The 143,543-nt window shown below is 39.5% G+C and overlaps 11 protein-coding genes and 2 long non-coding RNA genes across 19 annotated transcripts in view; 7 read left to right on the forward strand and 6 right to left on the reverse strand.

Annotated features, from left to right (window-relative positions):
- Positions 1-18,496: 18,496 nt before the first annotated feature.
- On the reverse strand, positions 18,497-20,607 carry LOC115762765 (basic proline-rich protein). Its single transcript, XM_030705109.1, has 2 exons — positions 20,058-20,607; positions 18,497-19,961 (listed from the first exon to the last, which is right to left on the reverse strand). Exons 1-2 carry the CDS (start codon positions 20,058-20,060, stop codon positions 18,654-18,656), a joined length of 1,311 nt encoding a protein of 436 aa, XP_030560969.1. The 5' UTR covers positions 20,061-20,607; the 3' UTR covers positions 18,497-18,653.
- Positions 20,608-22,232: 1,625 nt separating this feature from the next.
- LOC115762641 (acetylcholine receptor subunit beta-like 1) lies at positions 22,233-30,157 on the reverse strand. Of its 2 annotated transcripts, XM_030704946.1 has the most exons (7): positions 30,054-30,157; positions 29,836-29,984; positions 25,764-25,900; positions 24,847-25,001; positions 24,196-24,640; positions 23,029-23,628; positions 22,233-22,969 (listed from the first exon to the last, which is right to left on the reverse strand). In XM_030704946.1, exons 2-7 carry the CDS (start codon positions 29,897-29,899, stop codon positions 22,805-22,807), a joined length of 1,566 nt encoding a protein of 521 aa, XP_030560806.1. In that variant the 5' UTR covers positions 29,900-29,984; positions 30,054-30,157; the 3' UTR covers positions 22,233-22,804. The 2 variants fall into 2 exon arrangements, with proteins under 2 accessions (XP_030560806.1, XP_030560805.1); XM_030704945.1 differs by lacking the exons at positions 29,836-29,984; positions 30,054-30,157 and having other exon boundaries at positions 25,764-26,077.
- A 4,757-nt stretch (positions 30,158-34,914) lies between these two features.
- On the reverse strand, positions 34,915-37,880 carry LOC115762867. Its single transcript, XM_030705241.1, has 8 exons — positions 37,854-37,880; positions 37,213-37,563; positions 36,934-37,150; positions 36,658-36,875; positions 36,463-36,596; positions 35,685-35,839; positions 35,382-35,623; positions 34,915-35,322 (listed from the first exon to the last, which is right to left on the reverse strand). Exons 1-8 carry the CDS (start codon positions 37,878-37,880, stop codon positions 34,915-34,917), a joined length of 1,752 nt encoding a protein of 583 aa, XP_030561101.1.
- A 6,313-nt stretch (positions 37,881-44,193) lies between these two features.
- Positions 44,194-61,910, reverse strand: LOC115762621. 4 transcript variants are annotated; one of them, XM_030704920.1, is made up of 5 exons: positions 61,763-61,910; positions 45,841-46,505; positions 44,930-45,410; positions 44,588-44,825; positions 44,194-44,511 (listed from the first exon to the last, which is right to left on the reverse strand). In XM_030704920.1, exons 2-5 carry the CDS (start codon positions 46,226-46,228, stop codon positions 44,353-44,355), a joined length of 1,266 nt encoding a protein of 421 aa, XP_030560780.1. In that variant the 5' UTR covers positions 46,229-46,505; positions 61,763-61,910; the 3' UTR covers positions 44,194-44,352. The 4 variants fall into 4 exon arrangements, with proteins under 4 accessions (XP_030560780.1, XP_030560779.1, XP_030560782.1 ...); XM_030704919.1 differs by lacking the exon at positions 61,763-61,910 and adding an exon at positions 51,811-51,832; XM_030704922.1 differs by lacking the exon at positions 61,763-61,910 and adding an exon at positions 51,318-51,482 and having other exon boundaries at positions 45,020-45,410.
- On the forward strand, positions 58,387-59,474 carry LOC115762622. The gene is made up of 5 exons (XR_004017815.1): positions 58,387-58,520; positions 58,576-58,675; positions 58,807-58,946; positions 59,007-59,118; positions 59,204-59,474. It is a non-coding gene; the product is annotated as an uncharacterized LOC115762622 (long non-coding RNA).
- Positions 61,911-63,347: 1,437 nt separating the features above from the next.
- LOC115762710 (protein LLP homolog) lies at positions 63,348-64,071 on the forward strand. Its single transcript, XM_030705035.1, has 2 exons — positions 63,348-63,602; positions 63,665-64,071. Exons 1-2 carry the CDS (start codon positions 63,417-63,419, stop codon positions 63,917-63,919), a joined length of 441 nt encoding a protein of 146 aa, XP_030560895.1. The 5' UTR covers positions 63,348-63,416; the 3' UTR covers positions 63,920-64,071.
- LOC115762709 (syntaxin-17) lies at positions 63,962-66,314 on the reverse strand. Its single transcript, XM_030705033.1, has 2 exons — positions 65,511-66,314; positions 63,962-65,457 (listed from the first exon to the last, which is right to left on the reverse strand). Exons 1-2 carry the CDS (start codon positions 65,824-65,826, stop codon positions 64,871-64,873), a joined length of 903 nt encoding a protein of 300 aa, XP_030560893.1. The 5' UTR covers positions 65,827-66,314; the 3' UTR covers positions 63,962-64,870.
- A 395-nt stretch (positions 66,315-66,709) lies between these two features.
- On the reverse strand, positions 66,710-95,985 carry LOC115762618 (protein HEG homolog 1). The gene is made up of 5 exons (XM_030704916.1): positions 95,937-95,985; positions 83,672-84,375; positions 67,578-67,834; positions 67,093-67,511; positions 66,710-67,030 (listed from the first exon to the last, which is right to left on the reverse strand). The coding sequence occupies exons 2-5, from the start codon at positions 84,367-84,369 to the stop codon at positions 66,899-66,901; spliced, it is 1,506 nt and encodes a 501-aa protein (XP_030560776.1). The 5' UTR covers positions 84,370-84,375; positions 95,937-95,985; the 3' UTR covers positions 66,710-66,898.
- A 4,607-nt stretch (positions 95,986-100,592) lies between these two features.
- On the forward strand, positions 100,593-102,209 carry LOC115762834. The gene is made up of 3 exons (XM_030705201.1): positions 100,593-100,806; positions 100,887-101,024; positions 101,814-102,209. The coding sequence occupies exons 1-3, from the start codon at positions 100,712-100,714 to the stop codon at positions 102,025-102,027; spliced, it is 447 nt and encodes a 148-aa protein (XP_030561061.1). The 5' UTR covers positions 100,593-100,711; the 3' UTR covers positions 102,028-102,209.
- Positions 102,210-121,401: 19,192 nt separating this feature from the next.
- On the forward strand, positions 121,402-124,401 carry LOC115762757 (G-protein coupled receptor 52). The gene is made up of 3 exons (XM_030705098.1): positions 121,402-122,005; positions 123,167-123,425; positions 123,497-124,401. Exons 1-3 carry the CDS (start codon positions 121,873-121,875, stop codon positions 124,071-124,073), a joined length of 969 nt encoding a protein of 322 aa, XP_030560958.1. The 5' UTR covers positions 121,402-121,872; the 3' UTR covers positions 124,074-124,401.
- A 1,508-nt stretch (positions 124,402-125,909) lies between these two features.
- LOC115762758 (probable RNA methyltransferase CG11342) lies at positions 125,910-126,977 on the forward strand. Its single transcript, XM_030705100.1, has one exon. The coding sequence runs from the start codon at positions 125,970-125,972 to the stop codon at positions 126,687-126,689; it is 720 nt and encodes a 239-aa protein (XP_030560960.1). The 5' UTR covers positions 125,910-125,969; the 3' UTR covers positions 126,690-126,977.
- An 849-nt stretch (positions 126,978-127,826) lies between these two features.
- On the forward strand, positions 127,827-130,265 carry LOC115762737. The gene is made up of 3 exons (XR_004017822.1): positions 127,827-127,889; positions 129,484-129,516; positions 130,043-130,265. It is a non-coding gene; the product is annotated as an uncharacterized LOC115762737 (long non-coding RNA).
- Positions 130,266-130,340: 75 nt separating this feature from the next.
- LOC115762666 (PAN2-PAN3 deadenylation complex subunit PAN3) overlaps positions 130,341-143,543 on the forward strand; it is an 18,176-nt gene continuing 4,973 nt past the window's right edge. Inside the window, exons 1-4 of one of the 3 annotated variants that reach the window (XM_030704977.1) lie at positions 130,341-130,541; positions 139,987-140,063; positions 141,671-141,811; positions 143,168-143,543. The exon at positions 143,168-143,543 is cut by the window's right edge and continues 263 nt beyond it. In XM_030704977.1, coding sequence (XP_030560837.1) covers positions 130,508-130,541; positions 139,987-140,063; positions 141,671-141,811; positions 143,168-143,543 — 628 coding nt within the window. In that variant the 5' untranslated portion in view covers positions 130,341-130,507. Of the gene's footprint in view, positions 130,542-135,985; positions 136,124-139,986; positions 140,064-141,670; positions 141,812-143,167 lie in introns of those variants that run through there. The other 2 variants (XM_030704978.1, XM_030704979.1) reach the window with 2 other exon arrangements.

The raw sequence follows: 143,543 nt of genomic DNA on the forward strand, positions 1-143,543 counted from the left end.
CTACAAAAAATAATTGACCAAAAACCGATTCGTTTTCAAAATCAACCTTTTTTGATGATTTTTTGGCATATCTCGGCCAAATAATGTCAGATTTTGGAATTTTATACCTTTTTCAACTCGTAAGGATCAGTACTATCGATTGGCATCAAGAAAATAAAAATCTAAATTTTGACCAAAATCGACCAAAAATCAAGTGGTTACATCACGTTTTTTTTCAAAATCGAGGTCGGTTCAAAAATCAAAACTTTTTCGATGATTTATTTTGAATATCTCCGGTAAAAATCGTCTGATTTTAAAATGTTATACCTTTTTTAATTCATACGGATCCCTATTTTAATTGGCATTCAAAGAAATTCAATATCGATGGGCTACAAAAAATAATTGACCAAAAACCGATTCGTTTTCAAAATCAACCTTTTTTGATGATTTTTTGGCATATCTCGGCCAAATAATGTCAGATTTTGGAATTTTATACCTTTTTCAACTCGTAAGGATCAGTACTATCGATTGGCATCAAGAAAATAAAAATCTAAATTTTGACCAAAATCGACCAAAAATCAAGTGGTTACATCACGTTTTTTTTCAAAATCGAGGTCGGTTCAAAAATCAAAACTTTTTCGATGATTTATTTTGAATATCTCCGGTAAAAATCGTCTGATTTTAAAATGTTATACCTTTTTTAATTCATACGGATCCCTACTTTTAATTGGCATTCAAAGAAATTCAATATCGATGGGCTACAAAAAATAATTGACCAAAAACCGATTCGTTTTCAAAATCAACCTTTTTTGATGAGTTTTTGGCATATCTCGGCCAAATAATGTCAGATTTTGGAATTTTATACCTTTTTCAACTCGTAAGGATCAGTACTATCGATTGGCATCAAGAAAATAAAATTCTAAATTTTGACCAAAATCGACCAAAAATCAAATGGTTACATCACGTTTTTTTTCAAAATCGAGGTCGGATCAAAAATGAAAACTTTTTCGATGATTTATTTTGAATATCTCCGGTAAAAATCGTCTGATTTTAAAATGTTATACCTTTTTTAATTCGTACGGATCCCTACTATTAATTGGCATTCAAAGAAACTCAATATCTATGGTCTATAAAAAATAATTGACCAACAACCGATTCGTTTTCAAAATCAACCTTTTTTGATGATTTTTTGGCATATCTCGGCCAAATAATGTCAGATTTTGGAATTTTATATCTTTTTCAACTCGTAAGGATCAGTACTATCGATTGGCATCAAGAAAATAACAATCTAAATTTTGACCAAAATCGACCAAAAATCAAGTGGTTACATCACGTTTTTTTTCAAAATCGAGGTCGGTTCAAAAATCAAAACTTTTTCGATGATTTATTTTGAATATCTCCGGTAAATTTCGTCTGATTTTAAAATGTTATACCTTTTCTAATTCATACGGATCCCTACTATTAATTGGCATTCAAAGAAATTCAATATCGATGGGCTACAAAAAATAATTGACCAAAAACCGATTCGTTTTCAAAATCAACCTTTTTTGATGATTTTTTGGCATATCTCGGCCAAATAATGTCAGATTTTGGAATTTTATACCTTTTTCAACTCGTAAGGATCAGTACTATCGATTGGCATCAAGAAAATAAAAATCTAAATTTTGACCAAAATCGACCAAAAATCAAATGGTTACATCACGTTTTTTTTCAAAATCGAGGTCGGATCAAAAATGAAAACTTTTTCGATGATTTATTTTGAATATCTCCGGTAAAAATCGTCTGATTTTAAAATGTTATACCTTTTTTAATTCGTACGGATCCCTACTATTAATTGGCATCCAAAGAAACTCAATATCTATGGTCTATAAAAAATAATTGACCAACAACCGATTCGTTTTCAAAATCAACCTTTTTTGATGATTTTTTGGCATATCTCGGCCAAATAATGTCAGATTTTGGAATTTTATACCTTTTTCAACTCGTAAGGATCAGTACTATCGATTGGCATCAAGAAAATAAAAATCTAAATTTTGACCAAAATCGATCAAAAATCAAGTGGTTACATCACGTTTTTTTCAAAATCGAGGTCGGTTCAAAAATCAAAACTTTTTCGATGATTTATTTTGAATATCTCCGGTAAAAATCGTCTAATTTTAAAATGTTATACCTTTTTTAATTCATACGGATCCCTATTTTTAATTGGCATTCAAAGAAATTCAATATCGATGGGCTACAAAAAATAATTGACCAAAAACCGATTCGTTTTCAAAATCAACCTTTTTTGATGATTTTTTGGCATATCTCGGCCAAATAATGTCAGATTTTGGAATTTTATACCTTTTTCAACTCGTAAGGATCAGTACTATCGATTGGCATCAAGAAAATAAAAATCTAAATTTTGACCAAAATCGACCAAAAATCAAGTGGTTACATCACGTTTTTTTCAAAATCGAGGTCGGTTCAAAAATCAAAACTTTTTCGATGATTTATTTTGAATATCTCCGGTAAAAATCGTCTGATTTTAAAATGTTATACCTTTTTTAATTCATACGGATCCCTATTTTTAATTGGCATTCAAAGAAATTTAATATCGATGGGCTACAAAAAATAATTGACCAAAAACCGATTCGTTTTCAAAATCAACCTTTTTTGATGATTTTTTGGCATATCTCGGCCAAATAATGTCAGATTTTGGAATTTTATACCTTTTTCAACTCGTAAGGATCAGTACTATCGATTGGCATCAAGAAAATAAAAATCTAAATTTTGACCAAAATCGACCAAAAATCAAGTGGTTACATCACGTTTTTTTTCAAAATCGAGGTCGGTTCAAAAATCAAAACTTTTTCGATGATTTATTTTGAATATCTCCGGTAAAAATCGTCTGATTTTAAAATGTTATACCTTTTTTAATTCATACGGATCCCTACTTTTAATTGGCATTCAAAGAAATTCAATATCGATGGGCTACAAAAAATAATTGACCAAAAACCGATTCGTTTTCAAAATCAACCTTTTTTGATGATTTTTTGGCATATCTCGGCCAAATAATGTCAGATTTTGGAATTTTATACCTTTTTCAACTCGTAAGGATCAGTACTATCGATTGGCATCAAGAAAATAAAATTCTAAATTTTGACCAAAATCGACCAAAAATCAAATGGTTACATCACGTTTTTTTTCAAAATCGAGGTCGGATCAAAAATGAAAACTTTTTCGATGATTTATTTTGAATATCTCCGGTAAAAATCGTCTGATTTTAAAATGTTATACCTTTTTTAATTCGTACGGATCCCTACTATTAATTGGCATTCAAAGAAACTCAATATCTATGGTCTATAAAAAATAATTGACCAACAACCGATTCGTTTTCAAAATCAACCTTTTTTGATGATTTTTTGGCATATCTCGGCCAAATAATGTCAGATTTTGGAATTTTATACCTTTTTCAACTCGTAAGGATCAGTACTATCGATTGGCATCAAGAAAATAAAAATCTAAATTTTGACCAAAATCGATCAAAAATCAAGTGGTTACATCACGTTTTTTTCAAAATCGAGGTCGGTTCAAAAATCAAAACTTTTTCGATGATTTATTTTGAATATCTCCGGTAAAAATCGTCTGATTTTAAAATGTTATACCTTTTTTAATTCATACGGATCCCTATTTTTAATTGGCATTCAAAGAAATTCAATATCGATGGGCTACAAAAAATAATTGACCAAAAACCGATTCGTTTTCAAAATCAACCTTTTTTGATGATTTTTTGGCATATCTCGGCCAAATAATGTCAGATTTTGGAATTTTATACCTTTTTCAACTCGTAAGGATCAGTACTATCGATTGGCATCAAGAAAATAAAAATCTAAATTTTGACCAAAATCGACCAAAAATCAAGTAGTTACATCACGTTTTTTTTCAAAATCGAGGTCGGTTCAAAAATCAAAACTTTTTCGATGATTTATTTTGAATATCTCCGGTAAATTTCGTCTGATTTTAAAATGTTATACCTTTTTTAATTCATACGGATCCCTATTTTTAATTGGCATTCAAAGAAATTCAATATCGATGGGCTACAAAAAATAATTGACCAAAAACCGATTCGTTTTCAAAATCAACCTTTTTTGATGATTTTTTGGCATATCTCGGCCAAATAATGTCAGATTTTGGAATTTTATACCTTTTTCAACTCGTAAGGATCAGTACTATCGATTGGCATCAAGAAAATAAAAATCTAAATTTTGACCAAAATCGACCAAAAATCAAGTGGTTACATCACGTTTTTTTTCAAAATCGAGGTCGGTTCAAAAATCAAAACTTTTTCGATGATTTATTTTGAATATCTCCGGTAAATTTCGTCTGATTTTAAAATGTTATACCTTTTTTAATTCATACGGATCCCTACTATTAATTGGCATTCAAAGAAATTCAATATCGATGGGCTACAAAAAATAATTGACCAAAAACCGATTCGTTTTCAAAATCAACCTTTTTTGATGATTTTTTTGCATATCTCGGCCAAATAATGTCAGATTTTGGAATTTTATACCTTTTTCAACTCGTAAGGATCAGTACTATCGATTGGCATCAAGAAAATAAAAATCTAAATTTTGACCAAAATCGACCAAAAATCAAGTGGTTACATCACGTTTTTTTTCAAAATCGAGGTCGGATCAAAAATCAAAACTTTTTCGATGATTTATTTTGAATATCTCCGGTAAAAATAGTCTGATTTTAAAATGTTATACCTTTTTTAATTCGTACGGATCCCTACTATTAATTGGCATTCAAAGAAACTCAATATCTATGGTCTATAAAAAATAATTGACCAACAACCGATTCGTTTTCAAAATCAACCTTTTTTGATGATTTTTTGGCATATCTCGGCCAAATAATGTCAGATTTTGGAATTTTATATCTTTTTCAACTCGTAAGGATCAGTACTATCGATTGGCATCAAGAAAATAACAATCTAAATTTTGACCAAAATCGACCAAAAATCAAGTGGTTACATCACGTTTTTTTTCAAAATCGAGGTCGGTTCAAAAATCAAAACTTTTTCGATGATTTATTTTGAATATCTCCGGTAAATTTCGTCTGATTTTAAAATGTTATACCTTTTCTAATTCATACGGATCCCTACTATTAATTGGCATTCAAAGAAATTCAATATCGATGGGCTACAAAAAATAATTGACCAAAAACCGATTCGTTTTCAAAATCAACCTTTTTTGATGATTTTTTGGCATATCTCGGCCAAATAATGTCAGATTTTGGAATTTTATACCTTTTTCAACTCGTAAGGATCAGTACTATCGATTGGCATCAAGAAAATAAAAATCTAAATTTTGACCAAAATCGACCAAAAATCAAATGGTTACATCACGTTTTTTTTCAAAATCGAGGTCGGATCAAAAATGAAAACTTTTTCGATGATTTATTTTGAATATCTCCGGTAAAAATCGTCTGATTTTAAAATGTTATACCTTTTTTAATTCGTACGGATCCCTACTATTAATTGGCATCCAAAGAAACTCAATATCTATGGTCTATAAAAAATAATTGACCAACAACCGATTCGTTTTCAAAATCAACCTTTTTTGATGATTTTTTGGCATATCTCGGCCAAATAATGTCAGATTTTGGAATTTTATACCTTTTTCAACTCGTAAGGATCAGTACTATCGATTGGCATCAAGAAAATAAAAATCTAAATTTTGACCAAAATCGATCAAAGATCAAGTGGTTACATCACGTTTTTTTCAAAATCGAGGTCGGTTCAAAAATCAAAACTTTTTCGATGATTTATTTTGAATATCTCCGGTAAAAATCGTCTAATTTTAAAATGTTATACCTTTTTTAATTCATACGGATCCCTATTTTTAATTGGCATTCAAAGAAATTCAATATCGATGGGCTACAAAAAATAATTGACCAAAAACCGATTCGTTTTCAAAATCAACCTTTTTTGATGATTTTTTGGCATATCTCGGCCAAATAATGTCAGATTTTGGAATTTTATACCTTTTTCAACTCGTAAGGATCAGTACTATCGATTGGCATCAAGAAAATAAAAATCTAAATTTTGACCAAAATCGACCAAAAATCAAGTGGTTACATCACGTTTTTTTTCAAAATCGAGGTCGGTTCAAAAATCAAAACTTTTTCGATGATTTATTTTGAATATCTCCGGTAAAAATCGTCTGATTTTAAAATGTTATACCTTTTTTAATTCATACGGATCCCTATTTTTAATTGGCATTCAAAGAAATTCAATATCGATGGGCTACAAAAAATAATTGACCAAAAACCGATTCGTTTTCAAAATCAACCTTTTTTGATGATTTTTTGGCATATCTCGGCCAAATAATGTCAGATTTTGGAATTTTATACCTTTTTCAACTCGTAAGGATCAGTACTATCGATTGGCATCAAGAAAATAAAAATCTAAATTTTGACCAAAATCGACCAAAAATCAAGTGGTTACATCACGTTTTTTTTCAAAATCGAGGTCGGTTCAAAAATCAAAACTTTTTCGATGATTTATTTTGAATATCTCCGGTAAAAATCGTCTGATTTTAAAATGTTATACCTTTTTTAATTCATACGGATCCCTACTTTTAATTGGCATTCAAAGAAATTCAATATCGATGGGCTACAAAAAATAATTGACCAAAAACCGATTCGTTTTCAAAATCAACCTTTTTTGATGATTTTTTGGCATATCTCGGCCAAATAATGTCAGATTTTGGAATTTTATACCTTTTTCAACTCGTAAGGATCAGTACTATCGATTGGCATCAAGAAAATAAAATTCTAAATTTTGACCAAAATCGACCAAAAATCAAATGGTTACATCACGTTTTTTTTCAAAATCGAGGTCGGATCAAAAATGAAAACTTTTTCGATGATTTATTTTGAATATCTCCGGTAAAAATCGTCTGATTTTAAAATGTTATACCTTTTTTAATTCGTACGGATCCCTACTATTAATTGGCATTCAAAGAAACTCAATATCTATGGTCTATAAAAAATAATTGACCAACAACCGATTCGTTTTCAAAATCAACCTTTTTTGATGATTTTTTGGCATATCTCGGCCAAATAATGTCAGATTTTGGAATTTTATACCTTTTTCAACTCGTAAGGATCAGTACTATCGATTGGCATCAAGAAAATAAAAATCTAAATTTTGACCAAAATCGATCAAAAATCAAGTGGTTACATCACGTTTTTTTCAAAATCGAGGTCGGTTCAAAAATCAAAACTTTTTCGATGATTTATTTTGAATATCTCCGGTAAAAATCGTCTGATTTTAAAATGTTATACCTTTTTTAATTCATACGGATCCCTATTTTTAATTGGCATTCAAAGAAATTCAATATCGATGGGCTACAAAAAATAATTGACCAAAAACCGATTCGTTTTCAAAATCAACCTTTTTTGATGATTTTTTGGCATATCTCGGCCAAATAATGTCAGATTTTGGAATTTTATACCTTTTTCAACTCGTAAGGATCAGTACTATCGATTGGCATCAAGAAAATAAAAATCTAAATTTTGACCAAAATCGACCAAAAATCAAGTAGTTACATCACGTTTTTTTTCAAAATCGAGGTCGGTTCAAAAATCAAAACTTTTTCGATGATTTATTTTGAATATCTCCGGTAAATTTCGTCTGATTTTAAAATGTTATACCTTTTTTAATTCATACGGATCCCTATTTTTAATTGGCATTCAAAGAAATTCAATATCGATGGGCTACAAAAAATAATTGACCAAAAACCGATTCGTTTTCAAAATCAACCTTTTTTGATGATTTTTTGGCATATCTCGGCCAAATAATGTCAGATTTTGGAATTTTATACCTTTTTCAACTCGTAAGGATCAGTACTATCGATTGGCATCAAGAAAATAAAAATCTAAATTTTGACCAAAATCGACCAAAAATCAAGTGGTTACATCACGTTTTTTTTCAAAATCGAGGTCGGTTCAAAAATCAAAACTTTTTCGATGATTTATTTTGAATATCTCCGGTAAATTTCGTCTGATTTTAAAATGTTATACCTTTTTTAATTCATACGGATCCCTACTATTAATTGGCATTCAAAGAAATTCAATATCGATGGGCTACAAAAAATAATTGACCAAAAACCGATTCGTTTTCAAAATCAACCTTTTTTGATGATTTTTTTGCATATCTCGGCCAAATAATGTCAGATTTTGGAATTTTATACCTTTTTCAACTCGTAAGGATCAGTACTATCGATTGGCATCAAGAAAATAAAAATCTAAATTTTGACCAAAATCGACCAAAAATCAAGTGGTTACATCACGTTTTTTTTCAAAATCGAGGTCGGATCAAAAATCAAAACTTTTTCGATGATTTATTTTGAATATCTCCGGTAAAAATAGTCTGATTTTAAAATGTTATACCTTTTTTAATTCGTACGGATCCCTACTATTAATTGGCATTCAAAGAAATTCAATATCTATGGTCTATAAAAAATAATTGACCAACAACCGATTCGTTTTCAAAATCAACCTTTTTTGATGATTTTTTTGCATATCTCGGCCAAATAATGTCAGATTTTGGAATTTTATACCTTTTTCAACTCGTAAGGATCAGTACTATCGATTGGCATCAAGAAAATAAAAATCTAAATTTTGACCAAAATCGATCAAAAATCAAGTGGTTACATCACGTTTTTTTCAAAATCGAGGTCGGTTCAAAAATCAAAACTTTTTCGATGATTTATTTTGAATATCTCCGGTAAAAATCGTCTGATTTTAAAATGTTATACCTTTTTTAATTCATACGGATCCCTACTTTTAATTGGCATTCAACGAAATTCAATATCGATGGGCTACAAAAAATAATTGACCAAAAACCGATTCGTTTTCAAAATCAACCTTTTTTGATGATTTTTTGGCATATCTCGGCCAAATAATGTCAGATTTTGGAATTTTATACCTTTTTCAACTCGTAAGGATCAGTACTATCGATTGGCATCAAGAAAATAAAAATCTAAATTTTGACCAAAATCGACCAAAAATCAAGTGGTTACATCACGTTTTTTTTCAAAATCGAGGTCGGATCAAAAATCAAAACTTTTTCGATGATTTATTTTGAATATCTCCGGTAAATTTCGTCTGATTTTAAAATGTTATACCTTTTTTAATTCATACGGATCCCTACTATTAATTGGCATTCAAAGAATATCAATATCGATGGGCTACAAAAAATAATTGACCAAAAACCGATTCGTTTTCAAAATCAACCTTTTTTGATGATTTTTTGGCATATCTCGGCAAAATAATGTCAGATTTTGGAATTTTATACCTTTTTCAACTCGTAAGGATCAGTACTATCGATTGGCATCAAGAAAATAAAAATCTAAATTTTGACCAAAATCGATCAAAAATCAAGTGGTTACATCACGTTTTTTTTCAAAATCGAGGTCGGTTCAAAAATCAAAACTTTTTCGATGATTTATTTTGAATATCTCCGGTAAAAATCGTCTGATTTTAAAATGTTATACCTTTTTTAATTCATACGAATCCCTACTTTTAATTGGCATTCAACGAAATTCAATATCGATGGGCTACAAAAAATAATTGACCAAAAACCGATTCGTTTTCAAAATCAACCTTTTTTGATGATTTTTTTGCATATCTCGGCCAAATAATGTCAGATTTTGGAATTTTACACCTTTTTGGACTCGTAAGGATCAGTACTATCGATTGGCATCAAGAAAATAAAAATCTAAATTTTGACCAAAATCGACCAAAAATCAAGTGGTTACATCACGTTTTTTTTCAAAATCGAGGTCGGATCAAAAATCAAAACTTTTTCGATGATTTATTTTGAATATCTCCGGTAAATTTCGTCTGATTTTAAAATGTTATACCTTTTTTAATTCGTACGGATCCCTACTTTTAATTGGCATTCAACGAAATTCAATATCGATGGGCTACAAAAAATAATTGACCAAAAACTGATTCGTTTTCAAAATCAACCTTTTTTGATGATTTTTTTGCATATCTCGGCCAAATAATGTCAGATTTTGGAATTTTACACCTTTTTGGACTCGTAAGGATCAGTACTATCGATTGGCATCAAGAAAATAAAAATCTAAATTTTGACCAAAATCGACCAAAAATCAAGTGGTTACATCACGTTTTTTTTCAAAATCGAGGTCGGATCAAAAATCAAAACTTTTTCGATGATTTATTTTGAATATCTCCGGTAAATTTCGTCTGATTTTAAAATGTTATACCTTTTTTAATTCGTACGGATCCCTACTTTTAATTGGCATTCAACGAAATTCAATATCGATGGGCTACAAAAAATAATTGACCAAAAACCGATTCGTTTTCAAAATCAACCTTTTTTGATGATTTTTTGGCATATCTCGGCCAAATAATGTAAGATTTTGGAATTTTATACCTTTTTCAACTCGTAAGGATCAGTACTATCGATTGGCATCAAGAAAATAAAAATCTAAATTTTGACCAAAATCGACCAAAAATCAAGTGGTTACATCACGTTTTTTTTCAAAATCGAGGTCGGATCAAAAATCAAAACTTTTTCGATGATTTATTTTGAATATCTCCGGTAAATTTCGTCTGATTTTAAAATGTTATACCTTTTTTAATTCATACGGATCCCTACTTTTAATTGGCATTCAACGAAATTCAATATCGATGGGCTACAAAAAATAATTGACCAAAAACCGATTCGTTTTCAAAATCAACCTTTTTTGATGAATTTTTTCCATATCTCGGCCAAATAATGTCAGATTTTGGAATTTTATACCTTTTTGGACTCGTAAAGATCAGTACTATCGATTGGCATCAAGAAAATAAAAATCTAAATTTTGACCAAAATCGATTAAAAATCAAGTGGTTACATCACGTTTTTTTTTCAAAATCGAGGTCGGTTCAAAAATCAAAACTTTTTCGATGATTTATTTTGAATATCTCCGGTAAAAATCGTCTGATTTTAAAATGTTATACCTTTTTTAATTCGTACGGATCCCTACTATTAATTGGCATTCAAAGAAATTCAATATAGATGGGCTACAAAAAATAATTGACCAAAAACCGATTCGTTTTCAAAATCAACCTTTTTTGATGATTTTTTGGCATATCTCGGCCAAATAATGTAAGATTTTGGAATTTTATACCTTTTTCAACTCGTAAGGATCAGTACTATCGATTGGCATCAAAAAAATAAAAATCTAAATTTTGACCAAAATCGACCAAAAATCAAGTGGTTTTTTTTTTTCAAAATCGAGGTCGGTTCAAAAATCAAAACTTTTTCGATGATTTATTTTGAATGTCTCCGGTAAAAATCGTCTGATTTTAAAATGTTATACCTTTTTTAATTCCTACGGATCCCTACTATTAATTGGCATTCAAAGAAATTCAATATCGATGGGCTACAAAAAATAATTGACCAATAACCGATTCGTTTTCAAAATCAACCTTTTTTGATGATTTTTTGGCATATCTCGGCCAAATAATGTCAGATTTTGGAATTTTATACCTTTTTGGACTCGTAAGGATCAGTACTATCGATTGGCATCAAGAAAATAAAAATCTAAATTTTGACCAAAATCGACCAAAAATCAAGTGGTTACATCACGTTTTTTTTCAAAATCGAGGTCGGTTCAAAAATCAAAACTTTTTCGATGATTTATTTTGAATATCTCCGGTAAAAATCGTCTGATTTTAAAATGTTATACCTTTTTTTATTCGTACGGATCCCTACTATTAATTGGCATTCAAAGAAATTCAATATCGATGGGCTACAAAAAATAATTGACCAAAAACCGATTCGTTTTCAAAATCAACCTTTTTTGATGATTTTTTGGCATATCTCGGCCAAATAATGTCCGATTTTGGAATTTTATACCTTTTTGGACTCGTAAGAATCAGTACTATCGATTGGCATCAAGAAAATAAAAATCTAAATTTTGACCAAACTCGACCAAAAATCAAGTGGTTACATCACGTTTTTTTTCAAAATCGAGGTCGGTTCAAAAATCATAACTTTTTCGATGATTTATTTTGAATATCTCCTGTAAAAATCGTCTGATTTTAAAATGTTATACCTTTTTTAATTCGTACGGATCCCTACTATTAATTGGCATTCAAAGAAATTCAATATAGATGGGCTACAAAAAATAATTGACCAAAAACCGATTCGTTTTCAAAATCAACCTTTTTTGATGATTTTTTGGCATATCTCGGCCAAATAATGTCAGATTTTGGAATTTAATACCTTTTTCAACTCGTAAGGATCAGTACTTTCGATTGGCATCAAGTAAATAAAAATCTAAATTTTGACCAAAACCGACCAAAAATCAAGTGGTTACATCACGTTTTTTTTCAAAATCGAGGTCGGTTCAAAAATCAAAACTTTTTCGATGATTTATTTTGAATATCTCCGGTAAATTTCGTCTGATTTTAAAATGTTATACCTTTTTTAATTCGTACGGATCCCTACTATTAATTGGCATTCAAAGAAATTCAATATCGATGGGCTACAAAAAATAATTGACCAAAAACCGATTCGTTTTCAAAATCAACCTTTTTTGATGATTTTTTGGCATATCTCGGCCAAATAATGTCAGATTTTGGAATTTTATACCTTTTTCAACTCGTAAGGATCAGTACTATCGATTGGCATCAAAAAAATAAAAATCTAAATTTTGACCAAAATCGACCAAAAATCAAGTGGTTTTTTTTTTCAAAATCGAGGTCGGTTCGAAAATCAAAACTTTTTCGATGATTTATTTTGAATATCTCCGGTAAAAATCGTCTGATTTTAAAATGTTATACCTTTTTTGATTCGTACGGATCCCTACTATTAATTGGCATTCAAAGAAATTCAATATCGATGGGCTACAAAAAATAATTGACCAAAAACCGATTCGTTTTCAAAATCAACCTTTTTTGATGATTTTTTGGCATATCTCGGCCAAATAATGTCAGATTTTGGAATTTTATACCTTTTTCAACTCGTAAGGATCAGTACTATCGATTGGCATCAAGAAAATAAAAATCTAAATTTTGACCAAATTCGACCAAAAATCAAGTGGTTACATCACGTTTTTTTTTCAAAATCGAGGTCGGTTCAAAAATCAAAACTTTTTCGATGATTTATTTTGAATATCTCCGGTAAAAATCGTCTGATTTTAAAATGTTATACCTCTTTTAATTTGTACGGATCCCTACTATTAATTGGCATTCAAAGAAATTCAATATCGATGGGCTACAAAAAATAATTGACCAAAAACCGATTCGTTTTCAAAATCAACCTTTTTTGATGATTTTTTTGCATATCTCGGCCAAATAATGTCAGATTTTGGAATTTTATACCTTTTTCAACTCGTAAGGATCAGTACTATCGATTGGCATCAAGAAAATAAAAATCTAAATTTTGACCAAAATCGACCAAAAATCAAGTGGTTACATCACGTTTTTTTTCAAAATCGAGGTCGGTTCAAAAATCAAAACTTTTTCGATGATTTATTTTGAATATCTCCGGTAAAACCCGTCTGATTTTAAAATGTTATACCTTTTTTTATTCGTACGGATCCCTACTATTAATTGGCATTCAAAGAAATTCAATATCGATGGGCTACAAAAAATAATTGACCAAAAACCGATTCGTTTTCAAAATCAACCTTTTTTGATGATTTTTTGGCATATCTCGGACAAATAATGTCAGATTTTGGAATTTTATACCTTTTTCAACTCGTAAGGATCAGTACTATCGATTGGCATCAAGAAAATAAAAATCTAAATTTTGACCAAAATCGACCAAAAATCAAGTGGTTACATCACGTTTTTTTTCAAAATCGAGGTCGGTTCAAAAATCAAAACTTTTTCGATGATTTATTTTGAATATCTCCGGTAAAAATCGTCTGATTTTAAAATGTTATACCTTTTTTTATTCGTACGGATCCCTACTATTAATTGGCATTCAAAGAAATTCAATATCGATGGGCTACAAAAAATAATTGACCAAAAACCGATTCGTTTTCAAAATCAACCTTTTTTGATGATTTTTTGGCATATCTCGGCCAAATAATGTCAGATTTTGGAATTTAATACCTTTTTCAACTCGTAAGGATCAGTACTTTCGATTGGCATCAAGAAAATAAAAATCTAAATTTTGACCAAAATCGACCAAAAATCAAGTGGTTACATCACGTTTTTTTTCAAAATCGAGGTCGGTTCAAAAATCAAAACTTTTTCGATGATTTATTTTGAATATCTCCGGTAAAAATCGTCTGATTTTAAAATGTTATACCTTTTTTTATTCGTACGGATCCCTACTATTAATTGGCATTCAAAGAAATTCAATATAGATGGGCTACAAAAAATAATTGACCAAAAACCGATTCGTTTTCAAAATCAACCTTTTTTGATGATTTTTTGGCATATCTCGGCCAAATAATGTCAGATTTTGGAATTTAATACCTTTTTCAACTCGTAAGGATCAGTACTTTCGATTGGCATCAAGTAAATAAAAATCTAAATTTTGACCAAAATCGACCAAAAATCAAGTGGTTACATCATGTTTTTTTCAAAATCGAGGTCGGTTCAAAAATCAAAACTTTTTCGATGATTTATTTTGAATATCTCCGGTAAAACCCGTCTGATTTTAAAATGTTATACCTTTTTTAGTTCGTACGGATCCCTACTATTAATTGGCATTCAAAGAAATTCAATATCGATGGGCTACAAAAAATAATTGACCAAAAACCGATTCGTTTTCAAAATCAACCTTTTTTGATGATTTTTAGGCATATCTCGGCCAAATAATGTCAGATTTTGGAATTTTATACCTTTTTCAACTCGTAAGGATCAGTACTATCGATTGGCATCAAGAAAATAAAAATCTAAATTTTGACCAAATTCGACCAAAATTCAAGTGGTTACATCACGTTTTTTTTCAAAATCGACCAAAAATCAAGTGGTTACATCACGTTTTTTTTCCAAATCGGGGTCTGTTCGAAAATCAAAACATTTTTCATGATTTTGTTTTTAACGTCTCGGCCAAGAAATGTCTCGATTTGTATTTTGACACCTTTTTGAATTTTTATGGATCCCTACTATAAATTGGCATTCATACATTTAAAATATCGATGGGCTAATAAAAGTTGAAGTTTTTAAATATCGATGGGCTAAAAAAAGTTTTTGACCAAAAACGATTCGTTTGTAAAGTCAACTTCGATGGGCTAAAAAGGGTTTTAATTACAGGCAAAATTGGATCGGGTAGTGGGATGCAGTTTTTTGCATACTTTGAAGAGCGTGCAACTAACATTTTTTGGCAGAACCTCTAATATACATTTTCTTATGTCAGAAAAGCAGAGCACATTTCTGTAGTTTTCGGCTAACAACATGATTGTTCCACGAAAGTTCAACTTTCAAACAGCTCAGAAACGAACCCTGCTTGTCAACTAAAGGTATGCAGCAGCTGAGAAAGCACAGTTTGTATTAAAGCTTCGTCATAAATTAAAGCACAGCTTTAGGCTTGAGCTAAACAACTGTGGATCAAGCACAAACAAAATGCTAGGCGCAATCATCATTGAGCTAACAATTTTCATGCGTGGTTGGGCTTGAAGCATTTTTTTTTTTCTGCTGCTGCTGTCCGTTCATATGAGCGGACTATTTCATATATCTTTCAAGTCCGGCCCGTCTACACAAATCATCATACGCAATGTGTAAATGTTAAAAAAATGTAAAGTGCGTTGCTGACGTAGCTGCTTCTGTAATTGTTGTTGCTGTTGCTGTTGCTGTTGCTGCTGCTGCTGCTGCTGTACACACCTCCATTTGGTTTTTTATTGTTGTTGTGGTGTGGTGGCAGGGCAGCCAAATTGTAGAAATCAGCAATACAATTGTGTGCCAAGGGCAATTTCGCTTTTGATTGATTTACAAGAGGCGTTGCCCTGCCCAAGACTTGTTAGCTGCGGGCCAACATTGCGTATGCGTAATTAGAAAACATGACGAATGATTCTTGATGGGAATCTGTTGCCGATTAAGTCATAATTTTATAATTTGTCAGTTAACAATAAATTTGATTAGCTGCCAGAGAGAGAGATTAATATATACAAGAAGATAAAAAACATTTCGCCGCCGGGCTGCGTAACAATTTATTTTAGCCACAGAAGAAATACTATTTTTTTTAAATATTAATATTTATTTTTTTTTTTAATTCTGCTTAGTTATTTATTTGTGCTGTTCAAAAATATTTACATTTGCGTGTTAGCCGCTTGCCATTTGCCGCTCTCTGACTATTCCGGCATATTAATAACTTGTTTGGGAAATTACACCCGGATGGGCAGGCAGCGTAGGTAGATTTGGATTCCATTGTCGTTACTTAGAATTGGATAAGGTCGGCCAGGCGCTAAATGAACTAATGAACTTGTTCTAGGCAATGTTCAGACAATGAATCTTCCAACTAATCAGCACAATGCGTGCCGAATCTTTTGACATGCCGAAAAAATCTCAAACGCTGTAATCATAAATCAAGCAAAAAGTCAGCCGCGAGCTGCTGCCACCAGCGACAGCCTCAAGCTGCAGCTGCAGGCAGCTCAAATAGACAAAGAGACGTGGAATTAACAAGTGAGCGTGCTGGACTAGAAGATACCCAGCTCTTAAATATATATACTTACTTAAATATGTGTGGCCTTCCTCCTTTTGTGCTTAAAAGCTTATCTATATGATATTCACTGCTCGAGGCTTAACGCTTGAAATCGATATTTATCGATATTTATCGATTTAAATTGTTAGACTCTGAGATGGTGTGAAATAAGCTAAAGAAACTTCGCGTAGTCTAAACTTAGATAAACTTGAATCGAAGCTGGAAAGCTATATACATAAGTATATTCCTTTAAGGTAAGTTAGCAAAGTTATCGATAGTTTAAAATAAGCTAACGAAAAATATTCAATATAAATTGAACTATATTAAAATTCAATTGTAAAATTTGATAAACAATAAAAAAATATGTATATGAAAACTAAAGATGGCAATTGATATATATAGGTTTTAAGCTTATGTATCTTTCAAGCTGAGCCTGAGCTGGCTAAAATCGCTTCTACGATCGAAACTACTGCCTTGGGTCCATTATACCCTGTTTATACAAATTGTTCATAGATACAGGGTGTTTTAAAAAAAACATAAATCACACCCGAGAGCGACACTCGTTAAGACGTTAATCAAAAGCAATCCAGTGGGTCGCGACGAAGGGCGCGTGTCTTCGTCAGCAGCGGCTGCCGGCTCCAGCTCCGGCTTCAGCCGCAGCTCCAACTCCGTGTCCAGCTGTAGCCAAATCGAAGGCCGAATGTCCAATGCTTATGTAATTATGTGTGTGTGTGTGTGAGTGTGTGGCAGGGCCCAGGCAGCAGAGCATTGCACAACCCGGTTGCAGTTGCAGTGGCAGTTTTTTTCTAATTTTATTTCTTGGGCGCCCAAAACGCGCTGCTTAATGAACAACGGCAGCAAATTTATTGACTGAGCGGCTAACATATTGACTAAATGACTGATGAACCAACTGACGACAGCTTGTGGGAATTGAGTCGTCGACAGGTGATCGCAAGCGCCGACTCGCTCGACTCGCTGCTATTGATTTTTGTTGCCACAGACGGAGCGAGGGGTTGGTGGGGAAAGGGCGAAACACCTTGAATCGCGTCCAAGTAAGGCGAATTCAGGTTGCACCACACTCGAGTGCGATTTGTGGATTTATGGATTCATCGAGCTATAGATTTTATGGATTTACTAAGCATTCGATAAACAATAAACAGACGCGCCTGCGCCTGAACACGGCTACTTGAGGCCACAAAAAAGCAGCCAAATCCAGTGTTAAAAATTTGTTAAATAAATATATACATTGAGAGTTGCTGCTGGATTTGAGTCGGCGACTTTCCTTCTGTTAGGCTCCAATTTAGTCAGAGCTTCTCATTGAAATGTCAACAAAAAGTCAATTGATTTTAAAATTTCCACTGTTTCCGGCTTTCGAGCTTTGCCAACAGCCAAAATAAGCTAGAAGAAAATAGCCAAATCCAATATTACCAATTTCATACAAACATATATACAAATTGAGAATTGTTGCTGGATTTGAACCGTCGACTTTCCATTGAATTGTCAACAAATGAAAATTTCCACTGCTTCCGGCTTACAAACAGCCAAATTAAGCCAGAAAACAGCTGAATTTGTGTGCAGTGCAGCATCATTTCCGCCTGTGCATCGCTTATTAAAAGGCAACTTCTCTGCCCGCTCATGGATTTGAACCTGGCACCGCTGCAACTGGCCGGCCTGCTGCACTTGAACCGTTGATATTTTCAGCTGGCATCTGCTGCTTTTGCTGCTGCTGCTTTTGATGCTGCCCGGCTCTAATGACCCTCGCAATTTATCTTGAACGCGTCAACGGCTGTCAGAACTGAGCGAGAGAAGGTCAACCACTGGACGCCACCAACAATTGTGGCTCTTAATTGGTTTTTGGTGTAGATTTTACTTTATTTGGAAACGTTTCATTACAAAGGTTTCTTTAAAATGTACCCTAAAACTCCGGCGGGTACGTGTGGGGAGAGGGGATTGGCAGCAACTATTCCAAAATTGTTTTGGGCTGTTTTAGGCTTAGAATACTTTGTGTTTAGTAGGTAAACGGATTGGCGGGTTTGTTGTAGTTATAGCCATCGGGACCCAATGAGCCGGCATCCGTCGGCTGTGGCTCTGGATAGGATTGCGCGGGTGGGCCAGGCGGTGCGGGCGGGCGCGGCTGATAGGTGGGCGGTGCGGGTGGGCTAGAGGGCGGTGGTCCGTACTCAGAGGTCGGTGCTGGCGGTGCTGGCGGTGCGGGTGGTGCTGGTGGGCGTGGCTGGTAGGTAGGTGGTGCGGGCGGACTAGAAGGAGGAGGACCATAGCTTGGAGTAGGTGCCGGAGGAGCTGGTGGCTGCTGTGGCCGTGGCTGGTATGTGGGCGGTGCTGGTGGGCCAGCTGATGGTGGTGGGCGCGGCTGGTAGGTAGGCTGTGCTGGTGGTGGCACATAGCCGGGAGTAGGTGCTGGTGGTGCAGGCGGTGCTGGCGGACGTGGCTGATAGGTGGGCGGTCCAGCTGGTGGTCCAGCTGGTGGTTGTGGTGGGCGCGGCTGATAGGTGGGTGGTGCGGGAGGACCAGCAGGCGGCAAATATTCCGCGGCCGGCTGCTGTGGACGCGGTGCCGGAGGACTATGTGGCTGGGGACGTGGTGGCTGCGGCTGTGGCTGCGTTGGTGGCGGGCCATACGAAGGCTGTGGTGCTGGTGGAGTTGGACGTTGGGGAACGGGGCGCGGCTTGGGCTGCTGCGGCTGATCGGGCGGCAAGTATTCCGGACCGGCAGGCTGCGGCGGAGTCTGCGGTGGTCCATAAGAAGGAGCCGGAGCTGAGGGCTGTGGCTGCGGCTGCGGCTGCGGACGCGGTGGTTGAGTTTGCGGTGGTCCATAGGAAGGACCTGGAGCCGTGGGCTGCGGCTGCGGTTGTGGCTGCGGACGTGGCGGTTGAGTTTGTGGCGGACCGTATGAAGGAGCCGGAGCCGTGGGCTGTGGACGCGGTGGCTGCGGTGGCTGCGTTTGCGGCGGTCCATAAGATGGTCCGGGTGCGGTGGGTATCGGTTGTGGCTGTGGTCGCGGCGGCTGCGTCTGAGGAGGCCCGTACGAAGGTGACGGAGCCGTGGGAATAGGCTGCGGCTGTGGTCGCGGCGGCTGCGTCTGTGGCGGTCCGTACGAAGGCGCCGGCGCCGAAGGAGCCGGTCCGGGTATCACGCCGCTATCCTCAATTCCATTGCCCGTGGGCGGCGGCGGAAACGGCTGCGACGGCTGCTTATAATGGTATCCATCCTCCTGCAGATCGGTGTCCAGATGCGAGACATCCGCATAGACGCCAACCGCAGCGAGCAGCGCCGCCAACAGAGGCAGTAAAAGGCGCTGCGAGGGGGAACAACAAGCACAATAAAATGATCAGTTCCCGGAGCGGATTTATGGGCATCCCAATGATGCATAGAGATGCCTGTGGCCACTCACCATGCTGCGAATTCTCACACACAGTTTTTCCGCACAACTGGAAAATGCACGACGAGAGCACACGAAAAATTATTTTTACCGGTTTGGCGAACACACGAGACGCGAGACTCGAGACTCGAGACTGGAGACTGGACTGGAGAGTGGAGCAAGCGAAGCCAGCGACGTCTTCGTTGCAAAATCAGAAAATCGAATGATGCCCAAATGTTCTCCCTTGGCGAATTTATACCGCAGCGGCGGCAGCAGCAGCCCCTAAGCCGGAGCTCAGCTCAATAGATGCCAAATGCTTTTGACTCGGCTTTTTTGAGTCGGGCCAACGAGTTTTTGGCTCAGACTCGAGTCTCAGTTGGACTCAGTTGGAGTCATCGTCGTGATGCTGCAACCTTTGCTAGTTGTTGTTTCTGTTATTGTTGTTATTGTTGTAGTCGTTTCTGTTGTTGTTGTAGTTGTTGTAGTTGCTTGGTAATCAACGGCGATTGTAAGTCAATAACAACGCGTACCAGTTAGTTTTTATTTAAGATGCTTAGGGTTTTTATGCCCCGCACAACGGGTTGGCCCTGGATGGCAGAAGTGTTAACCAGGAACCAGCTGCTTATCAAGTTTGTCATCAAGCAAATATTATATCATATTACCAGAATAGATTACCCGACATTGTCCGGATCCAATTAATATTGTTGCAGATCGAGAAATTTGTCCAATTCGCAACGCTCTGCTGCGGCTTTTTTGTCCTTTTCATATTTTCTTGTTAACTTCCACTAATTTCAATAATGGTTGTTTGTTTTTTAGTTAATTATTATTGCTTTATGCCTTATTAAAAATTAAATAGGCGTTAAAAAATGCTTACTGCCTTTGAACCAAAAACCTCTCGCTTTCTCGTTCGACGCTTAGATACCTAAGCTTTACAGGCTCATTACGTCACGCTTCCAAAGCACAACAATTGTATGATGTATGTTGTATGATACATGATGTATGTTGTATGATGTATGATGTATGAAATATGATGTATGATGTATGGTGTATGATGTATGATGTATGATGTATGATGTATGATGTATGAAATATGATGTATGATGTATGATGTATGATGATGTTGTATGATGTTTTTCATACATTTTAACACCCTTCTCAAATAGAAGTCCGAATGTCTCAAAGTCCCTTCTGAGTACTCCCTTGCGACTCAAAGGGAAGCTTCTGTAAAACGCTCAGCCTCCCAGCTTCGGCTTGTATATGATATATGATCCCTCTTTAAAAAATAAAGTTTAATATATATTTTTGTCTGCCTAAGCCCAATCATAGCCATGTATTTGAATGACAGCGCGTGGGTTGATAGACGTGCGAAATACCTTGCGCATTTGCATATTTTTAGACATTCGCAAATCATCATAAATGAAGCTGGCGGCGGCGATGACAAATCGTGGTTAACAGCAAAATCGTGCCAAAAGAGTTGCTTTTGTCAAAATGGCCGCTGCCTTCTGTGGGGTATTTACTGTTATATATGGCAGTGGCAACAATTGGAAAATCATTTGATTCGACAGCCGCCCAGCTGGTCCATAAATACAATGCTTACAGATAAAATGTCAATTCCAATTAATTAATAAGCCAATTAGCCGGGCTACGTGTTACGGGTTACGCGGCGTATGCGCAATGCGCTGAGCCAGTTTTCAGTCGAAACGATTCAGTTTCTGTAGGAATACCCTGTAAAAGCGGGTAAATGTTTATGGAAGGGTATACATGTGTGTATATGTATGTGACCAGTAGAATCTGGCATATCCATATATATTTAAGTACTATAAAAGATAAAGAAATCAAAAATAATATATAAAACTCTTTCTTATATTCCACACAGAACAATCGATAAATATCGATGTGTAGCTTAGCTTAGTTGACCTTAAGATTTTATAAAAGGAATAAAATCGACAAATATCGATATGCACATTATTTAAGGATTTTAAGAGCTAGAGATGCCAGTATGAAGATCAGATCGAATTTATTTATTTTAACTTTAACGGAGGAGAAAAAAACTGAAGGATTTTTTTAATAAAATTATCTAAAGAAACTGAAAATAGTTTTCTTGGGTCATATAAAACAGGGTATCTGCCAGTCGAGCACTCACACACAGGTTGTTTGTATTTGTGTATTTTTTTATTAATTAACTTTGCATTTTTATTAGTTTTCGTGTTTTTGGCTGTGCTTTGCTGTTGTGTCTACAGGTTTTTGGTGTGTGTTTGCTTTTGTTTTGAATATTTCCATTGAAGTTTTCTTTGCTTATCATTGTTGTGCGTGAAGCACTTACAAATTGTGTTTAGTTGAAATCTTAAATAGCTTTACTTAAGTGTCTAAACATAACAAGCTGAGAAAACCGTCCAGTTATCAGAGTTTATTGCGCTTAAACTAAACCAACTCTATTATTTATTTAGTCAATAACTCGCACATTATAAGTATATTAAATAAAAGATCTGTTCACAATTCCACTAGTTTGCTTTATGGCCTGCCTTTTAAATTGATTAATTTGCTTTTGATTTGTTTTGTATGAATTCGATGCCTAAATGTGAAGCGTTTAATGAGATATTTTGTTTAAAATGTATTTTTTATTAACTTGTTTTGCTGCGAGCCCTAGAAGGTGCCAAATTTTGTTATTAAAATCTAAAAATCCGCTTAACTCGTTTCGTATTATTTACGTTCGTTTATTGTTGCAATGTTGCAATGTTTAACCTTTTAGTTGCCGCAAAATGGCTGCAGCGATAATTCCTCTACTTGCCGCGATAGATCTCAATGATGCGATCCTGGTCGACATACTCGAAGATATGTGGCGCATCCATCAGAATGCCAATCGTGCCGGCCGTGGTCACAATAAAGAAAATGTACAGCTGCAGGCGATCAATGACCATGGCTACGTACTTCCAATCCTCGCGAGTCTGTCAAATGTTGAAAATTAAATCATGAGATACTCGCACAAAAAGTATCTAGAGCTAACCTGTATGTAGAGATCTTCGTTGCGCAGATGCTCGGCTATGAACTCGACCGCCTCGGTGGCCTTGCTGGCTTCGGGGGACAGCAATATAGAGTCGGAGGATTCGCTCTCGCGACGACAGCCGTCGCCCAGGCCCAGCTCGGCGCCGCTGTTCACCTTGCGATTGATCTTGCAGTTGGGATGATGCAGATCCGATAGCTCCATGACCTCCATTTTTGATTGCTTGCCGCCGATTGCGCTGATATGCTTGGGCAGCTCGGCCGGCGAGCCGTACGAGGGATGCGGATGCGCGGGCATGCTCATTCCGGGCATTTCCATCATCCAGCGGAGGCGTGTCTTGCGCGGCCTCTTCATCAGCAGAAAGGCGGGCAAATAGTGCAGGAAGACGGAACGTATCCACATGGGCATGCGATGTGTGCGCGGCCCACGGAAGTTCCAATTGATAATTATGACCGTGACCAGAATGGAGACCGTGTTCATAATGAACGTAAAGAGCAGATACTTGGCAATCAGCGGCAACACCAGCGATGTCGGCGGCAGAATCTTCGAGACGAGCAACAGGAACACAACCAGTGACAGCAGAATGCTAATGCCCAGCGTGACCTACGACATCGAACCGGCTTAGAACCTGAACAAATAACTCAGCTCTAGTCGGCTGCGCCCGACTGGCAGATACCCTGCACCTACCTATCTTTAAGAAGAGTGTGTATATATCGATATTTATCGATACAATGAAAATTGGAGTACATATGGAAAGGACTCTGGACTGAGAGTCTTCTATTGCGAGAATATAGATCTCAAAGTTCAGATCTTCAGCTTTTTACGCTTAAAAAACCAAGCCTAAACATCGATATTTATCGATATTATAATAAAAGGAATAATATATAGAAAGCACTGAGAATCTGTTCCTATGTTTGGTTAACGAGAATATGTATCTCAAACTGAAAATCTCCAGCTTGTGTAGTTTTCGAGATTGTTGCCTTCATAAAGACTGACAAACGGACAGATAAAGAACGATAGTTCAACTCGGCTATTGAAGCTGAATATTTATAATTTATAGAGTCTTCACGTTACATACGTATTCACAAAAGCAATATACTCTTCTTACCCAATTTCCAGTGGGTTCAAGGCATAAAAACCGAAACGAACCCGTGTCAAATTTGAGCTCACCTTTTCGCCAGCCTCGGCGGGCAGATAGAAGACGAGCACGCAGAGAAATGAGATCAGCACCGTGGGCAAAATCAAGTTGACCGTGTAGAACAGGGTTTTGCGTCGTATTATAATGTAAAAGGTGATGTCCGTTTCGGTTGGATGATTGCTGTCGCCCTCGTATACGTTAAGATAGGCGGGCACTTCGATAATATCCCAGGTGCCCGATTTCCAGTAATCGGACAGATCAACAAAGTTCTTATTGTTGTAGAGCGCCAGCGAGACCTGATCGCCATTAAACGTCCAGGAGCCGAACTTCATGATGCACGTCTGCTGATCGAACGGAAAATAGGTGACATCAATTGTGCAGGAGCTCTGATAAATGGCCGGCGGCACCCAGAGCACCTCGCCCGTGGGATAGATGAGCACGTTTGACTTGTAGCGCACCTCGTAGTTGCCATCGGCGCTGGGACACAAAGACAGAAATGCATATTAGTAGCTGGCACACGATTTAAAGACCAAAACCTAAGTACAATTAACATTCAATACAATGCACAATACAAATAGTTATATATATTTATATATATATATATATAGAGAGAGAGAGAGAGCGAGAGAGAGAGAGAGAGGGAGAGTTGTCGAGAGTTAGTTGAGTTAAAGCCATTTACTCACTTATTGAAGAGCACAATGTCCGGCTTCCAAACCTTATCCGGGGGCAGACGGAGCACCCCGATGCCGCCGTAGTCAGCCTCATCCCATTGCAGCTGATAGTCGTACCAAACCAAACGTAGCCAAACGTTTGATTTCATAATTTGATTTTTCTCATTCTTGGTTTCAATTTTGGTTTCAGTTCGGGTTTTTTAGTTTTTCGAGATATTTGAGATGTTTGGTGATGATGGTGGTTGGTTGTTTGGTTGGTTTTGGTGGTTGATTGTAATTTATTTTTATGAATTCGATCGTACGCACCGTATACGTAATATTTGTATATGTATATTTTGGCGATTCAAGCGAATCGGAATCGAATTCAGACAGAAAGAAATATATTTGAGAGAGCGGGTGGGAAGTTTGAAGTTTAAGTCATTATTTTTTGCATTTGTTGTTGTTGATGTTTGTTGTTGTTTTTTTTTTTTTGTAATATAATTTCTCATAATTGTTAGTATATAGGTTTTAGTTTTGTTAATTTAAAAATGCAATGCAATTGTCTTATTTATTAATTAGAGTTAGTATTCGTTTTTTGCTAGGCATGAGGTTTCACTACAAACATACAAATACAAGTCAAGACAACACGTGTGTAATTAAGTATTTACAAAGCATAAACTTAACTGAAAAACGGGCTGGCGGGCCATAGCCACGCCCACTGATCGAACGCATATATTTAACATAAGCATATATATGCATTTGGGGCGTCGGGGGCGTGGCTGTGCAGCAACAAAACTCAAGAATTATTCATGAACAGAACTCGTAAGTACAGTTTTACACGCTACTAAAGTTAGTATCTTTTATTATTTAGCATTAGTTTTTGGTTTTTTTTTGTTTTTTTTTCTATTTGTTTTTAGAAATTTGGATTTTGATTTGATGGGAACACTTACGACATTGATTAGCTGTACGAACGCCAAACCAAATCTTACTCCAACTTTTTGTGTCATATTTTGTACGGGTCGTATGAGTTTATTGTAGCCTCGAAAGAGGTCACGCACCAGGCGCTCTTCGTCTTCGGATGCACTGACTAAAGAAACACACGAAACGAAAAACCAAGGCGCACAAGAAAAAACAAGAAAAAAACGGAAAGTCGGTAAAGCCGGAGAAAAACAAAATGTTTGGCCAAAACAAACAACAGAAAGCACAGAATAGAACGAAGAAGAGTCAGAAAAAAACACACAAAGACGAAACAAATATGAGCAAATTTTTCTTAGTTTTCTTCTTTAATTTTTTAATTTTTTAAATTTTATTTTTTGTGTGGTTTGTATTTTCTTTTTATACCCTGAACCCATTGAAGATGGTTGAAGAGGCCATAATTGTTTTGTGCAAGTGTATGTGACAGTAGAAATTTCTCCCATAAATGTATATACCCTTTCCGTCTTTATATTTGTCTGATTGAAGGGATCGAACTACAAATCCAGAGACTGGTAATTGGAAATCCATATTCTCGTAATGTACCCAGAAGGAATTTATAATTTATGGTTTGATAACCCTTTCCGATCTCATAAAAATCACCTTTGATCGTCTTAAGCACCCCATTAGCATATATATATATATATATATGTTCCTGCCGTCTGTCTGTTTGTCCGAGCTAATGCATCGACTGGAAATTGGAAATCTCTACTATCGTATACCGTACCCGGAAGAAACTTATTAATTATTGGTTGATATCCGATCTCATATATTTCCTTCGTCTGTCTGTTCGTCTGTGTGAATGCGTCGAGCCCAAAAACTACAAATCTAGAGTCTTTTAATTTGAATTAATACCGTAGGCAGAAAGAATTTGTATATATCATGTTATCGATAAATATGGCATTCGATACTTGTTTTCTTAAGCATAGCTCGAAAATTCTAGAAACAAGATATACCAAAATGTTCTCTATATGCTCTCGTATAGAAGATACCGATTACAAGCTTGAGACTTCTAAGACACTTTCCGCAAAATTGCATCGTGAGATCAAGATTTGGGCTCCAAGAATATCGCAAAGGATCGGACTATAGGCACCGAAAATACTCAAGAATACATTTTCCTAAATGTGGAGTGTGTTTATGTTTGCGAATGTATTGAAGGAAGACAGAATGTTTGTAAGGTTCAGGTTTTGCTAGGTTCAGGGTATCTCCTAGTCGGGCACTCCCGACTAGCTTATATTGTTATAGTTCTTGTTCATGTTGTAGTTGTGATAGTCTTTAGTTTTAATGGGCTTATAATGGTAGGCAAAGCGTAGACAGTGTAACACAGATAGAGAGAGAGAGAGAGGGAGAGAGCGAGAGAGAGAGAGAGAGTAGGGGGAGAGACGGAGAGAGAGAGAGACGGAGACAGAGCCAGAGTGGGAGTGGGAAAAGCGCGCAAGATATAGTTAAAGGTTGACACTTAACGCCGATTCTTGAAGAGCTTTCATTTAAATTTCAACTAGGGAAAAAATAAGATGACGAAATGTGAAAGCTGCTCGTTTTGTTGTTGTTTTTTTTTTTATGTTCAATTTTCATTAGTTCAGTGTTTGTTGTGTTGTTTTGTTGTTGTTGTTGTTGTATTTGTTGGCTTGTGATGCGAATATATGTTACATGTATTTGGTTAGAGCCTACGTTGCGTATACGCCGCATGTGACGCCGTTGCATTAAAGTGGCGCACTTTAATGCAAGGACCTCTTTCGAAAAACAGTCCTAGAGCTAGTTACAATAGAGAGTGCCAAACGGGTGTGCTCGACTAAAGGCTGCCCTGCAAAGCTGCTAAAACAAGTTGTAAACATTTAAATGCTACTCTAACTAAATGACATATTTTTGACAGCTACGTTTATCCGACAGCTAAAGGGAGCGAGAGACAGTCAGCGAGAGAGAGCGCAGAGCTCTCTGCTGACAGCACACATGTGCAGAAAACTGGGATGCGTAGGCTGGTATGAGTGTGTGTGCGTGTGTGTAAGGGAGTGTGTGTGTGTCTGTGAAGTCGCTGTCATGACCGGGTTATGCTTGTCTATGTGTGTTATATAGAGCACAAACTGTCTCTGAACCCACTAAACTTGGGTAAAAAGGGTATACTGCTTATGAGCAAAAGTATGTTACATGCAGCAGAAGACGAACGAGTATAAAAAATCCTCAGCTGGAGAAAGAGTTTTGTCAATCTGGCAAGAGACTTCAGTTTGTAGAATACATATATTCTCCTATATATCGTTAAAAATCAATTTTGAGACTTGGCTTTTAAGCATAACTCGAGAATCATAAAAGCTATATACACCACACTTCTTATGTGGCTTGTCTTTAAGTATATACAGGTAAAGAATACTTTATTTTTGTAATATACTCCCAGTTTTCCATTGTAATTGGAAAAAGGCTTATTTATAAAGACAGAGCCTTTCGCTTTGGTATTTACATACATTTTTATGCCATATTTAAGCCTTGAAAATTTTATAAAAATCGAACTATAAACAGCCGAGTTAATCAAGAACGTGTTTCCATAAATGAAGGCAAAGGGAAGGCACATCCAGTTAGCGTCGTGTGTTTTTGTGTTCGGTGCTTGGGGCTGACTGCAGGGTATCTTCTAGTCGGGCACTCCCGACTGGAGCACTTTTGGTACTTGATTTATTTTCTATGGTGCTGGTTCTGGGTTGTTCGAGTTGCAGTTGAGCTAACATATTTAATTGTATGAGCTGGAGCAGGGCTGTGGGCAATGTATATGAGTGTGCGTATGAGTGTGTGTGTGTGTGTGCGTGTGTGTGTGATGGCAAAGAGCTCTAAGTAGACACCATGTTTGGGGGGTTCTTTTCTGTCGCTTGTTTTTTTTTCGCTTACAATTTAACACTAGGCTTGGACTAAGGCTAGATTGGACTGCTCAGAACAGAAGGAGTATGAATTAAGATTCGGCAGTTGATACAGAAATCTGTTTTGCATTTTGATCAACAAAATTATTTCGGTTCATTTTTTCAGTATTTTGTTGTTGTTTTTTCTTCTTCATATATATTTTTTTATTTATTTTTTTTTTTTTTGTATTCAGTTGCTTTGATGTGTATCCATCTGCGGCAGCGCCAAAAATAGGGAGTTTTGCTACGCTTTGCAGTACAAAATTCATAATTATTTTCGGTTTGGGGTGGGGATGGAAAAGATGTTTAATTACAAAAGCAGAGAGTTAGGCTAATAGCGCTAAGTAGGTGGATTCTTATGAGAAATAGTAGTAGTTGCTTGTAGTAAAAGTAGGGGAAAATTGGAAGCATAGAGCATATATAATATGTAGATAGGTTAAGAAGTTGAAACTATGCTAAGGCATTTATATAGAGAAGCTATATAGCTAGCAGGAGGATATAAAGAAGATCTAAGCTGCAGTAAGAGTGGGTGCTAGGAGAGAGAGAGAGAGAGATAGAGATATAGAAAAAACGAGAGAGAGAGAGAGAGAGAGAGAGAGAGAGAGAGAGAGGCTATGGCTACTTTACGAGTATACAAATTTTGAAGAGTTGCATTTAATGATCGGCGCAGTCGTTGGTATCGTAATTTTTTTTCTTTCGCATTTGTTTTTTTTTTGGCAGCGCTGCAGCAGAGCGACGCTTTGGCAAATTCCTCAAGTCTCGATTGTGTGGTTGTACTTATTTTAAATATATATATGTATACTATATACTATATAGATATCAGAAGCTGGACAAAGGCGGCGGCACAGGCAGAGGCTGAGGCTGAGGAGAAGCTGGTGGCTGTGGCTGAGGCTGTGGCTGTGGCTGAGGCCGAGGCTGTCGGGTTGTCGTTGGTTTCTTTGGCTAATGGAAAAACTTTTCGGAATTTGTCAAGGCGTCGCTGCTGGCGCGTTTATATTAAATTTAAGAAAAAAATCAAATCATTGCTGTAAAATTTGTTGCTTGCGCTTTGGCTTTCAACTGGCTTTCAAAAATACACATATAGATATATATATATAGATAGGATTATTGCATAACCTCCCAAAATACATTTTGGCAACTGCCACGCCCCCAACGCCCCCACGACACATACCTTGTGCAATCATTAGCAGCGCCAGGATGCCGCCCAGCAGCCAGGCTCTGGCATTTAAATCCATTTTCTGTGCGTGTTGTCCTTCCTATGTTTATTTAATATGCAGTCCAGGCATAGTTTTTCTTTTCAGTTAAGGTCCACGCCCCGCACTGTCAGCCAGAGGAGAGGAATTTTATAGGTCCGGGAATATTTACGCATCTTTAAAATGTGCACTTTACCTAATAGTTTTTGGCTTTCTGCTGGTTTTCCACAAATTTTCCGCAGCTTTCCTTGGACCTGCACGAATTTTCCAACCTTTTGCTGCGGCAGTTCGAGTGCGGATTAAGAAGAAACTCGAGCTCTGGACTCTGGATAAAATCAATGCGATGCGAGATGCTGATGCGCACAGCAGCCGAGAGGGGGAGAGAGAGCGCAGGCGCTCTCACAGCCACCCTCTCTGTCTTCCTCTCTCTCTCTCTCTCTCATTCTCCCTCTCCCTCTGAGAGAGCGGATAAAAGAGCGCGCGGCACAGTTTGTAAACAAAAGTCACGTTTTAAGGGTTGGCCTTGTCTTTGGCTTCTGGTTCAGCACCCTCCATTGTTTGGCCAGGGCTCAGCTGTTGCTGGCTTTGTTTACATGAAAAGCCACGAACCAGAGTTGCCAGAGTTGCCAACGTCAATTAGATTCTTACACAGTGCGTGGGAATAGTAATGCTCCAATGCGAACGCTTCCTCAATTTTAGTTTGTATTTTTTTTTATATTTATAAGCTGTTTTTTTGAGCTGTTTAATTATGACAAAAAACAACGGCGCGAGGTCAACGGGGAGGGGCATATTATTTGCTACGCTTCATCATTATAGCCAGAAGCTGGCCATTAACATTAAGCAGTTCCTCATGGCGCCAAAATGATATGCAAAAAACAAAATATATCCACATCATAAACTTGTCCCAGCATTTCGTTACGCACCTTAGTTAAACGCTAGCGGAAAGATGATTCGATTAACAGCTGCATTCCAAACATTCGAATATGTTTTGTATTTTTAATTGAAGTAAACAACTGCGAATAAATATATATATATATATATATATTCTTGAGCTGAGTTGATATCAAGATAACCATCTGCAATGTCTCTCAGTTGAGGCTTTGCCAAGTTTTATCTTTCTGTAAACAAGTCGGCGCTGTCCAGATCGAACTGCTATATCATATAGCTTACATATGTTTGTTTATCAGGATATCCCAACCAGACCTGGCTTGCTTTCCACATAGGAGATAAATCTTGGCAACAACAGACTTCTATATCATATAGGTAAAGTATAGATAAGAGCATAAAGGAAGGGTATTTTAGCTTCGGTTTTCTAAATACATCGATTCATTCTTATTTTTCCCTAATAGCCGCACAATTATGTAAAGTGTTTGGCAATAAAAGCCATCAATTCTCCTGATTGGCTTTTAATTACGGCTGAAATATGTTTTTTAAAATTACAAGAGAACCGAACGGGCAGAGCCGGGTGACACTTCCGTGAGCGGGGCGTCAAGAACAATGGCAAATGGAAAAACTGCTGAAGAAATAAATAAAATACAAGTAAATAAAATAAAAGTAAATAAAAATGATATCTTTATGCATGGCGGAGCTGTAAAGCCGCGTGTGAGACGTTTGGTAATGAAAGCATATTTTTGCATTGTTGATGCCTGCGGCTGCTGCTGCTGCTGCCGCTGATGATGATTTTCATATGCGCATGACAGCGCAATACAATGCAAACGAAAGACTCAGGCCACGAACGTGCAGCCGCATACAACAAACAACAACAATCAGGTATGAGCCAGAGCCAAGACAACTTGAGGAGAGAAGAAAAAAAAAGCAGCTAAGGTCGCCGGCGCGCATAAAAACTCAATTTTTAGCCTTTGTTGTAGTTGGCGCAATTTGGCTGCCTATTTGGTGTCAACACACATCATCACCCAGTCACAGTCACAGTCTCTGGCTGCAGTTGCAGTTGCAGTTGCATTTGCGATAAAAATCGATGTGGCGAACGCCAACGCAAATTACATGATATTAATTTTTGTATTTTCATCAATTTGATACTTAATTATTTTGGCTGCATTCAATTGAAACACTTTTCGGGCAGCTGTGCACCGCATTTCAAGGTTGCGACGTGCCTCAGATCTCCAATCTACGAGATGGCCTACAAAAAGGTAAAAACATTAACACACATCTATTTGCTAACTGACTCAACAGCTGGGCGTAGCTGGGTGTAGCTTTACAGTTATGATTTGGCATACCTAAGCAACCTATTTGCTTGCTTCCATTTGCCTGAGCCCATTTGTCATTGGCTCACAAGGGTGAATTGCTTATGTGCAAAATTGTGGAACAAACAGCAGAAGGTAGGTCTGATGCCAAAAATAGTATATAGTATACTTGATCTGAACGAGGAGATATACCGAGCTCAGCTATGTCCCTCTTTATACGCAGAATGATTTATCGTTTTACTTCAATTGCATATTCCAATTAATAAATTTAAATTATTAAAATTAATTAACTATCGATAAAAATCAATTTCAAGACTTGGTTCTAGATACAATATAACATAAAGATAGAGTCTGTCTTAAAGGTAGAGTGATTCGTAAAGGCAATTCATTTTATGGCATGCCTAAATTTCAGCTCTAAAAATATCATAAAAATTGTATAACAATTTCATAAAAATTTCATGAAAATGTCATAAAAGTTCCATTCCAACTATAGACTATCGAAACAAGTAGACCTTGAGACTTGGTTCTTTATAACTCGCTAATTATATGTGCTAGATATGAAATAACGAATATCGATAGGCTCAGTTTTCTTGCAAAATTTAAGCTCTTAAAATTTCATAAAGAACAAGAATACATTACCTATAGATAGACCTTTAGATAGATAGCTGCATAAGGACCTTAGCTTGTGCATATTCATAGCAGAAAGCAAGTATCTTTCTAAGTGCAGCTTGGCGCCGGGTTCAGGGTCCTTGTTGACAAATGTGCTTAAAGTATTTTGTCAAAAATTGAATTTGTGACAGGTACTTGCTTTAATGGATTGCTTAATTATTTCGTTGAGCATCCGCTTGGGTTTTTGTGCTTTTAAAACACAATTAATCATAAATGAAAGACATGTGAGGGGGAGGGGTGGCGTATGCATAGATGTTTGCGCTTCATTCTATGCAAATTGTGTGTGAAAATAATAATTATAATTCGCGTAGGTAAATGCCAACGTAATGTGATACCATAAACATTTAGACTGTGGCCTTTGTCTTGCGTGTGTGTGTGTGTGTGTCTATTTGCTTCTCATAACTAAATAAATTAATTAGCCATGGCAATTTGAGTCGACGCTGTATACAAATCACTTTAATGAATCTGTGTTAATTTTTACACCAAAGATTCTTGCACACATGCTAAAACTTTGCCACCGCAGAAACACAGTACATTTATATATATATATATATATATATTATAGATATGTATTTAGAGAGAGAGACCAAAATGAGCAACTCACCGAAAATTGCACAATTAGCAAAAGTCTGCTGCCAGTTGCCGCTGTTGGGCAACATTAAAAGTCCTCAACCATATTAACACTTTGGGCAATGTTTTGCGGCGCGCCGCAGCGCTCAAAATTTGTGTCAAACCCAACAACAATGATCGAAAATCATGCAGCAAAGCGCACGACTGAAAAAAACTAACAAACAAAAAAATGAAAAAGCAAAAAAAAAGCCAGTCAATATACAGCACAGCACATAAATCGCACACGATTTGACACACGTTCAAGATGTTTGCATTTTGCCAGCTGCCGGCCCGGCCCCATTTCGGGAGCAGGCCAATGAGGAAGTGCAGCAAGTGACACAAGTTGGCTGCCCCAAGTGCTTCCTCATCTGCGGCACATGCCGCCGCGTTAATAAATCCCCAAGTGAACGCCATTTTATAGCCACCTGCCAAAATAAATCGGCTGCAAATAATGCTGCTGCCTGAAAGTAGGCAACACCTTTTGTACACTCAACTCCGACGAGGCGCAGGAAAGTATGGCATGGGAAAAACTTAAAATATTATTATAAATTTATAAGCTATTCATTTTCAGAGAGAATTATCTGGTGTGTCATGGGTCAAATATGACGTTGACACTTTTTTACATTTAACTCAGACCTGGCGCAGGAAAGTATGGCATGGGAAATACTTAAAATAATATTGCAAGATATTCTATATATATTTCCAGAGGAATTTTCTATTTCTACTCTATGATATTTAACGGAAAATATGTTATTATTTGAATAAAAAAAGACTGTTTGAGGTCCACAAAAGAATACATATTAAATCAATACATATAAAGCACAAAACAAAAAAAAACAAGGAAATATTTAGAATTTCCGTCTCAACTTTTTTGACCCGAAGTCTTTGTCAGTTATTCTAATGTGGAATTAAATAAAAATTGTTTTACTTGTGAGATATTTAAATATCTTGTTATTTCCTAAGCACTTTTTTCATTGAATTTATATGCTATTTCCACACTTAGCAGTATTTTAACCTTTAGATGTCGCTGCCAAATGGTGGACTTTCAACTGTCGCAGAAAATCTTCAAGTGCACTTAACCTTACTGCAAAATAATTCTAGTTTCGTAGTTTTCATTGAAACTAGAATTTCTTAGCGAGAAATAAACACAATTTGACAGCATTATATCCAATATGCACTCTTGAGTCAATTTACTCTAAATTTGAACCGTCGACCGCTCGCTTTCTGGTCCAACGCACCGTTAAAGCTGACAGATATTGTAGATTTTTGTAGTCTGAACTTTCTAAAATTGCACTTTCGACGCAAAAGGTAACTGCTGTAAAAATTACTAACCAGATTGATTGATCAACAATCAATCAATCAGTCAGTCAGCACAAAGAGTTTTACATATATATTAAATTTAATTAGATTTATATTAAATTTGACGCAAAATGCTTGCAATTGCAATTTTCTTTTAACTATGAGCGAACAAAACTTCGTTGGTACATTTGTATTTTATGCAATAAAAACTATTTACAAAACGCGTGAGACCCCAAAAAACACCCAACCATATCCATATGCCATGCTCCTCTTCCCATGTCAATCAATCTGTCCCTTGTGCGCTATGTAGGAGTCGTAGAGCGTCGATTGCTTGCGTCGCTTCAGCCGGGAGCAGGCCATGAACAGGGTGACCGCCAGAACGCAGAGCAGCGCCGAGCAGCTGGCGGTTAGGGCAGAGAACGTGGACGTCTTGAGGCAGGTCTGGTGCGGCAGCTGCGGCTTGGCCCGGCGCTGCGCATAGACATCGTCGCCATCCGACTCGCCCTCCTGCAGCACGCGCAGCGACTGAAACAGATTTACGTTCTCCGACAGCGAAGCCTGCGCCGGACTCTCCGTGCCATCGACGGCCGCATTCGCCAGCGGCGGCAGCGACAAATTCGTGGCCGTCATGTTGGAGGTGTCGCGCTTGGTAACGGCCTTCAAGTTGCGCCAGTGACACGGCTGACTCTATAATGGAATAATAAGTGAGAGTGGATCTTCAACCTACTCCGTCTACATTCACTTACCGGACAACGTCCATGGCACATACGCACATCGCACTCAATATACAGCGCCGGGGAGCCGGTGAAGCGGAAGGTTTTCATATACGCATAGACCTGCGTCTCAAAGACGCCCGCATCCGACCAGGAGCCTCTGAAGCGCGAGATGAGCTTGTCGTCCACGGGACAGCCCTGCTGATCGATCAGTTGAATACGCTTGTTGGCGCCGTTGTGCGCATAGCAATCGTTCACCACAATATCAAAGCCATCTAGAGAGGCACAAAAAGATTTAACAGGTTTAAACATAATAGTTAGTTTGGGTATACTTACCATATTTGCTTCTCATGTAGATGATCAGGGTCAGGGGATCGCCCACGCGAACTGGTCCGGTCACGCGTGGTCCACCAATTCCATAGCCATTCTGGATTTCCATATAGCACTCTGGTGGACTCAGGGTAAAGACCACAGGGTTACCAGTTGCCACTCTGTAAATAGTAGGACAAAAGATTAAATAAAGGTACCTTCAAGGTAAGGTAAAGATTCATTCAACTGTAGAGAAGTGAAAGGGCTCCAGTCAAAAGCAGCCGGACTGAAAGATAATCGACTAGGGGATACCCGGCTGGTAGATACCTGACTAACTAACGAAATTCCAGACTTAAAGATACCTGACTGAAAGCTATCTTGATTAAGAGATTAACAAGGAAATAGCGATTAGTAGATGCATGACTAAGGATCGCCTGAATAGGCATTAGCCTAATGGAAGACACCTGACTGGAAGATACAAAAACAACTGCATCATAAATAAACTAGGAGTTACACGACTGGCAAATACCCAACTAGAAGATAGACTAGTGACTATCTGAATAAAAGGTGCCCGACTAAGAGATACACGACTGAACATATCCGACCAATAGACTCTCAGATTTCCCAACTAGAAGATGCCCGACTAGCTTCAACAATCTAACAATAAAAATGTTTCCCAAGCTAGGCTAAATGGGATGAATTATAGGCAATTAATGCAAGAGGTGTTGTGGCAAATCTAGCTCTTACAGAGTCTAAAAATAATGTCATGGCTATATAGACTCGGCTGTATGATACTTATACTTACTCAACATCCAGAAAGGGAAACGTGACAGTCTTCCAGAAATCATAGCCGTATTCGCAGGTGACCTTAAAATGTTCATCGTACTCCTCCTCAATCAAAGGATTATACTGCACCGTGACCGTATTCCACATGAAGTTCTGCAAAGGAATATATATAATGATAAATTAAGATCACATGGCAAGGATATATCAGGCATACCGTGGGATTCTTGCGACTCTCCTCCTGCAGCGAATTCTTGCCCAAGGTGCCGCACCGATTCAGTTGTATATAAAACTCGTAGTAATCCCTGCCAGAGCCATTGATGTACATGCAATCCGGATCGTAGGCATAGCCGGCGGAGTAGAGCAGTCCACTAAACGAGCCATTGAAGCCAATACGGATTTTCATATAATCATCCTGGCACTCGGCCTCAATGTCTGCAGGGAAATGGGAAATAAGTGAGGAGCTGCTGTTAGATTCAAGAAGGAAGCTTACGCTGTACTCTGGTGCTGTTGTGCGTGTGCTGTTGCCCGGAGTAGTCCGGCTCCCAGTACTCCTCGTGCCACTTGTTGGCCTCGTATGGCGCGGCATGGTAGCCCGCGCTGCCTGTGGGCGCGCCGCTCGAGTCCACGCCCGTCGAGCCATACTCCAGATGCACCGGATGTCCAATGCGCTGCGGCACATAGCCAGACGAATCGGGCACATGGTCGGGCTGGATTGAAAGCACTTTTAATAGCATATGATTAATCATGACTAGAGTCCAAGTCGACTTACCACCTCGTGCTGCAGTCTGTTGCGCTCGACGGCGAGGCTGCTGCGATTGCGCACATCCTTGGCGAACTTCTTTGGTGCCGGCAGTCCGGCGCGCTTGGCCAGCTTGGACGGCTGTGTGGTGGGTCCCGAGATGTACGACTTGGCGGAGAGCGCGGCCACCAGTTGCTGCTGCTCCTGACGCTTGCTGCTCGCATTGCGCGGCGTTGTCGTCTGCACGCGACCCTTGAAGCTGCGCACTGGAGTCGCAGCTGGGGGCGGGGCTGCTGGCGGGGATGTGGTTGTGGCCACCGCAGCTTTGCTCACTATGGAATTGTCTGTGCTCAGCTCAATGCTCCAGCTGGGCTGTGGCTGCTACAAAGAGAGAGGGGGAGAGAGAGGGAGAGAGAAAGATATGCCATTAGCAAATGCGTTTGGCTTGGATAAATCATGCCAGTTTGTGTCTTAAGTCTTTCGTTTAAAACTGCTGCATCATTGATTAAGAAATGGCCAGGGGGCAACATAATTTTGCCAGCGCCACATCTTCCGCTCGGCTCTCAATTGTGGCCGGGGAAGCTACGCAATATGGCTGGGCATATCCGTTAGACGGGCAAAAGATTGGCCAACGATTGGTTACGGTTCATGTGTCGGGCTCCGACTCCGACTCTGCTTAGCATAATCAGGAAGTTCATTCTTAGAATGCGCTGTTTAACTGTTAAATAGATTAGTTTTTCCAACTGATTCGCTTTGCAGCAGCAGCTAAACAAAAGACTTAGGCAACAAACTTGCTTGGGCAACAGTGAAAGGCAACAGTTAGTTCTTAGCTCACCTGCAGCATCAGGCAGAACAGCAGCAGCAGCAGCAACAGCATTGATTGGCCCGCAAATCTGCACCGATTCATGTCTCGCACGCAACTGACAACTGCAAATAGATAAATATTCAATATAATCATCTAACAACCTTGCCGGCGGCCAGTCAAGGGTTCTTTCTGTTCAGCCTGGCTGGATGCGTGGCGGCCGGCAGGAAGTTTGTGGTTCATAAATTAATTATGGTCAATATGCGAGAAGCATAAACAAGACAAGTCGCATCAATGTCGCCCCGAGAACAATGGCTGACAATGGCTGCCCCAGCCCCCGCCCCCGCGTCCGTCTCTGTCGCCTTGTCGGGCGTTAAGGTCAAAGGCATAAAACTGAAAAGCTGACAGCCGCAGCTTTGCCTTAATTAATATTATTATTAGCGACACGCAGCTAGAACCCTTCTTGGCTGATTCTCTCTATTTTAACTTAGATTACATTTTAATGAATCACTATGTCTCCTCCCCCTCCCCCTCCCCCTGCCCACCTCACCGCAGTTTACCTTGCCAGCGCCCACGCGGAATGGTTGGCTGCGTTTTAATACGTAGCTGTAAAAACGCACGCCGTTTGCTTAATTGTTGCTGTTAATACCCTGCAAAAGGGTATATTTACTTTGTCGCACAGTGTATATCGTCTTGATCGTCCTTCTGTTTATATGATTATAGGTATATCTATTGGGATAAAATTATATACGGCTTTCGTAGGAAAAGATGCATAGAAATCAAAGTATATATATAAAATATTTATATGCAGCATGTGGATCAAAAAATATCTAACTTTTACAAGTCTTATTTTGCCCCTAATATGGGTCTTCCTTAGCATAGTATCATATTATCATATTCCAAAATATTTTAATCAAGCTTTGCTATTAGAAGTTTTACTGTCCATCTTATCATATAAATATTGTCTTATCATATAATATACCATATATCCCATTAGATCATATCATATCATATATCATTTCATATTATATCTATCATATATCATATCATATCATTTAATATCATATCATATCATATCATATCATTCAAATCATATAATATCATATCATATCATATCATATCATATCATATCATATCATATCATACCATATCATTCATATCATATAATATCATATCATATCATATCATATCCCACCATGTCTTATGCTTTTATATCATATGCTAATAAATCAAGTCATATCCAAACATATCATATCTGATTTTTATTTTAAAATTTTTAAAATATTTGCCATATGTTTGCAAGGGTGTTTAATCTGCGGCTCTCCAAAATGGAAACTCTTTCTTCTTGTGATAATTACTTTGGCTCGCAGTTTGTTTTGTTTATTTGTTGGTTCGGTTCGCTTTGGTTTTACATCTGTTATGCAATGCTCTAGACACTGTTTTTTTCTTTTTTTGGCTTTGGTTGCGGTTTCGGTTTTTGGCTTTCATTATTTTTATTTCTTTATATATTTTTTTTGTGTTGCTTTTTTTTATACTTAGTTTGTTCGCATTGCTGTTCTTTAACGGCGGAGGAGCAAAGCGTGGCCGTTGGCTTATAATTATATTTAATTGTTGTTGCCTGACCTTGAGCCGTTTGTGTTTCGCTTCTTACAACAACATTCACCTACAATGCTAGCAATGCTAACGGTATCTGCACGTTATGGCCATAGCACGCGTTTATCATGAACCGTTTCGAGCAGTTGACAATTCTTTAAACTGAGAGCCTTTTGCGGTTTATTGACCGCAACACTGAGGTAATTTGAGTTATTTACTTAGATTAAAATGAAGATCGAGTTGGAATAGAATCTAAAAAGTTACTAGATAAAAGAAGAGCCCAAACCAAAGAAAGGGGCAAGCTGACTAGCGGGACTAGCGGGTCGCTGGTTCAAATCCTCTACTCTAGTTAGATAAAATCCCAAGAAAGGGCAAGCGTCAAACTGGCAAGTGGGAGGTCACGGGTTCAAATACTCTATTATATTTAGATAAAGTCGAAGGCAAAATATGTTGAAGGCCTGAGCGCGTGGTAAGAATTAAAGAGGCACTTTTTCTCTCTAAAGCAATCCGGAATGGCACAAACATATTCCGTAAAATTAAATTGTTTACATTATTAATTTGGACATAGGTTAATAAAAGATTAAATTACAATACTAGGACTACCCTAATAATTGGTTTGTATACAAATAATTGGTAGTTAGTGGATCAACTCTTAATAAAAAAAATGAAAAATGGGTTTCAACCGAGTTTATTTTTACATAAAAGCGAACCTTGCACCGGACCAAAAAGGTTATTCATAAATTTAGCCAACCTTTATTTGAGTTAAAAAATAGTTTTCTCAAAAAATGATTTGGTTCCACAAACTCGTTGAAGGAAGAATATAATTAAACGTGATAATTGCAAGTATCAAAAATTGCGACAAGTAATAATCATATTTTTGAGATAAAAGAAGGTTCGATAAGAAAAACATATCTATATGAATGTGTAATCACAAGCTCTGTGAAATTCGCTCGATTTCTGAAAAGAAGCACCAGTTATTTGCTTACCTTATTTATCTGCGACTTCCTCTTGGCCTGTATTCGCTTTTTGCCCGAAAACTGACCTGCTCCAAGCTTGATGCGCCCAAAATGTTAATGGCCTTAATAATAGCTAACACACACACACACACTCAGACAGCACGCACTTTGACCAACTGACATGAAAAAACTTGGCCCATTTTTTTTTTTGGTGGGGGTATTTAACAAATCCTCTATAAAAGTTGACGAGCCGTGCCCAAAATAAAGACAAAACGTTAACAAAACGCTTGGACGTAGGCTGCGTTTTTTTTTTTCACTCGCACTTTCCGAATCCGACGAACCCGAATTTTTAATGCCTTTTTGCTGTGGTATTGCGCGATTTTGTTATGCCCCGATATTTTCTACACCATTTATGCCATTTAACTGTCTGGCTTGCTTTACATGTTGCACGTCTGTTAAAACTTTTGTTAGTTTTCCGTCTTTTTTCCGTCTTTTTTTTTTTTTTGGAAGCCCGAAAAATCACTCAAGTGCAACTTGCCAAATAGAATCAGCAGCCGGGCCGCAAAGCGTATATGTTGTTGGCGCTAGCGATTGCCTAACATTACATAAGAGCCCTCCTTTATGAACTGTCTAGCTCGAATTCCGAATGGCTTGTACTCAGGTTCCGATGTGTCGGACGGTTGTTGCCTGGTTTGCAGTTGGCCACGTTACGCGCAGGTGTGAAGCGAAGCGCGGCTGGCGCAAATCTTTATAGAGTTTCAGCCAGCCCAGGCCAGGCCAGGCCAGGGCTTAGAAGCTGAGCCGAAGAGTCGACCACCATGTGAAACCATGGGCAGATTGTTGTGAAAGAAGCTGCCAGCCTATCTGGCGACCTGGTCTGATCTTCAGAGTCCGCCCAGCTAACAGCTTTATCTGCATTTGCTGCTTTACTTTCGTTACGATTCGCCGTTAGTTGCCATTACACTTAGAGAAAAACGCTGCTCAACATAGCCTGAGAATCTGGGGATTTAAATAATAAAAATCTGAAAGCAAGAAAAAACTCTCTTAAAGCAAAAAATGTCCCTAAACAATTTAGAACGCAGGTTATTCTAAAATATTTCTTAATAAAAAATATCTTAAATTGAGCATAAAATACTTATATTAAGAACTTGCATACTTAAAATATGACTAAAAGGTTCTCATACGACATACAAATATTCTTAAAGCAAGAACTTTACTTAAAAGACGTCAGGAACAATTCGTTTTATAATATTTCTAAAGCACAAAAAACTGATATCAAGAATTTGCATAATAAAATGCTCTGGAAGTTTAGAAAATTTGAGAACTTTGACGATTTAAAACACATTAAATTCTCTTCTAAAATATTGAAAGAAACTCAAAGTAAAAGTTTCAAATTAAGCACCAAAATACCTATTACAAGAATTTGTAGGCTCAGAAAAAGCCTAAGACATTCTCAGACGAAGCAGAAATTTGCTTAAATTGAGAACGTATATTGTGAATTTTAAAGCAACAATTTCTGAGAAGATTTGTACTTAATTGAAACACAATATTCTCGATATTTTCTCTGAGTGTATATTGCGAAGCTTTGAACTTAATTTAAGTAGAAAATTCTTGATATTTTCTCTGAGTGCATATTGAGAAGGTTTGTACTTAATTTAAGCACAAGATTTTTTTACTCTTTTCTCTAAGTGCATGGCGGAAGCGCAACAGGAACGGGTCTGAGCGTGTTGCATACCTGCTACTGCTGCAATTTCTACTGCTGCTGCTACTGCTGCTGCTGCTGCTGCTGCTGACCCATTACCTTTAGCGTCAAGGTCAACGGCACCTAACTGTAACTGGTGGCAGCGCACATTTAATTGGCCCGTGCAACATTGCAGCAGACGTTTACCAAGCGTGTCTGCGTTAAAATACAAATTACTAATTAGTTAGTTAACACTTAAACGTTAGTTAATTAAACGCTCTGCTTTTGGCCCTACTCGTGGTAAGTTGTGAAAGGCGCTCACTCCGAGCCTGACCCTGACTGCGGAGCAAGGGCAGCCCAGCCACTGTGACCAAACCGAAACTGACCCAATTCATGCGCCAAAATATGCACTCGATGATTGATCATCATTTAATTGAATCTTTACAGCATGAAATACTTTAAGATTGGGCCAAGAAAATATACGCTTGTTTGTGCAAAAGCCAGAAGGAGGACAGCATATCTTATAAGGTATATAGTTTGAGATATATTACTTTAGTCAAAACTCGAAGATTAATTCAACCTAAAACCAACATTTCAAGCTCTTTTAATCCTTGAGTTTTGATTAAGGAATCACATCTTAAATTAAGTTTCGTTGTGCATGTAAATAGAGTTTGCAAATATATCATATTTTTAATAACTTCCACAATTAAAAGCAATCAATAGACGTAGAACCTTGCGTTTTGGCATGAGCACGCTTTCAATGGCATATTCAATACATAAACATGTCATAATCGGACTATAAGCACCGAAGCTTATTAAGATTAATGCGTATGCAGCGAGAAGAAGAAGCCGCTGCGTAAAGTCCATATAGTGCAAATATATTTGTTTGGAGCGACTTGGCGTTGGGCTTAAGGTATCTTCTAGTCGGTCACTTCCTGTTCTTTTTTGTGTTTGTCTTAATTATTATTGTGAGCATCTGAGCCTAAACAATGCATATCCTTTAAAGGTGTATAATAATGGGATTATGGGTAAATATGAATTCTGGAATATTTATGTCGGCATCTCCTTGTATAGGGTATCTCCTAGTCGTGCACTTCCCACTGACGCACTCCTGTTTGATTGTTTAAAATGAAGCATAAAGTATTTCTGACTGCGGCCCAACTCTGTCTCGAGGGCATCTCCACGTCGTGCACTCCCGACCGTTCCACTCTTCCTCATTCGATTTATGGTAAACTCAAGGTCCCGCTTAAGATTGTAGCATTATCATTTTTATTGGGTTTTCTATTTATATAATTAATTAATTAATTCATATTTCTTTTTTTTCACATTTTCTTCATACTTGCTTTCACACTCATCAACATGATCGGGCATGTTTTTAATACATTTTACATAAAGGTTAGGCATACACAAATACATACACATAAATTTCTTTTTTGTTTTTTTAACAAAAATCATAAACACAAAAATTCATTCGGAAGCGTTAAAACTAAATTCAGAATTGTTCGAACTACTCGATGCTTATTTTAGGCGAATCGCATTTTTTAGAGTTTAGTTTTTAAGTGTACAAATAAATAATCAGAGTGTTTAAATAATTAATTGTTAAGGCTACATTAGTAAAATGTTTTAATTTATACATTTTCTTTTTGTTTTGTTTTTTTTTTTTTGTCATTTTTTGTTCTTGTTTTTTGCATATTCATTTTGTAAACTTTTTATTGCATTTTTTGGTTTTTTTTTTTTTTTGTTTTCCTTGTTTTCTTGCAGTGTAAATTGAAACTGTGAACATTAAAAACTACGCATTTACACGGCATTTAAATTTTTTTTTTTTTTGCTTGTTTTTCTTTTTACACAATTCTAATTTTTAATTTTTTTTTGCATTTTATTTAAATGTTTTTAGTTGCTAAAATTTTGATATTTTTGTGGCTTTGTGTTGTTTTTTTTGTTGTTTTGGTATTTTTTGTGTTCTCTTTTTTTTGGCAATTTAAAATACTAATTAAAATGTTTGCGCCTTTTTTTTGCTTTTTATTTATTTATTTTTTTTTTGCCATGATTGTTTGAATAATTATTGCCGCCCCCGAAGAGAGCCTGTTTGCTTGCGGGTAGGGGGCTGGTTGAGGGGTCGGGGGCGTGGTTGCCGCCCACTAGCAGCACTTGCGATTGTTGTTGGCGCCGCTGAGCAGCTTGCAGTGCTGCATGTCGGAGCGACGCGGCCGCTGACCCTTGGCCTGAAATTCGCGCACCTTGTTGGCGCGCTTCATGGCGCTGCGGCAGAGCTGCTGATGCTGCTGCTTGCCGAGGCTCTGCGTGGGAGAGGGAGAGAGAGAGAGCGAGAGAGTGATTAGATGGCTTCTAGCAAGTCCAGTTGGGGCTACTTACCTTCTGGCTTTGACGAGCCAGCGTCTGCTGCTTCAACTTCTCAGCCGCATGGCGATCGAAGTATGCGTTGTGGTTGCGCGGCGCCTGCTGCTGCTGCTGCTGGACCACAGCTGCCACCGGAGCTGGAGCCGGCTCCGGCTCTGGTTCGAGCTGCGGCAGCTCCGCTGAGCCGAGATCAAGATTAACAAAACTTTCGGTGCCCGCCTGGCTGCTTCTAATACTATGATAAACCGACATGCTGCAGCAGAATAAAAAGTATTTTTTTTTAGTACAAATATATCACGTATACGCCGTGGAGTGCGTGCAGTTTTTTTGGGGTGGGGTACAACAAAGATCACCAACCTTGGATGCTCAATCAATAGATTCTCAAAGGGTGATGCTTCCATATTGATTGGCCCAATCGAGGTGAAGCATGGTGGCGGTGTTACGTACCAGGACTCCTCCATCAGCACGCCCGAGCCCAGACCCTTGCCGCTGCCTCCGCTTCCGCCGCTGCTCTCGCTGCCGCTGGGTGAGATTGCGGCGGCGGCGGCGACCACGACGGGCGCATACAGCGACTGGCTGACCGCATTGTCGCTGTCGGGCACACTTCGGGGCGGGCTTAGGGTCGAGATGCTCAGCGTGCGTGCGGCACGCGTGCGCTGCAAATGATTGCGCTGCTGCTGCGGCCGCGGTCCGCTGTACAAGGAATGCGAATTGATGTGCTGGCGCCGGCGCGTCGTAGCAGCTGCGTTGGCAGCTGCAGCGCTACCGCTCGGCGCCGCCTTCGACAGAGAGAGCTCCTCCTCGGAGTCGCTGCGCGGCAGCGAATCGTCCTCCTCGTCTGCAAAACACAACATGGATATTAATATACTGGAGATAGTCATTCAAACGAGGTTCGATCTGTTCGAGCAGCTGCAACATGTTCGAGCTAAGGCACAACATGGACATTTATATAATTAGATCGCAGCAAAAAAGCGACGAGACTGCAATCTCCAAAAGACTCACGACTATGAATTAACGATTCACAGGCTTGGATTCATTCAAACGAGGTTCGATCTGCTCGAGCAGCTGCAACATGTTCGAGCTAACGACTTGAGATAATACAAGTATGTACGTTTTGCTCGAGCACAACCAAAATAGAGTCTGAGTGAGTACAGTTAGTTCTTGCTTACTTTTTCGATTGAATCTTAAGTTGTGTGCAACTCGAACAGTTCGAGCTGAAAGTGTTCGAATATCCGAAACGTGCACTACTCGGATATTCGACTACTCACCTTCTTTTTCGACAATATACCATTCGTCCTCGTTGAAGTCGTCCTCGATGACGCACTCGCCGTTGGGTGTTAGTAGCTTCGTTAGAGTCGCCGGCTGCTTGCGTTGTCCGCCCTGCTGCTGCTGCTGCTGCTGTTGGTTCTGCTGGTGTCGCTGCCTGCCACGCCTATTCTTGGCGCCACCTCGCTTGCCGTTGCTCAAACGGACAGTGCCACGATTGTTGCCCGCTACCGAAGGGGTCGTTGAGGTCACCTCAATTACATCGCCGACCGGCTGATCGTTGGCCGTATCGTTGGGGTTGGCGTTGTTCTGTACAGGATTCGCTTGGCTATTGGTTGACTCGGACGTTGGCTGCGCTCCAAATAGAAACGTTGCGAGACTGCTAAACATTATACAAAGCGAGTGGAGCTGGCCTGGCCTGGTCGTCTGCTGGCTGTGATTGAGTGCTTGATTGATTGATTGATTGTTTGATTGTTTGATTGCTTGATATTGCTTATCGGCTTGAGATCAATATGTTGTGCTTGCTAGAGATTGCTTATGGTGTTTTGTTCCTTAGTTTTCTTAATGGTTTTTTTTTTATAATTTGTGTTTTGTTTTTTATTTTGTTGCTCAGTCTTTTATTCCTTTGGACGCTGCGTCTTTTTGCTGCGTTCCGTTTTGTCTTTGTCTGAAAGCAAAAAAAAAACCGAATTTTTATTAGTTAATTAACAAATTGCGTAATCCACACACACACACGCACACACAAACACACGCACACCCTGTTTTAATCAGCTCAACGGTGCGGCTACTTGATATTTATTGAATTCCATTTTCCATTGAGCTGGCAATTTAATTTGGCTCGATTTCAATTGAATTACGTTTTGCCAATGCGAAAGTGAAATTGAAATACGAAATAGAAATTACATTTGTGCGCAGCATCTGCATCAGTTGCCAATTACTTTGATTACACTAATTACTTTTTTGCTGCTGCTGTAGAAAAATAATAATACAAAAAAATACCCTATGAAATGGAAGGAATTATGAGGGGCATATTGCTGCTCAAATATATCATTGGCAAGCACGAGAAGAAATTTGACAACAGTTTTTAATTGAAATAAGACAATTTATATATAATATTATGAAAAAACAAATACCCTATAAAATGGAAGAAAAAATTGGGCATATTGCTGCTCAAATACATCATGTGTTTATTGGTAAAACACATGCATTCGATTAAGCAGCGAGGTGGGATTTATTTTTTTTTTATTGAAAAAATTTTCCTTTTGATGCCGCTGCCCATTTTCAGGCCAGGCCTTGCAAGCATACATCTGTCCCCATAAGATCTAGATACTCTACACTTTCTATATCTAATAGAATATACCCTAACTAAGAATATATCTACTTCCCTTCACTCACATTTACATAGTCAGGAGTTGCTTACAGGGCATCTGCTAGTCGGGCAGTCTTTAATTGGCTTACGATTGACCTGGCATCGAACAGTTTGACAAGCACTGTGTGCTGACAGCTATATTTTGCCTATATAGTATGTCATAAAACGACGCTGCACAGCCCATTAAGTTGCCAACTTGATAGCTGGGATGCAGCCCCTGCCCCTGCCCCGTCTCCGTACCCGTGCCAGGCCTCGCCTCAGCTGTGCATGCGGCGAGCATATGATCAAGGCAATTATATATGCTTCACACACACACACACACACACATGCGCACATGCATAACATTTAAATTGAGCGCACGTCATGACAAATGCATGAAAGTATCTCTATCTCTCAATTTGTATCTGTATCTATGCAAACTGTAAATGTATCTCGAGCTGGGTTTTTGTGTTTTATACGCTCGGAAAGGGTATTAAATGTGTTATACTGAGAAGGAGATATCTTCGTCCCCATAAATATTATAAGTATATATATATATGAAAAATATTGTGATGAAACTCTCAACAGTTTTTCCAATCTGTTGCAGACGGTATATATATCCGAACCGAATGGATCGGGCCTCTATATCATATAGTATCTCAAGATATCTTGGCCAAACTAGAAACTGTATAACTATCGACTAAGGCCGCACAAAATCGGAGTAACATATATATATATATATATTTAGATCTAAAGCCAAGATCTTTTTCTCCTTCAAGCTATCGAAAGCAAGCCTAACTCTTGCGAGCTGCACATTTCCCCCCACAAAACTGCCAAGTTGTTAGGAAATTGTCTGGCAGAGTATTCAGTCTTCGGCATTCGGAAACCTCTCACTCGCTCTTGTTTATTTTTCTGTTGCTTCTTAGCAGCCACTTTGCCATTTGAATTGCTCTCGAAACGTTTCTGTTTCCAGCTCGAAATGATCATCAAAACTGTGCCAATGGGCAAATGCAAATGCAAAACGATGGCTCCAGTTTATGGCGATTGTCTGTGAAACTGTGACTGTCGGAGCCGTCAAATAAATACAGACGAAGTGACACGATTACCATGGCCAAAACAAAGCGAGACTCAACACAAATCCAATTGCACTCGGCTGCAATTTACAACTTGACCGCAAAACGAAGCACACGAAGCAGCTAAATTAACCAACTAACTGCCGCAGCTCCGCCGTCTCCCCTAGGCTCCAGGGTTTGCCGTGCGGGCAAGTGAAATCCGCATAAATATAAACAAGCCTTAGTTCAGCTACTAAGCTTAGTCGGAGTCGGACTCAGAGCTCGCAAACGTGCTACAATTTGCGCAGTCAAATGTCAGCGAAAGTTGACCAAAAGGATTTGATTGACGCGGGGGAATATATTTGCCTTTGCTGCATACCCTAACAAAGGGTATACGATTTTTGCCAGAATATAGGCAAAGCAATGATATAGTATATCTAATATGTAACTGATTCTGATATATGTATCTATTACCAAAGAGTAGCTTAGTAGATCGGGTTATCTCAACCTTTAAAGCGGGAATCTATTTAGAATCGTGAACCGAACCAATTACAAATTTGCAGTCCTGTCTATATGTATATCTACCAGGGTATATAATCGTCGGTTACTCAAAGAAAACTGTTATAGCGTTTTCTTAACTAAGTCAGCTTTGCATAGAACTAATAGCATCAGCTGTGGCTATGGTCGTCTACAGTCACAGACGTAAGTATTTGCTCGGCTGCAAACTTGTGCCCAAATAGAAATTCACATGTAAATCTTGGTATTATATCCTACGAGATATTATATGTATGTTATTATATAACTATATGCCAGATATTATATATCTGTTATTATGCCCGCACAAGTCAACTGGCATATTTCAAATATGCATTCCATATATATTAATTATGCAGGCATACATATATATAATATAATGGCATTTGGGCAGCTGCATTTCGTGCTGGCATATTAATTTCGAACACGTTCCAAATCAAACTGCGTCTCAAACATTGGCTTTTACTTTTGTTTTGACATAAACGAAGTAAATAAAACAATTGATAAGACCCTGTGGGGTGTGAGGTAAACAAAGGCAATGACTGCAGGCGCACAATTAAGTATATAAATATATATATGAATATATATATAAATATATATGTGGAGCACTCTTACTTGTTTTGTATAATAACAAATTGAATAAGCAAATAACAAATTTAAAATTTGAATCGAATTTGAACCGGCCACCGCACGCTTGTTAGTTCAACGCGCCCTCACAGGGCTGCGTCTGACTCTCGAATCGAAAGCTGCAGTAAATATTTCCCAGCTCCGATTAGTCAATCAGTCGGCGCAAACTACTTGATATATATATATAGCTGTATATACTCTTTATATATATTCCTAATTTTCACTTTTGTCAGCTGTGTCTGTTTTGCAGAGACGTAACCTTGACCATGTAAATGATTTGCCAGCTAGCTAAAAATGCGCTCATATATAGCGCATGACATCAAAATGCCAATTGTCTTGGCTTTACCAAGACTAAGACTATATATATATACATGTAGCCCATATAGATACAGTATCTAGCGTTTATTTTAGCTGTCATTTGTTGCTTTGCAACGACCTTGATCGATGGGTGCCCGCTTATATAAGTCTTTATACATGTATCTACATGTCTATATTGTATCTATATATCGGACTAAGTCTTTATACATGTATCTATATGTCTATAATGTATCTATGTATCGGAAACTGCCCATTTTGCAAGCATTATTTGTTAATAATGTGTACTCTTTGGCTTTTGTTGATAAGTTTTTGTTAGTTCATTTTGCAAACTCATTTCGACACGATAAGGCCACGAGCCAGACGAACTGACGAGACAGCAGCAAGAACTAAATTCTAAAAAATATAATGTATATAATATAAAAAATATGCATGTGTTATAGCTAAAGTCTGGCGTGTGCACAGTCGAAAGTTCAGGCAATGATTAACTCTCGGGGGAGGCTGTGCATGCAAATGGGGCTGAGGCTGGGGCTGGGGCTGGGGCTGCGACTGATTTCTAGTCTAATGAACTTGAACTAATTGACTGTGGCTGGGGTAATACGTAATAGCTGGCGATTGACTGATTGTACAAATAGCTGGAATACACTCAGAGAAAAGCAGAGAAATCTGGAGACAAAGAAAAACGCATGAAAACTCAAAGTTCAAAGAACTATTGTTTCTTGAGCAGAGAATTCTCCAAAGAATTCTCCATAGTATACACATATTCAAATAACTATTTTGTTTATTTATATTGTGTAAATATTATTCTTAATCGAAATTAAGATACGATGAATCAATTTGCAAGTGAAAGCTAAAAATATCTTAAGATATTTAATTTTGGGCTAACAGGTTTCAGCCTGAGAAAAATAGCGCAAAATTGAAAGAAAATTTCTTAAAATAATAATTTTTTTTTATTAAAAAGAGAAAACAATTGAATATAGCTTGGCTGAACTTTGACCACTTTTGTTGTAATTGAATTCCTAAGTTTCTGCCCCGCTTGAAAAAAGTTTTTACCTCAAAAAAAAGCCAAAAATTCCCGTTTCTCAGTTGCTTCTGAAATTGCTTATGCATGGCTATAAAATGGCTATTTCGACAGCAAATTAAATTTAATTATCAATTGGCCAACGCAGCTACGATAAGCAAACAAAGCGCTATACTAGATGCATTAAGTATCTAAAGCTTTTCAGGTACATTGCGCCCACACATAAAAAACGAAGGAAAAAAAAACAAAGCTAGACGCGTATCAGTTAACGTATCTAACAAGCTTTAAACTCTTTGTTTAATGCATATATACACACATATATATATATGTATGTGTGTATATATATATTATGATTTTTATGACGGTTCAAACTGCAATTAGAAAACTGCAAAAAAAAAATAGACGCATAATAATAATTAGAATTATGCAATAAGTGCGCGCACAGAGACAACGCTGACGTCATCCGCGACCTTGGGCTATACCACAAAAAAAAAATATATTTTAAAAAAAATTGTAAATAGAAAATGCACTTTATTAGCACGGTGGGTGGGCTGCTGCACCTGGCATCAGCTGTTCGCTCACCTGGTTAGTGAAGAGTAGCACTTTTTTTTTTTAGCTGCGTTTTGAGATTTCAAGATTGTTGCTGCGAATCAAACGAATAGCCAAAAAAGATACAGATACACTGAGAGAGAGAGAGACACAGATACAGATACAGATACGGATACGTATACGATGGGGCAACAGCAACTGCAGATACTGCAAAGTCGACACTCGTTTGCCAACTGAAAGCCACAGCGCGCTGAACGGAAGCGTATTTGAATTTCAAAAGAACAAAAGCTACAACTGCGTGTGTGTGTGTGTGTGTGCGGTGTGTGTGTGTGTGTGTGCGAGAGTGTACAAGCTGTAAATGGCTGTGTATTTGTAGCTGTAGCTGTATCTGCGCCCGCCCAGCTGCAGCTTAGTTCAACATTTATTTTGTTGTTGTTTTCTTTTTTTGGCTTTACTCAATTTATCAACACTTTGGCTTTATCTTAAGCATCTTTTTTGTATCTTTACCGTTGCATTAGCTATTTACCTAAGTGTGTGTGTGTGCGTGCCTGCGTATGTGTCTCACTTTTGTTTGCTGCACTTTGCCTGTGCGCTTCGTCGCGTTGCGTTTGCTTTCAAATATCAAAGGCGAATGTCAACGGGACCGCAGCAGCAGCAGCTGCTGCTCAGCGCCAGTTCAAGCCGCGCTGCCGCTGCGCTGCTGCAGCCGAGGCAGAGAGCGAGCCAGAGAGGCAGAGTGCACGAGAGAGAGAGAGCGAGCGCGAGCGATCGTGCGAGCGTATCTAAGCACATAATTATGTATTTTTTTAAAACGCAAAAAAAGCGACGCCACAAAAACACACAAGCACACAAACACACACACTTGCTGTTGGTTGCTGCGTCGCACAGTGGGGCGTGCGGCACAGTTTCAGCTGGTAAACAACAGCACAGCACAGCCAAATTTATGCTACACGAGCGAGCAGCTGAGCAGCCGCCGATCATATGCGCAGCTCGTGTTATTTTGTTTACCAACAAATGGCGCGCTCTCACTCACACACTCACGCTCTCTCTAATAACTGTGCCCCCCACCCCTTCGTGTTTCCTTGTGTGTATTTCGTTTAGCTTTTTGCACTGTTTACTAACAAATGGCGCGCTCTCTCTCGTTCACTCACTCACGCTCTCTCTAATAATGGTGCTCTTGCCCCAACGCCCTCCCCCCTTCTCTATCTATATGTATGCACTAGTGTGTATTTCGTTAAGCTTTTGGCACTGTTTACCAACAAATGGCGCGCTCTCACGCTAGCTTCCTCTCGCTCACTCACTCACGCTCTCTCTAATAAATGTGCCCCCTCCCCCCCCCCCCTACACTCTTTATCTATAAACTTGTGTGTATTTCGTTTAGCTTTTGGCACTGCGCTCAGCGATCAGCTGCGCTGACGTTTGCGCACTGACACACTTTTTCGTGCCGCCCCGCCCCGACTGCTGCCCCACCTCTCTCCCGCCAACCGTATGCCGAGCAAGCGTTGTTAGTTTTGTGTATCTCGCAGATACTTTTCCTATAGCTATAGCTGCCAGACCAAGTGGCTCAGCGTCTGTTGTTTGCTTTTGTAGTTTGTGACTAAGCACTTGGAGAGCACCACAAAAGAGCTGCCAAATGTAGTTGGCCGCCTTCTACTGTTTCTTCTTCTTCTTGTTGTTTTTCGCTGCGTCTGCTCAAAGTTCAATCTATATAGTTTTTTGTATAGACACAATCGAAAATGCCAAGTCACGGTTGGAACAAGTCGATCAATCTAGCAATATAGCATTAAAAAAACGAAGAAGAAGCATAAAGCCAGACAACGACGGTATTTTAATTAACTGGCCAAAATATATGTGTGTATATGGCCAATATATAAATTTAACAATAGATTTATTTCGCAAAAGTTATGCGACTAACAATCAAATGCTTGACTGTACCCGGCTTGCAGATACGTGTGTAGATCTAATCCATTAATTAATTATAATTAGCTTGTAAAACAAAAAACATTTTTAACTTTCTTTCTAGTTTGGATTGTTTGTGCTAATCATTTGTGATATATGGGCTGTGGGGTGCGAGGTGGAGGCTTTGCCTAGGGACCTGGTATGCATATATTATATATATATCCCTTAAACGATTTTTGTTTGATATGAAAAGTAATATTAATAATATTTATAAATATAGGAAGCATGCTGGTTCGAATCTTAGACCAGTGCTGCTTGGCAAATCAAATAACTATTCCTACTATAAACCATTTTATATAAAAGCAGATATAGTCGAAAGGATGTCTATTGCGGACAAGTTTACAACACAATCATAAATTAATCTGGCATTCGAACCCTCGAGCTTGTAGTTCAGTGGAGCTTCTCACTATGAAGAACTGCATTTATATATATTCTAATTATAATAACAGAAAAAGTACACATAAAACTTAAGTTCTTTAACTGAAATTCCGCTTGAATTCTCTTGAATTGATTTCTGCTTTAGCCCGCGTTATATAACCCATTCGGCAGCCAGCATGAATAACAAAATATTTTCTATAAACAATCGAGCACTTTCATTATTAGAACAGCAGCACATAGAGCTCGCCTGCACAAAAGCTTTCACATTTTTGATATATATATATATATATATATATATATATGTATGTATATATACTTGATAATATTATTAGTGTATATATGTTGGCAGAAAGCTGCACAACCTCGCGGCCAGGTTCAAGGTTATTTTGTTTGCTCAATGCAGCTCTTTTTGTCTTTTTTTTTAACAATTTTATTTTCTATATTTTTAGATATTTTATCATGCAACAGCTGACGGAACGAAGAGGCCAACAAATTGGTTTGGCCAAAACGACAACAAGAGCGACAACTTGTGGCTATCAACAAGTAAAAGTCATCTAGTTGAGAGTGACCGACTAGCAGATACCCCTTGGCAATACAATATAAATTTCTACTACGCAAACACAAAAATAAAACACACACACATAGACAGGCAGGCTTTTTCTTCCCTTCACACTAGTTTTGGCAAGCCTAGTCTCTATTAACTTCGGCTTATATAGTCCGAATGGTCTGAAATTTTCAAGGCTTCATTAAGACATCCAAATGTGTCTGTATACCAAGGCGCAAGGCTCTACTCTTCATAATCTTCGAGTAAGGCCATGTCTCAAAATCTGTATTTATCAATACTATGAAAATAGAAGGAGAAGACATAAAACATAAACTATGATATGGCAAAATAAAGTCACATCAACCCAATCCCTTCTCCAGATCAGAAATATATGCACATACCTACTCACAGCCTGTCACATACCTCTGCACAAAAACCGTATACCCTTGCAACCCATTTTTAATGGGTATAAAAAGTAGCTGACGCAAAAAGACAAGAGCGGGCGACAACAGATTGGGCTACAGAGCCACAGACGTATATCTCGATACATATATATGTGGGCATATCTGTGGATCTTGTGATTTTTCAGTTCGCACGCGCGATAGTTGGCTATAAACAAAAAGCAAGAGATGTGCCACTGCGTAGAGAGAAATCGACTGATGTGTAAACAAACATTGGCGTCATTGCATTAAATGTTATAAACAAATTATGTGGAAAGGTACGGCAACAAATATATATGAAAAGGTATAAACAACACTTAAAACCAAAAATCAACAACAACAACAGAATTGTTGGCATTTCTGTTGTTGTCGTTTTTACTCTTGGGTTTTTTTTTGGGGGGGAGGGACTCTATCTAATCATTCGGCTTGTTTACAGATAAACATATTGTTACGCTGCGAGCTACAGTAGCTGCCCATAAACAATTGTTGGCATCTATGCTCCGAGTCTGACAGCAAATGTTTGCCCAATTTCCAAACAAATGCGGCTCTTCAAAAAGGGCAGATCCAGCGACGCCGGCAACTGCGCATAACTCTGCTCAAATCCAATACAAATCGTGTGACCCCAAACCCAAACCCAACCCCTCCCACCCATTCGATCCGCCCACCAGCTGCGCTGCGTAGCATAGCTCGAGGCAAATGCGCAGTTTGACAAAAGAAAAAAAAGCGAACTTCAGCCAGATGCGACATCAAATCAAATGTCGCAATGACCCAGAAAGAAATACTCTCCGAAGCTCAAGCTGAAATTTAATACGACAATTAGGAAAAAGTAGGAAAAGTATTGAAAACATAGAAGAAATATTTTGTAGAAGACTGAATACCCTCTCTTAAATATATAGAGTATGGCATGATGGAATAGAAGATTCATTACTCTGTCAAGCAGATGTACAGCAGATGTACGACAGCTATGATATAGAGAAGAAGATTGATTACAGCTGATGTACAACTGATTGACTCTACTTTCAAGCAGATGTAAGGCAACTTTGGGAGAGTAAAGAAAAGATTGAATACAGCAAATGCATGACAATTATGTATAGAGAAGAAGATTGAACAGCCTGTTTACATATGAATGAATGACAATTATGTATAGAGCAGAAGATTGAACAGCCTGCCTACATCTGATATATGCTTCAAAGTGCAATCAATCAGTTGTACATCAGCTCTGAGTAATATTGAAAGGGTTTTCAATCTGTACGAAAACGATTGAAGTATTGATTGAGCGATTGATTGAATACCCCTTAAATTTGATGTACAGCAGTTGTGCTATATATTCCTACAGTCCCACTGCGCATAGGGTATTGTAAACATACTTAAGATTTAATAGTATCGATTCACTTTCTACACACACATACACACACACACACACATACTGGGGTTATTACTGCTCGTAAAATCCAATTCAATTGCAAAGCTTTCGCCTGGGCATGACGCAAGCATTGCGCCACCTTTGATGTCTCCGTCCATGTCCGACACTTGTTCCCAGATTGAGTATTACGAATTCTGAACTGTGTGTGTGTGTGCGTGTGTGCGGGGCAAGCCTTTGGCAGGTTCTTTGTGCGCTCGGGCTTATCAGGTGATCACAGATAAATGCTCCCAGGCAGGTTTCGAATGCAGGCATTATATAGAAGTATATACTGGGATGTGTGTTATATATATATATATGTGTGTGTGTGTGTGTGTGTGTGTGTGTGTGTGTTCAGATTCTTATGTGTGCAACTGTCTGGCTTTACAGTCTAATAACTGGCATTTAAATGCGTTTTTTATTGAATAACAAATTATTTGCGTAATTTCAATTGATAATGCGTCGCATTTGATATTTTTAGGCAATTCCTCTTCTTTCTTTGTTTTTTTCTTGTCTGAGCGTCGCATTTATTTTATCACTTTGTTTATCAGCCCCAAAAAGCGAGTGCTCTCTGCATATTTGCGCATTTTTATGTCCAAGTCCATGTCCATGTCTATGCTATGGGGTTCGGCCAGTAGGTCAGTCGTCAATCTATGGCAAACATTGCCAATCAATCAAGCCGATTACATCAGGGTGTGCGACATAGACTGCGACTGCGACTGAGGCAGCGACTGAGGCAGCGGCATCGTGACGAAAGCAAAGAAGACATATTCAGGCGACGTAGTTCATTTGGCTGCCAATTAAAGGCCCCACGAGCAATGCCCTCCTAGTACATATACTACTGTATAAATATAGGATATATATTTCCTAGTAAATATACCACGATTTAGAATATATTCACATATAGGTTATATCCGTAGATGAATTGCCTTTGTGCAGCAGTTACTAGGATTATTATGGAACAATTAGCTCGGTTCCACGAGTCCCGCCTTTCTGAGGCTTCGAAACCTAAACGTATAGCTCATTGCCCCACTTAAAAATCTGCCCAGAAAAAACATTAGATAGCCTAAAGCTATCTGAAGCTAACTCAAATATCTATATGAAATCTAAGGCTTACGCGAAATGTAGCAAAATTTGAACCCTAAACTTAGAAACTGTCAAGGAATAAAATGATATATCAAGAAATTGAAACTTAGATGGAATAATAATTATTAGGATTTGTATTATAATTTTCTATATATGTTTTGGATCAATATTATATCGCGGAGCTGGCGACCTCCACTATTATCAATTGCCAAGGTAACAGCTCCTCGAGCCTCGCTCCTACCCCTTTCAAGCCAGCTGCCCCTCGACCTCCGCTCCTACCCCCCCCCCCTCCCACTCTATAGTACCTGCTCCTTGACCCCTGTCCCTGAGCTGTAAGCTGTAACAATTGCAGGGCTAAAAATTTTTCATGCCGCAGTTGGTTACTGGGTTCTGCTCATGTTGTTGTTGTTGTTGTCGCTGTTGTTGTTGTTCTTGTTGTTGTTGTCGTTGTTGTTGTTGTTGTTGTTGTTGTTGTCGTTGTTGTTGTTGCAGCCTTTTGCTAGAATCACGCAGCGAGAGCGTGTCGCCCAACACGCTTACCAACCCCATTACCCATTTCTCCGTTCACGGTCACTCTCTCTCTCTCCCTCTCTCTCTCTCCGCTCTCTTCCTTTCTCTAACCACCCTCTGTTAGCGCATTGGCATTTTGTTTACAAACAAATTGCCAGTTGCTGTGTTTGACCTGCGCAGTGCTCAACTTTCTGCACACACACGCATATCTATAAAGGTATATATAGAAAACACAAAGTAGATATATATATACAATGAGTTTTCACTGCAATTATGTGTATCTGTGTGTGTGTATCTGTGTGTGTGTAAAGTAACAACTTCCGCTTGGCCTCTCTCCTCGGACGGGGTCACCTTAGCTATTTGTAGGCTGTTTTATTTTGGATGCTTAAATCGGAGTAGGCTTTCGTTTTGGCAATCGATACGCTGCAAATTCGCATCAAAGCCAGCTGGAAATAGACACGTCAGCTACGCAAAATATGCATGAATAAACCCTATTATGCTCAGGTGGGGGAAGGGCAGAGAAAGGGCGGCTTAGCGCTGCGCAGTTAGCGTATGTCAATTGCAGCCAAAGGGGCCTACCTGGGCGCAGGTCCCACCCTGCGCTGATATGTGAAGTTGTGACGTCATAAAGAAGTTGACATTTGAGCTCTAGAGGTATCTATGACAGATACGGGTTCGGTTTTTCCCGCTGCGCTGACGAAAATTCACTTTCGTTCAGCCTTTGTTGTTGATGTCATAAATAAGCCAACAAATTGGCTGAGAAGAAGGATCTGCCTGCTGCCGGGCAGCAACAAAAAGGCAAACGAAACCCAAAACAGAGCACTTGATGCCTTTGTTTGTTGTGCGTGTGTGTGCGTGTGTGGCTGTGTGTGTAGCTGACAGATACGCACTATTACAGATACATTATACAGATACAATAAGTAAAAACTATTGCAATTGACTGCATATTCCAACTCTAACATACTCTATTCACAGTTTTTCCAATGATGACTCTCAAACTGTAATTCGAAGGCAGTGACTGCCAAACTGTGCCATAAGGAAATAGTGAGCGTGAAGAACCTCTTTGGCTCGATCTGTAAGGAAAAAAACATCAAAAATCATCTAAAATCAAATCTAAATTTTGACTATGACTTTCAAACTGTGGAATATACGTACTTACGGCCCTATGTTCTGCTTCGTTGATGACTCTAAAACTGTAATGCGAAGCGAGGGACTTTCAAAATGTTGACAGGTTGCCCATAACATAGTCTAAGGCATATTTATTTACTTAACTAAGAGTCTTGAGCCCCAAATGGAGTTGAAAAGCCAAGCAATGCTAAAAGCCAATATACCCTTTTAGCCACTTTGTAAGCAGGGCATCAAAAGTCGCTGACTAACTTTCGAATAATTGTTGGTGTATTACACAGGGGCAAAGGGTCGGCCCGCAATGCGTGCCATTTTGCGATTAGCTGACACAAAGCCGCCCGGGCAGGAGCTACCTGTCATGCTGTTGTTGTTGCGGTTGTTCGACCCGTACAGGTAAGATGGCCAAACTGCCGCGTCAGTGGCAACTGCGCTAATGAAAGCAACTAATGCGCCCTAATGATGACTTAATTGTTTGTAGCTGACTTTCTATGTCAAGCCCAAGGGTCTAATCGCGGCACGACTGGGCGACCGTAGTCCATATAAGGCAAAGACGGGTTTAAAAATCATTTACAAAGGAATTGGAAAAACTAGCCAAAAGCTACACTCGACAGAAAGCCTGCATTTAAAGTTCGAAAAAGAGGCTTTTCTTTCAAAATGCAAGTCAATTGTGCTGTAAAATGTGCCCAAATCAAGTATGAATCAATCTCAATGTCAACATTTAACATTAATGTTAAATTTAAAATAAGGTTATTTTGTTTCTCAAAAAATTCAAGTCAATTGTGCTGTAAAATATGCCCAAATCAAGTATGAATCAATCTCAATGTCAAAACATTTAACATTAATGTCAACTTCTTGTTAATTTCTCTGAGTGTATTTGCATTTGCTGTTACCCTTTTTGTTAGCCAATTAACGAGCTGCAGCGATGCCCAGAGCCAGATTCGGCTGCAACTGCGACTGCGGCTCGTTAGTTCAAGTCCAAGTCGTGCCTGGCTCGACCACGCCAAAATCTAGCTGGCAGATACAAACGAGTACTCGAATCGACTCGAATCATACACACAGATACACACACACACACACACACACACACACTGCCGCTGGGCCACATCAGCTGTTCGCTGTTTATGTTTTTTGCCAGACTTGATTTATTGTCGACTCGCTCTAGCCTCAAGCAGCCGATGCCCAGTGGAATATCATCCAAAAACCATCGAAAAAAAAATAAGAAGCAGAGCAAGACAAAAACAATGAGACGTGCCTGCAAGACCTGTTCTGATGCTTATTGTGCACTTTTGCTGCATGATTCACCTCGACAGGGACCTGTGATTGGGTTTCCATACTCGTTCACAATCTATAAAGGGTATATAGGTTTGCTTTTGCCTTGGCCAAAATGTGAAGAAGCACGCAGTTCAATCCAAAGCAGACTTTGCTAACAGCTTGAGGCGTTATCAGCTTCCCACAGCCTTAACTAGTTGAGAATTGCAAGCGTCAAGCTATGATATTTCAAAAGCGAACTTTTTTTTATCTTTTTCTATCTTTCTCCAGTAAAATGTGTGTGACTAGTGTACTTTTTGAATGCAATCTTCTTTATCTTGGATTCATTTTGGTATTAGAAAAATTTCCATTAAAAAAAAACATATTCCTTTTTATTTATTTAAGGCATTTGGAAGACAATTTTCGTAGTGAGGCATTTCTGGAATTATTTCTTTTAACTGTAAACGAGTATCACGCAGTCGGTAATACCCGACTGCAGTATGTTAACTTGTCTTCGTATTGCCCATTGCTGGGCCCTGGTACTGCCAGCATTGTTTGTACCCTCGTCAAGCAAAAAAAAAAAAAAAAAAACAAAATAAAAAAAGGTTGCTTCAATAATTTCTTTTTGTAGTTTTGTTTTTGTTTTTTTTTTTGCGGTTTTTAGACAGCCGACGCTGCCTTTTGAGGCTCTTAGGCATTTATTTTATTTACGACCGACACACACACACACACACACACACACACACACACACACACACACACACACACACACACACACACACACACACACGCACACACACACACACACACGCACACAAATCATGTACAAATTCTTGTCTTTACCTTGGCTTTCGTCCAACAGAAAAATGCTTAAAGCGTAAAAATATGTAAAAAAAAAAATGAAATAAATAGAAAACAGGTGACAGGTCGTTTTTTTGGATGTGTTCATTAATTTCACAGTTTCTACAGTTTTGCAGGAAACGCATGAAAAGGTTAATTAAGCCAAGATGGAAACAAAAACTTAAATGCAATTTGTCAGCAGGCCAAAAGTTGACCTCCAGATGGGATGGGGTCAGGGTTCACACAGTTGATTTCCCGAAAAGCTGATAACAATCTGGGTGAAAAGCGGGAAAAACGTGATGCGCCTCTAATTTATGGCCAATCGAAATACAAAAAAAATGCCTTGACAAAAAAAAAAAACCAACTAAAACAAGATTCGAGTCGAGTCGAAAGATTCGCAGGCAAAGATATGCCCTGGCTTAGGGTATGAAACGCATACACAGAACTTTTGCTGACAGGCTGGACAAGTTCTGCGAACGTTTGCGCACAGGTCAGACAGAGAGGCACACACACACACACGCACACAAGTAAACATACACAAACACACACACACACACAGCGTGTGAACTCTGCAATCAGAATTTTTGTTGTATTTTCTTTACTTTGTTTTTTTATTTAGCGCTTGGCTGCACTTTTTCTATGTAAATCGCGCTCGAAACAGATTTGTAATAAATATGTACATATACATATATGCATGCATGTGTGCGTGCATGTATATGTGCACATGTGCGCTTGTGTGTGTGCATGTAAATTTACTAAGAAACGCGCTCTTCCTCTTCTGCTGCTTGCATGCCATTTTTATGTTGACTTCCGCAAAGCTTTTGCTTTGCCTTTGCGTCTGCCTTTGCCTTTGCCTTTGCATTCGCCTTTGCTTTTACCGTTGACTTTTTCGTGTGTTTGTATTTGTGACTTTGCTGTTGTGGTGGGGGGGGGTTAACTGTAAACTTACTTGCTGCCTGCTGCTTTATTGATCGATGCGCTGCAATTGAAGGCCTTTGGCTGCGCACACAACGTACATATATTCACTTTTTGGAATAAGTATTATTCACAATTTGTAGCTGAAATCAATTTTTGATGAGTTTTTAGTTTGTTGTGCAGAATGTATCTGAGCGTGGATTTGTTTTTTTTTTTTTTTGGGTGGGGGTTGAGTTTTAAGTGAAGTAGAAGCAAGACGAACAACACAAACTCCGTGACGTTAGCTAACGACGACTGACGGCGAGCGAATGAAGCCAAATCCAGAGGTCTCCACCTGGACTGCTAACTGGCTGGCTGTTGGTGTTGGTGCCTTTACAGCTGGGCTCGACACAGTTACCCTGTTTTGGCTGCCACTGCACAACAAACGCTGCTGCGCCTGTGCGCGAAGGGTACTCACGACTGCGTATACCCTAGCCCAAGAATGTTGAGCCTATTTATATTGCCCAAATAGAATATTGATTCATAGATCGAAAAATAGCCATAATATATTGTATATCATTACATTAGCCAAGCGTTTTTTCAATTAGAAGATTAACAGAAGAAACTACTATTTTCGTCGTTTTTTCTATTATGTGTTGGATAAAGATATCTGGAAAAGTGGAACTGTTTCCCAAACAAAAACTGAGTTTTGTACAGATTGCAATAGGTACTATATGATACATTATTCTAATTTTGATGACAAATATGACTCGGCTCAAGAATATATACACTTTACAGAGTCGGAGTTGTCTCTATGTAGACGTTACAAATTTCATGACATATTTATATTGCTCTCCATTAGAGTAGAAAAGTATCTTCTCTTCTCGTCTTCAAATAAATCATGCTTGTTTATACATAAAATGTACTTGTGTACACAAATTAAATGATATTCAGATCGAATTCCATTAAAAATTTCCAAATAAAATTCCAACAATTTTCCCAAATCACATTCATTTCAAATACATTCGATATACATTCGATTTTGCTTATAACTAAGGGTATTGCGTCTTCGTTTTGCCACTCAAATAAACGGAAATTGTGTTCTCTTCTGCTCTCTCGCTCTAGCGCTCTCTCCGTCGGGCTGCTCTCTCGCAGCAGGCAGCATTAGCAGCTGACTTTTGTTTGTACACAAAAATCATATTGCATCCATGAGCGAGAATGAGAGTGAGAAACTGGTTTTGTGCAGACCAATATTATTACGACAGGAGGGTATATAAGCAAAAAATTATGAAACAATCATTTTTAAAAGGGCGAAAAGTGTTGGTTTCGAAAGCTAAGCCTTAAGTAATATTCCTCCTAAATTTTAAACGCTCTTTAGCTTGCCAACAGAGATTATGATTTGGATTAGGGACTGCAGTTTTTGTAGATTTTACATTCAAATTGGCTTTCCAGCTTATTTTTATAAACTCTGTTAACTTTGAACTTAACAGTCGTTCTTGATTTAAAACCTGCGCACATTTGAGTCAGAGAGATAGCACGACTCGTTAGCTCAGTTGTGCGTTTGTTAACGTAAATTTGCGTGGCGTGAAGTTGGCTGCAGCTAACATCGATGTTATCGATATTTATCGCGCTATCGTCAGCAGTTGCACGTGTTGACATATTTGCAACGCAAATTAAATATATCCATCTGATCCAGATTATATAGCGAAATGGGTCGCTCAAATCGGTCGCGGAAACGCCGCGATGAAATGAACAAAATCAAGAAAGACCGCTACGATGCCAAGGAGCTAATACGCCTGAAGAAGACGCTGGGCCTCTTGGACGCCGACGGCAAGGAGATCAAAATGGAAATTGGCGAAGTGGCCGACATCAAGACCTCCAAGGAGATTAAGCGGGTGAGTGTGGAAGTAGTAGAGCATTATTTAGCAACATATCCACTAAAATCACAACAACACAGGCAGCCAAATCCAAAGAGCAGCAGGAGCTGATCTACGAGCATCAGGAGAGCCTGGAGAAGGGCAAACCGATTCCACAGGTCAACGAGAAGACGGGCGTGGAGCACGTCTACAACAGCAAAACCCTCAAAGATCAGTTCGGCAACTATCCGGCGTGGTTCAAAAAGAAGAAGACCGCCAAACGTCTACGCAAGAAGCAGCACGCCCAAAAGAAGAACTTCAAGCAGGCCTGGACCACGGTCAACGTGCCGCTCTAGAGGAACGTCAACGCCCAGCTGCCACGCCCACGCCTAGTTGTTAAGCATATATGCATAGTTTAAGAAGACTCCAAGCAACACTTAACCGTTAGCAATATGAGTTTGTATTGCACATTAAAGCCTTAAAATTATACACAAAATCCTAAAACTTAGGTCAAATTTGTAGATACTTTACATATATAGTATATATATTTATATATTAGTCGATAGATTGGCAAAGAACAATGTGCAGGAGCTGTATATTTAGCTGCTTACACGCTGGCGGCTCAAAGTGCAGAAAGGGGCGACACATTTTTTTTTGTGGAAGCTGTTTAAAATAAGTTCGAGGTGGAAATTTGAAACTTTGCCCAAAGAAACTTTGGAGTTATTTTGCGTGCATCACGGCTCAAGCATGAATTTTTATAAAGATCTTTGGAAAATGAGTTTGATTCGAGAAACTAAGCCCATCAAAGCTTTGAGCCTCACTTCCACCAAAGGGAATTGCATTGACAAAACGCCTCGCAAATGAATTTGGGAGCATGTGCTTAGGCTAGGAGGACATAAGGTAACTACAGTAAAGGGGAACATTCAATCAGTCAGTCAGTCAGTCAATCAATCAGTCAGTCAGTCGAGTCGAGACAAAGAGTTTTGTATAGATAAAAGCTACTTGGTAACTGCCTTGGCGAAAACAACAAATATTAAACAACGCTTAAGCTAATCTAAGAATGGGCTAAAGATTGTGCGAAAATGATTTGGAGAAATGCAAATTCGAAGCGTCTGCTGCATCAACAGCTGGACACACGACTTTCAACAAACCGAGACACTCCTAGATCAATCTTCGATCAGCAGGCCCTGCCCTAAGCCCTACTGCAGGGCGCAATAGCTGCGCACGCTGCAGATGACGCCCGTGGTAGCCGCCTCCAGGCGACGCTGATTCGCCGTCCACATGTGCGCCGTGGCCAGGGCGCGAGGTCATTCCGACTTCTCGGCCAGCTGCAGGGTTTCGTTGGAATCGCCAGCTAGTTCCTGCTGCTCCTCAATGTTGCCCTGCAGCACATTGGGATTGCTTTTTAGCACGGAGCCGCCCGTGAAGCCGAGCAAGCCGCAGCCAACGGCGGCCAGGCCGCCGGCTTTCATGCCCGCCACCAGGCCAATGGGTCCGCCCACGCAGGTGCCCAGCAGTGCGCCGACCATCGGATACATGGCCTTCTTGTACTTGAGTGCGTTGCGCAGATGGCCCTCGCCCGCTTGGACATTCTCGAGCGCCTCCTCGGCATTGTCCGCAATGGACTGCACGCTGACCGCCTGCTCCTGGGTTAGCTGGCGCAGGCCGTGGAACATGCCGTGCAGATCGTGGATTTCGTTCTGCAGTCGCTCCATTTGGTCCAGGCACGCCTGCCTCTGCGCCAGCTGATGCTGCTCCAGCTGGAAGTTCGTCTGCAGCTGCGGCAGCGTGTGCTGCAGCGCGGGCACCTGCTCAATGTCCACCACGGCCGGATTGTCCTGATCCTCGTCGTAGTGCGAGGCACGCGCCGAGCTGGGCGACTTTAGCTGCAGTTCTACATGGCATTCTTTAGACTACACAGTAAGGACTAGACTTGAGCGGACTTACCTGCAAATCTTCTCATGCCCTCGAAGGCCTTGTCCTTGCCCGGCTTCATCAGCTCATCGAAACGCGCCTGATCCTCCGGCTGCAGCTTGTCGCGCAGCGCATCCATCTCCAGCAGCAGATTCTTCATCTGTTTGATGACACGCAGCGCATTCAGCTCCTCCTTCTTGATCTTCTGCCAGTCGCAGAGGGCCAGGCTCTTCTCAATGTTGCTGCGATGATTCTCCAGCAGGCTCAGCTGATGCGGCACGGCCATGTCCCGGAAACGCTGCACCGACACCTCGGCCTGCCGCAGCGCCAGCTTCGTATCCTCCGTCATCTTTGCACTTTGCACTGATCGGGGCTTTTGTTTATTAATTAATTTCTCAATGGAGTGCTGCGGGCGGGCGATACCCACATCCAACCACACGAGGAACTGCTCGATATGTGCTTTGTGGTTTTATGAATTGTTTACTTGCTACGCAGCTTCATTTGTGCACAGCAAATATTAGTAATGCATTTTTTAAATTGCGTTTCACACTGATTACACTTTCTTTTGTTTTGGTTCAATTAAATTTTCAGCTGTTTTCGTATTTGATAATTCACTCGCAAAGTGCAAAAATGCGGGTAACGCTTGTGCGCATTTCTCTACACACAAGTGACCTCACATATACTAATATCCATTATTGGCATGTATTTAGCAATAACTACCTAATGATTTGTTTATAAAACATTATAAATGTGCACGTTCTAGTTATTTAAATAATTGTTACGTGTTTAGTTACTTTAATGCACGCATCAACTTACTGCGCTACCTCATTGCGCCGCGCACTATGATTGCCAACTGGGGCTGCCAACTGCTCTCAACTGACTGCGCTCACATTGAAATGCTGCACTGTTAAATGCTCTGTGCGCTCACATGGCACTGTTAGCTGCGCTGTACTGTTAAATTGCGCTGTGCTGTTAACTGCGCTGTACTGTTAAATTGCGCTGTGCTGTTAACTGCGCTATACTGTTAACTACTCTGTAGACTAGCGCGCCAAATTCAAAATGTGGCGAATACGATAATGTATCTAGCGCCACACTCTTATATATATAGACAGATACATATATATTTAATTATATACAAATACTAGACACATAGCAGATTACAACTAGAGCATTGGATTTTAATACATACATTTATGACACGTGCGCTTAAGTACTACATATTTTCTTTTTCTTTTTCTTTTTCTTTTTATAAACTACGGAGGCACTTGCGTTCGGGAATGGCTTACAAGCGGGATGGGCTACAGTTACACAAACGAATATAGATAAGTTTCTTTAGCTTAAACTAAACCATTTTAATTTCTAGAGCGTAATAAAATGCAGTTCTGTATTGGCGCGCTGGCCCCACGCTCCCCCTCGTTAAATTAGGGGCAATCCGCGTTGGGGCCACTTCGGCACTTCATCAGCAAATTGAGCATGCTCTCCAGCTTGTTGGTGCGCGACTCTGTCTTGTAGAGATTCGTCTGCATGCGGTTCACATCCAGCGCCTGCTTCTCCTGCAATAAAGAAGAGTCGGATATTATATGTTTGCCAATTGGAAGGGTATTTGGACACTTGCCAGTGTGCTGAGCCTGCTGCGCAGTGTGTCCACGACGCTGTAGGTGGCCTGCAGCGACTTTTGCAGCTCGTTCGTGTGCACTCGCTCGTTGGCCAGCGAGCGTTCGATCTTCTGCAGCCGTGTGACCACCGCCGCGTCCGTCTCATCGATGTCGTTCTCCAGATCTCGCGCCTCGAACGCATCATCCGCATGGGTTGAGCTCTTGCGACAGCTCTGCTGATCCGCCTGCAGAACGAAGCCCTGTCGGCAGCGACAATAGTAGGAGCCCGGCGTATTGATGCACTGCTGATCGCAGGGCTTCTCCGTCTGGCACTCGTTCACATCCTGCTCGCAGTATCTGCCGCCAAAGCCCGCCGGACAGCTGCACAGCTGCGGCGCCGTGCAATTGCCGCCGTTCTGGCAGCGCGTGCTGCAAAGGGCTGCAATCAAAGGGTGGATTAGTCAAGCAGTTGACAGTTAAGCCCAGAGATCGGGCTTCCACTTACGTTTCATGCACGCATCCGCGCGTTGGTGCTCCCGCGTCCAGCCCGTGCAGCAATCGTAGGTCATCTGCTGCGCCGGCTTGTGCTTGATGACGTCCCGGTAGGCCTGCTCGTGCACCAGCTGCACCCGCGTGCACATCTGGCCGGCGTGCGTGGGCGGCGGACAGGGCACGCTCACGTGCTTCCAGGTGGGTCGCGTGTACACCTCCGTTGTCTTCACCGGCATCGTGATTGTGCGCTGCTGCACGCAAATGTGTCGCCTGCAAAAAGTGAAATTGAAAACTGTAAAACGAGCCAGACTTCGGGCCAATTACTGTCATAACAAACTGGCCAACTGGCCAACAGGTTGGCCCAGTCGCATCTGTCGCCAAGACTCCAACTGGACAAATGTCAAACCGACTGTCATCAAATCTTGTTCTCCCTCTCTCTCTCTGTCTCTCCCTCTCGCTCTGTCTTCAAATCAGCGATGAAAACTTGACACTTTTCTAAGCGAAATACAATTTGCGACACGGCATTCAATTGGGCACATTATATTTTTATCAGCCAGTAAATTATTTCGCTTAACACAAGCTGCTAACTTAGCAAGCTTTACTAACTTCTAGTTAACTAATTTGAATATCGAATTCAAATAAAAAAAGGACAATATTTTATGAATTTTATCGCTACATGAGTCGACATACTTGACTTTGCTAGCTTTGCTTCTTTTTCACTGTGACTGTCAAACTGTCAAATATATGAAACATGCATGACTGTCAAACTGTATAACTCTGCGCACAAGCAGATACCACAGTGTCTGCTAGAAAGTTAGCAAAGTTGGCATTTTATAAGAGTTTGTAGCGCAAATTATTTTTACCACAGTGACTGTCAAACTGTATAACCGTAAGGACCACCCAAGAGGACAACGCTTACTAAAAATTAGGCAAAGCTAGCAGTTCACAAGTATATTGTTCATTTTTGCTGTTGATCTATCGGAAAATGTTGGAATAATGTTTTTTAACAGTGACTCTCAAACTGTGTGCCTAGCAACTAGAAGCCACAGTTGATCGCTGTAGAATGTACTGTAAAGCTGCAAGTATTTCAATCTAAAATATATTATTATTTTTATAGCAGTGACTGTAAAACTGTATGTCTATAAGGCCAGCTAGGTATCACAGCTTGCAGTAGCAGAGCCCAATGTATCTAAAACCTATATAAAAAGTTAGCAAAGCTGGCAAGCTAATGCTACACTATACCCTATAAACAGTCACTGTCAAACTGTATATATATATACGGACAGCTAGAAACGAGCTAGAAACAGCTAAATTTAGTAGAACCTAATTAAGCTTCCATAAACTTTATGCTTTATGCTATATGAAATACTAGAAGTATTTCAGTTTAACGCTCAAATGTGTGTGTGAATATTTTGCGATGGTTGTCAAACTGTTTGTCTATAAGAACAGCTAGAAACCAGCTAGAAACAGCTAACTGTAGTGGAAGCTTATCTATGCCATAAACTTAGCAAAGTAATATTACAAGTGTAAATATAATTTTTTTATTTGCGCTGGCTGTCAAACTGTAAATCTGTTAACACAACACAAGACCTTTTTGGCCGCAGGCGGGCCAACACATAAATGCTGATAATAAGCGGTTTTTGAATTTGTTTTTTCTTCTGCTCTTTTTTTTTGGCTATACCATATTTCGATTTTCGAACTGCCAAAAAGTCAAGACAATAAAAGAAGCAAACTGGCCATAAATTGCAAGTAGCTGGAGCGAGGGGCGGAACGGAGCGAGGAGCGAGGGGGAGGGGCAGTTGCTGCTGCTGGTGTCGTAATTGGCAATGCGGGCCAAAGCCAAACAATTGCAGGCGCGTGACGTGGTCAACGACTGACTGACTGACTGACTCTTGACTACCGGCTGCAGTTGGAGATCAAGTTGGAGCTGAGAGCCGGAGCTGGGAGCTGAGAGCCTGATCTGGTAGCCGGTGCCTGCAGCTGGACGTGAACCGTTGCGCACACCAAAATTTGCGAGCTGACTTGGGCCATATAAAAGCTCAGTCCTCCGTCCTCGGTCCTCGGCCACTTGGGACATTTAACAATTTCTTTATTTGCTGCACATGCATATTTATGTGCTGCCTGCTTGCCGCCATAATTCTCACGTTATTTATGCAACAACATGGTGCAGGCAGAATTAAGGGCGCCAGCAACAGCAACAAAATGCGGAAGTTTTCGTTCCAAGAAGAAACTGTGCCAACCTCCTTCTGACCCCTGCCCCCTGCCCCCTGCCCCCTGGCCGCGTCTCGCATGCTGGATGCGTTCCCATTCCGACGGGCTGCATAAATCTTTGCCGGATCCGGCGACTGCCTGCTGCGACCAGACTTTGTCTGGCCGAATGGCTTCATTGGCTTTGTTTAGAAACGTTTAGACTAAAATTAAATTTGAATTTTTAATTGTTCCAACGCCCGAACACCTGTGGCTTTGACTAAAGACCCCTACTCCCACCCCCCTCACCCTCCGCAAACACCTGAAGAAAACCTGAGTCGAAACTAAGCGAGACAATGTGCCACAACGAGAGCTGTTGCTGCTGCTGCTGGTTGAGTGTATTTATGCCCATTGAAAAGGGCTAAAAATGGGCATATTGTTTAGCAGGAAATGTATGTAGCAGGTGTAAGGAAGCAGCTACAAGCCTATAAAGTATATAGATTGTGGTCGGATTTAGATAAGAGACTTAAGAGTTAGACGATATATTCTTATGTATCAGACGTGGAATAAGTTTTTAAGTTTTTGTGAATATCTTCTTCTTGGGGTAAGTGAGAGAATAAGAGAATGAGCGAAAGAGATAGTAAATGAGAGAGAGAAGGAGATAAGTATATACAAAAAGAGAGGCGAATATGTTTATAAGGTTTTTGGGAATATCTGCTTCCACTTCCCTCATACAAATTAAAACTCTTCTAGATGCAGGAATATTGGTTTGTAGTCTTTCCCAAGAATTTAATATCGAAGCCCATTTGCCCCAAAAATGGTAAAGTAAAGCCTAGATAAGCTAAAGCCTTGCGCTTTGGTAAACACACATATTTGTATGCCTTAAGATCGGACAATAAGCACCGAAGTTCCTCAAGCATGCATTTGCCATATAAAAGAAGTGCAGCCGCAGCAGGAAGAAGCTTAAATGTCTCTGAGATCAGCTAGTTGCTGACTATATAGGGTATCGCCTAGTCGAGCACTGCCGCGCACAGCATGTTTATATAAGCAGCTGCTGTGCTCAGGCTAAAGTGTCCAATTTTTTTGGGACAGCTTTTGGGCAAGTAAAATTATAAAAACATCAATCAAAATTGAATATTTCACATGAAATTGTATTGCAGGCCAATTAATCAAAAATAAAATTTAAAACTTGTACAAGAAAACGCAAACGGACCAAACTTGGCTTCTCTTTCTCTTCCTCTTACTCTTGCTCCCTCGAAAGTCGAAGAAAGAGCCGAAGTTCTGTTTTATTTTTTTTTTTGGGTCTGAACTCTGAGTGCAGCTTATTGATTTACGATTTAGTTTTATTGAACGTCGAGGCAGAAATTGATGAGACTCGAAGACGCATTTTTCTGAGTCAGCGCCAGGCCAAAAGGTGAACCGGCGGTTGTGCGGGTGTGTGTGCGGGTGTGCGTGTGTGTGTGTGTGTGGGCGCTGTCTTAATGGACTGCAGCATCTGAGTTAATAAATGGCTCGGTTCACGTTTCCGTTTCATCTGGAATTGTATCAATTTTTCACCAGCGCAACCTTTAGATATGATAATTATTTCTGATTAATTATTATTGTTGTGGCTAGAAAAATGTTTATATGCTTGATACCGATAGGGCAAAAGGGAAATTTAAAAGTGGAATAGTCGACTTGGGGTTAGCCTGTAAGTGCAGGCCTCCAGAATTGGGCCAACGGCAAAAAGAGAAAGAGCCAAAAGATGGGGGAGAGCGAGGGAGACAAAAAACAAGTCACCTTTATATTAACAACGATCTGTGAAAACACCAAGGCCTTATCTTAACTCGTGAAAATCGCATAGAGAGGCTGTATTTATAATATAAAAAGAGCGACGGGTTAAAGGGAGCATTGTAAGAGAGAGAGAGGGCCAGAGAGCAAGAGAACGAGAGAGAGAGAACGAGAGAGAAAAAGAGAGAAAGACTTAGAGCTAAGAGACAGTAGTATCACAAAAAACAGAGTAAAACAAAAACGAAACGCCAAAAATATAACTAACAAAAGCGTAAAATGTGGAGGCCTTACTTGAAGCTATGAAAATCGCATAGAAGGGCGTTCGTCATGAATGCACAACTTAATTAAGCCCGTTTTAAGCATTGTTAGTGAATACAAAACTGAGAGTTGATATTAAAATTGAATCTTAATTTAATTTCTTTATGTTTAGTTTAAGGGCTAAAATAGCTTGAAGCGCCTTTTTGACTTAAGATGCCATTGTTCGCAGCATTCGTGGGAACTGCTTCAAATGAATTAAATTTCTTAAGAGACCCGTACACGTAAGTGTATTTCTATTATATTTATGCAAAACTGAAGCCCTTATGGACTGCAACAAAGGGCAAGCAAGTCTTCTCATTGAGAGGCTGCCGAATGCGTCGCGCTCGATTTAAGTCGAGTTAAATCATTTTTATGAGCTGTTTTCGGTTTTCGGTTTTTCTGAAACTAGCCACTCGGGGGTCATTTGCGCGCAAGCCTCGCCGCAAACCAGTTTACAAATTTTGTTTTTTTGTCAAACTTAACAACTGCAACGAAAAAGCATTTAAAGCAAGTAAGAGTGCTCTATGTGGGGAGTGCACGACTAGAGAAATACCCTAAGCCCAGCTGCTGGCAAAATCGATGTTTATGGTCCGATCTTTTTTCTTTAAGGCTTAAGCATGGCACACAAAAGCATATATAAAGGTATTAAAGGAAGTTATCTAAAAACTGATATATTTGTAATCTGTATAAAATATAGTTCGAGAAAATATCAAAATATGAATACGTAGGGTATACGAGAATATATATTTAGCATTTCCAATATCTAGACAGACAGATGGACTGAACTCAACATCTTGATCAAGATTATATATGCTCCATAAAGTTGGGCTCCCTCTGCTTGCAGAAAAACAATACACCCTCTTTAGGCATATCGAATAGGTGCAGGGTATTAAAACAGTTAAAAAGGCGACAAGAGTTGGCGACACTTAACAGCTGTAAACCGCTTTAACTTTGGCCATAATCAAGCGGAAAACTCAGCAACAAATATAAAACTGATTGTTTGGCGTTGTACATAAAAACATATATTTGATGGGCGCGTGCACAATGCGTATGTTAAGACGGTGAAAACGCTTAAGGTCAAGACAAAAGAGTTAACTACAAGAAAAGCGTTTTAAGAGTTAAGGCCAGCTAACTGTACTTGGCCATTCTTTGAGAGAGCTGGAAGCTGGAAGCTGGGGCCAACTAATCTGATTTGTTGCATGAAATTAGAATCTAAATTGGCTCTGGCCAAGCAAATGCAATTCCAGCTGCCATGGGCCAGGCCAAGCACCGAATGCATCATTAGGCACATTGCCGCAACTCCCACAACTCCCCGTAAAAGTAACATGACGACAACCACGACAACATTCACGACAAGCAGAAGAAGAAGAAGACGACGAAGAAGAAGAACAGCAACAACTGCATTTGTAGACATGCTTCCTGGTGCCCAGACTTGGTCTTCAGTCTCTCAGCTGCAGTTGCAGTTGCAGCCCCTTTATTTGGCTTTTTACTTAGCGTTAAATGCGAAACGCCTCTGTGACCACAAGAAGGAAGAAGAAGAAGACGACGTCGACGACGCACTGCATCAGAATTTGTTCAAATAATATTTCAGGCATGTCCATGCCTGGCACAAGTGCAGCGCTTTTAGTTGTATTTATTTGTTTTTTTTTCTTCTTCTTTTAGTTCTTTTTTCCTATTTTGTTTTACAACACTCAAGAGTTATTACAGCACTCAGGCGGAGTGGCCGAGTAAAATGGTACATAGTCGACTTGCAAATACTCTACTCTCATTTCACTTCAATTTTTATTGTGACGCCTCTAGTTAACACAAGTTAGTTCCTTGTGCCAACTCTTTTCTTGAATACAAAAATAAATATAATAATAATTTGTTAATTTTTTTTCAAATCTTTTACGTCGACCTGTGAGTACTCTACATAGTTTTCCCATTATAAATTCATTTTTAATTTGTTTGAAATCTTATAATTTTTTAAATATTTTTTTTCGCCTGCAGTTTTGAACAATTCCCGAGCAGCCCAGACATGATTTAAACCTTTAACGTCGACTAGTGAGTACCCTTCCTAAATTATTAGCCCATTATCACACGCGAGCTAATAGTATTCTATTTTGGATAGTTAAAATATCGTTTATTTACATTAGATTTTCATAGCATAGCAATCGACTATCACAAAGTATCTAAGATAACTTTTATACCCCTGCTCTAAGGATTTCGAGTAGGGTGCTTAAGTTATCTATAAGAATTTTAAATACACTTTTTTTCTTGCTTTGTTTCAGTAATTCACATATTACATTTGTTAGGGCTTATGAAACCGCTTATACCCCTTGCTACCCTAACTATTTGAGTGCGATGAGAAATATCTGTGCTTGTTTTTAATACATTTCATTTTCTTTCGTTCATTTTACTTTCAGTAAAGTACATATCCGTATTTGTAGAAGTCAACGCACTTTTGTTGCTCTATATTTAATATGGAAACTTGTATACCCTTTGCTACCCTAACTTTTTTAGAGTTAAGAATAAGATTTGTATGCCATTTCTTATTAGCTTAGCTTATTTTTGAGCATAGAAACATATGAAATGCACACAAAGGCAACTGTTTGATTTGAACCAGCCACCTCACGCTTGTTGGTTCAACTTTTTTTTTGTATTTTTATTTCCTTTATATATCTGATACATTCACCTTTTTTCTCCAAATACTTAAACAGTAATAATTTTGCTGTTACACATTGCATGTGTTAGTTAGTAGACCCTTTAATACCCTAACTAATGCCGTTTAAAGAAAACCGCCAGTCACGGCCCTGACTTACCTCATAGAGTCAGTTCTAATTTGGCCGCAAATTTGTCTTGCTTGCAGATTATTCAATAATAAAATCGCACAAGCGAGATTTTCCAGTGGAAAAGCTGGCGAAAAGTGAAATGAAAATTGCTGCGCAAGTGTCAGAAGACGCTATCAAGTGCCGCAAAGCTGCAAGGCATATGAGAAGGAGCTGGCGGTTGAGGAGGAGCTGTAGCTGGAGCTGATTATATGCCAAGGAAGTGGGCATCATTGGCCCAAAATGGGTTCAGTGGCCGCTTGGCGTGCGTCTCTCGACCATTTTCCATATGCAGCATGCCACAAACACAACATGCCACATACAACATAATCGTAATCGGGCGATAAGCGATCTCTTCTCGCCAAGGGCCTGTCAATGCGTTGCGCCCTACTAATGCGGCTCTCGAGAGCTCGAGAGCTCGAGAGCTGTTGTTGTGAGGCTGGTGTAAAGCATGATTAATGCCCCCAAACTTGTTTAAACAACAGGGCCGTGTCGAGAGAGCCTGGGCCGAAAATCCGATTAGTGGCCAAACGTGAGCACCGCAGAAGCGGCGCAGACCTTAAAGCTTTCCGTCTAGAGATGGGCGCGTGTCCACATTTTATCACGAGATACGCACACGAGTTATTAATATACAATATATAATTATTCGAACCTCTAGACAGCCAAACAAATAATTAGAACATGGAAAGGTCGCCAATATATATTTATATTCTACATATAGCATATATATAGTGCATGTTGCAGTTGGCTTTGAGCCAGCGACCTCTCGCTTCTTAGTTCGACGCTCAGGCGGATAAATTTGCAGCTCTTCAAACAAATATTTAGCAGCTTTTATCTCCACTTAAAGTTCCAATTTTCCAAAAAAAATGTCTTTAACTTCACATTCGAATCAAAAGCTTTCTTTATAGAAATTTCTTTTCTTTCTTCTATACAAATTTCTTGCTAGTTCTAAGGCTTAGACTGTGCGTGAATTATCAAGCAGTAAGTCAGTCCAGAAAAAGTGTTTCATTTACAGAGCTTTTACTCCAAATAGATACCCAAAATATTTGATTTCTTCAACAAGAACACGCCGTGCTGCTTCGTGCTAGTTCGTGTCACGACACGCGACCAGCTCTAGCCTAAGACTGGGGCTGAACTGCAGCTGAAATGCAAGCGGCTCGATTCACGATTTCCATTTTTCTATAGAAACTGCTAACAAAAGCGCAACGAAAACGAATGCACACACAAATTTTCATCAAATTAACATATTTTCGGCTGCTTATTTAACGTGTCTATGTGTGTGTGTGTGTGTGTGTGTGAGTGTGTGTGTGAAGTGCGTTGATAGATTGTTATCAAAAAATCGCGTGAAAATGTTTGGTAACAATAACTACAAATGAATGCATGGAAAGCCCTTTAGAGCAAGTGTTGCTCCACTAACAAAGACGCGTCCACGCCCAACCGCCCCGCCTACCCGCCCACCCGGCCCCAACCGCCCTTGTCTCTTGGCTGGCGCCACTCTCTGCCAGTGTTGACAACCGCCAAGTGCTTCAAATAAAAGCAGCTGAAGCCAATGTTGCAAAGAGCTTAAAGTATCTAACTTAAAAATAGCCAAATTCAGCTAGTAAACAGCTGAATGGGCATCTGATTTATAGAACTTGTCTTTAACGTATCAAAAAAAGCTATATCAGCTACTTAGCTGTTCGTGGCTAGAAACCTCTGCAAAATCAAAATATAGCTGGAAAATAGCTGAATAGACAACACAGGCTGCTATTAAATATCATTGTGTTGCCAAAGGCGGGTAAACCAGCTAAAAACCGCGGCTGTTTTCAGCTGACAGCTGCTAAAAATAGCCCAATTTTAGCTAAAAACTAGAAAGAAAACTAAATTTGAATACCCTGGCAGCCGAAAAGGGCCAAATATAGCCAGAAAATAGTCTGATAATATTGCCAAAAAAAAAAAACAGAAGCTATTTCGGCTTCTAAATCCTCAACTGTTTTCGTTCTCACACTGCTTAAAATAGCCAAATTTAGGCAAGAAATAGCGGAATGGACATCTTGTACTCGGCATTGACATATCGAAAAATAGTTAAATACCTCTGAAAATAGCCAAGTTTGGCTAGAAAGTAGCTGAGTTCACAGTCCGACTGCAGCCAGTTGTCAGTAAGTTAGTCAAAAAAGCTAAATCAAATTATAACTTAACTGTTACCAGCTGACAACAGCTGGAATTTTGCCGGCAAATAGTTTCTCCTACAGCTAGAAACTAGCTAAACTGGCTGCACTGCTCGCCATAGCCCACTTGAATGTAATCCAGTCGTCATCTCGTGGTATCCAATTGCAAAATAATTAAGTAAACCAAATGGCGTGTCTCTCGTGCAGCTTTATATACATATATATATACACATATCTCTGCTTGGGCTTATCTGTGCAGCATGTTGCATGGAATTTTGTGCGTCATGTTGCACGACGCTTTTTGGGTGGCGCCTGTCTGTGTGTGTGCGTGCGTGTGTGTGAGTGTGTGGCTCAGGCGCAGGCGCACAGTTTTGTTGTCTTTTGTTGTGCCTCGTCTGGCAAATACCCGCAAGACAAAAGTCGCACACACACACGCACAGCCGCTCCCCTCTGCCCCCCTCACCAAGCAACTGGTTTTTTGCATGTAATATTGTCCGGCTGTCCCGGCTGTCGCCTGGGCCTGCCAGGCATTGCATTAACCCAATTTTCAACTTGAGATGCGAAGCTGCGTGATTTGCAAATTATATTGGAACAAACCGAAAGACAGTGTGTCATGTGCTGTCCGTCTAACTGTCTGTCCGTCTAACTGTCTGTCCGGCCGTATTGTGTGTGACTTACTCAATTCTAGCCACACTAATTGCATTCAGCTTTGTCCCACAGCGCGTGTAAATACTAAACATGATATCGTATATTTATTCAATCAATAAAGCTTTTCATTTCTGTGTGTTTCTCTCTATTTTTGTTGTTGTTGTTAATTTTGTGTGCATTTTAATTACGAAACTTTCAATGAAAATAAATCCTGAATTAGAAAATGAGCCACAGCTAAATAGTTAGCTTTCAGTTTGCCGAATATGCAATACTCTGCAACTGGGCATCCCTATTTAAAACCCTTCGAGAGGGTATATAATATTGTTAAGCATAGTAAAAGACACTCTCGATATAAGGTATATATATTCTTGTTCGTCTATATATCAGCTTTTTCTGTTGGAAAAAATAGATCGAATATATATAAAATTGTTTGATATTAAGTTTTATCCCCAGGATAAACTCTTGTCAAAGCTTGAGCGAAAATTCGCAAAAACTAAGCAGCACGTTTGTGCATCATAAGCAGGCAGGTCGCTGGTTCAAACCCAGCAGACATTCGAAATATTTATATTTGTTTATTTGAGTTGTTATTAGGTAATTTGTGAATTAAAGTGAAATGAGTAGCTTTTGTATCTGAACTACACAAAGTAAATGATATTAAATAAATATTTCGAACCATTTGCATTTGCAACCATATTCATTTGAACCGTGCAAGGCCGGTTTATTTCCTCTACTGTTCGCACTTTGTTTTTCTTTGTATTTCTCTGCGAAAAACAATTAGTCATGTTAATATGCGCTCACCCATGGCTCTGCCTATACGATTGCCAAGCTTCAATCATTATCGCCCTTTGGTTACTTTCCATAGATGGATATGGTATATGTTATGTATGTCATTTCGGGTCGTGCCTTGATCGTGTGTGCACACAATGTTGTCTCTGGGTGCTGTTTTTCGAGAAAACTCATTAAAGTGCGCCTGCCTCTGCCTGGGCCAAGGTTTTACCTTTGCCCGCCAGTTGATGGCATGACTTGGCTACACAGATAAGAGCCCAGGCTCCGACTCCCGCCTTCCGCGTCCCGTCTCATGGTCGGGTAGGCACACGTGTGGGCGTGCCCATTGAGCATAATGCTTCACGGTGCAAAATGCCAACGAATTTTCACATGCAGCCGATTCTAAGTGGAGTTTTCCAAGCGCAGCATATCAAATCAGACGTCGTCAGTCCATAATTATGGCCCAGGCTTAGACTCGAGCTCGGGCTCGGGCTCGGGCCTGTTGCATGCCCCATGTTGCCGCCCTCGATCGTTGACAAGCAATTTGCAGGCGGCCAACTGCAGCTCAGCTGTGCGTTCGCCTTGTGGCAGTGCTTAGGGTCACAAAGTTGCTTAAAGTGCACATAACTCTGCTTATTGTAATACCCTAGAACCATTGAAAATTGCCAATAGGGGTATGCTGACTGTGTGCCTAAAGATGTAACAGGCAGAAGGAAGCATATCTGAGCGCTTAAAGCATGTAAATATATTCTAATTATCACACGCAGCAACAGTTTATCGATAATTACTTCCATTTTTTAAATATCGATAATTAATATCATTTCCTAAATATCGATAAGTATCGAATGTGAGAATTACGCATAGCTCGAAAATTATAAGAGTTAGATAAACGATACTTTATATATATCTTCTTTTTTAGTATATAAAGATAAATAATATATCTTTGTTCAAATCACTTTTATCGTTTATCACGGAAATCGATTAATTAAAAATATCGATAAATATCGAAGTTGTTAGCCAAGCATAACTCGAAACATGTGAGAGCTAGATAAAGCCAAATTTTGTATATATCTTCTATAATTTTTTGAATAACTTTCTAAGTTCACGCCGGAAATTGTTAAAAACTCATTTGTGTAGCTAAATCCTTGGGCTCGGGAATTTATACACATTTTGATATCTAATTCATGCTCTACAAACTTTAGAAATATCGGACTATTGACACCCGAGTTACTCAAGACCTTTTGATGAATATTTGTACAGCAGGCAGTTAGAATATTAAACAGGGCATCGCCTAGTCGGGCACTGACATCTGTAGCTCAGGTACTTGTTATTTTTGCTGTTGTTGCGGCTAACTGCATTGTTGTTCCATTTGATTTAAGTATTTGTTGCCAATTGTTGCAGCTTTTATGTTGCTGCGGCAATTGCAAATGCCTGCCGCTTGTTGCTGCTATTGGAGTCAAGGCCCTGCTTTGTTTTCAATACTTTGGGGGCATTTTATGCGCAGATGGAGCCAAGCAGATTAACCAAACTGCCTGGCTGCGGCAAGTGGCCTTTCCATTTGTGGCATACACGTGCAAGCAAACACCTTGTTGCAGCAACCACGCGGAATACATGCATAATTAATAGTCGTGCCGCCAAAATCCAAGCCAAATACAAATCGTAAACGAAATCAAACTCTGCCATCAAAGTGTGCGCCCCAAAAAAAAAAAAAAAAGAGGACAAATTAAAAGAAAACACAGACATCCATCAATTGTCAGCTGCGACAGCGGCAACAACAACAAATCGCGAGCAACATGCACAAAACAGGACAGGCATAAATTGAAATCTTCAACAGCAGAGGCGGCGGTCTGTATACCCTGTAAACTGTGCTTTAAGCTGGGCATGCTTGGAACATACAGCAGCAGATAACATTGACCCCATAAAATATAAACATAAGTCTGCTCCAGCAGCAGCCGACTAGACACAGCCCTGATATCTGATCCGATCTGGAAGATGTTATATAGAAAAAAAAAACTAAAAGACATTAAAGTATCCGATATATATACATATGTAAGCCTATATTTGTTTGAGTATATATCGAAGGGACATCTAATTTGGCAATCCAATTCACATATAGTGTCAAGATATCGATCATCAGCGGCATCGATAGTTATCGATTTTCAGTCTATGTTCTCTGATGGAAGATTCTTGAAGCAAGCAGCGACTAATTCAACATGGAGTCTCATATATGTAGGGCTAATACGAATCAAGAAATCGATAATTATCGATTTTCAGACAATGTTTTCTGAGCATATATCGAAGATTATCGAAGTTAGAAAAAACAAAGATGGTATATTCATTACTCACGGATGAGGAACCTTTATTCTTTCTAATCCCCCAAAGACTCTAGAATTCTGGCATATAAACTTATTCGAATGTCATCTCCTAGCCCTGGAGAATGTCACAGCAATCGGCTGTGATTTTGATGCATTAAAAAGCTGTTTAGTAGGGTATCTGTCAGTCGGGCACTTGCGATTAGAGCACGCTTGTAACGATATCGCTTCATATCTGCAAATCGGCGCATATATGACGCTGATTAACACCGCATTACAGGCCTCCGGCGGCAACTGCAATTGAAACGTTGCACTGTCCATTAGAGACTCGCGCGACGGCGACGGCAGCGTGTGAATAGTCCAAGCGTCAACTGGCCGAGCCGTCATTTCCATAAACGCTGTGGCAGCAACTAGTTGCAGTTGCAACTGAATGTTGCTGCACGTGCAGCGCTTGAATAAATAGAAATAGTGGCAAGCCAGCATCGAATTTGTTATCGTTGTTGTTGCCGCTGCTGCTGCCGCATTCGCCTACGTAAACATGAGCTCAGCACAGTGGTGCACGTATTAGGTTTAAATGGTTGAAAAATCTCGATATCGCAATCTCGAACACTGCTAGAGCTGAAGGCTTGAAATTGTAAATATACAAGCTTGTAAATTACCAACATTTTCATAATATAGTTAAATTGTTGAAATAAAATAAATATATATATAGTTAAATATATATTTCCAGGCAGGGTTTATTAAGCATTGCATATTATGGAAGACTCTATAAAGCTATATACTATATATATCTTGTATATAATCTAGCTAAGTAAGCATAAGAGCTGGATATGCCCAACTAGCTACGCATATTCTCTCAGAGTATACTCAGAATAGTTATAATTCACATTTTTAATACTTCTTCACTCTCGTCCAAAATTGAGGAATTAAACTTAGCTTAAAAGACAGCATCTTGCGCTAAGGTATGTAAATACTTTTTAAGCAAATGAAAATTTCATAAGGATCGGACAATAGGCACCGAAGTTAACAAAGAATGACTTTCCTCATAGATAGGCTGGGGCCAAGAGAAGACGCCGCAGAGCTGCTGCAGCTATACACGAGCAAAAGCTAGAATGCTTGTAAAGGTAGCTGCTGCTATTCCAGGTATTCAAGCGAAGACTTGTTTTCAGCTTAATGATATTCTGAGAAGAGCGAAAGATGGTCACACGGTAGTCGCAGCTGCTTGAACCACGGTGCAGCGCCTGCAATTTATGACTGATGATGCGAGTGGTTTTTGCGGTTTGCCAGATTTGCCTGCGGGCGCTTTTTGGCAGTTTTGCTGCCGATGTTGTTGCTGTTGTTGTTGTTGTAGCTGGCACATAAATCAAAATATGTCATAACTGGCAACAAAATAGCAGCGACAACAACAACAGCAAGCAGAGCAACACCTTCCTTGAAACGCAGAGGCGTTGCACATACGCAACGTTGCCAATTGGCATTTGGCATTTGCAGCTGCAACACGCTGCGATTGCAACTGTGGCATGCCACGGCCCTTAAGTAGACGCACATTAATTCCAATTAGAAAACCATCAACACTGCCAATTGAAAACTCGTTAAAGTTCATTACCTTAAAATGATCAGGCAGACGGCAAGAACAAGCAAGAGATATCTTAGGCTGCAGTATACGACTGGGAGATGCCCTTACTACCTCTACAAAGAAAGAGAAACTGCGTAGACTGTTTGGCTTAATAAGCTAAGATATATTCCTATATATAACTTTATAGATTCGTAGACGCCTTCATCTGCCTGTTGCAAACGCCTGCGTAACATGCATATACCCTACAAAATGCCCTAACATCACTTGAGCTCGGTCGCGTTCAATGCCAGTCGCAATCTTGGCCAGTTCGTGTGGCTTTTGCTGCATTGTCGTTTGTTACATTTAAGGAGCTGCAACTTGAAGAAGTGCGCATTTTGATTTGTTGCAATTGACATAACAATTGAAAACGGGCAAAACAAGTCGACGATTGGCCACTTGGCCTTGAGGCTAATAAGTTGTCCCGTCCGCAGCTGCCATTTGAAGCGATCTTAGAGGGCAGCAGCTGCTGCTGCTGCTGCTGCCTCTTCGCGCTGCGTCTTGTGACATTGAAACAATTCACATTTCAATAATTTATGAGCTCTCAGATAAGCTCTGCTTAGGGGCAGCTCAGCACAGGTAAAGGTAGAGGTAGAGGTAGAGGTGAAAATTTATCGCTGGCACAGCCTTGAACATTGCTTGGGCCGGTCCCGCGGCCGTTAACTAAATGCAATTGCACACGCCCAGCTGAAAAATACGGCTACAAACTGCACGACTGGCAGATACCCTACAGACCCTGTTATTGTCATCACATGCTTACATTTAAATTTAAGTCTGTTAACTATGCTAACAGAATCAATAAGATTCTGTTAAGTTACTTTAGATAAGATAACAGTGTTGCTGTGCTGCAGGCGTAGAAGTAGCAAAGCAAAATACCAATACATTTATTTTTAGCAGTAGCAATAATAACATTCTGTTAAGTGAAATCGTTACAGAAGATATTAACAGTGTTGCCGTGCAGCAAGCCAGAAAATGTCAAGGCAAGATTTTCATTCCTATTTTTGCGTTGTGTTATATGTCAACAATAAAGCATATAAAAACAGTGTTGCTGTGCAGCAAGCGTAAAAGTAGTTAAGCTATAGTTTTTGTAAGACAATCTGTTAAGTAAAACCGATGGAGCAGTGTTGCTGTGCAGCAAGCGTAAAAGTAGTTAAGCATAAATAATTATGCATTTATTTTCAAAAATAAAGACGTATTTTTTAAAAAATCAACCTTTTGTTTTTTTTCTTTATCGAACAGTCGTGACCTTACTTTTTCGAAAAAAAGGTAGTTCTCTAGAGAGTTCGACTAGGAGATACCCTGTTGATAGGCTTGTCATGTCACACACTCGTGCCAATCTCGGAGATACCCTATTTCACACTTCTTCAATGCTGTACAGGGTATCATGAAAAATCACTTGGTATAAATTATAATCTCTGAGATCGACAAAGAGATGTAGCTGATTAAAACTAATCAAATGCAATACACCCCAATTCACACTTATTCAATGCTGTACAGGGTATAATAACAAATCACAGAGTATAATATAAATTATCAGCCGCTGCACTGGCTGCCAAACTTACCGCTCCATCTCCTTGGCATCTGTGGGATAATTGCGACTGATTGTGTTCGTCTCGTAGGGCTCCTCGGTGGTGCTGCTGATGCTGCTGGTGGTGCTGGTGGTGGTGCTGCTGGTGGAGGTGCTGGGCGCCGTTGTCGTGTAGCTATAGCCACGCCGGGCTGGCACCAGCGGCGGCACGGTGCCCATGCTGAGGCCGGGCGTGATGGCGCGACGATTGAGATTCGGCGGTGGCGCCGCGGTTGTGATGGGCGGCACATACTCGTAGCCACGTCCGCGTCCGCTGACGCCGATAAACTCCACATCGCCCGTGTTGTCCTCACCCTTGCCGGCGTACGGCGAGACCGGCGGCAGCGGCGGCGGCGGCGGTCCAAAGGTGTTCGTATAGATGTTATAGGTATTGTAATCCCACTCGGTGGGCCGGGCGCCCGAATGCTGCTGATGCTGATGCAGGCGTCGCGTCAAGACCTTGTTGTACGGCTGTTGGGCATGATGGGGCAGACGGCGCAGCCGCGTGCTGTCCGTGCCGCGCACCGGACGCATTGTCACGCCCGGCAGCAGCTCCACCTCCGACTTGACACTGTGCGGATGACGCTGTCGATGCAGCCGATGGTTGTGCGAGCGGGTGTTGTTGTGGCTACCTGTTGAAGCCGCCGCCAGCAGCAGCAGCAGCAGCAAAACTGTGCAACACAGCTGCGTCATCTTGAACTGCAAGGAGACAGAGAGACAGAGGAACATATCTTTATTGAGTGCTCAGAAAATAAAACAGAGCATTGTTCGGGCATTCACTTTCGCGATTCCTAGTCACTTGGCACGCCTCGCTTAATTTAAGCAACAAGACGGATCTGTCTCGACTTCTGTCTCTGTAACGTGTATCCTCATGCTCATTAACAATTCCACAATTCCTTTGTCTGCCAGCCGCGCTGACCTGTCCATCATAAGCTCAGTCCGCGCCGCGCTCAGCTTGTCAGCCCTAAAGGAGCCCGGGTAAACTTTAACGTGTAAACTATTGCTGGCAAACAGTGTTGCCAAGCGTCGCTTCAAAAAAAGTAGCAGCAACCCATGTCAAACTAAGCCAAAAATAGCTGAGCACAAATAAACAACAAACTGCTTTGCTAGTATTTAAAATGCCAAAAATCTCAATTATAATAAAATCTCAATTGTTTCCGGCTGATGAGTTCAACAATTAGCCAAATTAAGCTAGAAAATAGCTAAAATTGGCTACTGCTTGCCTGTGATTGCCTTAACAGCATCAACATAATGCTGTTAAGGTCGATAAATATGTACAAACAGTGTTGCCGTGCGGCAAGCGTGAAAGTAGTGAGCCAAAAAGTATTATGTCTTCCTTAAAGCTAATGTACGACTTTAAAGGCACGAAAATTATTTTTAAAAAAATGTCAATTCTCTCAAGAGAGATTTTACTGTTAAAGAAGCTACGTAAAACATTCCTAAGAATATGCCAAAATAAATCGAGAGCTCAGGGCCTGCGCTTGACTTGATCTAGAGAACTTATACTTTAAAAATAACTAAAATACCTTTTCTTTGAACTGTTTGTACTCTTCATAGTTATAATAACTAAAAGATATGGAAAATAATTACCTAATTTATTTAAAACTAAAAGCTTAACAGCATTGCATTGTAAGTAAATAAATCGTTTAAATTAATTACAAAGAAAATATCTGGAAATGAATAAAAAAACAAACCAAGTAACTTGGGTAGCTTGAACTTTATGGCTGATCGTATCAGCTGTAATTTACTCAAACTCTATACTCTATAGGCACAAAACAAAGGGCATTCAAGAGTTCGACGCGAGTGTGTGCGCGCTTTTTTTTTTCATGGTCGAGTGGAAACACTTGAATCAGCCGGACAAAGGCAATTTGTACAACATGACGTTGCCTGCGATTTCGATTAATATTATTATTATTATTAATATTATATTATTATCATTGTTGTTGTTGTTGTAGAGCGCGTTAACAGTTAAGTGAACCGGCAGCTGGCATAAACAAAAAGTTGACCTGAAATTAATTGAAGTGACGCGACGACAACCGAAGCCGGAAGTTTGCGATTCTCGATTTTTGGCAGCGCTTTGTTCTCCCCCGGACATTTCATCGGTTTAAGGTATTTATCAAAATTTCACACAGTTGCCACATCATTTGTCAACACGCTGTAACCGCCCTCTACCCCCCCTGGCCCTGGACAATTACAATTTTAATTCCAATTCCAATTGCAATTGCTCAGTGAGCTTATTAATATTCATTGCTTCGGGCAGACACATCAAATTGAATTTATGACGCAGCTCATTAAACTTCAAGTTGGCCTAACACATGTCTTACACTTGTCTCTATCTCTATGCTGTCCCAATTACAAGCCAATTGAAGTGCTCTAGGCGAGCGTGCCTCACGCGCAGATACCCTGTTACCCAGTTACGCAATTGTGCCTCTTCCTCTTGCGCTAAGCTCTAGCTTATGTTAAATATAACTTTTGTATTTACTGTGTGATCGTTTCGTCGTTCTCAGAGCTTTAAAATGATATTCAAATGCGTGAATATACAAAAAAAGAATCGATATGCCTGTGACATTTTGACAGTTTTAAGAGGATGGGGATCGACTCGGGTTATTGTGCCGAAATATTGGCATTTTCTTAAACTGATGAGGCTATACAAGAACCTTCATAAGAAATTGGATGACTCGAGCTTGAATATATATCTGCTATATGCGCAGAAACTATCGATATTTAGCGATTTAAAAGAAATGGGCAGAGTTTTCCATGTACTATTGTAAAAGCTGATAAAGTACATTTGTGTATTAAAGTATTTTGTATATCGATATATATCGATTTACTTGAAACGGATAGAGTTCTCCATGTGGTAACATTTATAATAGTTATTCTATAATAATTATCGATAACAATATAAACATTTACTTTATATAATATCTGGTATATGCATAGAAATATATGCCGAAAATCGATATTTATCGCTCGCGGAGAGCAAGTCGCAGACTTTAAGCTGACTTGAACCTAGCCTAGGTTCGATCGATAAAGAATATATGTATATATTAAGGAGTCAGAGTTGTCGCCTGCCAGAGCTGTCGCCTGCCCGTCACATACATTCGCAGTTAGGCAATATGCCCCTTTGTAAGCCCTCTTTCTAGGGTATTTCATAAAAAAAAACCAAAATTGAAAATGCTCAATGACAGCAGCCACAACACGATTACCAATTGCTGTGGCTAATTAAAAATGAAAAGAAAAGAAATAAAAATTAAACAGAAAATAATCTTGACTTGCCACAGCAAATTGGGAAAAAGAGAGCGGCAAATGGTGGCCAATGTGGACGTGGTTGTGGCAATTGGAACTGGACTCCTTCGGCTCATCAGGTGCGGCCTTAAGCCGCTTAGTAAGTGAAACCCAGCGCAAAGGTCTGACTGGCCTGTCGCTCCGACTGTCAGTCAGCGGCTGCCCAAAAACCAAAAACCAAAAACCCAAACACTTGGCTGACCCAGCCCAGAGCCAGGCCCAGACCCTGGCAGAGTTGTCATAGTTCCGCGAAATGCAAAAAGGTTTTTGTTTTTTTTTTTTGTGGGGCGCCTCTCTCAATCAAAACTGCAGACATGAAAAAAAGAAAACAACAAAATACTTTTGATACGATTTCCATTGAAATCTAAGTTCAAAGCTGCGTTGACAACTCGCCTTGACCTTGCCCCGCCCCGCGCCCCTTGCCCCTTGCCGCTTGCCAAAATCGTTCAGGCCATAGATAAATCAATTCGCGGGCAGGCCCACGGTGCACAGTGGAAACGGAGGTCGCGGCCTGAACCGAAAAAGAAGGCAAAATATTTTGATATATTTCTAATTAATAGCCCGGCATTGAGCATAAGGAACACGCCGGATAAATCAAGTTTACCTGCCCGGCGAACTGGTGGCAGCTTAGCTGGAATTTGTCCATAAATATTTCCAAAGATCTGTGTGTGTGTGTGTGGGTTGAGTAAATTAGTGTGCGTATTAAATGTTATTGATTTGTTTTCCCAGCACATAAATCACATGTTAAATGCTGTGTTTCAAGGCGTGGACAGCCTCTCGATCCCCCCTCTTGAAAAACAGCAGCAAATCCAGCGACATTCTCAGCATGAAAATGTCAACTTTATTTTTGTCAAACTGAGACACACACCACACACACACAGACAAAGCTGTGGGTGTCCATGGTGTGTGCGTGTGTTGGCTGACCCAGACATGAGCTATGGCCAATGAATCACAAGAGATGCGAGCAGCAGACGAGATATATATATATATATATATATATATATAAATGTATATATCTATATATATATATGATGTGAGTACATATACGAGCACATTAGGCAACAGTAAACACTTCCTATAAATGTCTAATACTAAAAAATAGACTGTCATGCGATTTTTTATTGCTTTTGCATTTAAGATTCTAAAATTTACTAAAGGAAATTGAGCTCAAACCATAAGCAAAATTATAATTATTGTATTTTCGAAATTCTTTTCAATTTCATTATATAATATTTTTAATAATTCAATTAATTGAATATTAAAATAATGGAAAGCATAAAATAATTAACTTTATATATATTCATATACATTGCCTAACAATTCTCCCTCTTTCAAGACAGTTGCCTCAAAGAGTTGTTCACGTGTCTCATTAAAGCAACTGAATAATGAGGTTCGAGTCCCTGCCTGAAATCGGCCTAATGAAAGTGTCTACTGTTGCCCTATAAAGTTGATTTGATAGTTTATATAGCTACTGCCTATGATCATACAAATCATAATACAATTATTGCAATACATTATTTAGTTAGAAAACAAACTGAGAGCCGATTGAAGAAAATCTCCTCATTTTTTACTCAGTTAAAAAATTTTATACAAAATGCAAGAAGATATATTCCTAATAATTTTTATATATAAGTTTAAAGTCCAAAAACTCATATTTAGTTAATAAGCCGAAAAAACGTTCTCATAACTCATTCCCACATATTTTCCACGCTTGGCGGTGGAATTGGAGGAAACCTCTTCATTTATTCTAATTATTTTAAAGAACTTTCCCTAAATATGACTATAAATTTCAGATAATGATATTAAAATAATAAACGAACAACTTTCTCACATTTGTTGTCCATCATCTATTTTCCACGATTGGCGGTGGATTTTTTTCGGCCGTAGATTTGACTTTTATCAACTGGTTCCCACCTATTTTACACGCTTGGCGGTGGAATCATTTCTACGATAGAGTTTATACTACTGAAAAGAATGCAACTTATTCTCTAATTTGATTTGAGCTGTGGATTGATCAATCAGTCAGTCAGTCAGTCAGTCGCTCAGTCAGTCGGTCAGTCAGTCAGTCAATCAATCAGTCAGTCAGTCAGTCAGTCAATCAGTCAGTCAGTCAGTCAGTCAATCAGCTATAAATAAATATGTATTTTAAAAAACTGTAAGAAACTAGAAACAGAAACTGCTACCGCAAAATTATTAATTTTGGGGCGAACAGTTTAATAGTTCGGCGCATGTTCAATAATTCGAATGCGCACTGTGCAAATATAGAAATATATACATACGTATATATATATATATATTTATGTATAAATATATTTCTATGACCGTCTACCAGTTGGTATGCTGCGAGTCTTATGTTTTTGTGCTGTCTCAAGAATTGTTCCGGGAACGTGGCCACAGTCGGTTTTATTAATAAAAAAAAAACTTTTGCATTTCTCCATTAATCATTTAGATGCCGACCAGACGGGGGCAAGACAGGGGGCGGGACAATGACTAAAACGGCGGCTCTCAACTTATTGCAATTGCTTAATTATCGTGGGCATTAATTTTGACTCTCTTCGCGAGATTATTTTTTTCTTTTCTGTGCACAGAGTTTAACCTGTTCACACACACACACACACACACGAGACAACCACGCAAATGTCTTGGTTGTTGCCTAAAATATGTTCAGCCTCGAAAAAAAAGCGAAGTGAGTATATTAGTTTTGTGTCCGTTAGCCTGATGGGAGTTTATCTTGAGGCTGTTCGAGCTACAGACTTGAAGCTGACTGAAAGCCAGAGTCAAGAACTCTGCAAATCGTGCAGAATTGTCCAAATTTGTATATAAAACCAGTTAAAGCACTCTAGTCGAAAATGCTCCGCTGGTAGATACCCTAGACTGAGCGTCGCGCTGCAGCAGCTGCCCTAGTCCTTAGCTTTTTACAGGAAATGCCGAAATGAAATCTTATTCTATCTATAGAAAATGCTGAAATGCCCTAGGCTTACCTATAGGAAGTCTCTAGGAAATACCCTAGGCCTAGTTTACCTATAGAAAAGCTGTAGGAAGTACCCTAGGCATAACTCATCTATAGAAAATGTGTTCTTGATTAACTTCGGCTTTTATAGTCCGATCTTGCTTAAACTTTGGGTTCTTAAATATGACATATAAGTGAGTGTATATACCTAAGCCCGAAGCTGTATCTCCGAGATGACTTTGTTTTAAATGCAAGTGGATAATTTACAGTCCATATTAAAAGTTGAATATTCTTTAGGCTCTACGAGAAACTAAATCCGATATTTGAAGCGCCCTGCTCTGAAAAGTCCAGAGAAATACTCTGCTAAGAGATTTTGTGTGCCTTGCTCTTAATTATTACTTTATTAAACTGGATTATGGTTTACTCTTCCAATTTCCATATCGATTATTTATCGCTTTGAATCGATTTCATTGAGAATTCCCCTTTTTCAGCCTCCGCTGCGCTCCAAATTTCAAGTCCCGAACACTTTTAGTCTCTGAAATCGCGGAGTTTAAACTGAACTTCTCACAAATGTTGCCTCATGGGCACACTCAAAGCTGTTACTAGACTCTTAAAGGGTATTTGGCGGTCGTTAACAGCCGCCTGCAATATTTTTACCACTTTAGTTGTTGTTGTTGTATTTGCATCATTCGGTTGCCGTAATTTAAAGTAACAGCTCCTCAGCGCTGGCCATTTAAATGTTAATTAAATGCTTGGCTGCCTTTCCCTCGCCCAGACAGTGGGCATGGTCTTTATGTGTGTATATACTTATGCATACATACATTTTTGTGCAATGCAAACAGCTGCGTTTTTATTTATGTTTTGTGTAATCGCAGCAGCAGCAAAAGCAACAACTCTTTAACATGTTCCAAACACGGCGCGCCTTCAAGTTCTTATAAAGAGATAAACTAAGAGCTTAACGCCGCCTGCCAGCTACAACAACAACAACAACAACAACAACAACAACAACCAACAACAACAACAATAACAAAAACAACAACAACAACAACAATTTTGTTTGGCAACTTACGCATTTAATGGCAACTTTGTAATTAATTTCTGTATTTCTCGTTTCGGAAATTTAAATATTCCAACAGACAGAGATGAGCTGTTAAATGTTTCAGATCTTTTCAAGCAAATTGGGCTCATCAAATTTTTTCAACGCATTTTCATAGCCAACACCCAGTTGGGAGGCCATCACCCCCCACCCACTGTACTGCCCCTCTGCTCATCCCATTGCCACACAGCTTTTCTCACAGCTCTTGGGTTCAATAACCGCCGCAAAATCTTGCGGAATTTCGATGGATCGCCGTCGTGCTATATCTTATCTGACAGATCATCAAATATGTGCCAACTGTAGTTACATATTACTCACATTTGTTGTTGCTTCGCTTGTTGTTGTTGTTGTTGCTGGCACTTTTGTCAGGTTTCTCACGTTCGCGCTCAGGGCAAGGGGTCAAATGCTGAGTAACAGCATAAATGCACTACAGTAAATACTCCAATAAGGAACAGCTGATTTTGGGCAAAGGCAACATTTTCACCCCACAATGTGTCCTCCACTGGGCCAACCGTTTTATTGTACATCAACCAAATTTGAAGCGTGTCAATCATATTTTATTTTAGCCAATTAAAATCATTAATTAACAATACAATTTCCACGCAAATCGACAATTAAAGCTGATAATCTTTTAAGCGGAATATCAAAGATTTTCAGCATTAACTTTTGTTTATCATAAACATATTTGGGAATATGTTTAAGACTTGGCAAATTCTAAACAAACTTTAATAAGAATGTGGATATGAGAAAAGTGCTTTAAATATTTGTTTGAATTTCTTTTGAATTTCTATAGCCTTGCAGAGGGTATTATGATTTTGTCGTGAAATGTATAACGCATAGAATATAATAATCTCCGATCCTTTAAGCTATATGTATTCTGGAGTCGATGGACTTAGATGCCAAGAAGTCTTAACAAAATCGGATGAGATTTGACCACGTTATGGGGGTGGAAAATATAGCATACCAGCGGGTATACCCCGGCCTTGCCAGTGACATGTATATAAAAAATTCATGCACACATGCACATATGCATGCATGTACGCATGCACATATACATGCATGCACGCCTGCATATATGAATGCATGTACGCATGCACATATACATGCATGCACGCATGCACACGTACATGCACGCATGCATACATACATGCAAACATACAAACATACATACATACATACATACATACATACATACATACAAACATACATACACGCATACATACATACATACATACACACATACATAAATCCACACATACATACACACATACATACATCCACACATACATACACACATACATACATACACCAACTTACCCGCCCCTCCTGCTCCTACTCCACCGCCGCAAGTTGCTCCTCCGCAGCCAACGTTTCCTGCCTTGCTGAATTTAAGCAGGGCCTACTTGAATTCTTGAGAATCGAGGAGGAGAGCACTTGGCAGAAATTCGTTTTATTTAAATTTGCAGCTAAGGAAAACAAACATGCATACACACATACATTCATAAATGCATACATACATACATGCATACACTAACACACACACGCCCACAAGCACACACATTCATGCATACACACAAACACACACACATGCATACTTATATGCCAAAATACTTGTATATTATAATTTATTTAATGCTGGCTTGGTATATTTATGCTTTTCGCATATTATTATAATTTGTTTGATTTTTATTTCTCTTCATTTCATTTAATTTTATTTAATTTTATTTTATTGTGCTTCATTGACAATGCGACGCGTTGTGTCTCGCTTACTTTTGACATTTGTATTTTATTATTTATTATTTTTTTGTTTTTAGCAAGATCAACAAACTGGCTGCCTCTGCTTGGGAAAGGGGAGGTGGGGGCAGGGCGCGGTAGGTGTGTGGCGATTGAAGGAGGAGGGAGGCGGGGGGCGTGGTTCAAACTGCGTACGATCGATGGCAGGCTTTTAGTTTACACTTTACACTCGGTCCAATTAATGGAATGTGTTTCAAGTCTTGCGCCTTGTGTTTTCTCAAAGTCAAAAGAAAACTATGCGCAACATGTTCCATCGCGGACAGTTTGACATTTTGGCACCCAGCTACAACAACAACAACAACAACAACAACAACAACAACAACAAGAAAAACCTTTAACAAATAACATACATAACATAACGACTCGACATCAACTCAACAAGTTCAACTTCAAATGCAAAACTTCGATTTGAATAACAATTGCAAAAAGCCAACACGAATAAAAAAAGTGAGAGTGCTCCAGTCGGGCATGCCCGACTAACAGTTAGCCTGTAAACTGTGGCGAGCCGACATTGACAACACTTGCAGCAGCAGCAGCTGTGCCTCTTGTATGCGTTGTCCAACACTGTGCGTGGAAAATGCATTCTCAATTAACTTCGGTGTTTAGAGTCCGATCTTTGTGAAATTTGCAGGGCTAAAACATGACATACAAAGGTTTGTACATCCCAAAGCTTGTGGCAAAATCTTGGAACTTTTAAACTATTAAAAAACATTATGTTCATAAGCCGTGTTGACAATACACGCAGCTTTATACCAAGTTTAATGTATGTAGATCTTATAATCCTCGAGAAAACTATAGAAGAAAGAAAAGAAAACTATAATCCAAAATCGTTATTTCTCGATATAATGAAAACTGGAGAAGATAAAGAAAATATTTGAAGTATCTAGCTTAATACATTTAAAACGGCGGAGGAACAGGGCTAGATCGACTCAGAGTTTCGTCCTGATCAATAATATGATACGAAGAAAATATGTTAACACTTGAAGAATCTGGTAATCTGATATATATATAAGTTATTCGCCTTGATCCCTGGAGATCTTGTAAGCCTTCTACAGTTTCTATTATACATGAGCTCAATTTTAATCTAGCCTTTCCCTTACTGAGTACAGGGTATTGACAAAAAAAAAAACACAACTCGAGTTGTAACAAGTATTTTGTAGACGCTGCTGTCCGATGTCTTTTGCTAATTGCTTGCCAGTTGTAAAAGGGGCGTTGGCCACGCCCACGCACAAAAGCCCATACATGGCCAGCCGGAGCAGCAGCAGCTCCTACCTCAGTTTGAGTCGCAGTTCGAGTCCCCGTTCCCGTTCGCGTACCCAGTTCGAGTCGTGTGCCTTTGTTGTCTGACCCAGAGAGTCGGAGTCTGTTGCAGACAAAAGACATAAAACCCCATTTACCGTTAGCTGCGTTATTCATGCAAATGACTTTGGCTAATTAGAAAACAACAACAAGAAAAAAACAACAGAACGGAAAATTATGACCACAGCGCCGCGAATTTAACATGCGCCTTGCACAAAAATGATTTAGACTAGACATTTAGTGGAATATATGCGCATATATATATAGATATATATAGATATAGATATGTGTATGTGCACAATTCTGACGCCAATTGCGCAAATCATGCAACAACATTTTTTTTTTAATTTCTATTTGCAGCACGCTCAAATTTGTGCCGATCGTGACAATGTCACAATTGTTTTATCTCAATGCCAAACGGAAATTCTAGGATACGTATTTGTACAAAACGGAAGATCGCAACAATTTGTATTTATCTACTTATTTCCTCACACGTCATAATTAAGTGCAACTAAAATGCAATTTTCGCACCTGGAAAAAGTTTGTTAAAATTCCCAACTAGTCTACAAATGTTAGCAGAAAACATTTACTAATTCAAACTTAATTAAGTTTATACAAATTCCCCTCTTTCATAGCCAAATTTTCAATCTGATAGATACAGATACAGATATAGATGTAGATATAGATATAGATGTAGATATAGATATAGATATAGATATAGATATAGATATAGCTATAGATATAGATATAGATATAGATATAGATATAGATATAGATATAGATATAGATATAGATATAGATATAGATATAGATATAGATATAGATATAGATATAGATATAGATATAGATATAGATATAGATATAGATATAGATATAGATATAGATATAGATATAGATATAGATATAGATATAGATATAGATATAGATATAGATATAGATATAGATATAGATATAGATAGATATAGATATAGATATAGATATAGATAGATATAGATATAGATAGATATAGATATAGATATAGATATAGATATAGATATAGATATAGATATAGATATAGATATAGATATAGATATAGATATAGATATAGATATAGATATAGATATAGATATAGATATAGATATAGATATAGATATAGATATAGAAGGATTTATTATACCAAAATCCGAGCCAAGCCTCATTTTTCTTGAAAAATGCTTTAGTTGAATATATATATATATATATCTTTAGGGAGACTCAGCTCTAATGCCCCGAACATTTGAACTATCTATTCATATAGAGCTTCAGGTAGAGCTCAAATCTAGCCTCTTTTTTGTATATGAAAATATATTTAGTAATATCTATATTCTCAGTACAACAGGCAATTTATAATACACATATATGCATAATACATAAAGATAATTGTTTTATACAACTTTTAAGAGTATACGACACAACAGGGTTTGAACCAGAAACTGGCCTAAAGCATGCGAAACATTAGCTGCACGAATGGAACCCAAGGACAAGCAATTAGTTTGAACTGTGAATCGAACCAGCGACAAAATCTGAACCATCAGTTATATAGAATAAATGGGTGTAGAAAAATCTAGTTAAAGTTATTTCAATAAAGTTATATATGATAGTTATATAACTATTTAATTATATAAGCCCATAGATATTTTCAGTATGTCTAGATAGTAACTAATGCGATTGTACTAAAAACATAACGGACCGTTTCTTGCCAGATCTTTGAGCAAGATGAATGTAATCGTGCCACACAATCCGACTAGGAAGTGTCGCACGTCAGTTTATAAATAATTGCAATTAATTGCGATTAACATGAATTTGCATTTAACTTACAATTGGCCAAGTTCTGGAGACAATTATATTATGGCAGCTAAATATGGTAAATATATATGTATATATATATATTTACTTTGCGATAAGTTCGGGAAGAGCCCGGCGATATAAATCAAACACGCGAATTATGTCAAATTTGCAGTCACAAACAATAAATTGAATTTTTTCGCGCTGACATTAAGCAGATACGCGGCATTCGCTTGTGTAATAAATTATATAGATGCCTGTACAGTATGCAAATATATATATATACGTCGAGGATTGTGTAAATATTTGCTGCTCCAGCTGCTTCCGTATGGCAAGCCAAAAAATAACACCGTAAAAATCTGTTTCAAGTGATTTTTCCTGCCGTTCACTGATCACGTTCGTTGCGTGATATTTGATCCGGTTCCGATCACGTTATCTGCTTGCTTGGCGCAGCCAGCAACAACTGTTCGCTTAGAAGTCCCGAGACGAACTGCGATCAGGCACGAGAGAAACCGAAAGTGCGAGTCCAGTTGCGCGCTGCCCGCTGCTCGCGCTCTGAGCCGAACCGTTTGTCGGCTTCGGCTTGTCGGCCGAATACAAACTTGGCCATTCGCAGAACAAGTTCGCTTTCTTTGTTCGATGAGGCGCTGTCGACGCCGCCGACGACGCTGACTTTGCGTTCGCTTAGCTGTTGGCTGTCCGACGACGTCAGCGTCGGCCAATGCCGACTGAGAATGCGACAGCAACTGCATTCGCTGCTGCTGCTGCCTCTGCTGCTTCTGCCTCTGCTGCTGCTGCTGCTGCCTCTGCTGCTTCTGCTTCTACTGCTGCGACTGAATTGCAGTTCTTTTTATACTCTTACAGTGTGCATTTAAATTTTTTCAAGCAATGTGTAACACATAAGCACAACTTTTTTGTTTTTCAAAATATTTGAGTGAAACTTAACTAAATCATTACCATATCGTATATAGGGTATATGGGTTGTACTCTATTAAATGGCTTCTACGAGAATCCCCACCGGATATGGAGCTTTCAACGAGCTGTGTAGATATACATATTTGGCAAACTTTAAGATATTTTAAGTATTGGCGTTCTTAACTTGCGATTATTGCGATCTTGGAATGACTGAAGTTGGACTAGAAATAATGAAAACACAAGTAAGAGTGCTTTAGTTAAAGTTTCCTGACTAGCAGATACCCTAAACGCAGGCCCAAACTAAATTAACTCTGTTGATATACCTAAGATATACCTAAGCACAAGGCTATAGCTATACAAATGATTTGAATACTCTGAAAGTGGGTCTACTCTATGAGAATGTACATATCAAATTATTAAAATCTGGATTTATGATTAGGAAGAAATCGTATTTTATCTGCCCTAAATTTTTTAAAAATATTCTTAGCAAACCGTATTTGATCTGCCCAACATTTTCTTTTACATATATTCATAATCGTATCAAGATACATATTATAGGATCACAAAATAGATCATCTTGATATTGAAAATGTTGTTTAAACATTTCAGTCACGTTTGCATTGTAAGAGTATTCAGACTTCGGCGCAGCGTAGAAATCTACGCGCTCTTGTTTGTTTCTGTCGACGTTCCCCCCCCGCAAGCTAGCTGCAGCAAAGCACATAGATGAGAGCAGTTGTTGTTGTTGTTGTTGCCTGCTTTTTATGGCTCTGTGTGTTCTTCGGTGGCGAGTTGTTAACTTAAATATTTGTGCTTGACTATGCCGAGCTGCCCGTCTCGAGCTGATCTTTGCACAGAAGAAGTTGCCACAAGAACTCGTTTGCTGGCCCTTGCCCAATTGCGGCGACATCGACGGCGGCTGTCAACATGACCCCCCCCCCCCCCCCCCCCTCGAGGAGCAGGGGAAGAGGAAGGGAATTACCAGATGTGACCAGAGCGCATTCAGGCCTTGTGATCGCATTTATTGGGCCATTAGCTGCCGCTTATTGAGTGGGAACACCCACGCGGCAAAGCTAATCAAAACGGGCCTGATAACAGAGGGAGAGAGAGAGGGGGCAGAATGGGAGAGGGAAGTCTTTTAACTGATAACACTTCATTTGCATTGCGTGTGGGTCGCCTCAAACTTTTGCCACATCTATTGTAAACATATTTAGTTAATTTGACAGCCATTTGATGATGAGAGAGAAAAAAACATAAAAAGATGGGCAACTTTTTAAGTGGCAATCGAATCGAATCTGTGAAAAAGCAACGCGCCATACAAGCCTATCTTCGAGATCTCCCTCAAACTCTTGCTTATACTCTAGCTCAGGGTATGCACACTTTGGCCTGCCGTTTGTCACACGGTTCCCCCCCCCCCCCCCCCCCCCCCCCTCTCGCGCTCTGCGAATAGTCTCTCAATTCTGTTTTCATGGCTAAAACATCGTTTGTTATTCAATAAATAGAAAATAAATAAAATATTACCATGCAAAATTAACATAGAAAAACACTTTAGAGCTGCGCAGTTGAAATGTACCGACTGCACAATACTCTGTATTTGCATAAAAACCAAAATAGAGCTGCAAAAGATTTTTGCTTTCAGCTTTCAAGGATTCATAAGGTATAAATCGTTTATAAGTTGGCTCTAAAACTGTAACTCTTTTGTGACTGTCAAACTGTACATAGAATTTTAAATATACTTATTGGTTGTTCAACCTAATGATGACTTTAAAACTGTAGAATTTTAGGGCCGCCATAGTTATTATCTCAAGGTTTGCGGCTGTCAAACTGTAAGTAATCAATAATGCTGTGACTACCAAACTGTTAGTATATACTATAGATTAGCCCAAAGGAGTAGCCCAAAGTTGGTGTCGAAATTGTATATTAAGTCTATTTTGATTAATAGTTCATGCTTACAGTGACTTTAAAACTGTAGAGGTAAAAGCCAGCCAAGGCGATAAATTAGCCCGACGTTTGTGACTGTCAAACTGTAAATTAATATCTAGCACTGCGCTTTTATAACTTTAGGCAATGCATTTTAGCTAACGACAAACCAAATACTCTAAGCTGACTCTAAAACTGTAGAATAGTAACTGTGACTCTAAAACTATAGGAAAACTGATGTTTGCCCATCTTCGTGTGCTTAGAAGACTGTGAATTAAATACAACTATTAGATATTTGCCTTTATTATTAACTCTCAAACTGTAAGCGATGACTGTTAAACTGTAAAATACAAGACTTTTAATGGCGCTCAGCCGCAACCAGGCTCTTAAGCTATAGGAACTAATAAACTCTTCTGTCGCTATTTGAACAGAGTATATCCGAATATTTTTACAAGAGTTAGAACTTCGATTGGAGTTGGTGGGAGGACGAGGGTATTGGGGCAGGGGGTTTGGGGCTGCCATGTGTCAGCAGATTGGAGAGTTAGGATCGTTTCATTATGGAGCCGACGACGTTGTCTGCGTTTGCAATTTGCTTGTTTTGTTTGCCGCGTCATGCCCAGGCCCAGTTTGTTTTTTAGTGGGCTGGGCCCCACAATTCGCAGCAATATGCAATGTCATATGGGGCCACGCCCCCCGCCGCCCTGCCGCCCCTTTCCGGCTGTCAGCGGGCGAGCAGGCGCAAAAGACAGGGCCATAAATCGAGCGCATGTGTCCAGCAAATTGTCAAAGATCTTTTGACACCAGCTGCGTCAGCTGCTGCGGCCCAGAGGAATAGATGTTAATTTATTTGATAACGCTTTTCCACACGATGCGACGTTGACGGAAGCGCACGAATTGGCCAATTCGCCAAAGCGAAACTCAACTTCGATTTGTTTGCATTAGTCGCAGCGATCAACTGATCAACCGATCAACTGATCAACTGATCAACTGCTCAACTGATCACTGATCACTGATCGTCGCGGCCTTGGCGCCTTATTAAGCAAATGCATTAACAACTTCCTGGTTGTTAAGGATAAACACGATGCTCGCTTAATAAAACATTTTCTAATTAAATCTCTACACATAAATCATGACTAGAAAAGTAGATAATATTCTTGGCTCGCGGTTCGAGTTGCCCGATTTGCAGCTAGAATTCTATGCAAACAGAATGTGTTGCGGTTTTTCTTGGGGGGAATTGCAATTCCTGCAGCGAACCGGTTCATTGGCAATTGTAGATTCTGCTTTGAACTGGTTCATTTCGAGAACTGCGATTGACATAACTCAAGATTTGAGCTCCCGGTTTGCAACTAGAATTCAACATAAACTAAAACTGTTGCAGTTTTTTTTTTGCGGAATTATAGCTCGAAGTTCGAGCTCCCCGTTTGCAACTAGAATTCAATATAAACTAAAACTGTTGCGGTTTTTCTTGGGAGGAATTATAATTCTTGCGGCGAACCGGTTCATTTCGAGATTTTGAGCTCGCCCTTTTTGCAACTAAAATTCTAAACAAACTAAAACCTTGACGTGTTTCTTTTATTTTTCTTTTATATTTCCTGCTCCGAATCGGTTCTTTTGGAAGAACTCCAATTGATTTAACTTGAGGTTCGCGTTACCGAGCTTTAATTCCAGCCTTGAACCGGTTCATTTAAAAAACTCCGGTTCTCCGGTTACCGGGCTTGAAACTTTGAATTCAACGCAAGCTAAAACGATTTTTTTTGGGAATTATAATTCCTGCTTTGAACCGGTTCATTTGAAAAAACTCCAATTGATTTAACTTGCCGGACGGAGTTGGCTTTGCCTTGCTGTGCTCGGTGCGGCTTTGATTTGTTTAGAGTTTACGGACAGCAAGTAAATACATCTTGGCAATAAACAAAAATTTCTTGACACACATTTGTTGGCAAAAATTAATCCAAAAAAAAAATAACCATAAAAAAGCCATGTTCTCGTTTACCTTCTGGAGGAACGAGGCGAAGAGAAACCAGCGCGAGAATGTCTCGCAGATCTGGAAGGATTTGAATGCAACATTTGTGACGTAAGCACAGAGTGAGAGTGAGAGAGTGAGAGTGAGAGAGATAGAGAGAGACAGCAGACTAATTTGTAGCTGTGTTGCAGTTTCCTCGGTTGGAGCTGGTTGATTTACACCATCGCCGTCATTGTCATCTCCATTTGCGGCTACTTCGCCTACTGCGAAAGCTGCCGGAGAACTGAGATTGTCCGACGGAGACGCGTCGTTCAGCGCGCCCAGGAAAGGTAAGAAATATTATCTATCCAATAGCTGGCGATATAGAAATGAGCATAAGTTTATGTACACTCATATATAATACCCTAAATGAATTCATGAAAATCGCAGAGTAGGGCGGCACTTAAATGTATGTTTGCGCTCTTAAAAGCGATCTGCATTTATTTAGTCCTTTCGATCATAGTATATGATAGAAATGGACATCAAATGGTGTATGAATTCCTGAGAATCGCAGAGTAGGGCGGCATATAAAAATACGTTTGTATTCAATTTGCAACGCAACGGTTAACTTAGTCTATAAACTTTTGCACTTTGATAATCGAACAGTTTTTTTTTAAATCTGAATAGTTTTTCGATATGATAGAATATTGTACAATTTAATAGCTGAGAATCGCAGAGAAGAGCGCTATTATATACAGAGGAGGGCGATATTTATTAAAAATACAGCCATACTTTCCGCCCAATTAAACTTTTAGAAAAGTCTATAACATCAAGTTTTCAGAAATTTCATTGAAAATTATATTCACACATTTGCCAAACACTTTTCCACCTATTCACGTGGAATGTCGCCGTCAGTCAAGAAGGACAAACAAGTTGCAGATACTATGTATATGCAATAGAGCTTATAATATATACAAAATTCAACTTACAATACATATATTCTGTGGTTATGTGTTCCACTTAACAAATGCGATTGAAACAATAATAGTTCTATTTGGAATGCCAAAGTGCAGTCTGTGCATTTCGATTGAAATGTTTATTTCAGCCGAACCATTAACTGCTCGTTTATTTTTTAATAGACCACCGCAGAAGCGACGCCCGAATGCTGCCTATCGGGATCATCAGATCTATCGTCACATCATTCTCAGTGTGGCCAAGTATATGAAGAATCCAGAGGGAGTGCGACCGTTCATCGATCACATGGACCATCTGTATCCGTTGCGGCACTCGCAGGCCGAAATGGCGCTAAACATTGGCCACACTGGCAACGAGTCGAACGGCGCAGAGGATTGAATTGGAAAGCTTGTGTCGGCATTATTTTCATATTTCCTTTTTTTGTTCAAATTATCGACAAGCCCGTGCGAGCACACACACAGAGACTGTAAATTTGATAGACCCGCCCATGCCCTTTCACTTTTAAACCGCCATCGTGTTGAAACGAAAACAAAATTAAAGACAGACCACAAAAACGTGTGCTTCTCTGTGCTCTTCTTCTTCTTCTTCTTCTTCTTCTTCATCGTCTACTATAACTGTTCATGCGCAGTTGTTGCGGCCTAAAAATATGCAATGCTATTTATAACGGCGCGTCGTCGACTGGCCGCCGCTTCCAGCAGGCGACTGGAAGGCCCGACCAAATATAAACAAATGCCATGTGCGTCAAAAGCTCGGCGAAATGCGAAAAAGCATCGCCATAAACTAGGCGAAAGCTCGCCTGCCTCTCTTTCCTGTTGCGTACTAATGCAGGCGCGCTTTCCAGCTCGCGCGCTCGCTCTCACGCGCGCTCTCGCTCTCTCGCGCGTCCGCTCTCTCGGGGCGTTAGTCCACTTGCTGCTCGCGTCGTTGGCCCAGTCGCCAGTCAGACAGTCAGCGCGTCGCACGTACGCACGCATCGAGCAGCAGCAGCAGCAGCAGCAGCAGCAGCAGCAGCAGCAGTAGCAGCAGCGCGGGCGCGTTCAGTGGTTGTTGGAAACAGTCAGACACACACCAATACATTCACACCTACACACACGCACACACACACACACGCGCGCGGCCAGCAAACAAAATTTTTCTGTTCCGCTTTTGGCCAAAAGTCTTTTTCATTTAAAATTTTCCCTTTACATTTTATGTGTCAACGGGCGAGCAAAAAAATAAAATAAAAGAAAAGTTGATAACATAATTTGCAAGTTTTCAGCTAGTCAAATTATGCAAATTTATTTAATTAACTTGTGAATAATTGAAAACGAAAAAAAAAATCAGGGCGCACACCTGCGCACATGTCACACACACACACACAGACTGTGCACCTGTGTGTGTGTGTGTGTGTGTGTGTGTTGAAGGCTAAGCAAAGCAGCAGCAGCTAGCAAAAGAAAAGCCAACAAGTAAAAAAAGAAAAAGGAAAAGCATAAAGTGTGGCATGTGCCCCAAAAACATTGGAGGCAACATCAATGCCAGGCAGCACGTGTGGCAAGTGCGCGAAAACTATGCGGAAATTGAAAAATGAAAAAGAAAATTAAGAATTCATTCACAACAATTTATAAAGAAAACCCCGAAGCATTCAATATTATTGAATGCCAAAATTCTTAAGAAAATAAAAGAAAAGCAGAATTTTAACATAACAAAAGAAATATTCAAAAATTAGTACGAAAATATATAGAAAAAATAAATAATAATAAATAAATAAATAAATAATACATTTTAAGAAATAAATCAACTTCAGAGGAGAAAGAAAATGTTTTAAAATATCATTATGTTCCAAGAATTAATAAGAATTTTAAAATGAAAAATGATAAAGAAAATGTTGAGGCATAAAATATTATAAAAAGCATAAATATACTAAAAATTATAAATACAAAAATTAAATAGCTAAAAAAAAATTATATTAATAAATAAAAAAAAATTTAATAATTATAATAATACCAAATAAATACTAAAAAAACCTTTAGGCATAAAATATTATTGAGCAAAATTTGTTATAGACAATAAAATTTAAAAAAAAATTAAAAAAAAAAAAACAAAAATTGTTCAAATGAAGGCAAATTTTGTTAGTACCAATCTCTTCAAACTTTTGTTTTATAACAATGCCCTTTATTAGTTAGAAACCCGAACAGTTTTTTAAACAATGATCTCTCTTAACATTAAGTCTAAGCATTTTTCTAAATGTTTCGCGAAAAAAGAGTGCATTATAAAGTCTAAACAAATGCATTTCATCATCAACAAAAAGCGGGGCGGGGTCATGTTCACGTTTCATAAACAATCTTAAATCGAGATTCTACAGAAAAGACCAGTGTTAGTCAGTGTTTTGTGCGTGTTAAGCGAGCTTTCACTGTGCTTCTCTCAAATACCCTATAATGCCACGCCTTAACATTTATGTAGATTGCGTTTTAGGCCCATATTACTTATCATTATCTTGAAATAAATTTGAATTAAATGCATGCATTAAGGTATTATTTGATTGATTTACGAGCGCCCTAATCAGTGTGACCTAATCGTAAATAATGCCCACGCACCTAGACATTTGATTGTTTTTTCCGCCCCGTTTGCAGCCAAACAAAGTGATAAAGACAAAGTGTTCAAGACAAAATGTAATAAATGTAACTAAATATACAACAACAAACAAATAACGAGAGTAAAAGCAACAACAAAACACCAAAACAACTTAACGAAAACAAAAAAGAAAATAAAAATGAAATCAACAAAAACAAAAACGAATCTGTAACCAAAAATGTTGAACAACACTCGAAAGATGTCATGTCAAAGGTGAGTATACAACACTGGCTGCAGCCATAGACACACCTAGAAACAACACACACACACGCATACATGCACACACACGCATCCTACCTCAACAGCAAGCGGAAGCAGCATAGCAAAACATGGACAACCCCAAAAATGCCCACAAAAGCAAAAGTTAACGGTGCCTGGCAGCCAAATGCTGCGCTGCTCGCTGCGCACTCCAGCATCTGCGTCGGCGTCTCTGCAGCTGTGCCTTCAGATAGGCAGCGCAAACAAGCAAATTGCTTGAAAAGCTCAATGCAAAAAATGTTTGGCAAGCGACAGCTCAGGCAGCGCAGTCACTCGGCAGCTAGTTAAATGTTTGGCAAGCAGCAGCAGAAAGCAGCGCAGGCAGCGCAGTCACTCGGCAGCTAGTCAAATGTTTGCCAAACAGCAGGCGGGCAGCGCAGTCAGCAGCAGCAGGCAGGCAGCGCCGTCACTCGGCAGCAAGTCAGATGTTTGGCTAGCAGCAGCAGAAAGCAGCGCAGGCAGCGCCGTCACTCGGCAGCTAGTCAAATGTTTGGCAAGCAGCAGGCGGGCAGCGCAGTCAGCAACAGCAAGCAGGCAGGCAGGCAGCGCAGTCACTTAGCATCTAGTCAAATGTTTGGCAAGCAGCAGGCGGGCAGCGCAGTCAGCGCAGCCTGCCGGGATTAGCGCCAGCTAAAGCCAAGTCGCTGCGTAAATATTGAAAAGCTCATTTGAGCAGCGCTGCCAGCGTCGCTTCAGCTTAACATTTAACGTTTTTATGCTTCACACACACATACATACACGTGTAACTTTTAACAGGCGCTGGGCTTATCAATTGAAACAGTTTCCAGTGCTTGCAAAAATATATATTCATGCTTTAAATATGTGTGTAAATATTTATGGGAATAAACTAATGCGATTTGGTTTGAAGAAAATTGAAAAGTAAAATAAATGAGGTTTAGTTTTTCGGGAAAAATTATGAGAATCTAAAAGAAATCAATTTTCTTTCTGCGTAAATTAAAGGAAGGAAGTCTTTGCGATCGATATCGATTATCGATAGTTAAATGCCCTGTAAATACTTCAAAGACGTTTCATATAAAAACTTAGGTTCCGGCTAAGGAACTATATGATATAGAAGTTTGCTTAAAGGAAGATTTTGGATATTTATGTTAGCGACACAACATCCAATCGATAACATGCTATCGATAAACAGCTGTTAAGTATTGTGCGATAACAAAGTAAAGAGTGTTGGACAATTGCAGAAAGTAAAAGCGAGTCGATAGCAAAGAAACGAAAAAAACTTATTCATTTTAACAATAAAAGGTTAAAAATTAAGGATTAAAGATTATAATAACTAGGTTTGGTACGAAAATTTTGAAAATTTCAGCGAAATTGTGATTTTCAGTTTAAAAAATTGCATTTTTTTGGGAAATTAAAGAAAAAAACTAAAAAAAAATAAATGAAAAGCTTACGTATTTCTTTATAATTTCTTTCTAAATGTGGTTCAATCCATTTTGTATATTGCAAGTGTTTGCTTTCACTAGCATTGCCCCATTTCCAGTAACAACTTTTCCTTTATAGGCAATTTCTCTTTGGGGGTGGGGCTGGGGGCTGGTTTTCCACCCCGCCGCACTGGCATAGCTGAGCCTGTCGTGTCCTGGCGCTTATCTTCGTCCGCTTCAACTTGGCAGTTGCCGTCTTCTTCTTCTTCTTCGGCAAGTTGTTTATTTTGTCGTAAATTTCTGCGGCTCAAGGACGGCGCGCCCGTATCATAATATTACACGTAACAGGGGGGGGTGGGGGGTCAGTTTATCGATCACACAATGGGAAATTTAACACCTTGCCACAGAAAGTTGCGCTGCAAAATTGTGTGTTACGCCCACTTCAAGGTCGCCTTCGGCTGCCTTTTGCATAATTCTAGGGTCACCAGATCGACCTGGCCTCTCGCCCCCTCTCCCTCTCTCCCTCTCGGAGCTGGGATATTTCACACATGGCCGGGCTGCATGCAACATTTGCACTTGCGTCCAGCTCACAAATTACGTTGCATACTTCAAGGCTGGCCGCTAATTTACATGTCGAACGGCGCGTGCAACACTTTGCCGCTTTCACTCGGCTTTCCTTTCATTTTTTCCCAAGCGCTTTTCTTGGTAAGCCCCACCATCCCCTACCCCCTCTTATTGCCACATTTATAAGCTGGCGCGTAATTGTTTTCTCTCTCTTCCCTAGCTTCCACGCCCACATTTGCAATTAGCCTAGAAACAACTTAATACCCCCCCCCCCCTCCCCTGCATATACGAATTATATCTATTTATGGGGCATATTGGGCAAGAGCTTCTCCTTGTCATTCTTCCTTTCGCGCTCTCTCTCTCTCTCTCTCTCTCTCTCTTCTACTATATACTATTACTATATACTATTTATACTATATATATAATATATATAATATATACTATATACTATAGAAGCGAAGTTAATCAAGAATGCACTTTCCACATATTGTGCAAGTCAAAATTCCTGTAAGAAATATTCCCCAAAATCTCCTATAGACATGGGTCAAAATTTCCCACCCCCATAACTCGGTCAAAACTAAACCAATTTCCATGAGGTTTGGCTTTTTCTTCATGGTTTTCCCTCTAGATTGATTTGGCGTTTAAGTCTGACAACCCATTTTTTGGTCGAAATTCATCTCCAAATCTTACCCCTAGGATTCGTATATGGACATGGGTCAAAATATCCCACCCCCATAACTCGGTCAAAACTAAACCAATTTCCATGAGGTTTGGCTTTTTCTTCATGGTTTTCCCTCTAGATTGATTTGGCGTTTAAGTCTGACAACCCATTTTTTGGTCGAAATTCATCTCCAAATCTTACCCCTAGGATTCGTATATGGACATGGGTCAAAATTTCCCACCCCCATAACTCGGTCAAAACTAAACCAATTTCCATGAGGTTTGGCTTTTTCTTCATGGTTTTCCCTCTAGATTAATTTGGCATTTAAATCTAACAACCCATTTTTTGGTCGAAATTCATGTCCAAATCTTACGCCTAGGATTCGTATATGGACATGGGTCAAAATTTCCCACCCCATAACTCGGTCAAAATTAATCCGATTTCCATAAGGTTTGGCTTTTTTTGCATGGTTTTCCCTCTAGATTAATTTGGCATTTAAATCTGACAACCCATTTTTTTGTCGAAATTCATGTCCTAATCTTACCCCTGAATTCGTATATGGACATGGGTCAAAATTTCCCACCCCCATAACTCGGTCAAAAGTAATCCAATTTCCATAAGGTTTGGCTTTTTTTGCATGGTTTTCCCTCTAGATTAATTTGGCATTTAAATCTGACAACCCATTTTTTGGTCGAAATTCATCTCCAAATCTTACCCCTAGGATTCGTATATGGACATGGGTCAAAATTTCCCACCCCCATAACTCGGTCAAAACTAATCCAATTTCCATGAGGTTTGGCTTTTTTTGCATGGTTTTCCCTCTAGATTAATTTGGCATTTAAATCTAACAACCCATTTTTTGGACGAAATTCATCTCCAAATCTTACCCCTAGGATTCGTATATGGACATGGGTCAAAATTTCCCACCCCCATAACTCGGTCAAAACTAATCCAATTTCCATGAGGTTTGGCTTTTTTTGCATGGTTTTCCCTCTAGATTAATTTGGCATTTAAATCTGACAACCCATTTTTTTGTCGAAATTCATGTCCAAATCTTACCCCTAGGATTCGTATATGGACATGGGTCAAAATTTCCCACCCCCATAACTCGGTCAAAACTAATCCAATTTCCATGAGGTTTGGCTTTTTTTGCATGGTTTTCCCTCTAGATTAATTTGGCATTTAAATCTGACAACCCATTTTTTGGTCGAAATTCATCTCCAAATCTTACCCCTAGGATTCGTATATGGACATGGGTCAAAATTTCCCACCCCCATAACTCGGTCAAAACTAATCCAATTTCCATGAGGTTTGGCTTTTTTTTGCATGGTTTTCCCTCTAGATTAATTTGGCATTTAAATCTAACAACCCATTTTTTGGTCGAAATTCATCTCCAATCTTACCCCTAGGATTCGTATATGGACATGGGTCAAAATTTCCCACCCCCATAACTCGGTCAAAACTAATCCAATTTCCATGAGGTTTGGCTTTTTCTTCATGGTTTTCCCTCTAGATTAATTTGGCATTTAAATCTGACAACCCATTTTTTGGTCGAAATTCATGTCCAAATCTTACCCCTAAGATTAGTATATGGACATGGGTCAAAATTTCCCACCCCCATAACTCAGTCAAAATTAATCCAATTTCCATGAGGTTTGGCTTTTTTTGCATGGTTTTCCCTCTAGATTAATTTGGCATTTAAATCTGACAACCCATTTTTTGGTCGAAATTCATGTCCAAATCTTACCCCTAAGATTAGTATATGGACATGGGTCAAAATTTCCCACACCCATAACTCAGTCAAAATTAATCCAATTTCCATGAGGTTTGGCTTTTTTTGCATGGTTTTCCCTCTAGATTAATTTGGCATTTAAATCTAACAACCCATTTTTTGGTCGAAATTCATCTCCAAATCTTACCCCTAGGATTCGTATGGACATGGGTCAAAATTTCCCACCCCATAACTTGGTCAAAATTAATCCGATTTCCATAAGGTTTGGCTTTTTTGCATGGTTTTCCCTCTAGATTAATTTGGCATTTAAATCTGACAACCCATTTTTTGGTCGAAATTCATCTCCAAATCTTACCCCTAGGATTCGTATATGGACATGGGTCAAAATTTCCCACCCCCATAACTCGGTCAAAACTAATCCAATTTCCATGAGGTTTGGCTTTTTTTGCATGGTTTTCCCTCTAGATTAATTTGGCATTTAAATCTAACAACCCATTTTTTGGACGAAATTCATCTCCAAATCTTACCCCTAGGATTCGTATATGGACATGGGTCAAAATTTCCCACCCCCATAACTCGGTCAAAACTAATCCAATTTCCATGAGGTTTGGCTTTTTTTGCATGGTTTTCCCTCTAGATTAATTTGGCATTTAAATCTGACAACCCATTTTTTAGTCGAAATTCATGTCCAAATCTTACCCCTATGAGTCGTATATGGACATGGGTCAAATTTTCCCATCATCATAACTCGGTCAAAAATAATCAGATTTTCAAAAGATTTGATTTTTTCTGAAAAGTTTTCCCTCTAGATTAAATTTGTCATATCAATCGGACAACAAATATTTTGGTCACAACATGTAAATAGTATGCATAAGATATCATAAAGATTGGATTATATTCACCGAAGTTAATCGACACTGCATTTCTCATATGTGTGTATGCGTGCGTGTGTGTTGCTGTGTGTGCTTGTATGTGTATGAAGCTTAAATGTTTGTAACGGCAGCTGCACGCCGGGCTTATGGTATCTCCCAGTCGGTCACTTCCTGCAGTCATGCTTTCCAGAGCCTATCAAAAAGTTGAACACATTAAATATCAAAATGTCAGCTTATATAGGGAAAAAAGTCACATGGAATACATTAAATATTTCCATTAAATTTTCCGTTTCAAATTGAAGTGGAAAAGTGAAAAGCTTCAAGCATTGCCCTCAGACTAACATTAACACATTTGGCTGATCAAATTGTAGCATATGTTTATATATATCTACCTCATTTATTATATATATATATATATATATATTCATGTGTCACATGCGCCTACGCCAAGATTTACGAGCGCAACGTGTCCGTTTTGGGCCACGTCGCGTGTTCTGTTCCGTTCCCTTCCATTCCGTCCAGCTTGGGCCAGACATCTGTTATCACTAAGCTGAAAGCGTAAAGAAATTAGAAAGTAAGAGTGAGCACATAAAAACAAACCAAATACATATATATATATAAGCTATATGTACGACAGAAAAAACGTCAACAACCGAAAGCTAAATATAAAAGAATGTGAAAAACAACCAAAATATTCTCTCGTGTGTCCACAGGAAAAAATATGTGAAAATTTAATTAAATTGGAGTAGACTACAAGTTACTCTATATTTAGGCATTACTATGATAAATCTTCTACAGTTTTACATAAGTTTTCTTGCCGCTTGCCTCATGAAAGCGTTTTCATGACTTCCACCAAGAAGGGTGGAAAACAAGTGAAAGACTTTTATATTATATTTATATAAATTTCATTATTGTCTTACCTGTTTTCAAATGCTGTACACATATCTGGCTCATCGTGTTTAGACTGATTGATTGACTGACTGATGGACTCGCTGATTGACTGATTGATGAGCAACTTAATAGGAGCTGATTCTGTTACATATGACTGGTTCATTTTGGCTGCTTCTTATCAATATATATATATGAAATAACTTGTTATCAATCAGACTTACTGATTGATTGATTGACTGATTGACTGCCGGATAGGCAACCAAATAGAAGCTAAAAAGCTGAAGTATTGCATTTTGGCTACTTATTATCGCTTTATGAAACTATTTATTCTAACTGATTGACTGATTGATTGACTAACTGATTGATTGAAGGATGAGCAACGAAAAAAAAAGCTTAATGCTGAATTTTGGACATCTGTCTGGTTCATATTAGTGGATTCGTAAGACATGCTACTTATTATGTCTATATGAAACTATTTATTCAGACTGACTAATTGAATAATTAATTGACTGACTGATTGATTGACTGATGAGCAACGCACAGCCTAAACCGTAAGAGCTAGGTAGTTGAAATTTTTACAGTAATTACCTCTTCAACGTAAATAGAAGATTATTTTCTGCGAGAGGTCGAAAAATGGTCAAAAAAACTTATTTGTTCTTCATTGACGGTATTTTACCTAGTCTTAAAGATTATATTGTTTATATCCGATTGTTGAACTTTCGCCTAATCCTATTTAAACTCAAGCGGAAAAGTCTATTGAATAATGTAGGAAAACTTTTTTAAAAACAATTAAGAAGGCAATGTTGGCCAGCTAGACAAAATTACCTTCGCCTGTTCTTTCCGATATCTGACACAGCTGAGTCTTATATTTCTTAACTTATTACCATTACCTTCAGCATTACCTTCGCTTGTTCTGACCGATATCTGACACAGCTGAGCTTTACGTTTCTTAACTTATCGCCGTTTCCCATAGCCTGTCATTTAATGTGTCGTATTTTAGAAATAGAAATAAGTTTTTAAGCATTGCGGAACATTAAAAGCGACAAATGACGACGTCAGCTGTCAAGGGTCGCTGCCAATCACAGAAGCGACTGCTACGCCCACATGCCACACCCCAAAAGTGCCACGCCTATACATATATATATATGTACTTTTTATTTAATTAGTAGCCCCGATTAAGATATAGCTATCTGGCCTAATAGAGAGTTGGCTGCAGAATAACAGCGATTGTCAAGTGTGTGTTGCATAAAGCGGCAGCGAATTGCCCCAATGCCAAACTGTGCGCACAACAATTGCCACATGCCACATGCCACACGCCGCAGACCCAGCCCCAGACAGAAGCGGAGCCAAAGCCAAAGCCAAAGCCAGAGCTATGAAATAGTCGAGCGCCCAGCGTGGGGCCAATAAATTGCAAATGAAATACAAGTAAAAGAAAATACGGCAAAAAGAAGTCTTCCATCTCTCTCCCACCAACACACTCTCTTATTCGATTGGTCTTTCCCTCTCTTTACCCACCTTTACCACTCTAACCACCTCTCTACCTCTCTCCCTCTCTCTCTTGCACGTCCTTCTGTTCCTTTCAATTGGCAATGCAGCGCACAGCTGATGCGAATACCTTAACGCCGCACAGTGGTTCGCATCTAGTCGAATATGGCACGAAAAACTCATATAGCCAACTGTTATCAAGGCGTGTCATACTTTTTGAGCAATTGCCAGTTTGCGGTTTTTGAACAATTTTAAAAAAAATTTAAACAGAAATTTTAAATAAAATGTAAACAAAAATTTTAAACAAAAATGTTATATAAAATTTAAACAAAATTTAAACAAATATTTTAAACAAAATTAAACAAAATTTAAACAAATTTTGAAACAAAATGTAAACAAAAATTTTGAACATATTTTAAGCAAACATTTTAAACAAAATTATAACGAAAATTTTAAACAAAACTAAAAATAAATAAAAAAAAATAAATAAATTTCAAGCACATTGCGTTCCACTGTGCATCGCCCCAAAGCCACGGCCAAATAACATATATAACAAGCTCTCATCAAAGATTGTCAAACTTTTTGAGCACAAGTTTTTCAGGCTGTAAAGTAAATCAATCACAACTTACAAGTTTTTGAACAAGTTTTTCTATATTCTGGCCCACTGTGCATCGCCTCGCACCCAGGTCCAAAAATCATATAATCAACTCTCATCAAAACTTAATCCAACTTTTTGAGCAATCGCAACTTTTCAGTTTTTTTGCTTAAGTTTTTGCTACATTGCGTCCCACTGTGCGTCGCCGCGCCAGCCACGGCCAATTGGCTGGGCGCTCAGCTGGCGCGCAGCTTATCAATCAAACGGCAAATAATAGCAACAAATAAACGAGCAGCAGCAACAACAACAATGCGAACAAATTGACATATTGACAAATTGACATATTGATGCATTGACATATAGATGGCGCCTGCACTAGCACACTGCGGTTGAATGTCAAGTTGCAGGCGAATTCTTCTTCTTGTTGTTGTTTTCTATTGATTGACTGTGTGTGTGTGTGAGTGTGAGTATGTGTGTGTATGGGCGTGTGTATGTGTGTGTGTGTGTGTGTGAGTGTGTGCTTTTTATAGCCGGTATCAGGGCGCAATTGTCCTTAGCCTTAGCGCGTGTTTTATTTGTTACGCATACGTCGCGTTGCCCAAGGCGACAAGGCTGCAACGGCAAATAGAAGGACAGCAAATAGCAGAGGAAGAAATGGCTGATGAAGCCGAGTGTAAAAGCAAGCATGTCAAAAGTAATTGAGAGCATTTTGCCACACTGACAACAAAATAAACGAAGCCACGTTTCCAGGGAAATCAAAGCGAGCAACAAAAAATAGAATTAATATACAAAAAAAAATATATAAACAAAAGGGCATTGGGAATAAAAACAATAATGTTAACTAAAGACGGGCGCGTCGCCAAAGCGCTGCGTGTCCTTGGCCAAAAGCCGCGAGCCAAATAAAAAAGCTCGGCGCGCAATTGGGCCAAATGAATACATATATACATATATATTTGTATTGCGTATACGCCATGTTGTGCGTTAAATAACAAAATATATACACACATACATACACAAAGGCGAAACGCGGCTATTTTATGCCTTTGACACGCCCCCTCCCTCCCTCCTACCCATCTGCCTGAAGCCCTGGCAAACACGTGAGCATATTTTGGGCCACCCTAATTTGCATTTTGTACATAATCATATCGCAATTATATAGAAATTACCAGCAATTATTTGAGCAGCATGATAAATGGGGCTGTGTTATGAGAGTACTTAAGGCAAACAAGCAGGCGGACGGGCTCTGCTCGCTTCAACAAGCTCGACTAGCAGATACCCTGTGTACAGCGCAAAACAAGCAGAAATTATATAAGGAAAATAAACATCGACTAAAATGTCATCATAAGCATATCAGAAAATTCAGTCCTGATATTTGCGATTCACGAGGAGATTTCGGTGGGGATCTAGCACTAGGAAATACCCTGTGTCTGGTACAAAAGGGAAATGTATTTTCCAAAGTGTACCAGAGCTTAGTGCAAAAACAAACTAGAGCGATAAATGTGTCAAGTCGAGAGTGCCTGGCTATCAGATACCCTGTGCTAATACATACACACATACGAGACAATGGACTTTTCTCTCCAAGCATGGGTCCAAATTTCCCACACCCATAACTCGGTCAAAAATAATCCAATTTCCATGAGGTTTGGATTTTTCTTCATGGTTTTCCCTCTAGATTAATTTAGCATTTAAATCTGACAACCCATTTTTTAGTCGAAATTCATGTCCAAATCTGACCCCTAGGATTCGTATATGGACGTGGGTCGAAATTTCCCATCATCATAACTCGGTCAAAACTAATCCAATTTCCATGAGGTTTGGATTTTTCTTCATGGTTTTCCCTCTAGGTTAATTTGGCATTAAAATCTGACAACCCATTTTTTAGTCGAAATTCATGTCCAAATCTGACCCCTAGGATTCGTATATGGACATGGGTCAAAATTTCCCATCATCATAACTCGGTCAAAACTAATCCAATTTCCATGAGGTTTGGATTTTTCTTCATGGTTTTCCCTCTAGATTAATTTGGCATTTAAATATGACAACCCATTTTTTGGTCTAAATTCATGTCCAAAACTTACCCCTAGGATTCGTATATGGACATGGGTCGAAATTTCCCATCATCATAACTCGGTCAAAACTAATCCAATTTCCATGAGGTTTGGATTTTTCTTCATGGTTTTCCCTCTAGATTAATTTGGCATTAAAATCTGACAACCCATTTTTTGGTCGAAATTCATGTCCAAATCTTACCCCTAGGATTCGTATATGGACATGGGTCAAAATTTCCCACCCCCATAACTCGGTCAAAACTAATCCAATTTCCATGAGGTTTGGTTTTTTTTGCATGGTTTTCCCTCTAGATTAATTTGGCATTTAAATCTGACAACCCATTTTTTGGTCGAAATTCATGTCCTAATCTTACCCCTAGGATTCGTATATGGACATGGGTCAACATTTCCCACCCCCATAACTCGGTCAAAACTAATCCAATTTCCATGAGGTTTGGCTTTTTTTGCATGGTTTTCCCTCTAGATTAATTTGGCATTTAAATCTGACAACCCATTTTTTGGTCGAAATTCATGTCCAAATCTTACCCCTAGGATTCGTATATGGACATGGGTCGAAATTTCCCATCATCATAACTCGGTCAAAACTAATCCAATTTACATGAGGTTTGGCTTTTTCTTCATGGTTTTCCCTCTAGATTATTTTTGGCATTTAAATCTGACAACCCATTTTTGGGTCGAAATTCATGTCCAAATCTTACCCCTAGGATTCGTATATGGACATGGGTCAAAATTTCCCACCCCCATAACTCGGTCAAAACTAATCCAATTTCCATGAGGTTTGGCTTTTTTTGCATGGTTTTCCCTCTAGATTATTTTTGGCATTTAACTCTGTTCGAAATTTAAGTACTCAGTGAATTAAGAAGTAAAAATATTGAGTGCAAAGCTTAAGAAATATTTTCTTGTTCTCTGCATTTATGAAATGCACTTTCTTTGCCGTCATTTGCGCTGAGCGCAGACAAAGTTTTGCTGCCAAGTTTTATTTTGGCTTCGCTCCAGGCGCCAGGCCAACATGCCGCATGCCACATGCCACATGCAGTATGCAACAGGCAACTTGCAACTGGGAACTGGCAACTGTCGCCCTGCGGCACTGCAACTTGATAAGTTCTTAAGCCAGGCCGTGACGAACTGCTTCCCAAAGGATTCAGTTGCCCGTTGCGAGAATTCAATTTCCATAATTCAAGCGAACCGAAGCAAGGGCAGAGTTTGCCACGCTTTGTGCCTAAAAATAAACAGCATTAAAAATAGACGTGGCAACAAAAGCAAACAAAGCAATAATAATAGTGAGAGTTTACGGATATAGAGTATCCGACTAGCGCATACCCTGTAGCCAGAGCCAAATGTTCCCTCAGCCCTACGCTGTGCTAAGATAATAAATAAATTGTTGAATAGAGAATACAGCTCCGTATTGAATTATATTTAAAGAACAGAGGGGCTAGGTATACTCAGATATAATTATCGATATACTGTAAGTATCGATAGTCATCGATATATTATAAATATCTATATTTATCGATATACTGTGCTTGGGACGAGTTATCAATATAGAAATATGATGAGGTATAAAAGCCAACATTTTAAATGTAAATATTAATATTTATCGATATACTGTGATGGCGTAGAGCTATCGATATATCCTAGCATTAAAACCCGCCTTTCAATTTAAAAATATCGATATTTATTTATGGAATGGGGTGCAGTAATCGATATAACAACTACTTCTGTAAATGTTCGATATATATAGATATTCAGCTTTCAACATTTTTCATATATTCCAAATTTCAAATATCTGTCTGTTCCATAAACTTCAGAACAATCGATTTTAACGATTGAAGTTTATCGATGAAAAGTTATCGAATCTATAAAGTTTTCTGCCAAGTCTCTAGCCTAGACAAATCGTCAAGTGCTTGCTAAAAGTCAATATACCCCTTTATGGGCATTTGCAAAGGGTTTACAGGGTATTGGAAAAAAAAAAGTGCCACCAAGGTAAACGACAGGCCGGCGCTCTGCCGAGCTGCTGAGGTCATGCTTATATAAGCCTGCCTGATGACGCGCCTGTCAAACGCCCCCTGCCCCTCCCCTCCCCCCACCGCTCTCCACCCTCCCAGCCACAGCAGCCTTGCCGCAGCGTCCTCTTGTGCTGTCGCCGCAGCCAACGTCATCGGCTGAGCATCCTCTTCCGCTTCCTTTATAAATACAGTATATATATATTTCCCTTTTTAAGCTTGCACTCGCCTTGGCCTTCGCTCGCTTTCGCATTCTGCCTTCGCTTTGGGGCGTGGGTTAGGGTATGCGCCGAGTGCGGCTTCACGCGCTCAACCTAACCTGGGCTGGCATTTAAATATGATTTTATGGCGTCGTCGTTGCGCGTGGCTTTCTAAATCAATGTGGCGTCATGTGTGCTGCCCCCCCCCCCCCCCCCTCTTCTCCCCTAGTCCCAAGTCCCTGCATAGATACATTTGTATCTGTATCTTTTGCGCGCGTATCTGTGCGAGTGTGTTGCGCCATAAACACGCATGCGATACATATTTTATGGCTGCAAATGAAATTCACACACACATACACACACACACACCCCTTTTCAAGGGACTGCATACACTCGCGTGCATTTGTTTAGAAACCAAAAGTTTTGCTTTGTTTTGCCAGCAAAGTTGACAGCATGAATCTCATAAATCTCATTGCTATTTTATGTAGCCCAGTTTCAAAAGTTCTCGAAAGACATACCCTATAAAAAAAAAGAGAAGGCTATATATATGGTTTGATACGCTCTTTAGATACCCATTTAACATGTTACTCTTAACAGCTTTTAACTTAACATAACTGGTTTATGTAAACTTGTTTATGTTGTTTAACATTGGATTTTGTACATGAATGGAAACCTTAGATTCCAACTTCTGATGCTTCATTTTATAGTTATTTTCAAATATATAGTTAGTGAGGATAGATTACAAATTTCCACGTGTGGAAAATAGGTAAATGCGGTCTATCTACGAATTGAGGCGCCAAATCTGCCACGCGCAAAGCCGGCAAATGCCCGCTGGCTTTATAATATTTGCTGTGTCATAAATAATGTTCGAAAGCAGGAAATTAATTGTGCTTGACAATCAAAATGCCAACGCACAAGTAGAAGAAGAGGAAGACGAAACAGCATTAAGAGTGGAAAGTAAAATGGAAAAGGGATTTTTCCTAATTAATCATAAATATTCACGTGCCCATTGATTTTCCTTTTTGGCATTGTTCAAATGAGTTCGCTGAACCCGTTCTTCACTCCTCCCCCCTCGTAACACGCCCAATCGCCTACCATGCCACGCCCCCTGCTCATTATGCAACGGTTTAGTTGGCAGCAATAACAGTTATTTCATTGTAATTGCCTTTGGCCGAGCATCTGGCGTCGCGTTGGCGCCGTCATCAAAACATTTTCCACAAATGACATGAAAAACCAAACCCAACCATACCATCCCCTTCCCTCCCCTCTTGCCCTTGCAGCTGCAGCCAACGCTTACGCAATGATTGACAATCTGCAGAGGGTGGGGAATATGGGAGGGGGGCGGGGGATGGTGCTCTCTTTTAGAGCTCAGCCAAATGCAATTTTCATTGTTATTTATCACCTGCGTCGTCTGTCGAACCTTTGCGCCGTTTGGCATTAATTAAATTACCAAGTTGAGAGACGACGTCGACCAAATGACAAACTTGTCCCCCACCCCCCTTCCCCATGCTCCATTTTCACCTTACACAATGCAATCGTGTGGCCGCCCGCGTGGCGCCCAGCTGCTGCCCTTTAATGGCATTTGATAATGGGCTGCCGCATTTGTGTTTCTGTCCGCCAGCAAAATGGCAAAATGACGTCGACTCCTCATGATGCTGATGAGACAGCACCCTGTCCCTCCCCTTCCTGGCGGGGAGCAGGCGGTCTGGTGGGGTCGAAAGATGGAGCTGAAGTCGTTGGCTAAATAAGTGCTTATTGCTTGTGATTGAGATCGATTGCGGAAAGCACTAAACAAAAGTGACAAATTCGAAATGGGTACAGTCGTTGGCTAAAGGTCATACAGTTTGAGAGTGACAAGTTCACAGTTTGAGAGCTAGCGAAAATAGTGAAGAGATTTAAGCTGAGCTACCTCAAGTGACAAGAACTTACTTAATTATATAGCTAGACAGTCACAGTTTGACAATCACAGCTTTCACAGTTTGACAGTCACCGTTTGAGAGCTAGACAAAATAGGCAATAGATTAAAGCTGAGTTAATTATGAAATAGCAACAAATTGCTTGGCTATTGCATTCGTGCACAGTTTGACAAGCATAGTGTGACCAGTACAGTTTGGCAGGCACCTTTTATCGTCACAGTTTGACAGTCACATCACACAGGTCAAATCGTAATGAGACAAAGACTAAGCTAATTATAGTGACAACTTTTCTTTATGTTTACCGTTTGAGAGCCACAGTTTAGCCACCACAGTTGGACAGGCACAGTTTAAGAGCTACTACAAATGCTACAACTTTAGATATAGATGCGGCTTAAAACAGAAAAGGGACCTAGGCTAGGCTGCACCAAAAATAGCAAAGGGTTATCGACAGTGTAAAGTAAGAAAATATACAGTTTGACAGTCACAGTTTGAAGCATACCCCTGAGGCACAATTGTGCTGACACTTCTAAAACTACGCAAAGTAAAATGTCATATTCAAGCTGATTAACAAAGCAATTGAATAATTCAAGTGTGTTTCATTCATGCTAAAAACTAGATTGAGCATTTCAAACTGTACAGTTTGCGATGCACTGCAGCGCATTGTTTGTGCAGTCACAATGCTGCAAGTGGCTGCTTTGACAGCAATGACTCTCAAACTGTGTCAAGTGCACAATCGCAAAGTGGGTCACTGCAGCAGTAGGCGCCCGGCTGGAGTGGGGGAAGTGGGCATGGGCGTGGCTGGGCGGGGGGGGGGGGGGGGGGGGGTGTGGTCTGGCAGTGGAAATGCTCAAAGTGGCATTGGCAGGATAAGGACGCTTATGTAAAGCATTTTATGCAGCTAAAAGGCTTAAGTTGAATCATTTATAGAACTGGGCCATGCACTTGATATACTTAGCTTATCTTTATATAGATAAGAGTTTGTCCGGACTGACTGACTGACTGATTGACTGACTGACTGAATGACTAAATGAGTGACTTAAAGACGGACAGACTGAATGATGGACTGACTGAATGATGGACTGACTAACTGAATGAACTACTAACTGAATGACTGACCGAATGAATGACTGGATGAATTAATGACTGATTGACTGACTGACGGACTGAATGACTTAGTGACCGAATGTCTGACTAACTGAATGAACTACTGACTGAATGACTGACCGAATGAATGACTGGATTATTGACTGACAGACTGACTGACGGACTAAGTGAATGACTAAATGATTGAATAACTGAATGACTGACTGACGGACTGACCAAATGAATGAATGCTTGATTGACTCATTTAATGACTGACTAAGCGACTGATTGATGCAGTTACTGACAGACTGACTGGCTGACTTACTGATTGACTGATGGACCGACTGACTGACAGACAGACAGAGTGATTGACTGAATAACTAAGTGACTGACTGGATGACTGACTGACTCACTGATTGATTGATGGACTGACTGACGGACGGACTGACTGACTGACTGACTGACTGACGTATTGACTGACTGACTGAATGATTGACTGAGTTTCTGACTACCTAAATGACTAAATAAGTGAATATTTGAGTGATTGATTGTTAATTCATTAACAGACTGACTAATATTTAATTTTAAAATTTGTTTAATTTACTTAAAAATAAAAGAACAAATAAATATATGTAAAATGAGTGTTTGCAATAAAGATTACGTATTGAGATTCATTCAAATATTTTCTCGATAATTGATATTTAATTAATTGATTGCCGCGTAATTCGAGCCGGGCAACGCCGGGTAATAGCGTCAAGTCACAAAAGAATGCCTAACATTTGCTTTTCCATTCACAGATGCGCACAATTAGCCTAAACTGACAACAACAACAACAATACGTAGAGCAAAAAAATAAATAAAAAATAACAACAAAAGCAAAAAAAAACAAAAAAAAAACTAAAGCCAGAATTTACAAGCAAAAGGATAATCACAAAGCACAACGCAGCAAACAAATAATTAAATAAATGCAAATAAAATAAAAAAAAAAGAAACGAATAAAACAACAACAATATTTTCAACGTAGCACATCAAAAGCCTTACGAATATTTAAAACAAAAACAAGAAAAAAAAACAAAAAACAAATAGAAAAAAATTTGTGCTGTGCTCTAATTCTAGTCGCAAATCAATTTCAATAAATTATATATATATGCTAAATTAAATTTAAATTAAAATAAAAATTTAAAAAAAAACTAAATAAAATTAAATAATAATTGTAATCATTATTCTTCCACTTCAAACGTTTGAAATGTGTAATTTTTAAATTCAATAACAAAATAAAAAAAAAATAATTAAATTAGACAACAAATTTAGAAGCAACAACAACAACTAAACATATATACATATATACCTAGTGCATAGTTAAATATATATATATATATACATATATTCGAACTTTTAGTAGCGCATTACAATTTTATTAAAATTAGCAAAAAAGCGTTGTGAATTTAATATTAAAAAAACAACACAAATAATAAGAAGGAAATAACCAAAAACTATTGTCTATTAGTAGTTTTTAACGGTACATTTTAAATCAAATCTTTTAAATGAGCTTCTAAAACAAGAGAGAAAAAAACAACAAACACACACACACACACGCGCGCGTTCACCTTAACCTTAAACGCGAGCACAACAAATAACGGTTTAGCAACACGAAAATTTATACAAATTCGGCGACGCCAGCTGCGACGCCGACTGCAACGACAACTGCAACAGCAGCAGCAGCAGGGGCAGCGGCAGCGGCAGCGACCTTGGCGTGCGCACATTTGCATTCGGCTATTGGACAATAGAGGGCGCCACGACATGACAGGAAGTGAGGCCGGCGGCTTACGTGCGATTGTGGCCTTCGCATAACCTTAAGCCCGGAGAGGCGCGCGCTTTCACCTTTTGCCGCGGCTGGCCATTAAAATGCAGGAAATGAGCTACCTGCAGGATAATTCCAAATTGGAGGCACTCACCAAAGCCGTACTCATCTCCATTCTGGGCGTGGCCATAGTCCTATCCAATTTGTTAATTATAGCCACCTATGCGAACTTTAAAGGTGAGTTGCAGCTCCTCCATTTTGGGGCAATATTTGGAACGTTTCACGCGGGCATTACCAACACTTAAAGATCTGGGGAATGTGCTCTGACAAAAAGTTAGCTTAGCTTAAAACTTAAAACTAAACTTAAATATCTGGTATTCGGCATCGAGAACTCTATTAAGCGTCAGAGTTCTCGGCACTTCCGAAATCTACCAATTTTATTGTAGCCCTTGCCAAAGAGAAAGGGCTGGGAGATATATTAGATAATATGATATCAAGACTTAACTCAGAATAAGTTTGGAAGGATCTAGAATACATGTTTGATGCAGTCAAAGATGTCTCCGTCTATAAACATTATATTACCCTCTAGAAAGGCATGCAATTCATTCAAGTAACATTTAACAGCTGTTATCTTTACATAACGTTCACGTTAACCTTTTACCATATCTAGAATGTCCTAAACATGCATTCAAGCTGTTAACTTAACATAACAAGTTTATGTTAACATCTTAATGCATAAACTTGTATCAGCTGCTCTTGTTAGCAGTTGGCTTAACAGAACTTATTTACTTTAACATTTGTTTCTTACTTTCGAAAAGTGTTCATAAAATGCATGAAATTCATTCAGTTGCTGCTTAACAGATGTTGGCCTAACTTAATGTCTCCTGATAACCTTTATGTTATGCTCTTCAAGAAATTAACATACTAAGTTTATGGTAACATTTATGTTATACTATCTAGAAGGTCATGAAAAATGCATGCAATTCGTTCCGATGAAGCTTAACAGCTGTTATCTAAGCATAAGAAGTGTATGTTAACATTATTGTAATACACGCTAGCAGTGCTTGGATCATGTTAACTTTTATGTTATAATAATAAGAAAACATAATTGTTTTCTGTTAACATTTATGTTTTACACTCTAGAAAATGCATGCGATCATATCAGTTGCCCTTAACAGCTGTCAGCTTAACATAATTGCGTTCTGTTAAAATTGTATGTTATTTAACATTGCAATTGTATGCATTTTGCATTATGCTATGTAATTGAGCCGCAAGCAAAACGTTCCAAATTCCCCACAGTGCCATGTTGAGTTCGAGATCGAGTTGAGTTTGAGTTTATGTTGAGTTTGAGTTCGGGTTTTGAGTTTGAATTCGATTTTCAACTTGCGTTCCACACAGGTCCCACAGAGGTGATTAACTATTATCTGCTATCGCTGGCGATTGCCGATCTGCTATGCGGCCTGCTGGTGGTGCCCTTCTCCGTCTATCCGGCGCTGACTGGCGAATGGATGTACGGCGATATCGTTTGCCGTTTCACCGGGTATTTGGAGGTGACACTGTGGGCCGTATCCGTCTATACGTTCATGTGGATATCTGTGGATCGTTATTTGGCGGTGCGAAAGCCGTTGCGCTACGAGACGGTGCAGACGAAGACGCGGTAAGCGATAGTCAACTATCGACTATCGACTAACGACTATCGATAAAGGATTGTTTGTGTTATCGTTGCAGCTGCCAGTGTTGGATGGTGTTCACATGGATATCGGCCGCATTGCTGTGCTGTCCACCGATATTGGGCTATACACAGCCGATTGAGAACAATTTGTCGCACATATGCATGCTGGACTGGGGCAATATGGCGGCATATACCGTTACATTGGCAATATTAGTATTAGGTCCCAGCCTCATATCGATAGTACACAATTACGGTTATATATTTGTAATGATGCGTAAGCTAAGATCCGGCGAGCCCATACACGATAAAGAATATGCAACTGCATTGGCTGAAAATTTATCGAACCCTAGTCATATGATGTCATTCGCATTAGTCTTTGCATTCTGGATGTCCTGGCTGCCATGGATACTATTGCGTCTATACGAGGCGGTCATGGGCGAGGTTATCCAAAGTACTCTCATCAATTTTGCGGTCGTCTGGATTGGCATATTGAATTCATTTTGGAAAATTCTCATTATGTCGAGCATGTCGCCGCAATTCCGTATCGCACTGAGAGTATTTTGTTTAACCATTTGCTGTAAGACTAAGGGCAGATTGCAAGCGGAATTAATCGGGTTGGACCCAGATGACTAGAGTCGTTAAATTTTCAAGTATAAATTGGTTGTAAATCGAACAAATGTTGAAATGGATAGAAGAAACCAAAACAAAACATGCATCTCTGTGTCATTGCCACAAGACATTTACATATAGTTGCGCTCCCCCCCCCCACCCACAATAACTGAATCGTACTTGCCCCCTGGCCACATAGTTGCATATTTTATGGATCGCCGGGGAAAGGCTACGCAGCACGCCAAGCCGACACAGACAGAACTTGAAACCAATTGAAAGACATATTCATTTGTTAGAACGTAAGCTATGTTTGCTAAGAGAGTTTTTAACATAATTATGTTTGTATTTATGAGCTTAACAAAAAAACTTATATATATATATATTATGTATATGTGTGTATATAGCGTATATGTATACATATCCAGCTATATACCCCTAAGAAAATAATAATTAATCTACTTCAATATCATGTTTCAAATGCAATTACAATTCTCAAAATGGCTGCATTTCCGTTTCCGTACCCCGTTCCGTTTCGTTCCGTTTCGTTTCGAGCAACTTTGCCTAGACTAAAAAAAAACACCAGTGTGTACACACTTGTGAAAATAACTAGACGCTTGGCGTGTTAGGCGTGTTTTTTCTCTCTCTCAAAACAAGTCCATATTTAGTAGAATTTAACAAAACCAACAATTTATCGATAAATGCCAAAAGACAGAGACGAAAGCGTCGTTAGCAAAAACTGTAGTTTCACGCGTTCCGCAAGTTCCGCCAGTTCGTATTTCGAACTGTGCACGCTTCAGCGTTCAATTTTGACTCAAATCGAAAATTTAGTAACAATACTTAAACAAACTGAGTTCGATTGAAGCTCAGCAATAAGGTAAACCAACACGAAACACATTTCCAGTAGTTTTTAGCGCAACTTAACTAAATATTAATACAAAACTATATATATATATTTAGTTTCGACAAGTCTAGTTAAAGGAGCAAACGAATTGCATACAAATCGTAATATACATAGTTAATATCTTAATATCGTAATATAGTTTAATTTAGCGTCAAGTCGGAGTTAAGTTGATTTAATTCACACACACATATATATATGGTATTTATAGGTTAAATGTAATGTTCTATTTTCGTTTGATTTTCTGCCGCACATGAGCAGAACTTGGCTCAGGTTTCAACAGACTGTTGCGATTTTGCCTAGTTCCCTTAGTGGGTTAAATTCAGTTTCCCCGATCTGGCCCGGGTTGTGCTCATGTTTGTTTGTAGTTCAAAAAACAATATGGTATGAAACTCTGAAATATGTTATCCACAAACAGGCCAACGTGCATTGTGTATATGATTTCATTGTGCATCAAATTTCAATCATTTTTTAATTCATTTTACAAACTGTTCACGATTTTCGTATGTAAGTTAGCGAATTGTAAGCCGGAAGCAGAAACGTGTTAAAAATTATATACATTAATATATAAAATTGAGTGCAGTATATTAAAAAGTACATGGAAAGGTAAAACAGCGATCTTTTGTTTTTGTTTCAATTCAAATTTGATATTTTGCGCGCGCTTGCTGTGCAAAATACCAGAAAAAATACCAAACTATCGACTATCGAGCAGTCAGCTGGTATTTGTTTATATTTTCAGGCATATTTAGCGGCGTTTGAGTTGGCACTAGAGACGATATATCGACAGGCTGCAAAACTATCGCTGATGACACGATGTACACGAAGTTCGTTTAGATTGCGATAGTTGGGCGTTGCATTTCTATCGCACACAAGTAACGATAGTCACGAGTCACGAGTCATATTGTAAACATGTTTGCCTATCGATATATCGATAATTACCATAAACAGCTGCTTTTGCGTTTTGCAAAACTTGCTTGTTTGTTTGGCAAAACTTTTGTTTTTAAAATTTAATCAATTTGTAAATGGAGCATCGCGACGGCGATCCCGGCGCCGTGCAATACGGCAATTTCAAGAATTACTATCAATTTAATTCGGCCAGCGAGCGTGTCAAATTGTTGCCCGCCGCAAATATTTGGCTGGAGCAGATGGACCCCAGTTTAAATGTGGAAATGAAGCCCTATCTGGTGCTGGATGTGGGCTGCAACTGTGGCGTATTCACGCAGCTGCTGCACGGCTTTCTGCAGGCGCAGCTGCAGCGGCCGGTGCACGTGCTGGGCGTGGACATTGACGAGCGACTGATCGAACGCGCCCAGCTGGAGAACACGTGCCCCGCGAGCATCAGCTACTTCTGCGGCGATGTACTCAGTGCGGACAGCTTTGATGCAACTGTTGCAAGTTTCCTGCAGCAGCAGCAAAGGGACAAATTTGATGCCATTTGCTGCTACTCGATAACCATGTGGATTCATCTGAATCATCACGACGGCGGCCTGCAGCGCTTTTTGTCCAAGCTATCCGGGCTGGCCGATCTGTTGGTGGTCGAGCCGCAGACTTGGAAATGCTATCAGACCGCCGAGCGGCGTCTGAAGCGCGCCGGCGAGACATTCCCCTTGTTTCGGGAGCTCAAGTGGCGCTCGGATGTGGAGCAGCAGATACAAAAGTTTATGGAGCAGCAGCTGGGACGCCGAAACATATACGAATCCACGCCCACCAAATGGCAGCGCAGGATTTGTTTCTACAGATGATCTAAATCGAGCTGGAAAACTGTTTCAATTGAGGAAAACCGCGATCAGAAGCAGAGCGCAGCATTAACAGTTGCATAAATGTTATTAACAGCGAGCTGTTATCGAGTAGGTCAGAAATAGAGCGACTGCTAACAGTGGCACTTACTGTTGCATTAATGTTAATAACAGCGCACTGTTATCAAAGTTACAAATCTTATTGATATTCTCTTTAGCTTAGAAGGCAATTAACAATAAGAGCAAAAGCAAGCAGATCTTATACAATAAATATATCAAAAATATATGTACTCTAAAATAATAATAAACCCTCTGCAAGGGCATTAAAAGAAACATATGTATATATATACAAGAGCTTTACCTGTTGTTTATGTTGCTGCATAATCCTCTCTGTTTCCCTTTCTCTCTCCTTCATTCTGCTGCTGGATGTGGCTGAAGTTCAAATGCGCGCCAATTTGTTGTTAGCGCCAAAAACTAGCGAACACGTAATTTACCTTTAAGGCAGAGAACGGCTGCGGGACTATTATACTTTATATATACACAAAAACACACGACACGCACTACACGCGCTTATTAACATTTAGTTAAACACAAAAAAAATAAGGTAAAAAAAATTTTAGCACACGCGCAGAAAACACAACCGATCGACAGGACGGGCGCGCACAGACTGAATTGCCTCCCCATAAGTCGCGCCTACGCTAAGCCGGCGTTCACACTAATACAAATGCAATTACTGCTCTCACAAGGCTCGCTGCTCTGGATGCTCACACGCGTAACGACCAATGGCGTGCGCGCTTGGACATATGAATTGCCGCTCTGCCGCTCATTCTGCGCGCTCTCACACATATAACGGGACCCAAAGCAGCAATGCCAATATTGTGCCAATATTTAACGAATAAATGAACTCACACAATTTCTACTCTCCGAGCAATGGCCCTTGCCAGTGCGTTATCATAAGTTACACATTTAATAAATAATTTAAGATCTGCGCAAGGGTATACGAACTAAGTCGCGCTTTTGATTTGAAACACACACACTAACACAATGCTTAGATACATCGATAACTATCGCAACGCAGCTGCACGATAGTTGCGTGCAGTGGCGCAATTCAAAAAATCATCGACCACAGTTGCCTATCGCCCGGCCGCCACAATCTGTAGTGAGACAACAACAAATGTGTGAGCGGTTGTCCAGGAACTGCAAAAAGTGAGTTTAATAAAAATGATAATAACGTAAAATCTGCCTAGGCATAACAACCATAACAAATTGCGTCTTAAGAATATTGGTTGCGCAAAAAAGAACGACGAAAACAGCAGCAACAACAACAGCAACGTGTGCGAAAAAAAAGCGTGCGGCCAATTGAAACTTGTTCTGCTTGTTTGTGTTCTTTTCGCTTCGTTACTTCAACTAATTAGCCAAGCTACAAAATGCTAAAAGCTCATGTATGTATGTATGTATGCAGCAGTCCTGAAGTTATTCTAGCAAAACACATATCGGTGTGTGTGCGAGTGTGTGCGTGCGTCTGTGTGAAAGCCTATGGCCATAACCTTTGGCCTTCTGTCACTTGTTGTGTGCCCCAAAATGGTAACACCTTTTTGTGCGCCAACGAAATGTAATTAATTTCAGCTGTTTCCAGTTGAGCGACAGCAGAGGAAATACAGAAAAAGCGCTTCCTTTAAGCACGGCTCCAAACGCTCGCTGCCCTCCTCCTTCCCCCTCACACACACACACACACACGAACCACCCGCGTTGTTTCAATTTTTTGTTGCCAGCTGTTGTAGCATCCACTTGGCATCCACAGCTAAGGCTCTATGTGCTGAGTGGATGCCATGTTGCACACGTTTGTGGATGCTGACCTGTTGTGATTGGTCGTTGTTGTTGTTGTTGTGGCTGCTGTTGCTTTTGTATGTACGTGCTGGCCAGCTGTTGAGTCTGCTTGGATCCTGTTTAACTCCACAAATAAAACACATATGTGTGTGTGCAAGTCTGTCCGTGTATGTGTGTTAGTGTTCAAAAACGTCATTTGCTTTGGCTTCGCTTGTCTGTATGTATGTATGTACGTATATCCTGCAAAATGTCTACCCTGTCGCACCGTGGTGCAAATTGATTGTCCGCCTGTCAATTCATTTCAGTCCAACTTGATTAGCATAAATAATGATCATTGGGTTTTTTTGGCATCATAGTTAGCTTATGTTTATTTGGCCTATTGTGGTCACAGAATGCGTCATGCGTTGCCCACTGTGCGCCCGTTTCACATACGAGACACAGCTGTAAATGTTGTTGTTTTTATTAGCTCTTACCAATCCTTCACCCTGCTCACACACGAACACACATACATATATAGCCATATATATATGTATGCATGTGTGTATATGCACACATATCTGCGCATTAACATCGGCACGTACACACGCTCTAACACCAATACATGGCGAGAGGGTTCGTGTGGACTCCATTTGGCTTTGGCTTCGCTTGGCCACTTGAATTGCCCGTCACCTTCTTCTTCGTCGTCGTCTGCCTTTTCAGTACCTTCGTGCAGCGCAATACGCGCGGTGTGTGTGTGTTTGACTCGCGCAGAGTTTCTTATTTGCCGCCCGCTCATTAATTGTTAGTAATCCAGCAAAAAATAAATTAAAAAAAAGGCAAATAGCAAAATATGCATGCATACATAAATAAGCACACAAACATACATACATACATACATACATAATTAATTGTAAGCAGACCAACAACAACAACGAGCGTTGCTAACATCTTCTTCTTCTACTCTACTCCTCTACCCACACTCTTCTCTTTACAGTTTTGCAATATGTTGGCGCAGGTTCAGCGAAAAGTATGAGATGCAAAAATGTTATAAATATAAAATGCTATAAATATGTGAATATTGTGCAGACGCCAAAGCAACTCCAAACTATAAGTGTGTGTGTGAGTGTATGTGTGTGTGTGAAAAACGAAAGAAAAAAAAAACAACAGAAAAGAAGTAAAAAGCAAATATGCGCGCATTTTGTGTCTGTATATGGCTGAGCGTCACGCACACAAATCAAATGAAATCCAAACAGAGCAAAGTCAAAAACTCTGCCTAACACCCTGTCCCGCTCCCCCCTCTGCCCAAACTCCTTAGTCTGCTGGCGCTGTTGCTTTTTGGATTTCATTTGTTCCCCCCCCCCCCCTCCCTCGCCATCCGCTCCCTGTTCGAAACACAAACACAAAAACAAATTTCAGCAAAGCCAGAGGATTCTGTTTGATTTACCGTTGCGTTTTGAGTTCAGCTTCAGCGCAGAAGCAGCATAAAAAGCAACAACGAAAAATTTGAGTATTTATCCAATGTTTGTTTTTGTTTCTCTTTCCAATTATTGCAGCCAGTGCTCAGCGTTTGTGTCTCAAAATATGCATTTTAATAACCGAAAAAAGCAAAACAAAATAATTATTAAAAGCAACAAATGATAATTAACAAAGTAAAGAAAACACAATGTGAGCATGTGTTATGTGAAATTTAGAAGTTAAGCGCGAATTGTATGTATTATTTAAATTTCTGTTCAATAAGTTTACATTAAAAAACAAAAAATCTAACAAAAAAACGTAACAAAAAGAAAAACTTAAAAACTAAAAAAAAAAAAAAAAAAAAGCGTAAAACCGAAAACAAAACGACAAAACAAAAAACGGTAACAATAAAAAACAAAAAACGGTCGCAGCAACAACAAGAAGAAGACAACAACAGGACCAAAAAAGAGCACGACAAAGAGAGCGAGCGCGAGGGAGAGAGCAACAAAGTGAGCGCAGCGCGCAGTACACGTTGTTGTTGGTGCATAAAGAAGAACAAGAAAATGTCAACGTTCTTGAACAATTTCTTTCCGGCAGGTAAGTGGCAAAGAAAACCAAAACAAAACACAAACAAAAACATGAGCAAAGCACACAAAAACACATACATACAAATGTGTGCTTGTGTGTGTGTGCGTGTGCAATTGAAAGTCACCTTTGGCATATTTCATGCACAAATTGCCGTTCTCTGTTTGTTGCCTCCTCCCAGCTTTCGCATACAATTTAGCTACGCGCTCCCCTGCACTGGAAATGGTAATGGAAATTGGAAATTGAATTGTTTCCAGTCTCATTATAATTGGCAATTGCATGCAGCCCGTCGTGACCATTGGAAGGGATCATGATACGCGCGCGTGTGCGAGCGAGATGGCGCTAGGCAGCATATGCACATTAGCCAACACTTAAGCATAACAGCATCTACCACCAAGCACACACACATACATAAACATGTATATATAGGCATGCCTGGAATTGGAGAGCGGGAGAGGGAGAGAAAACGATCAATGGAAATTGCAACCCTCGAGCGAACAAGTTCCACTTGTCCTTTGACACTGTGGATGTCTTGATCCTGGCAAGACCTGTGCTTGCTTTTTGCTTAAACAAAAAACAACAACAACAAATCTAAAGACTTGCCCAACACACATTAAAACCAGTTCCTGGCCTGGCCGCAACGGCAGCTGACGGAAATACAATGAGTTGAAGTGTTGCGACTTCTGGTTTGGTTCTCTGTAGGTGCATTGGGTTACCTGTTGATGTGTTGCCTTTTGTTATTTCTTATGCCCTCGACCCATTGAAAGTTGCTTAAGGAAGTGGGCATATTGGCTTGAGGCACACGGTTTGCAACATGTTAGCAAATCGATTAATCGATAAATTGACGACTAGACGAAGTCGATTGATATCGAGTTCTTAGCACATCTTGATTTCTAGGGTATTACGGAGTATGCACAGCCTGCACAATATTTAAGTTTCGAATACTATTCTCCACTTCCCCCAACGTTAATCGATACTCCCATCTGGCCATCTGGTATTTTTAGTATATACCAAAATTAAATACCCTAAAATTTGTATAACGATCGGACAATAAGCAGAGGAAATTTTGAAAAATAACTCTTCTATAATATAAGGACAGAAATTTCGAACTTAAAAGGGATTTTTGGTATATACCAAATTTTAAATACTCTCCTTAAGAACTGAAATTTGTATAACAATCGGACAATAAAGCAGTTGAGCTCTCTCTACAGGGTATCTGCTAGTCGCTGCCCATTGAGTTGTGTTGTTGCGGATCGTATCGCATCGCATCGAGTGCAATTTGAAACTGGTTTCTTGGCTTCCATTTGGCTGCTGTCCGTTCTCAGAGTTTGGCGAACCTCTTTTGTGCTACCCTGTCTCGATTGAAGGATGCAAACTGCAAATTCTCAGCTTCTCTCTTTTTTTTTGTTTAGTTACAAAAGAATACGCAAGAATTCAAACATAAATACGCGTGCGTTTCTCTGTTTATTTATCGAGACGCTTCAGTTGTTGCTTTTCCATGTGATTCGGTGTATTTAGACTGGAATCCTCTTCTTTTCTTTTGCTTGGGATCAAATGGACATAAACAAAGCTGGAGAACAATTTCTTAACCGAATACTTATACCCTGTAGATGGGCACACGTAAAGGCTGGTTTAGGGTTTTAATGGAAAAATGTGGGAATTACAGATTAAAGTGTATTTAAGAGACTTCAAGTTTGTTATATATAGTCTTCTATACCCTATAGAGAACGGGATTTAAGTATTTTTATCGATACTTTCCCAGCAAGAAATGCATTTTGAATTTTTAAGCATAGCTCGAAGATTATAAGATCTAGACTCACATAATTTGTAGTTTCTCGTATGGCATGAAGCAGCACAGCGGCTTGTTGCGGAGTGCAGGGTATCCCCTAGTCGGTCAGTCTCTACAACACCACTTTCACTTGTCTTGTTTGATGTTCTTTTAAGCACTGCTCAAAGATTATAAGAGCTAGATACACCCAACTCTTAGGCTCTCAGCTGCTTGGCACTGAGTGCAGGGTATCCCCTAGTCGGTCACACTCGATAAGAACACCATAACTTGACTTGTTTGTTAATATTTTAAGCATAGCTGGCAGATTAAATACATAAGATATTTAATCTGAAGCAGCATAGTAGCTTGGCACTGAGTGCAGGGTATACCCTAGTCGGTCATACTCGATTCGAGCACTTTCTGTTGTTGTTATTGTTGTTTTGTTTTTAAGCACAGCTCAAAGATTATAAGATCTCGATACAACCAACTTTTAGGCTCTCAGCAGCTTGGCACTTGGTGCAGGGTATCAGCTAGTCGTGCACTCTCTGCCGGGCCACTTTCTCTTGTTTTGTTTGTTGGCTTCTCGTGATGAATTCTTGAAATGCTGCTGCAATGTATGCAACACATTCCTCCGCGCGTTCTGCATAATATTTCCTTTACCCGGCAGCTGTTATCAATGTGACACAACCCCCGCCCCCCCTACCCGCCCCTCTCTACGTGTGCTCCCCCTTCCCCCTCGTTTAAATTCGCATTCACTTTCGCTTGGCAAAGTAGCTGCCCTTGAGGCACGCATTACTCATACGCCGCGACGTACGCGTGCCACTTGTGTCTCTCTATGTGTGTGTGTGTGTGTGTGTGTGTGTGTGTGCAGGTCCTTCTCTATGTGTGTGTGTGCGTGTGTTTAGGATGCGTGTGCCGTAATGTTGTGTCTGGCAGTTTTATTGCCATTAGCTGGGCTCATTATCTATTGCCGCTGTCCAGTGGGTCGCTTGTTTAGATTTCTTTCCTGATTGCCAAATGTTCCCCCCCATCTCCCCTCGTCTCCCCTCCAGCTGTTTATCCTCCATGGAGCAACAGTTTCGCCCTGTGCGGCATTTGATTATCATTAGATAATAATGAATACAATTTATGATCTTTCCTCTGGCAATACGAGTCTTTTATTTCAATTCACATACGCGAGAACTGGAACTAGTTCATGCTGCGAACTTGCGTTCATTAGAACTAGTTCAGGCTCAGAACATTGCGTTCATTTTAATATTTAAACGAGCACTGGAACTGGTTCATGCTTAAAACATTGGTTTATTATAATATTAACACAAGTATTGGAACTAGTTCATGCTCAGAAGCAGATTAAAGCCAGAAGCTAGAATTATTCCTATATTAACTTAACTCTGTCGCTCTGCATTCGAGTATTCACTGTAAATTGTTAATTCTCCATCAAAATTTCATATTATTTAAAGCAATTTGCTAGCATTTGCTTTTCTATAGCGCCGTTTGAACTCGACATTCGGCTGTAATTGAATGTGTCTATGAACTTGAACTGGTTCGTAAAGCAACGTAATTCGCCGCGCTCTCATCTCTGAAACGAATGCGCGCGTACAGTTTGACAAGCACTGCTCTGCGATGCTGACGCTGCTGCCGCTGCCACTCAAACTGTATTATCAGACGCAATAGCGCATTTTGCTTTTTTTTGTTTTTGTTTTGTGTGTTTGCTTTTGCGCCTGTCTGTGTGTGTGTGTGTGTGTGTGTGTGTGTGTGTGTGTGTGTGTGTTTGTGCCGTGTGCTTCGTCTTCATTGCCGCTGCTTACCTTTTGAGTTAGTCACTCTTTGGCAACGAACGTTGCCACACGGCGAGCGCGGCGAACGAGAGCTCAACACAAGTGTGAGTGTCATTGCATGTGAGTGTGTGCGCTTGTGTGTGTGTGCGAGAGTGTTTTGTGTTTGTGTTTTTATTTGTCGCTGCAAAGTAATGTGTGTGCGTTTGAACTGTAAACACGCTGGACGCGTGTGCATGCGAGCGAGCGAGATAGTGCGAGTAACAGCATGTAATAGACAACATTTGCGCTGGCTGGCTGCCCAGTTCTTTCGCACCCCCCCCCCCCTCGCTTTTTAAGGTAAATGCGTAATTCGCCGCAAAAGCTGTCAATCGCAGCGAGTGAGCAACAAAACACATCAATCAAAATGAAACTGAGCGTACGTCGACCGTTGCTGCTGTCTTCGCTCTTGTTGTTGTTGTTGTTTTTTTTGCTGCTTTGTGTTTTCTGCCAACGCAGCGGAAGAAGAAGCTCACAGAATAAACGACTCGGCCAGTGACAGGCTGAGAGTGACAGCGAGAGCGAGAGAGAGAAAGAGATAGGGAGATGGCATATTGACAACGCTGCTTTTGCTGTTGTTGTTTTTTTTTTCTTTTCCTTTTACACTTGCGGAGGGCATTTTAATATTGCGAGTACATTTGTAACGTATAGAAGGAGGCATTAATAAAAGCATGTACAGTGAAAACTCTGCTAACGGACAATGCTATTGGGTGGGTGTTCTGCTAAGAGAGAGTTTTTACTGTAGATGCATTTCTGCTTGATCAGCATTAATTTTGCAATTATGTTAATTATGTTATGTTAACTCAGTCTACAGCTTGTTTATAGCGTAGCTGCTAGTCTCTCACACCCTACTGTTGCGCTCCGTCTTGTTCTGTCTGTCTCTTGCAGGCATATCATTTTGCGCTTCCGTTGCCCGCACTTCTCCTCCCCCCTCCCCCCTCCCTGCGCGCCTTTGCCAACAACTGTTACTCCACATTAATATTATGTACTTTATTTTTTTTTTTGCCGCCTACGCCGCTTTCTTTGTCAACTTTGCCTGACCGCATTTTGCAAGACTTTTTTTTTCAATTTTTGAGCTGTAAAAAATTCATCGAGTAGGCTTAGTTTACATATCAATGAGTTTGCAATTGTTGTTGTTGTTGTTGTGGCTTTGGCTGAGCTTTAAGCGCCCGCCTTTATTAACCCATTGACGGCCCGCGATATGCGAGCGCGGCATTTGCACAGCTGTTCGCCTGAACTGAACTGAACTGAATGTCGACGGCGAATTGGGTCAAACGGCAGCAACAACAACAACAACAGCGGCAGAAACCAACCAAACTTGTCTTTGGTCACGTTGGCGGCTTGCGACAGCGACACAGCGCAACCCGAGCCCCCAACCCCGCTCCCCGCCGCACACTGTCAATATCATGCACTGTGTGCGAGATCGCGCCATGAAAACCGTTCTCTGACCGTTTTCTCTCATATTTTTTTTTTTTTTTGTAAGTTATGAAAAGAACAAAAGAAATGCGAATTGCGAAATGTCAGCCCGAGTAATTTTTTTTTGGGCGAACACAGTGAAAGCTCGCTAAGGCGAACTGTACAGTAAGAGATACCCTTTTGTCATTAGTTGCCCTGTTCATTTCATTTGTTTGGTTCTTTCCAGTTTATTTGAACCGAACTAGCAGAAAAAAAAGTCTCCATTTTGTATGTTTTCACATTTATAAAATGTTTGGAGAATTTAAAAGTGTTGCCCATTTTTTTTTTGTTTTTATAATTTGCCTGCATGAAAATTAGTACGAAATGCCTTTTTAATCAAGATTTATGCTCTAAAATGATTTGGCCTCCAAAATTATATTCATTTGTAAAAAGTATAGACTAACTTTTGATAATGTTTTTTTTTTCTTCGGGAATTTAACCCTTACACATTTTAATAGAAAATCAAACATTTTTCAAATTTAAGATTCCCAAATTAAAACATTATTCAAATTTCAAATCATTTTTTTTTTTTCTAACAACGTGGCCGTTCCATCCAGGTATGACTGTATTCCAATCATGTGTAACAGCCTATTGGCAGTAGCTTATTTTATTGTGATTTGAATAGCTTTAAAAAACAATTAAGTATTAAATGCATACACACACACACACTGACAGGCAGTAGAAGCTTTAAGTAAAGCTTTTTGTAGGCCTAAAAGCTTGCCGCACACGTGCGGGATTTCGTCGAGAGAGCGTAAGGAAGAGAGAGAGAGAGAGAGAGTGAGGCTCGCTCAGCACTCTTCGCTCGCTCTCTTATCTCCTTTGGAAGATCTATGTAACTTACATGAGCCTCAAACTGGAAACATTGATAAATTGCTTGGCCTCACGGCAGGCAGGTGCGACTGATAATGTTGATAAGGCGCAGGTCTGGCCCTGTGGGCGACACGTGCTCCGCCCCTCGCAATATACAAGAGCCAGGCGATTGATAATGTCCGATGCACTTACATATATACATATATATACAAACATTTGTTAGCGACAACCATGTTGAATAAATCACAGTCAACAATTACGGTTGGGGGCTGCGCTGCAGTTTAACACATATGATCGTGATCATGGAAAGGGTCAATGCATTCGCACACTGTGTGCTTGTCAAACTGTCAAATAACACATCAAATGTAAACAAAATGTTAAACGTTGCGCTCGCTCACACACACACACACACACACACACGCGTTGAGTAAATGAGAGCGCGCGCGCGCTAGAACTCTTCTTCTTAGCAGCAGTAGCTGCTATCGCCGCATCTGGCCTTACACACACATACTTGCGCACACACGCCCACTTTCGTCGTTTGTTGTCTATAGCACAGTTTGAGAGTGACAGCTCGCTCGCTCGCTTACTGTTGTTTTACTCTCTCTCTCTCCGAGCAGTGTGTGCTTGCTCTCGCCGCGCGCTATTCTGTTTACGCACACGCCTCCGTCGCCAACGCCGCCTGCGCGCTCGCGCCTACTCAGTTGAGTTTGCGCCGTGCTGCCGCGCAGTTCGTCTACCGCGTTTGTGTGTTGCGCCTTGCATACCGTTACATATATACATATACATATATATATACGTGCTTTTCAAAAGCAGCGTAATACATAACGGTAAATGCTGCCGCATCTATACATACAAACAAAAACACATGTATATGCATGTTGATATACAACGTGACATAACGACATAATATTGTGATTGCTTGGCTCCCCCCTTCGAACGCGCTCCTCTTCTTCGTTCACCTGATTGAAGTGTATGTTAAAGTTTCTTTTTATGCACACGTATGCGTGCGCTTCTCTGTCTGTGTATGCGTGTGTGTGTGTGTGTGTGCGCGCGCTTGTATGTGGCGTTTTCATGAACGCGTTCGTGATCTTTGAAGCAAAACACAGCTGTCTGTTTCGCCGCAAAAGCAGCAACAGCAACAAAAACAACAACAGCAATAATATATTTTCTGTTTTTGCCGACGTCATGCCGACAGGCTGCCAGTAGCAGTCAATTTATGTAAAGTGAAAACGTTCACAGCTACATAGACACACTCACATGCATACATACATGCATACATATGTGTGTATGCAAAGCTACTAGCGCCCAGTGCTTACAGTTTGCGCGGCATTGCATATATACGAAAACTGAACGTAACTCGTTCTCACCGGTTTTACATGCATTGGCCATGCTCATGTAAGTTCAGCTCAATCGCTCTCTCTAATCGTAAGCAACAACTGTTCCTCCAACTGCTCTCAAACTGTTAAATATATCAATATTGTTTTTATTTGTATTTTGTTGTTTTTTGCTCGTGTTTTTGCGTGCTTTGCTTAAATGTTAAATGAAATAAGTAAATATATCAGACAGTCGGAAAGCACAAGTGATTTTGCCAACACAGCTAAATACACAAAATGAAATTTTCTGTTTTGTATTTTGTTTTTGCTTAAAACTTGCACGAATATTTTCAAGGCCAATATCACTTGTTAAAACGCTTAAGCCCAAAAGCACACACCGCGGGGTATATGCGTTCCACAAGTCAGCATGCACGATACGAACTAGTTCCTTGGAACTTGGTTCCATAGAAATTTATCGCAGTGAAAGTAAAAGAATATGTTTTTATTAAAGAACTGGATAATAGAATCAATATATTCTAAATCAAAATATAAGTAATTATGGACTTACCCAAAAATCCTCATGAGTGTTTTAGGGCCTTCTGTTAGAAGGAGGGAATTATCTAAAATATGTTTATAAATATATGATGCACGAGGGTAGGTTAGAGGGTATAAAAAGAAAGATCATTCAGTAGATTTCAACAAATTTTCTTAATATAGCACCTATAATCAAAGCATGAAAACATAAAGGACTTATTCATGAGAATCGCTGAGTAAGGCGCCATTTAAAAATACCTTTGGTTCCAATTGCAGACAAGTTAACAGTTAAGTTGGGCTGCGTTTAGTTTAAGAGAACACTTGCATTACATTTACATACAGATGTACATATATATACACACATACATATATATGTATATACACACATATGTATATACAAATGTCAATATACGTATATATATATCTGCATACGTAGACACACACAAAAAATAGATCCTCACCTCACTTGTCAACAAAACAAAAACCTTTGCCAAATCTGAGAAACCCAGCAAGCCTTACTTGAACTTATGAGAATCGCAGAGTAGGGCTTCATAGAAAAAATCGTCTTATTAATTTGCTTGGTAACTTACCAAAGTGAACTTGTTTTGTTTTTGCCAAAAGGGGACACGCATACATATTTACACACACACACAGACACATACACATATATCTGGTTGTTTGCTTTACAGGGTATTTGCTAGCATTGAACTTGCGTTTTGTGCATTCTTACTTTTCGTTTTTTTTTTATTTATCTTATTTAATGCGTCGCTTTCTGCGCTGCCAAAAGGCATTGGCCCATATCAACCGCACCTGCCCCCCTCCCCCTGCCCCCTTGACCGGAATTTAAATTGTATTTTAAATTTTTGCTGCCGCGTCTCTTTTTCCACAAGTGCATTGAAACAGTTTGACAAGCACAGCATTGAAAGAGCATCCATATATTAACAGAAGTAAAGTTTTACATTCATTGCATTGAAACAGCATTCACATTTCAGTAACTATACAGTTTTACATTCACTATACGCTACTTCACAAGTGCATGGCAGCATCGCATCGAACAGTTTGACAGGCTAAAAGAACATCGCGAGCAAAAGAAACAGGCCAATTAGTCATGACGGCGGCATTTCCGAAAATATACGCATGCACATATGTATGTATGTATGTGTGTATGTATGTATGCGTGTGTGTGTAAATGGAGTGAATTGTGAATTCTGTTTTCCATCGCAGCACTTAACCAAAACGAAGACGCAAATTTCACAGTTTGTTGTTTTTTGTCATTAACATTTTTTGCGTGCTTTTTTTTTTTTTTGTTATTCCCATGTCAAAGGGGGCAGCGGCAGAACAAAACGGCGAATTGCGTCTTTGCTTTTATTTACACACTCTAAAAAGCAAGCAGCAGGCAAGAACAACAACAACAAGAAGAAGAACAACAAGAGCGACGGCTTTTGTTGTGCTCCAAAAATAAGCGCTCACGCGTTATCGTTTTATCGATAACGTTTGACGAGAACCAAAAACAAAACAAAGTGTCAACAAAAATGAAAATAAAAACAACAACTGTGCACTGCAATTGCTTGCGCGCGCGCGCTCTCTCTCTCTCTCTTTCGCACGCGTTGTTTACGAGCGCGCGCGCACACACACACACACGCACACGCACGCACAGCGCGTCAAAAATCATGTTCATGTTTATTTAATTGATTTCTAATCATTTATTTTGTCTTATTACTTACGCTCCCTCTCTCTCGCTCTCTCTGTTGCTCTCTTTACAGATACGGCTGCTATGGATCCAATTTTCTTTTCACCTTCAAACGGTATACCCTCTGAAAGTAAACTCGCCACTTATATGGTAAGCTTTTATTATGTTGTTGTTATTATGATAATTATTATTGTTATTATTAATGCCATTTACGTTAAAACGCACAGTTTGAGGCTCATGAGAGTTGACAGTTTGAGAGGCACGCGCTGTGATTGACATGCAAAATGTCTTACGAAGTGGACAGTACGGCCAATTTAGCTGTTTTCTAGCTAGAAACAGCTGACTTGACTACTTTTTGGCTATTAATTTAGCTACTTTTAACATTGGCCTCAGCTGTTATTTTAAAGCGACAGTTGGCAACACTGGCTACGCAGCGAATGACCCTGCCTAGCCTAGACATGCACACACACACACACACACACGCACGCACGCACTCACGCATGTACATGCATGTTTACATACGTATGTGTTGCGTGCGTATGTAAGTTTACAAGTGCTACAACAACAAACAGCTGTTAAATTAACAGCTGAAGTTTGTTATGCTTGTATTTTTAATTATGCTTGCAATGTTTTTGTTTTCACTCAATTTGCTTGAAACAATTTCATTTCAATCTGTAAGTCCATATGCAGCGCGTCTGTCTGTCTACATATACATGTGTGTGTGTGTGTGTGTGTGTATCTGTATACTTGACCGACTTTTTGCGACTGTTAACATACATATAGATACAGTGTGTACACACTCACACACATAAATTGGCATTTACTGTATCTCTGAATGTGTGTACATACAGATATAAGAAATAACCATATTTTCTGTTCATGCATGGATTTTACTTTTGATTTGATTATTTATTTCATTTTTCAATGAAATTAAATCAAAATAAAATGCATGCAAAATGCCGAAATGAAAAGAAAATAATATAAAATTGTACTTAAAATCAGCTTTTAAATAACTTAAATTGTATTTATAAAAAAAGAAAGGGTATACAAAGTACGTGTACATGTGTTAAGTGAAAGTTCTTTACCAACTTTACTCAGAGAGACATTCGCTTTAAATAGAACTCAGAGTTATAAGAAATGATGAAAACACATAGGAAAAACTTTAGGGATATCTTTAATAAAGTTACTTTCATCTTAAATAAAGTTACTTTTATCTTGAAGAAGCAACTTTATTAAAAATGTTGTGAAAGTAACTTTAATCTTTAATAAAGTAACTTTATTCCTTAAATAAGTTATTTTATTAAAGCATTTCCTATGATTAAGTAATTTTTTTTTAAGATTTTCCTAAATATTAACTTATTTTCTTCTTTTTAAAATGTTTAAAGATACATCTTATAATTTTAAACATTTTCCCATGTGTGTTTAAATGAAATGCTTGAAATATTTTGCACAAATTTCAAGAGACAAGAGTTGTCCGTATAGGGAAGATACCCTTTAATGGAGTTTTCAACGTATGTCCTTTAATAATAAGGAAAGTCCTGTCATATAGTTGACAATTTCCACGAAAGGACACATGTATTTACACTATCCTACACGAATTTTGACAAATACACAAGCCTATTGCTGCTTAATACTCTTTAATTCAAACTATTTCACTCTCTCTCTCTCTCTCTCACTCTCTGTCTCTTCGCATGCTATCTCTCTCGCACTCTCTCCCCCTCTCTCTGTGTGTGTATTTATCGCTCTGCGGGTGACAGAATCGACAGAATGTTGCCCCAACGTCGGGCTATGGGCTGAATAACGGTAACGTTAACGTTAACGTTAACGTTAATGGTAACGGTAATGGGTTCTCACTACTTAACTTGGACTCGTCCCTAGCAGTTAATAAAAAGTCTCAGGTAAAAGCAGCAACCCCCGCGAACACCCACACACCCCCCCACCCCACACACCTCTTGTTAGTATTTAGTTTCCATTTAACACCCAAGTCTATCCCCCTTAATGTGCGTGTTGGTACGTTTCTCTTTTGTCTCAAATACCCTGTTCACAACGTGTTAAGGAGCATATCAGTTTTGTGTAATGTCCGTCCGTCTATAGAGTAAAATCTATATTTACCAGAGCCCAGAAGCTAGACTCAGAGAATAAAGCGTATATAAGCTGGTTAGAATACAAAGGACTTTGTTCGTAATGTAAAAAGTAGATTTTGGCTATTAGCCTACAGTTTGACAGGCACTTGCATTTACAGTCTAAGTAGCAGCAAGAAGAGTGCCAAAGCTTATGTTATTAAGTTACAGTTGGACAATCACTTCAATTTGATGTCTAGGTTAACCTCAACCTGTCAACCTATTTCGAGCTATTATTAACATACAGTTTTACAGTCACCTACATTGAGTCTTCGAAAAATCACCCCAATCGAAGACAGTTTGACAGTCACTAGCATATACAGTCTTAGAGGTAGCTAGAAAAGCTCCGAAGCTTGTGAGAACACAATAATTTTAACAAACAGTTTGACAGTAACTTGCACATACAGCTTGAGAGGCAGCTGAGAGTTTAACGTACAGTTGGAAAGCCGTTTGCATTTTAGAGGTATCAATCGATTAGATAAGTCTTACAGTTTGACAGTCGTATCATGTACGGTTTTAGAGGCAGCAAGAAAAGTGCCCAAGCTTAGGGTTAATTTACAGTTTACAGTTTGACAGTCACTAGCACTTACAGTCTTAGAAGCAGCAAGAGAAGTGCTCAAGCTTAGGCTGGCTGTTAACTTACAGTTTGACAGGCACTTGCACATACAGCTTTAGAAGCAGCTCAGAGTTTAACGTACAGTTTAAGAGCCACTTGCATTTTAGAGGTACCAATCGGTTAAATACGTCTTACAGTTTGACGGTCATATCACGTACGGTTTTAGAGGCAGCAAGAAAAGTGCTCAAGCTTAGGGTTCGTTTACAGTTTGACAGTCACTAGCATTTACAGTCTTAGAGGCAGCAAGAAAAGTGCTGTGGCTTAGGGTTAGTTTACAGTTTGACAGTCACTAGCATTTACAGTCTTAGAGGCAGCAAGAAAAGTGCTCAAGCTTAGGCTGGCTGTTAACTGACAGTTTGACAGTCACTTGCATCTTAGAACCAGCAAGAAATGAGCTCAACAGAGCTGAACAGAGTATTGCACAGTCGGCCACAGTCGATTGCCAACTTTTAGCTAGTTTTATCAAATTAATTTACCTGATTTGCATTTAATTATATTCTGATAAAAATCGTTAATAGGTAACGCCACAATCGCCCGAATTCATTCCAACGCGCATCAATTCGTCTCCCAACTTTTATCCACCATATCACATGAATAATGGCCTAAACGGCGTCAATGGGTTAACAGCCGCTGCCGCCGCCGCCGCAGCCGTTGCGACAGTCGCAGCGCCCGCCACGACAGCAACTGTTGCCGCCGCCTCTGCTGCCGCCGGCGCTGCCTCTGCTGCCGCCGTCTCCGCCTCCGCCTCAACTGTGAGCATTAGCAAGTCCTCAAATGGCAGCGGCAGCTCTGCTGCGATGCTCTCCATGCAGAAAACCTCCGTCGTTGCAACTGTTAACATTGCCCAACAACAACAACAACAACAACAGCAGCAGAAACAACAACAGCAACAGC

Source organism: Drosophila novamexicana, unplaced genomic scaffold (assembly GCF_003285875.2).
Source record: "Drosophila novamexicana strain 15010-1031.04,08,12 unplaced genomic scaffold, DnovRS2.1 tig00000644-arrow-pilon, whole genome shotgun sequence".
In the NCBI taxonomy this organism is placed as follows: Eukaryota; Metazoa; Arthropoda; class Insecta; order Diptera; family Drosophilidae; genus Drosophila; species Drosophila novamexicana.

Bases quoted from the DNA above. Each gene is read 5' to 3' on its own strand.
- LOC115762641 (XM_030704946.1), bottom strand. From the start codon at position 29,899: ATGGATTTAAATGCCAGAGCCTGGCTGCTGGGCGGCATCCTGGCGCTG. The intron at 25,901-29,835 runs GTATGTGTCGTG...GTGTTTCTTTAG, and splicing joins GCTGCTAATGATTGCACAAG to TCAGTGCATCCGAAGACGAA. The intron at 24,641-24,846 runs GTGAGTAAATGG...TTTGTGTCCCAG, and splicing joins GACATTGTGCTCTTCAATAA to CGCCGATGGCAACTACGAGG.
- LOC115762867 (XM_030705241.1), bottom strand. From the start codon at position 37,880: ATGAACTTCCTGATTATGCTAAGCAGA. The intron at 36,876-36,933 runs GTAAGCTTCCTT...ATTTCCCTGCAG, and splicing joins CAACAGCACCAGAGTACAGC to ACATTGAGGCCGAGTGCCAG. The intron at 35,840-36,462 runs GTAAGTATAAGT...TACTATTTACAG, and splicing joins TTTCCCTTTCTGGATGTTGA to AGTGGCAACTGGTAACCCTG.
- LOC115762621 (XM_030704920.1), bottom strand. From the start codon at position 46,228: ATGTTTAGCAGTCTCGCAACGTTTCTATTTGGAGCGCAGCCAACGTCC. The intron at 44,826-44,929 runs GTTGGTGATCTT...ATTCTGCTGCAG, and splicing joins CTATTGATTGAGCATCCAAG to CATGTCGGTTTATCATAGTA. The intron at 44,512-44,587 runs GTAAGTAGCCCC...TCTCCCACGCAG, and splicing joins TGGCTCGTCAAAGCCAGAAG to AGCCTCGGCAAGCAGCAGCA.
- LOC115762710 (XM_030705035.1), top strand. From the start codon at position 63,417: ATGGGTCGCTCAAATCGGTCGCGGAAACGCCGCGATGAAATGAACAAA. The intron at 63,603-63,664 runs GTGAGTGTGGAA...ACAACAACACAG, and splicing joins CCTCCAAGGAGATTAAGCGG to GCAGCCAAATCCAAAGAGCA.
- LOC115762709 (XM_030705033.1), bottom strand. From the start codon at position 65,826: ATGACGGAGGATACGAAGCTGGCGCTGCGGCAGGCCGAGGTGTCGGTG. The intron at 65,458-65,510 runs GTAAGTCCGCTC...AATGCCATGTAG, and splicing joins GGGCATGAGAAGATTTGCAG to AACTGCAGCTAAAGTCGCCC.
- LOC115762618 (XM_030704916.1), bottom strand. From the start codon at position 84,369: ATGACGCAGCTGTGTTGCACAGTTTTGCTGCTGCTGCTGCTGCTGGCG. The intron at 67,835-83,671 runs GTAAGTTTGGCA...CACTTTTTGCAG, and splicing joins GATGCCAAGGAGATGGAGCG to GCGACACATTTGCGTGCAGC. The intron at 67,031-67,092 runs GCAAGTGTCCAA...TCTTTATTGCAG, and splicing joins GCAGCAGGCTCAGCACACTG to GAGAAGCAGGCGCTGGATGT.
- LOC115762834 (XM_030705201.1), top strand. From the start codon at position 100,712: ATGTTCTCGTTTACCTTCTGGAGGAACGAGGCGAAGAGAAACCAGCGC. The intron at 100,807-100,886 runs GTAAGCACAGAG...GCTGTGTTGCAG, and splicing joins TTGAATGCAACATTTGTGAC to TTTCCTCGGTTGGAGCTGGT. The intron at 101,025-101,813 runs GTAAGAAATATT...ATTTTTTAATAG, and splicing joins GTTCAGCGCGCCCAGGAAAG to ACCACCGCAGAAGCGACGCC.
- LOC115762757 (XM_030705098.1), top strand. From the start codon at position 121,873: ATGCAGGAAATGAGCTACCTGCAGGATAATTCCAAATTGGAGGCACTC. The intron at 122,006-123,166 runs GTGAGTTGCAGC...CGTTCCACACAG, and splicing joins CACCTATGCGAACTTTAAAG to GTCCCACAGAGGTGATTAAC. The intron at 123,426-123,496 runs GTAAGCGATAGT...TTATCGTTGCAG, and splicing joins ACGGTGCAGACGAAGACGCG to CTGCCAGTGTTGGATGGTGT.
- LOC115762758 (XM_030705100.1), top strand. From the start codon at position 125,970: ATGGAGCATCGCGACGGCGATCCCGGCGCCGTGCAATACGGCAATTTC.